The following is a 144,179-nucleotide window of genomic DNA, read 5'->3' as shown; positions in this document are numbered from 1 at the left end:
AAAATTTATAATATAACACTTAAAACAAGTGTTATATTAAAGTTAAAGGTTTACAAAGCAATAACAGGTGGAGATGGTTGTGTTGAGACAGAGTGCTGCTGTGTGGGGATCAAAGCTTGTGTTTAAAGGACACACACACACATACCACACACACACACACACACACACACACACACACACACACACACACACACACACACACACACACACACACACACACACATACAACCTGAAGTGCTTTATTCTTTGTTGGTGTCATTAGGTCCATTAATGAATAATGGATTGTGTGTGTGTGTGTGTGTGTGTGTGTGTGTGTGTGTGTGTGTGTGTGTGTGTGTGTGTGTGTGTTATGCAATCTTCTAGAAGCCTCAGAGATGGCGTCTGGCTGTGTGAGGTCTGAACATGGACTGATGACCCAGGAGAAGAAACACTGTAAGCACAGTAAGTCTCTTTCACATAAAGGTTTTCAATTCAAACACAGATATTACAAAACCTGCAAAATAGTCCAAAGTAATGAATAATCAAATAATGGAAATTCATGACAGTGTTTATTTTGCATTGTTGAGTTTATCTCACAGTAAACTATACCAAGGAGTTTATTCAATTCAATTCAGTTTATTTTATATAGCCCAACATCACAAATACAAGTTTGCCTCGGAGGGCTTTACAATCTGTACACATGACATCCCTATCCCGGGACCTCACATCGGATCAGGAAAAACTCCCCTAATAAAGATAGTAAAAACCCTTTCACAGGGAAAAAAGGGGAAGAAACCTTCAGGAGAGCAACAGAGGAGGATCCCTCTCCCCGGATGGACAGAAGCAATAGATGTCATGTGGCCAGAATGAATAACGTAACAGAGTTACAGCACATTCAATGAATGTGACAGAAATTATTCATATAATGAGTAGTATGCATGGTCCATGATCCAGATAGCCACGACCCATTAAGCAGAGGGAGGTAGAGAGGAGGGGCATCCCAGGGGCAGTGGGAGGAGAAAGCAGGGCCATAGCAGCTGGCAGGACCGGCTCCAGGCCAGTTGCATCAGCAGGGCCATGGTTGCATCAACAGGGCCAGGGGGAGGACCAGGGTCCTCCCCCTGGTTCCAGGCAGCCACGAATCCATGGAAAAAGAAAGTAGAGTTAGTAATATGCATTGAAGAGACAATCATTTATCCAGAAGGAGAGAAAAAAGAGGTGAAGAGGAGAGAAGGAGCGAAAGAGGAAGAGAAGGAAAGGAGGAGCTCAGTGTATCCTAAGATGTCCCCCAGCAGTCTAGGCCTATAGCAGCATATTTCGGGGCTGGACCAGGGCAAACCTGAGCCAGCCCTAACTATAAGCCTGAAACAGCCCTAACTATAAGCGCCATCAAAGAGGAAAGTCTTAAGTCTACTCTTAAATGAGGTGACCGTGCCTGCCCCCCGAACTGAAAGTGGAAGCTAATTCCACAGAAGAGGAGCCCGATAACTGAAAGCTCTAGCCCCCAACCTACTTTTTAACACTCTGGGAACCACAAGTAACCCTGCATTCAGTGAGCGTAATGCTCTCGTGGGGTAATATGGCACTATAAGGTCCTTAAGATATGATGGTGCATCACCAGTTAAGGCTTTGTAGGCAAGGAGAAGGATTTTAAATATGATTCTCGATCTTACAGGAAGCCAGTGGAGAGCAGCTAGTACAGGAGTAATGTGATCTCTCTTCCGCGTCCTCGTTAGTACACAAGCTGCAGCATTCTGGATTAGTTGGAGAGATCCAACTAATCCAGATATCCACTTTATCTCATAGTAAACTATACCAAGGAGTTTATCTCATAGTAAACTATACCAAGGAATTTATCTCATAGTAAACTATACCAAGGAGTTTATCTCATAGTAAACTATACCAAGGAGTACCATCATACAATATTTATCATTCGATAATTAAGATGTACTTGAAATGTGTTTTTTTTAAATTTGTTATTCATGTTTTTTCTTCTTCTATTGAATGTTATATTAGACACTGAACTAGTTCATCTTTATCTCAGTGATAGTGTCCAAATGAGCATAAAATATCACTGGTTTGTAAAAACTACACGGACAACAAAATAGATGTAAATGTTGATCAAAATATTATTCCCTTCTGCTCAAAGTAAAACAAGTAAACAACTCAAAAGTTGACCCTGCCAGGTCCGTTCTCCATCCATTGGATTTGGGAGTGACGCGGATATGAAAGCTAGTTTATCCGTCTTCATATTCCTACTTCAAAATTAATATTTGTGTTCACTATGACCCTTAAATGTTGTCTCTTGTGTTATCATATACTGAATGAATGTAAGCAAAACTACAGAGCAAAATCACTCTCTTTCTGATTGAATCAGTCTATGAACTGTCTGAAACAATGGATATCTGCGGCCCCAAATTTGCCGCGCGCTACGCACGCACACATGCCAATTCCCTGCTAAGCCGGGGGGCTTCAATGAAAGGGGGTTTCATTGAATCCTAGAAGCTCCCCTGTGTATAGTTGTCGATGGTTAGATCATACACCTTGTTCAAGAAGTGAAGGTAGTCATGGTGACGTCAGCGATTGGTTTGTGGACTGATGTTTAAAGCCTTGAGTTCGGTGTTTTGCCCGTTGCATCTTTATTTTCTGCAACCAGTGAAATGAAGTGACCATATTTGGACTGAGGAGTAATGATAGAGACGCTGTTTACGGCTCTGGTAGAGAACTGTCAATCACAGTAAGCCCGCCCTAAAGCGTCCCCTGCTTTATGGTCTGTTTGACTCTAAATGACCATAATCTACTAAATGAACATCATGCTGTATTGAAGAAGACTTGAAACTAGAGATTGAGACATAAACTCATGTTTACAATGTTTACTGAGGGAATAAATCAAGAGAGAAGTAGAGTCATTTATATATACTTCTATACAACCAGAGGAGCTGGTGGTCAGGAGAGAGAATGCAGCTTTAACACATGAAGCATAGACTTCTATACAACCAGAGGAGTCGCCCCCTGGTGGTCAGGAGAGAGAATGCAGCTTTAGTACATGAAGCATAGACTTCTATACAACCAGAGGAGTCGCCCCCTGGTGGTCAGGAGAGAGAATGCAGCTTCAACACATGAAGCATAGACTTCTATACAACCAGAGGAGTCGCCCCCCAATGTTTTAGACTTTGTGTTTTAGTTTCTTCTTTAAAAAAAGATTCTCCCTAAAGAGTTGGCTGTTCTCTTAGTTAGAGCTCTTTAAGCTTTTTCTTTCAGTCCATTCACTGACATGTTGAAACTCCCTGATGCTGTTATGGTTCTACCGAGGTAAACTGGTATATATTCAACCATGCAACTATTTGGACACAAATAACAGACTTGGTGTGCAAAGGCCTGACCTAAAAAGCACAAGAGCACATTTGTGTTTTAGATCAAGCATCAACTCTAAACAGACGTATGAATAAATGCTTCCAGATATTTGCATCATGTTCAACCACATGGAACAGGTGTGAATATTTAAGGTAGATTCTTTGTGCACATCTGTCTCTTCTATGGAGACGGGTATGGTGAAGTTGTTTGACAATATAACAATTTGTCTGTGTGACAGACGAGGAGGACCTGCTGAACAGGAAGTCAGAGATGAAGGATGATGAAGAGGACGAGGAGGCGCTCTGCACAGAGAATCAGAAGGCAGACCAGAAGAAGAAACCTCGGAGAAAAGACACACCCGTCCTCCTCTCTCCTCCACATATCCCAGGTCAGCACAGTATGAGTTCGACGTATACATTTAAGAATGCTATGCTTATTTTGTGATCATTCTATCATGAGTCTGTGTTTCCTTTTGAAGCTGTGAGTCTACAACATTACATATTGCCATATATATTCTTAACTTTTCTCTGCTTTCCAAACCCCATATCGATAGCCGAAGAGCAAAACCTCCTGTCTGAAAAAATTAATATGTGCAGATAGGAGGTTCGCCGTCACTTTTCCTGGATCATTTTGCGGATAGGAGGTTTTGCACTTTGTCATCACAAAGTTTAATCTGTAATTAGGTCTGGATTTCAAATAAGTACTTACTAAAGAAAATAGAGGGTTGTGGTTTTGAGTATTTTTTACCTTGGGTAAAGTAATAGGACAATCCATCAAAGGTCACAGTTGAGACAGGAAGTGACTCTGTAAACTGTAATGTTTCCAACAGACAGTTTGGGTTATCATTTTATCTTTCACCTTTGTTTTCTTCTTCAAATCAGTTAGCTAGTTCTTTGCCTGTCACTTCATCCGATCGCTATTCACTTTGTGGCCAGATCTAAGTCAGGATGTAGGAAATTGTAACCAAACCGCATACCCAGCATGAACTGCTTCCACCTGTGTTTCCTCTCTTTAGGAGTGAGACTGCTGAAAGCGGAGAAGCAGATGGTCCACTTAGAGAAGGAGGAGGACGATGTGAGGGATTAAAGCGTGTATTGAACTATTATTTTCACAATGAATGTTCACAGTCTCATTAAATGTTTTTTTGTCCAATCGTTTCATTTTCTTAAGTTCTCTGGACACATGCACATGGTAAAAGCATTATCTTTTCTAGTCTTACGAGCCTCTCAAAGTGCTCTACCTCACCAGGCAGCATTCATACCCATTCATCCTGATGAATGTACATTCATACGCATGTCACGAGGCCCCAGGGCAGGCGAGGGCAGGGCAGTGCAACGTGACGGAAAAAAAGGTATTCTTCCGAAAAATACATGCAACCTCAAAATCAAAATCCACCAAAAAATGTAAAGCGTCCCAAAGGAGGAAGTACTTCCTGAAACTCAACAGAATTCCATCTTCATTTACATTGCATGTCTGTTTCCCTGGTTACACGCTCTTCTTCGTCTTCACAGCTCTTTCCTGAACGGAGGAGAGGCGTCCGTTCCCGGTCTCAAATGAACAGTCATACCCACATTCATACGCACATTCATACGCACATTCATACCCACATTCATACCCACATTCATACTCACATTCATACGGACATTCATACGCACATTCATACCCACATTCATACCCACATTCATATGCACATTCATACTCACATTCATGTAGATGTATTATTGGTATCAGTACATGGTAATGTTGATGTATTATTGGTATCAGTACATGGAGCCGTGTGGATGTCAGCTCACTTCAGGGGCTCTGCAGTCGTCAGGAAGTCGTGCGCTCAATCACTCGATCAAACGGAATAAAAGGACTACAAACTCTATTTGATTAAACTGTGATACAGTCAATATTTATTCTTAAAGCAAGATAGGAAAATAACTACAGCTCCAATGCAACACTCAAAAACAGAAAATAAAAACTGAAATTTCAACTTCTCCCTTCCAGCACTCCAGATGCTCGCTAAAGTTCTATGATATCCTTATTGGGGAAGGTACATGGTGTTACAGATGTATACATGAAGAAGAGACCTCATGATAATATACACATTCATAGGAAGGACAGCAGCTTCCTAATCATCCTGGTTACATTACATGTAGCCAAGCATTGAATATATGGTAAGAGTATTTTCTCAAAAATATTTTAGTCTTTCACAAGGTGGATGACGGCCTCTATTAGACGGTTATACCTTAAACCTGAGCATCACCATACGTCATGAGAAGAAATAAAACACAGGGATAAAAGTTAGAACTTTAAGACATCGGAACACACCAGGGATGGGAAATTCATGTATGAAATATTATATATAGTATTTATGAAATTATAGAACAAGAATAAAGACAATTGTTGACATTGTATTGCTATTTTACCTGTTTATAACTATCAAACGCTTATGAAGAGGAGAACAAAAAGTAATGTGTTGGCTACATTAAGATCCATTAAATACACAACTAAGCAGACCTCAAGTCCTATCTGTATTTGTGGCTCACATGGTAGAGTGTTCATCCTGTAACCACAAGGTAGCAGGTTTGATACCCGCCATCCTCATGTGAGGTTTACATTTTAAACGCATATCTTTTGCTACGTTTACACTGAGCCTCCACACTACGGACTTTTAGCCACGTGACAGGATGTGATGCACATTTTAGTTAAAGAAATATTTAAACATTTATTTTTATTTTCAGCGACCCAATATCACCTCAAACGCCAAGATAAGAGAAGTTCCCTTTGAAAGATTTTTCCACTGGGCAAAAAAAAAAGAAAATAAAAACGTCTTTTTTTTTTTTTTTGTCAAAGCCTCAGGGAGCCGCAACAGAGGGGCTAAAGAGCCGCATGAGGCTCCGGAGCCGCAGGTTGCCGACCCCTGACTTAATTCAACTAACTCAATATTAATGTTATTACTTTATAAAAAAAACTGTAAATTACATGGTTTTGAGCTGCTATTGGTAAGAATACACGTTACAATAAGGCTATGAAAATATGTAACAAATGTAATTTAGTTTTTTTAAGATACCTTTAAATCTTACCTTAAGGATGCATGTTAAAGACCAGCAATTGATGAACTTCATACAAAAGCAATCAGCGCTTTTGATCTTGTTCAGTTCAGTTTTTCTTACTCAGAGAAAAGTCCAGTCTGTGTTGGCTTGAACAAGAGCATGACGTCTGGTTGAATGAGGTGGAGATGTGAAAGACAGCTGACAGGTATCAGAGAGAGGATCTGATCTGTTGAACTTCATCACTAGAATGTTTGTTTTCATGTGTATAGATCCAAAGAGAACCAACATCTCCTGAGCAGGCCTCCTCATGTGAGGAAAGTTCTTCTCTTTGACAGAAGAGTACAGATCCAGAAGTGATCCTGACTTAAAGTGCTCTGCATAGTGGATCAGACTGCAGGTCAGGATCAGTGGCGGCTTTGTGCGATTAATGTTCAATCTGGACTTGGAGACTGCAGCTGGGAGTGGACCGCCTGTGAGAGCTTTGGGCTCGCGGCAGCACCCGCTGCTCGTTGATGACAGAAACTGCATAAAAATACGCTTTCACGTCAGTCTGCAAGTCGTCAAGTTGGCAACAAGCCTGTCGGTGAGGCTGCGGAAGCGCACGCACGCACACACATACATAAGTCACCTTCTTCTTTAACTTCCTTTTACTCAAAAGTTGTACTTCTGATGAAAATGTATTTTCCAGTAATATTTTCCTCACCAATTGTCTATAATTTTAATCATTCAGAAAGACTCACCTTATTATTAAAGGACAATAACATGCAATTCAATACACATCAATATAATAAGCCATTAACGTTATTCACATTAATTATGTGTTTCAAATCTCATAGTCAATAAGAAAAAAATATAAAGATATTCATGATTAAAAATCTGTATCAAACAATGTCAGGCTAAAGCTAAAGTTAAAATAATAATATTTAAATGATTTAATTCAAAATAAAATGAACATTTTTGCTGTTCAGGTTAATAGAGCTGCAGATTTCAACTTTTACATTGGTGGTAATGGTGGAAACTAAATATGGTCGCACTAAAACATTCATCACAACACATGCTAATTATGTGTTCTACTTTTTAGGAAACATAAGAAAAAGAATTGTGAAATCTCTTTTCAGATTTTGCTTAAGGGTTGCCAAATGCTCTTTCCCAAATAGCAAACTGACTCCGTTCCGGATCCGTCCAGGAGGTATCATAGGCTCCGAAACGGATCCGCAAAACGGGTCCGGATCGGAGGCTAGATTCACAGCGGGACGGATCCGGAACGGATGCACGTCGAAGATCCGGACCAGATCAGGCACAGATCCGGAACGGCTACGGGTCAAAGATCCGGCACAGATCCGAAACATCTACGGGTCAAAGATCCTGCCCGTATCCGGAACGGCTCCGGGTCAAAGATTCAGACCAGATACGGCCCGTATCCGCTCATATTCAATTTGGACCCGTTCATAAAGCGGCTCATTTGGCCCGGATCCTCCATTACTCAAAATAACTACAGAAAAATCTCATAGCTAACCAACATATATTTAAAATGCATCAATGGAAAAAAGAAATGCAACCATAAATGATATTAAAAATAGTTTTTTATTAAAGGACAAACAACTATTTTTCGACGTGTACAGTTATCAACTAATAATGATTATGAGACAACTAGTTCTTGAACGGTTTCATGTTTTATGTACAGATATTACCCTTATAGAACAATGTGTACCTTTAATATAACCTAATGTAACTAACCTAATAGAACTTAATAGAACCCAGTGGACATGGTTACATGGTTAACAGCAATCGCTATTGGAGAACCAACAAGTCTCTGTGTAACTGGTTGAAGATTATTATTCCGTTCACAACAGTGAAAAGAAACAAGATTGGCGTCTGCAACTCGAAGAGCAGCAAGAATTAGCTGAAAATAATATGGGGTTTAGTTTAAACTTCACACGATTCATTTTCAGCCCAAAATGTGCATATTTTTCATTCTGAAAATATTCAACCTGACTGCACAGAACATTAGGTTTGTTCAGTGGGGGGGATATTTCCAGCACGCCGGAGTCTTTGACACCATCTGGCTGAAGGACTTTTTCCCCATTCACCCCTTTCCAATTGATGGTCTTCCCAACGTCATCGCTGAACATGCGGGCGAGGATGTTCCATGTCACCGTTTTGTATCATGTCCAATGGTTGCCAGAGAGAAAATCTTAAATTGATCAAAAAAGTACTATTAATATGATACTTTACAGAATGTTTTCGAAAACGAAAGTGTTAATGACATACAATAGTTCAAATAGATACATTTTAATCAGATTTGCTTGAGATGCTTAAAACAAAAAAACTCACCACACTCTTCTTTAGCTGAAAGTTGGACGGATCTTTGAAAAGGTCCACTTCCTCAACTGAGGTAAACGAACCGGGTCTCCAGTCACTTGGACTTCTTGGCCAGTTGAGTGTTGCTTACTCGCGAGATTGTCAACTTTGACCATCAATTGGTCAAGCTGCTGCTTCATGTCATGATAAGCTCATCATATGAACTTGAGCAGCTGTTAAAAAAACATTAGAATAAGGTTAAAAAATAATTTGGACAACCGATTTCCCTTAAAATATGGAAACATCAAGTTTTATACAATTCCAGTAATACAATCCTAATAATCATATTCGCTTGGATTCAATGTGGCAGTGTGTATTGTAATATACGTGGTATACAATTAACAATTGTTAACGTCTTAAAAAGTGAAATGATTAAATGTTCAATTTAAATCCCATAGCTGCGCGTCGTTTGACCTCTGGATCTCTGACCTCTGGATCTTCGCCATCCGAGTACCCATAGAAATGGCTATGAAGGGGGTTAGAAAAATACTCATTCGTCATACTAACACTAAATGACACATGTATTTTAAAATTTTTTATTAAAAAAAAAAAAAGGTAAAAAACTATTTAGTTCATTGAGCTATTGACAGATACAGTGTTCAAATATACTATTCTCAGAATATGTCTACTGCACTTCTTTGTACAAAAAAAAAACAAACAAAAAAAAACTACAGCAACCTGAAAAATATAAGCACCAACATTTTTAGTTCAACTAACAACTAACATTAAATCTAGGGCTGCAACTAACGATTATTTTCGATTAATCGGATAGAAAAATCAAAAAAGCATTAATTTCATTCACATTATCTGATCAATATCTGGGCCTCTTATGACCACGACATCACGGAGTTGGGCTTAGCCAACAACAGTAGATTTGATTCTACTTTGAGTAAAAAACAACAACAACCTGCAGCCAGATCCTCCGGTGTGCCGGTTTAACGTTAATGAGTGACAGCGTGAACTGAACCAGACCGGGGGGTTACGGCATGTTTCATCATGTTACGGTTGTTTACAAGCAAGACTGAACTGTAACGGAACGTTAATGACAATACACAACCCAAACACGTTAGCTAACGTGATAGCAAGCTGACTAGCTTCCATTAAAAACAAGTTTGAGGGAAATGAAGACGCTGTAGACATCTTAACGCTGGTTGGTCAAGACTCGACACAGTGTCCTGCTTCATCCTCCACAGCTGGTCAAAAAGCTTAGACACACCTTCATTGCTCCATGACATAAATTAAAGCTTGTGCAATGTGACGCTGAATCGTCATCACTGACGACCTGCCGATTGAAAGCAGCTGCATCAGACGCAGCTCATGTCATGGAGAGGCTGAGTGGGCTACGGATATTATGAACCCAGATCCAGGGTGTTTGACGTTTGTGGGACTTCCACAACAGAAATAGCACTAACCACACCCCCTCTCCGGCACGTCTACAATAACCACAAATAGTCCAGCATAATTCGACAGTAGCAACCAATATAATATCAAACACTTACCTAAAACGTTATAAAAACGTGTTGTGCAGCTGGCGTCAGATTAGAAAAGACAAGTGTGAAATGAGACGTGAACGTCAGTTGGAAGTAGGGCGTAGACATACTTAATGATCGGTTGTTTGAGTTGTTATCTATCCTTTCTCCTTTTATGAATATATATTTAAATAAAAAAGTTTGTTTGCTTATAAATTATATATATTTATTACACAGACTTGTGGAATATAAATATACCTGCAGCTATTCTGCTTGTACTTCAGTGAGAGGCGGCATCCGCCTGTTGTCCGCAGTTAATCCGCGGTCTGAAGGTGCGCGGTCTGAAGGTGCGCGATCCGGAGGCGGGGCGTATCCGGTGCACATGGCCAAACTGAGTCTGACAGCAGGGCGGATCTGACGACCTGAAGGCGGATCCGCCCCGGAGTCGACTGCTATCTGGGTTGTATTTGTCTCAGGTACCAAACTCGCGGCTCCCAGCCTGACTCGGCCTGAGATTCCTCTTCCTCAATGAGCACGTCAACGTACTCTTTAGTGGAGAGAGGATTTGTCTTCAGTGTTCTCTCTTCAAGACTGTGTAGACACCCAGCAGAGCTTCTGATCAGTTTCCACACCTCATCCGTCAAACGACAATATTCATCCCACAGTCGTCTAATCAATGCAGCAACAGATGTCTTATCGTCTGAGGGTATCAGGTACTTTTCTTTCAGTTCTTTCACTCTTCGTTTTTCTTCAACCTCCTCGTACTTGCACTTGTACTTAAGCGATCCAACACCAGGAATGGGTACTTTAAACAGGCTTTCTGACGATGACTTCAAACTCAAGTACTCATTTCTGTTGATCTCTGCTTCATGATTTTTAATCGTTTCAGATGTCTCATTAATCTCGTCAAGCGTAGCTAAGCGAACCTTAAGCTTCTTCTGCAAATTCAAATATGAATTCTCGAGCTGCTTTCTCTCTCTGAGGACCTCCTTGTTCATGTTCAAGCTTTTGGTTTCTATGACATTCAAAGCACCAAAGAACTTCTTCATGCCTTCTGTCCCCATGTTCCAACACATCTGATCAAAACCTCCATCTTCATCATCCTCACTCGTGTCTGCTGCAGGTGATTTGTTGTCTGCAAACAACGCTGAATTGTTGAATTTGTGAATCGGCAGCCCATTCTCTGTTTTGGGACACGCGACCTCTAGAACTGGTGGTTGCTGGCCGTCTGCGAATGTCACCAGAATTCTGAGGTTTTCTGCCACATCTTTGCCAAAGATTGAGAGCACAGAATCAAACACACATTTCTGTGATGGTGTGAGTTGTGCTAAAGCAGCTTGAGCTATGAAACACAAAGCGTCGATGTCACTGACACAATGCTCAGCAGAGAAGAGGTTACGTAGATGTTGAAGGATTTCCTCATCTCTTTCTATGTCTCCTGTTCCTTCAAAGCCGGGAGTGTCAACGATAGTCAGAGAGTGATCTATTTTAAATCCCTCCTGGTGGTTGATTTTGTACACAGTGACTTCAGAGTTCTGGCTGTGAGCTTGTGATCTAGTTTGATCCTCATCAACTAACTGGAATCTGAAAGGGTCCTTCCACTCCACACCAATAATGTAGTTGATCGTTCCATTGATCAGAGTAGACTTTCCTGATTCGGTCGCTCCAAAAATCACAATAGTACGGTTTCCCCTCGTGCTTTCTTCGCCAAAACGGAATCTTCTGCATCCATCGATATCCACATCTTCTTCCTGCAGACTCAGTTTGAATTGAGGCAGATTCATAATTCATCCTTTCACTCAGGATGTCTAGGCGCTGTTTACATTTAGTTGTGCAAACACGAACAGTGATGCTTTCTTTGCTTCTGCCGACTAAACCAAAATCACACCTGACCCTGACAACATATTCTGTCTCTGGGTGAAGTCCTGAAATGATCGCCTTCTCAGCCGTTGACATGGTTTGGTTCCATCGGAGATCTTCCTCTTTCCCCCTGTGGTCTGCTTTGGCGAACTCCACGATGTAGCTCATAATGTGGCTCAAAAGTATTCATCGACAGAAAAGCCGTCTTTATAAAAAGGTAGATGCTTGGACCTTTCTGTACCTCATTTGATCCCAAAGTCAAGAACTTAATGTTCTTGTTCTCCTTGTTGGCTTCTGCAAAAATCACTGAAGAGCTTTGCTTTCACCATGTTGGTGAGAGACTTCAACGTGTCTACTTCTCTCTCTTTACAGTCCATCCACTTGTTCAGGTTGTTGCTGTTGAAAGGAGAAGAATGTCTTTTCTTCAGGATGTCTGCGAGAACAGCCTCCTCTTCTCCTCCTTGGATTGATGGAAGCTTCTTTGCCAAAGTTTGTTGGAGTTCCAGTCTGAACTCAGAGCACATCTCTTTAAAAGTTTTAATCTTTTTGTGAATCTGCCGCGCAGTGGTCGTTCTCAATGCATCATTGCAGAACGTTTTTGATTTTTTCCCCCCTTCAAACCTGCTTCCGGTCTCTTCCTTTGCACCTGAGTCTCCGCACCACACACCCGGGTCGTGACAGGACAAACCGACCATGACTGACTCAGCAGAGGAGAGCCCCATGCATTTAGCTCTCTGGAAGCAAGGACAAACCAACAAACCACAAACAGTTGCTCTCTGGTTTGGAGGGCGGGCTCCAGGAACTTCACACTCGCCAAGGTTCGTTTCAAGACGACATGACAGGCCAGCTGCAGGCTCTAAGCCTCCAGATGCGGCAGGTGCTCTCCAGCCTCGGTGCTCAACCTCCAGTGGTACCAGGTCCCGCTGGCCCCGGGGCCCTCACCCAACTCGCACCCGGAGCCCAGAGTCCCACAAATTGAGAGGTACGACGGCGCCGCTGCAACGTGTCGCTCCTTTCTCTCACTATGCGCCCTCACCTTTGACCTCCAACCCTCGTCCTACCCCACTGAACGGTCCAGAGTGGCGTTCATCATTACCAACCTCACAGGGAGGGCCCGGGAGTGGGCCACAGCTGAGTGGGATCATCAGTTGGTTATTTGCCACTCTGTTTTGGACTTTTCTGGGGCCCAAAGAAGGGTGTTCGACCACCGGACCTCGGGCAGAGAGGCGGCCCGGGAACTTCTGACTCCGGCAGGGGAGCAGTCGGGTGGCTGATTATGCGATCCGCTTCTGCACCCTAGCAGTGGACAGTCAATGGAAGGACCCCTCTCTCTCAGACGCCTTTTTTGGGGGGGCTTTCTGAGGAGATTAAGGACCAGGTGGCACCTCTCGACCTACCCTCAGACCTCGAGGCTTTGGTTGCTTTGGCGACCAAGATTGATAACCGGCTGCACGAGAGAAGGAGGGAAAGACGCCAGGCCGAGGGGGGACCTCCCAGTTCCTGGAGGCAGTTTTCTCCACCACATCTGCCAGACCTACACCCGAGCTCGGGTTGGAACCGCCACGCCAGCTCCTCAGCACCCCATAGTGGAGGGGAGGAGCCCATGCAGTTGGGCCGCACTCACCTCTCTCCAGAGGAGTGCCAGCGCCGATTAGTGGAGGGGAGGTGCTTCTTCTGCTGGAGGTCGGGACACCTCCTGGCTAAGTGTCCAGCAAAAGCTCGCCAGTAGAAGGCGGGTTACTGGTGAGCCAAATCCCTTCCTCCCCACGTACCTCCAGACCCCTGACCCCTGCTCTCCTGTCGTCTCCTGCTGTTTCCCTGGAACTGGCGGTATTCATCGATTCCGGCGCAGACAAGAGTTTCATCGATCGGGGGCTGGCAGAACAACTCCAGCTACGGTTGGAACCCCTTGAGGCTCTCCTGCATGCCAACGCCTTGGACGGCAGTCTGCTTTGTCGTGTGACTCACCGTACTCCACCCCTAGGCCTCCTCATGTCAGGTAACCACTCTGAACAGCACATCTTTAATGTCATTGACTCGCCTATGTCACCCATCATTCTTGGTTACCCCTGGTTAGTGAAACATAACCCAAACATTGACTGGCTTACAGGGTCCATAGTGGGGTGGAGCACCCATTGTCACTCATCTTGTCTCCGATCTGCTTCTCCTAATACTTCTTCCAAGCCTTCGGGTCCCGTTACAGATGCGGCAGACGTCTCTGGGGTTCCCCCCATATACCAAGACCTCAGGGAGGTGTTTGACAAGACCCATGCCACCCACCTTCCCCCTCACCGTCCCAACGACTGCGCCATTGACCTTCTCGCAGGGGCCTTCCCCCCCAAGGGATGCCTCTACTCTCTGTCTGCTCCGGAGACGGAGGCGATGAGCCAGTACATCAAGAGCTCCATGGCTGCGGGTATCATTCGTCCATCCTCTTCCCCAGCAGGAGCTGGTTTCTTCTTTGTGAGCAAGAAAGACAAGTCACTACGCCCCTGCATTGACTACCGAGGCCTCAACGACATCACTGTCAAAAATAGGTACCCCTCATTTCCTCTGCTTTTGAACTGTTGCAAGGAGCTACCATCTTCACGAAGCTCGATTTAAGAAACGCCTATCACCTTGTCAGAATCAGGGAGGGGGATGAGTGGAAGACAGCGTTCAATACCCTTAAGTGGCCATTATGAGTACCTTGTCATGCCTTTTGGTCTCACTAACGCCCCAGCCGTGTTTCAGGCCCTGGTCAATGATGTCCTTAGGGACATGTTGAATGTGTTTGTGTACCTGGATGACATTTTGATTTTTTCCAAGGATGAGAAGGAACATGATCAGCATGTCCGGAGGGTTCTACAGCAGCTGCTAGAGAATAAGTTGTTTGTCAAGGCGGAGAAGTGCGAGTTCCACCAACGCTCCGTCCCCTTCCTAGGCTTCATTGTGGCACCAGGGAGTATCCAGATGGAGGGGGCCAAGGTTAGTGCAGTTTCTGACTGGCCGGTCCCATCCAACCGAAAGCAGCTACAGAGGTTTTTGGGATTTGCTAACTTCTACAGATACTTTATTAGGAGCTATAGTTCTGTGGCAGCCCCCCTCCGTGCTCTCACCTCTCCAGGCACCAGGTTCCTGTGGAACCCTCAAGCTGGAGAGGCGTTCCAAGCCCTCAAGAAGCGGTTCACCTCTGCCCCCATCCTCGCACTGCCTGACCCTGAACTCCAGTTCATCGTCGAGGTCGACGCCTCCGATGTGGGGTAGGAGGGGTCCTCTTGCAGCGCTCCTCCAAGGACAACAAGGTCTACCCATGTGCCTTCTTCTCAAGGAGGTTGTCCCCAGCAGAGAGGAACTACGATGTGGGCAACCGGGAGCTGTTGGCCCTCAAGCTGGCACTAGAGGAGTGGAGACACTGGTTGGAGGGGGCTGGACAACCGTTCCTAGCGTGGACCGACCACAAGAACCTGGAGTACATCAGGACGGCAAAGAGGCTGAACTCCTGACAGGCCAGGTAGGCATTGTTCTTTAACTGGTTTGACTTCACCTTGTCTGACTGTCCAGGCTCTAGGAACGTGAAACCGGATGCTCTCTCCCCCCAGTTCGAGCCCGAAGATGCCCCCAGGGACCCTACTTCCATCCTGCCTTCTTTCTGTGTGGTGGGTGTGGTGACCTGGGGCGTTGAGAGCGAGGTAAGACGAGCCGCTAACGGGGCACAGCCTCCTAACGGCTGCCCTCCGAACCGCCTCTTTGTCCCTGCAAACCTCCGCTCTAAGGTCCTGCAGTGGGGACATTCCTCCAGACTCAGCTGCCACCCTAGTGTGAGGCGGACGGTCAGCTTCCTCAGGCAATGGTTCTGGTGGCCATCACTGGTGGAGGATACCGGGGAGTTTGTGGCCGCCTGTCAGGTCTGAGCCCAGAATAAGACCTCGCGCCAGCGCCCATCGGGGCTCCTACACCTTCTTCCTGTGCCACGACGACCTTGGTCCCACGTATCTCTGGACTTCGTCACCGGCCTGCCCCCTTCCGAAGGTAACTGTCATTCTCACCATTGTTGACCGGTTCTCCAAGATGGCTCACTTTGTTCCCCTGCCCAAGCTCCCCTCTGCCAAACAAACAGCAGAGATCATGCTCTCCCAGGTTTTTCGCCTTCATGGTCTACCACAGGATGTAGTCTCCGACCGTGGGTCCCAGTTCTCGGCCGGGTTCTGGAGGGAGTTCTGACGCCAGATGGAGGCTACTGCCAGCCTCTCTTCTGGGTTCCATCCCCAGTCCAATGGTCAGACTGAGCGGTACAACCAGGAGATGGAGACAGGGCTCCGTTGTATGGCCTCTCAGAATCCCACCTCCTGGAGCTCCAGGTAAGGGAACATACCCAAAATTTGTGCTAATTGTCAGTCGGTTTGCATTGGGCCGTGTTCTAATTGTCAAAAATGTGACACGCTGTCTTCGATTTTTGACAATTGGGAAACTGTGACAAATGGAACAAATTAACATGGCGTCAATTCGGAACAAAACTGGCAGATGGACATACGAATGACAATTGGGGCGTGAAGGTGTGTTGAACTACGAAATCCTGCGGGGGGCGACAACTTACAAATAATTGATTCTGTGACGGATTGGAACGATACTGACAATGTGACTAAATTATTTTGTTTCATGCAAATGTGGGAGTGCATTGTGACGTTTAGGGCCATTTGTGGCAATTGGAACAAAGATTCCTCAAATCATCTGAAAGTCCTTGAAAGTCCTTGAATGACCTTGAAAAGCTTGAAAAGGTTGGAAATTTGCTATTATTCCAAACTAATATTTTAAATCAGCTACGGTGGACAACAGAGGACTCTCTTCAAGGATCTGTTGGTTTTAGCTAGCTAGCATGCTGATACCGGAAGTTAGCTTTCTTGAGGGTCTACAGACTTGTGCTTTCAGTATGTCATTTAGGGCATCCAGGACAATGGTTCCACCAAGTTTCAAGCACTTTGGAACTTTTTCTAAGGGAGCTTTTGACCTTTGAATGTGTGAATTTGGGCGTTTTTTGGGTTTTTAAACCACTTCTACGCAGCGATGCTAAGGGCTAGCGTGGTATAAATGACATGGTTGGGCCCCATTTGGGAGTGGCTACAACGTGAAAAAGAAAGCTAAGCTCTGACATGTTTAGAAAAAAATGACCTTCAAACTGAGCAATATCAACCCCACGACCTCATTGTAGGCCCCTTGCAGAGTGTCTGTGCAAAATCTGGAGTCTTTAGAACTAATCTGTGATGTATTATGACCATTCTTAAAATTGACTGCCGATGGGATCATTTCTGACGATTGAGCACATTTTGAGTAAGGAATCGAGAATCCTTGTAATTCAAAAATGACAATTCGACTACATTAACATGGGCAAAATAGTTAGTCTAATTGTCACATGCGCTAATGGTTTTAGCTAGCTAGCATGCTGCTACCGGAAGTTAGCTTTCTAGAGGGTCACAAAAATCACTTTTTTGCAAAAAAGTAGAGTACGGTGGACAACAGAGGACGCTCTACTAGGGCCAGTTGGTTTTAAGTAGCTAGCATGCTGCTACCGGAAGTTAGCTTTATAGAGCGTCTAGAGACTTGTGCTTTTAGAATCCTATTCAGGGCTTCCAGGACAATGGACCCATCCAGTTTCAAGCACTTTCAATCTTTCTCTGAGGAGATATGAACCTTTGAAGGAGTGAAATTGGTGTTTTTCGGGGTTCTTTAAGCCACTCCCACGCAGCGTTGCTAAGGGTTACGTAGCCAAATCCAGCATGGTTGGACTCCATTTGGGAGTGGCTACAACCTCAAAAAGAAAGCTAAGCTCTAGCACGTTCAGAACAAAAAAAGCCCCGATCGGCCCTGACTCTTCAGGTGGTCTCAGGTTCGCTAAGTCCTGGACCCTCTCCAAATCCTGGATTTTATGCTGCCAATTAAGACTTTTGCTTGTTTTTAAGGGGATTTCACCCCATGATCTCATTGTAGGCCCTCTCATGAGTGTCTGTGAGAAAAATGGGAGCTTAGATATTAATATTTATTGGATTATGGCCATTTTTGCACTTGTCAAAAAAGATCAAAGGGCAACGTCGTTAGGGTCGGGTTCGGGCCCTTAACTTGCAGCTTTTGGCCCCAGATTTGAGATTCTGTATGTTGAGAAGCCCCTCTTTGAATAGCAAAAGAATGCACATCTCTAAGTGGTTTTAAAGTAATTAATTTGAATTAAAAGACTTTTTCAAGATTTTGCCACTGACAATTGGCATAAATTTGGGAGTTTGGCACCCGGCCAATTCCTTCTTGTGAATGTTTTAGAGGAGATTTCACCTCATGGCCTCATTGTAGGCACTGTCCTGAGTGTCTGTGAGCAAAATGGGAGTTTAAATACTAATATTTAGGGAATTATTGCAATTTTTACATTAACAAAATGTAAGGGAATTGGGGTCAAATTTCACACTTTGGGCCTGTATTAGGGGGTCTTGCCTTGTAGCGTTTCGCCCCAAATTTCAGGGGATTTATGTTGAGAAGCCCCTCTTAATTTAGGAAAAGAATGCACATCTCTAAGTTCATGTAAAGTATTTTTTCTGAATTAAAAGACTGGTCAAGATTTCTCAACTGACAATTAGACTAAATTTGATTAAGGACTTCAAGTATCCTTATAATTCAAAAATGACAATTCGACGACATTAACATGGGAAAAATAGTTAGTCTAATTGTCACATGCTCTACTGGTTTTAGCTAGCTAGCATGCTGCTACCGGAAGTTAGCTTTCTAGAGGGTCTGCAGACTTGTGCTTTTAGTATGTCATTTAAGGCTTCCAGAGCAATGTTCCCACCAAGTTTCAAGCAGTTTGGACCTTTTTCTAAGGGAGTTTTTAACCTTTGAAAGTGTGAATTTGGGTGTTTTTTGGGTTTTTAAACCACTCCCACGCAGCGTGGCTAAGGGCTAGAGTGGTATAAAGTACATGGTTGGAACCCATTTGATAGTGGCCACACCTTCAAAAAGAAAGCTAAGCTCTGACATGCTTAGAAAAAAATGACCTTCAATCTGAACAATATAAACCCAATGACCTCATTGTAGGCACTGTCTTGAGTGTCTGTGAGAAAAATGGGAGTTTAAAAATTAATATTTAGGAAATTATTGCAATTTTTACACTTGTCAAAAAACAGAAGGAATTGGGGTCAAAGGTCACACGTTGTGACTGTTTTGGAGGCCTTGCAGCTTTTGGCCCCAAATTTGAGGGAATGTATGTTGAGAAGCCCCTCTTAATTTAGGAAAAGAATCCACATCTCTAAGTGGTTTTAAAGTAATTAATTTGAATTAAAAGACTGTTGAATTGTCTTTTTTACGAATTATGAAGATTACTGATTCCTTACAAAATGACAATTCGACAACATTAACATGGGCCGAATACTTAGTCTAATTGTCACTGACTGACAATTAGACTAACTATTTTGCCCATGTTAATGTAGTCGAATTGTCATTTTTTGATTTATAAGGATCACTGACTGTGACAATTAGACTAACTATTTTGCCCATGTTAATGTAGTCGAATTGTCATTTTTTTAATTATAAGGATCACTGACTGTGACAATTAGACTAACTATTGAGCCCATGTTAATGTAGTCGAATTGTCATTTTTTGAATTATAAGGATCATCGATTCCTTACAAAATGACATTTAGACAACATTAACATGGGCCGAATACTTAGTCTAATTGTCAATGGCCACTGACAATTAGACTAACTATTTTGCCCATGTTAATGTAGTCGAATTGTCATTTTTTGATTTATAAGGATCACTGACTGTGACAATTAGACTAACTATTTTGCCCATGTTAATGTAGTCGAATTGTCATTTTTTTAATTATAAGGATCACTGACTGTGACAATTAGACTAACTATTGAGCCCATGTTAATGTAGTCGAATTGTCATTTTTTGAATTATAAGGATCATCGATTCCTTACAAAATGACAATTCGACAACATTAACATGGGCCGAATACTTAGTCTAATTGTCAATGGCCACTGACAATTAGACTAACTATTTTGCCCATGTTAATGTAGTCGAATTGTCATTTTTTTGAATCATAAGGAGCATTGATTCCGTGAAAATTCGGCCACACGTGGCAAAGTCCAAGTGTATGTGTTTTAGATAGTTCCTGAGGTATTGGGTCCAAAATGGTCGCCATTTAACGCTGATTCGAGATATCTATGTCTCATTGTGTAACTTTTCCAGATGTCAACTACAGCTATCGGTCCCAGATTGGATGCTATCTATGTTGAGAAGTCCCTCTTAATCTAGGAAAAGAATCCACATCTCTAAGTGGTTTTAAAGTAATTAATTTGAATTAAAATACTGTTGAATTTTTTTTCACGAATTATAAAGGTTACTGATTTCTTACAAAATGACAATTCGACTACATTAACATGGGCCGAATACTTAGTCTAATTGTCACTGACTGACAATTAGACTAACTATTTTGCCCATGTTAATGTAGTCGAATTGTCATTTTTTGAATTATAAGGAGCATCGATTCCTTACAAAATGACATTTAGACTAAATTAATGTGGGCCGAATTTCATTCTAATTGTCTATTGCATTTTTTTTATCCATTTTTTTACAATTAAACGCTGGTCCGAGATATCTACGTCTCGACGCTGTACGAGGAACGGCGGAGGAGATGCGGCGCTTTAAAATGTTTGCGCGTGACCTGCCGGCCATTGCCATCGATTGTCACTTTTGTGCCCATTTGTCAGTCTCATTTGTCATTTTTGTTCCCATTTGTCACATGGCAATTGGGAACAAAACTGACAATTGAGGTCAGGCGACCCCGAATGACAGTTTTGTTCCCAATTGCCAAATCCCATTTGTCATTTTTGTTCCCATTTGTCACGTGGCAATTGGGAACAAAACTGACAATTAAGGGCAGGCTACCCCGAGTGTCATTAATGTTGCCAACTGTCATTGCCCGAGTGTCAGTTTTGTTCCCAATTGTCTTTTGGCCCTCGCCCCCTGGTGGCGGGGAGCGAGATTGCAATTTTCCGACCGCACTTTGAAAAATCGCCACGCGCTCTCCGCCGGTCCGATTTGCCCGGCGTTTGACCGTCCCGAAGTCGAAGGGTCGAACTGGCCCTCCGCGAAACCCGCTTATTTTTAAAGTGTTCCTACACGTCTGTTAGGAAGCGGGGGCCGCTTTTTCCAGTCGTGCGTAATGTTAATGTGTGCCAAGTGTCACGGAGGAGCCTAGGGGGGGGTAATCAACCCTGCGGCAGTCCGGTTAAAACTCCCCAGAGCCATGCGGGCCCACCCTACCTTACACGTCTCCAGGGTCAAGCCAGTAAGGACCAGCCCACTAGTTTTCCGCCTCCAAACGCCCTGCACCCCCCCGGATTGTGGACGGCGGCCCAGTCTTCACTGTGAAACGGCTATTGGCAGTCCGCCCCAGGGGTCGAGGTCACCAGTTCTTGGTCGACTGGGAGGGATATGGACCAGAGGAGAGGTCCTGGGTCCTGTCCAAGAACATTCTGGATAAAGGGGGGCGGGGGGGAGTACTGTAACACCCGGTTAATTGTGTGCGTGTCTGTGTGTCTCCTGATTGGGTCATTCCCTTCACCTGCCCTCAGCCACTCACATGGGTGTCCCCTGGTTATCATTCCCTTCACCTGTGTTTCCCCTCCCCTATATATACTCCCCCACCTTCTCTTGTCCCCTGTCGGTTTGTCTTTGTTCCCGTGTGTTCATGTGCTCCACGTCCTGTGCTACCTTTTCCTAGTTTTGTTTCGAGTTTTTTTGAAGTAACTTTAAAGTAAAGAACGTTTTGGATTTTCCCCCCCCTCAAACCTGCTTCTGGTCTCTTCCTTTGCACCTGAGTCTCCGCACCACACACCCGGGTCGTGACATCACCCTCAATCGCAAGGCAGGGAATCTTCTTGATCACCTTCAAGTTACCCTGAAGGTCTTGAGTTTCCGTTCCGGCCAACTCACGGTCAAAGATAAAGAAGGCTTGTGCCCCATAAAGAACAGCTGTGACTACATGTGTTGCTATTCCTTGATTAAAGACATACGGATACTTCACATTGCCTCTTCCAAGCTGATTCATGGACAGTTCCTGGACCTTTGTGGTAGCTTTGTAGCTTAGTGTTACTCTGGCCTGATTTCTGGAAGTCTTACTATCTCTCAGGTATTTGGCCGATCCTCCAACCTCTACCAGTCCACCAAAGAAACTGGCCTTTAGTGAGGCTTCAACATTTAGTGCTGAAGCTTTATCTGCAATAGATTCAGATGCGACCATCTCAAAACCATTATAGTTCTGTGGTCTTTCACCAATATCACTTTTCAGGTCCTCATGGTCCCACAAAGTCATTCCTGCAAAAGAAGAATCAAAAATGTAATTCAGCTTCCATAAGCAACCAGACAGGAGAAGGTGCTGTTACGTCCTACTAGACTGATTACAAGATGAAACATATCATTGAATATTACCTAAAATACAGAACGTTTGGTTGTAAAACATTAACTAGCTTTACATCTCGATTCTTACCAGGGATGAGGGAGTCTTTGCGGCAGTCATACAACATCCCGAGGCTGAAAGGTCGGCCGAGCGCTGCCACCACTATTGTCACTCTGGCTTCAGAGTCCATCGTTCAGTTTGAACTGGAAAAAACAGTTTGTCGTTTCATTTATATTAATATAAAGATTACCAATTTCAGAGCTGGGTGTAATGATCAAAAATCTTTTTTAAATCTTCGTGTTGTCTTGGGGTCAAAATGACCCGTGTACGAGTGTGTATGTATGTTGATGGGTCATTTTGACCCCAAGACAACACGAGGGTTAAGTATTTTTATTGCATGACTGGGCCTTGTGTGTGTGTGTGTGTGTGTGTGTGTGTGTGTGTGTGTGTGTGTATATAATGTATATAATATATATATATACGATAAAGTTATCCATAAAACAGCGCTCAGTGTGTTAGAGGTCCGCGTTACTGAAAGTTGGTAGTGTATTTTTTGTTGTTACCTAAGACCTAAAATACGGGTTTTAAGCCGCTACTTATTCTTTTTTTTTCTCAACTTTGGCCCGTGCGCTTAAATATCTGTGTGGCTGATTTGTGGATTTTTCCGAGTCTAAATTTAGCAGCAGTTGCAGAGACATACAGTACAAAATTCACGTGAAATATTCTCAAATCCCCTTCACGAGTGATCTCACTGTAAAAGAGGGCAGCAGCAGTAGCAAAACTCCCTGCTGTCCTCCCCACAGCGCAGCGCCTCTCACCCAGCCACCCTGTTTGGCTCTCCGCCGGCACCCACCGACAATGCCACCACGCTCACACGAGGAGGCGATGGAAAACATGTCTGACGGCATGTTAGACAAGACGGCAACCACTTTAGTCTTGACTCGCTCCTCACTCCAACCAATTCACCTCTTTCTCCTTTCAGAACACTGCTTCATAGAGAACTGTTTAAATATACAATAGCTTACATATCTCCCCTCCTCCTAAAAGAAACGTCCCCGTTTCTAAACACTCAAAATGCAACAACATTTTCCCCAAAACCTAGAAACAACACAATTAACGATAAGTGACAAAATCCCTTAAACATACCGGCGGGCTCACCACCCTCTCAGAACAAGTAACAGTCAGTTGTGGCTCACTGATGCCGGTAACTAACTCGATCCCTGTGTCGCCAGCGATCCATGGCTCCTCAACCCCACAGTCTCCCTCTGGTGCCCCCTTGTTCTGAAGCGAAGGAGTACAGTGCGGAGAAGCTGGGAGAAGACTTGAAGAACCCGCAGGCATCAGCACAGCAGGGGGGGGGCGGCACTTTTTCATGGCACGACCACTTAAAAAAAAAAAAAAAAAAAACATCTGGGCTGCGAAGCGGTTTTCCATTATCTATCATATCACTTTGCGGGGCATTGGCAAATTGGCGCCCCCTGCAGCTTGCTAAGGAGCCGTCTACAGATTATGTGTGAGGGGGGGAGGAGGCGCATTTTCGCGGACCGGCCTTCACGTTGTGGGCGATAAATATGACGTAATAAATGAGACGTAATAAATATGACGTAATACGACCGGCATGAAGACAATTATAAAGTGCATAAAGATACAACTCACCATGACGCTGCATTAGTGGAGCCCTGAGCTTGCTTCTCTGATACGAGCTGGTCCCGTCTCGGGGTAACGGAAGAAAAAGGCCGAGCCCCGACGTGTGTTTATGTCCAGTCTACTGACTCTACTCCGTAACTTAAACCTTTATGTGCACTCTAACTTAATTAAAACCCGCTTCACAAAGACAGGATGTTGAAATGGAGGCAGGGTTTCAGAGTTTTTTTGGCGATCTTAGGATACTCTGCCTTGATTTTAATCCAGAACACAGTTGAAACAGACTTTTAAGTTTCACTTTTGGGGTAACGTATCACGGAACCTCTTGACATGTGTTAAGAGGTTACGTTTGAGGCTACGCACAGACGGATGTATCTGGTCTTTTTTCAAAATAAAACATTTTTCCGCCTTTTAAAAAAATGCAGCTATAATAGCTGACCTGTTGTTGTCTGCATTGGAAATAGCAAGAGGCAAACCCTATGGCCCATGCTTCAAAGCAGCAAATACGGGACCTGGGACAAAATACGGTGAGCAAAACATACCAGTATGTCATAATTCTGAAAACATAACCTCAGACCCTGAAACTTATTTGCTTATGTCATTAAATTCAAAAATGATTGTTACGCCCCGTGGTGGCTCGGCGTGGGACGCAACATAAAAACAACAGATCCGGACAAGAGCGGGTACAGTCACACATTTATTTACAAAAAAACGCAACACAGGGAACAACAAGGACTGTCGGTGGCACCAAAGAAAAGAAATTAACAAAACCCAATCCCCCCCTGCCCCATTGACAGGTGCTTTGCGCCCAAAAAGTACAGCCTAGGGTATTAACAACAAGTAAATCTACGTGTGTGCAATATGTAAACCCCAGGGTATCTTACCTGTCCTCGTTGACCCTGTGCGCACAACAAAAGGAAGTAACAAAGACAAAACCAATGGGCTGCTAACAATAAATAGGTTAAACAAAGGTGGAGTAACTAAGGCCAAAACATAAACAAGGAACCAAACAAGCAAGCACTAGCAAAACGTCAGAGCTCAAACAGGGCTCTGCCACAGCTCAGCTCAACCACAGAGTGCCGATGTCCAGCATGCAGGGGGCAGAGAGAGACTTGACAAAACGGAGGACTATTAACAGGGGGACTGGTTGATTGGAGATCTGTAACAGGTAGGTTGATTGGATGACTGGAAACAGGTGTGTACATCTGTGAAGTATGAGAAAGACAACAGGAGGGGGAGGCAGCTTTAATTTTATATATTTTTTATTTTATATATATATATATATTTTATTATTGCTATTTTTTTTTTCCCAGTTAAACAAACTGAAGAATAAACTGTGAAGTGATATGTACTCATTTTAGAAAAAATATTTTATACAGTTCATGCATTATAATGCAATTCATTAAAAACCAAGAAAAATTTGGGGTTGTCCAATGTTCCTATATCATCAAAGGGGGTCTTGACAGAAAAAGTTTGGGAACCACTGCATTAGCTCAACAATTTGTCTAAGCTGTAACACAAGTTGCCACACTTCATTTTCAATTGGGCAATGAATCTTGTCTCCTATTAAGATTGGCAGTACTCTGAGTAGCGTCCAATTCTGGACAGCATGCCCGCTTAACTTTTCACTTTCTGGATTAACAACACATGGTTTGTTATTAGCATCATTGCCAAGATATCAAAAATGATTTATGCGCTCATTTAATTGCAGGTAAGTGAACTCCTTCTGTTTAATGAGATGGCTGATATACAATGCCAGGTCATGTGATACAATGCCTTCAAAAAGGTCATGGCCCAAGCAAGGCGGTAAACCAGGGTTACAAACATGAAAAAAAGTAAGTTCATTAAACTTGGAATCAGATTTAATACCAACAGATGATTCAAGATTGTTTGCAATTATTTGCTGGACATTATTTTTATAGGACTCAACTGTTCTTGGAGAGGACCTTTCCAGTGGTGTTGAAATAAATGTTGCACGATCTATCTCACAAAATCTGCAAAAGTGAGTACTCCTGTTGTTGTGTGATCCCAGATTATCTCCAGCAATAGCACACAGAGTGCCTTTCACCTGCCCATCAAGTGTGGCTATGCCATTATCCTCTAGATCTCTGAGATCTGTAACAAGTGTACTGAATACTTTTTCTTGGCCAAAGTACTTGTAATCCTGCTCCCGACATAATAGAGCTAGTTGCATTTGTTCAACACTCGACCTGTTATGAGGTGCTATATCTGCAAGACTAACGTACACTGCAAGAACTTTATGCTTCTTTTTGCCTGAGCCAAGTGGGTTGGCCACTTTTAATGCATCCTGATACAGGATCAAACCCAAGGCCTTATCATCTGATTGAAACAACGGATTACTTGCCCTATTACTACCGTCCCATACATCCTCCAAAATGTCTTTTCGTCTATCACAAAACCGCATCTGCTGTTTGTGTGAATTAACTTGCTGTCTGACTGAGTCACACTGAAGAAGTGACTGACACGTTTCTTTAACAGGTACATACTGAACAAAGCATTCCTTTCCAGATTCATTTTGCCCAATATACAAAGGCACTGGTTCAACATATCTGAACTCATTTTTAAAAAACGTTTTTCTTCTTTTATCCGTTTTCAGAGTACCAGTGTTGCAAGCCCGAAATAGATCATCGGATTTCAAGGCATCTAATACATTCTTAACATCACCATCAGGAATCTCTAAAGTTGCCAACTTTTCACTCAGTTTATTAAACAGATGAGACTGACTTATGTCATGCACTGCCTGGACATCTTCAATAATGCTCTGAATAACTGTAGATGGGAGCAACAATTTAGCTTGAAGTTTAAGGTAAAACAAAGCCAAGTTCTTTAGGAAAAGTGGCTCATCTGTGCTTTCTGGAAACACTTCTGCCTGGTCTCCCTCTATGTCATCATTTACATCGGAACCCCCCACCTCTGCTTGTTCATGAGAGCACTCTTCTTGTTCATGAGAGCACCCTGCTTGCTCAACAGTCTTCTCCCTATTATCTCTACCTGACCTTGTCGGGCTGAAAAGATCACCAATGGCACAACTTTTATGTGTTCTTGACAAGTGTGATGAAAACGTGGATATCACAGTAAAACTGTCGGTCAACACTTTGACATAATAAGGACATCTTATTAATACAATTCAGTAAATTATAATTAGGGCTGGGCATCGTTTGGGTTTTTCCCGATACCGGTGCTAAACCGATACTTTTAAAACGATAACGGTGCCTAGACGGTGCCTGAACCGATACTTTTTTATTGCCAAGGCAGATTTTTTTCTTCAAATTGAACAATATATTAACTATTTAAAGTATACTTTAAATATAAATAAATACAAAACACTTGACTTCAAACTACAGCTTCACACTTTAACTTCAAACTATTAACAATATATATATTTAAAAAAAGAACAGACACAAGCATCAGGTGGCTTGATTGGGACCGAGTGCAACAGCACTCCACTACTGTTGGATTCTACAAACTGCTGCTTTACTGGACTACACGTCATCATATCATCATAATATCAACTGGGAGAGCTTTGTTCCAACGGGCAAAGCTCGTGCATGTCTCCCCAGCGATCACTCTGTGAGGCGCGCACTGTGTCTGTGTGCGCTGCAGCTCAACCCCCTTGAGCCCATCTCTGTATGAGAGAGAGGGAGCAGGGAGTGTGCTCTGATCCGCGCTATTTGAATGAAGTATCAATACAAAAAATATGCAAAATCATATTGTTTTTAACATACGGGTACCGCACTACCTTTTTAGTATTGTGCAACATTACACTGTAGCGTAAAAGAAGTATTTAAATCGGCTCAGGCACAGAAAGAAATCTGCATTGCTTTTCGGACCGGTGGAACGACCGGTACCACCGGTCCGGTTGATCTGGGACCAGGTACTTTACTTGTAATTTCTCAGCCAAAGGTCTTCTCTCAAACGGGTGTTGGAGGAGAGATTATACAGAGTTAGCGTTTGGTTTTCTTTGAAGACCATTGGCTTCTGCTCGCTGCTGTCATGGTAGTATTATGGGTGGCGCGCGCCTCGTCTGCCGAGGAGACAGAGACACGTGAACACGCAGCCGTGGGCTTGATGAGAATAGCCCTCCTGGAAGTCTTTTTTAGGGTACTGATTGGATGAATTGTATGTCACTCATTTATTTCTTTAATCAGTGATTGGCTAAACTGCGTATTAGACCCGTCTTCCTTGGGCAGAATGGCTTGAGACCCACCGCGTGCATTAGAGACGTACTGGAGCAGAGAGGACCTGCATGAGCATCACAGAAGCTCGGAGCTGCTTGAGCAGAGCAGGAAAAGCAGATATTTGGCGCAGATATCCTATTTTAAAAATATTACTGGGTATATTCCATAGCTCAAAAACACAAATATAGACAATTTGTCTAATTTATTAATATTTTTATAATCTTCATAAATATTTTGTTTTCCTCTTTTTTTTGGGGTAGCTCAAGTTGGGTGGGGCCAAGCCCCGTTGCCCTCTATGGGCCGGCCGCCACTGGTCTCTGTCTCAGTGTCTCTGTCACAGTGTCTCCGTCTCAGTGTCTCTGCAGAACAGTGCGTTTGACAATGTCAAGGTGTGTCTTCAAACACAGTCCAGCAAGTGCTGCTGAACTAGAACATCAACAAACTGAACATGGACAAAAGAAGGAGTGGCTTGTCCCTCACAGGGACCCTTACTACTGAAAATGACAAAAGAAGGAGTGGCTTGTCCCTCACAGGGACCCTTACTACTGAACATGACAAAAGAAGGAGTGGCTTATCCCTCACAGGGACCCTTACTACTGAACATGACAAAAGAATAGGCTCGTTCGTTAGAGCTGCGCCTCGCCTGGAATCCAGATGAGAGCAGGCGGCCGCAGCAGGAGGCGTTCACAATAAACTGCAATCAAGTCGGACAGTTTTCAGCTGCCTTCAAAGTAAACACAGGAAGTCACAGAAAAAATGACTTCCTGTTTGTTCCGAAATTTTGTCTACTTGTAGTTTCCAGATCATGTTTGGATTCATTCATATGTTTGTAAATATATATTTATGTAGAAATGTATGTGTAGCTGCATCCTTTGTTCTTTTTATGTCTGCCTGTGAAATACATTGCTAGTAGTTTTGATGTGTGTTATATAAATACGATTTTGTATTATCAACCATATAAGATATGTTTTAATATTAAACATGAGACGAATAGTGAACAATCCAGCGTTAAGTATTACAACTACACATAAAATAAGGATTTTCTCCAACACGTGGTGTTTGCTGTCAGATCTAAAAGCCAATCAGCTCTCTGATGTGGAGACAGTCAGGCGTTTCCCATCATGCACTGGGCCACGCAGTCCGTGGAGAGCTACTGCGGCGGCTGGCTCTGAAATCGACGGCCGGCTTGATCTCGTGAGAGTATCGTTGATCATGTGTGCATGCCCAGCCCTAATATATATATATATACATACACACACACACACACACACACACACACACACACACACACACACACACACACACACACACACGCACACACACACACACACCTGTCTCTTGTGCACATCATATTATAGCTCACAATATGATACAATTATGTGAACAAGGAGGTTGTGAGGGAGGAGGAGACTTTATCATAGAAGTAGTACAACACAGGGGAGAACAAGATAATATCTGCTGGTGAGTCAGCTGTGAATGATGGAGGTTAGAGAGACGGAGTGAGAGAGCTGCTGTTGTGAGTGCTCCTGCAGGATGATGCTGTCATTGAGAGATGAAGAGCAGAGAGGAGGAGGAGGCCAGCATTTACCCTAACCACGAGTGCTGAAAGCTCCGCAGCACCTCCAGCCTCCAGCGGGACTACAAGCACTGCCAGGGTTACAGGCACTCAGAGGGAATAGCCACGGACGGACGGAGTGCACATCAGGAGCCACCATGACAGAACCAACGTCTAAAAAACTGGGATTTAAAAAGTGTCGGAGTGCCACTTTCAGCATTGATGGCTTTAGCTTCACCATCGGTAAGAGACTGTGTGTGTGTGTGTGTGTGTGTGTGTGTGTGTGTGTGTGTGTGTGTGTGTGTGTGTGTGTGTGTGTGTGAGAATCAGAAGTGCTTTGCTTGTTAATGTTGCTAAACAGTTGGAGTTCTTTACCTTATTATATATATATAGATTATTAGATTTGAATTGTAGCAGCTCACCCGGTACATTTTCCTCCATGTGTGTCCTTCGAGAGAAACAAATGAATAGAAAACAAAGTTTCTGTACTGACAGCTTTAAAGCAACAGTTAGTAACTCTTACAAAAACAAAATATTATTTTAGTAGTACAAGAGACAGGTCATCTATATAAAACCTCTTTTAGTGCTCCTAATGGCACCGCGCCCGAAGGAAAACTACCAATCAGAGCAGAGGAGTCTCCGGCCAGTGGGCGGTGCTTAGGCCTGGCTGGACTGTTTTCTACATGGCGGTGGGTCACACATTTTCTAATTTTACAGCTAATCAGTGAACTACAATATATGTCTGAAATAGGCAATACAGTATATTGATCAGCTGCCTTGTTTGATCAAAGCTTCACAAGCACTGATTGACGGCTGTGTTCGAAATGCCAGGCTCTGACTGGTTGCTTTCCTCTTGCAAATGCTATTAGGAGCGCTAAGAGGAGGCCGAGGTTCCGGATTATCTGTTTCTTGTACTACTGTCAGGATAGAGTGACAGATTGAGTTTTTATAAAAGTTGCCAACTGCAGCTGACACACAGTCACTATTATTTCTACTTCTCCAGGCTTTATTATTGAAATGTTTTTATTTATTAACCTTGTGTTTTTACTCTTTATGTTCAATATGCAAAGGTGCATGTGATGCATGACCTGTTTCAACATGCTCAAAGTCGCCCCGTGAATAAATGGTTTCTCAGTTTGTTGAATGGTTAATAAACACGAGTTCATTACCCATTCAACAAAATTGACTTTTTCACACCCATTTATACAGCAATCAGATTTATATGAAAAAGCAACCCGACATATGCAAAATACATTTTGAAGGTATCCTAGTTTGCATCAGAACCAGAGCTGCTTTTTTATTTGACTGTGACACACAAATATGAATACAGTGAAAACACAACACATATTATACAGAACATATTATTGTGACTCAGATACATTCTGCATTCACATCAGTAGAACAGAAGGCCATGCCATTTTGCAGTGGGTTTGTGTTTACTGACTGCGTCTCTATGGGAACCAGAAGAGATTGGGAAGTGACTGTGACATCATTCTGACTGGTGTGTTGTCAGTTGTTAGGGTGCGGAGCTCAGGGAGTCATTATCACTAATGAAGTGGCTGCACTTGATTTCCTCATTCTCTGCCTGATTCCAGCTGTACTCCCCTCCCCCATCACTTTCAAACACACACATAGTAATGTGTTGCTCGTTCAATGTGGGGGAAGGTCAGGTGTCCTCCCGGGTCAAACATTATTCTCAATTTTGTCCTGGTAAAGAACATAATTACTTTTTTTAAATTGTGTTTACTGATTAATCTTTCTCTGACGAAATAACCGGGTGAACCATACATTCTGGTTAAACTCTCAAAACAAATGTGTAAAAAAAAAAGTATGTTTTGCTTTGAAGAACTAGTTAAAAATTCAACTGATGAACAATTCAGGGCATAAATTCACAGAAGCTGAACCTATACGCCGAACCCTGAAGAATTGAGGTAATTCAAAAACAATTTGCTTCAAAAGGATCGCTGCAGGGAAGATCAGGCCTCACATTCATAAGTCTGCAGGACCACAAGACAGGCAGCAACAATTTGCAAGCTGCTTTTCTAAATTGTTAAGTAATGCAAATTTAAACAATCAATTTTGTATCTAGGATTTACATGCAGTTGATTTCCACTGAAAGATGACAACGATGATAATGAATGACAGCAATGACAACTCTAGTGGTCTGATGTCTGCTACATCGTTTACATTGATCATTTCATACCCTTCATTCCGCTCCACCACATATGGATACAGATGATCAAAGTTAATTTCCAAACAAAAATTAGTACCTCTTCCTTTACACAATTGGGAACCAGGTGTACAATCTCTTCAAAGAGCGCTCTCGTCTAACGTCACAGTGTCAAGCAAGTTCACAACTTCTTCGATATATCGGACCAAGCACACAGACAGAGGGAGCCACATGAATTGTGCTGCAAGTGTCGATATCGTATCCAAGTTCTCCAAAATTTCCAATGAACAGATCACTTTTTCCCAAAGATCTAACCATGCCTAGAAAGGCGTTTGGGACGTTCTTGTTTTTTGTCAGTGGATCATTAAATATTAAATTGATCATACTTTGAACTTAAAACACGAGCAGGCCTTTTCAGGTGACCTTGCTTACTTTCAAATTTCATAATCATAACTTCAAAAGCGGGCCAAACTTTATTATTCGCCAATAGTGAGTCATAATACTATGTTTCCAGATGAGTGGCCTGTCTGGATTAAGACTCTTGAACAAATTATGGTGATCTATAACGAACTGCTTTAAAAATACAGAAAGTCCATTCCCAACAGGGGTCAATACTATGCTACATTTTTTGGAACAATTTCCAATGTTAACAATAATAATAATAATACATTTTATTTGTATAGCAATAAGGTGCTTTATAAGGTACTCAAGGCACTTTGCATGGTAAAGACAAACAGTAGAAGCAACAACAAAACAAGAAAGATGATAATAGTGAGAAACTAAATAATAATAAGCAGATTTAAATAAGAAAAAAAAAGAAAGAAAGAAAGAAAGAAATGATCCTTTATTAATGCCCTTCGGGAAATTCTTCTCTGCATTTGACCCATCCTTGGTTAAGGAGCAGTGGGCTAAATGGGTCTGCCCATTAGTCTACACCAGGGGTGGCCAACCAGTCAGAGACTAAGAAACACATTTTTTACTGTGTTACCACAAAGAGTCACATCATACACATGGGCACACATGAACATCACCCCATCCCTTGACTGAAATTGAATTAATTGCACTCTGCCGCATTAAAAAAATCCTTTCAAAATAAAAGCACATGATTTCTTTCTATTTTTGCCCATGCAAAGGCCTGTGACAGACTGAAAACGGGTCCGCGATTTCATGGCTTTCAAGTCGTCGCGCCTTGAGTTTGACACAAGTGGTCTAAAGTATTTGCAAAATCAATCAAAAGATTTCTAAAAATAAATAAAACACAAACACAAACTTCGATATGAACGTAAGAGCCGCATGAAACCAGGCAAAGAGCCGCATGCGGCTCAGGAGCCGTGGGTTGGCCAGGCCTGGTCTACACCGTAGTGGAGACTATTCTTCCTGAGGTCCAGGCAAAAGCATTACAATACAAATCATAAAATGCAGTACAGCCTGATCAATGTTGGTGAACAAAAACACTTAGGAACAACATTTACATTCAAAGAAAAATAATAAAAATGCCAAATACCTAAAGTAACCTAATTTACACTAATTTTCTTTCTGATTATTGCTGCCTTAAGTTTCCTTTTAAAATCACATTTATTTCTTGTTAGAGTCAGATATGAGGGGAGCACTTTCCAGTATGCGATGGCTCTGTACATTACTGTTTTCTTAAGTGCATTTGTTTTGGGTAGAGGAAGAGTAAAGTGACCCCTTAGTGCTTGTCTGGTATTATAACCATGCCTCTAATTTGCATGTGATAGCTGTAAAGACAAACTGACGGGGTTCTGTGAGGAATACACATTATTTAAAAACAGAATAAGTCTGCATGCCAGTCTTTCATCCACCATCATCCATGACAGCCTAGCATGCATAGCATCCACACTACTCCTGACAGAGCAGGGAAGTGCTAGTCTTGTCGCTCTGTTACTGTCTGAACTAGAGATTGTATGACTAGTCTAATTGTTGTGTTAGTTAGCAGATGAGCACTCCTTCTAATGGCATGGATACCATTAATCATTCTTCCCACTGTATTATTAATCTGAGTGGACCATGACAGTGTTTCGTCAATAGTGACACCCAGCAGTTTGACTTCCTTAACCTGTTCCATAGTAGTACCCTCCAAAGAGAGGCTTAATTTCTGATCTGTCCTGAGAGCATATTTAGAACCTATTACCATGCATTTAGTTTTTAAGACATTCAACTTCAGCTTATTTTCCATGATCCATTCAGAAGCCAGCTTTAACTCTTGTTGAAGCACCTCATTAACATGTTCAATGCTGTCTGACGATACATACATAGTCGTGTCATCCACATAAATCCCCATTCCTGCATTTTTTTATACATATGGCATGTCATTTACAAAAATAGAATAGAGAAGGGGGCCAAGGTAGCTTCCCTGAGGAATTCCACACTGAAGCATCTCAATATTTGAAAGGGAGCCATTGAACATAATACATTGTTGCCTGTTCACTAAATAGCCCTTCAATAAATCAATAGCAGAATCTTTGAATCCATACTCCGATAGTTTCATGAGTAGTAGCTCATGATCTATGATGTCAAAGGCTGCACTGAAATCCAAGAGCATCATCCCAACAACTGACTTCATGTCAATCTGTTTGAACCGCTCGTCAATAAGACATGTCAGTGCAGTGCTTGTAGAGTAACCTGCTTTGTATGCATGCTGTAGATCTGAGTTAATGTTGTTTTCTGCAAAGTATTGTTGGATCTGCTTAAATATAATTCCCTCCAAAAGTTTACTCAACACAGGTAAAATGCTCATAGGCCTACTGTTTGGACCTGTAAATGCTCCCTACTGTTTTTAGACAGAGGAGTAACCTTTGCGATTTTCCACAAATCAGGATAAGCACATTCCTTAAAACATACATTGAAAATATGGCCTAAAGGATTAGCAATTGATTTAGCTGATAACTGAAGCAGTCTGCCATCAATATTATCAAACCCACAAGGTTTATCACACTTACTTGTGTGAAGTATCTTAACCATAGAATCAGCACTGATTGGCTTGAAATCAAACACACAATCCTTACCACACATAATATGATTTTTTATTATAGCTTTGGACAGCACACCACTCACAGGCAGCATTTGGTTTCTTAGTGTGATCAGTTTACTGAGGAAGTAATTATTAAAGTAGTTTGCTATATCAGATGGTTTAGTGATGAATTCTGCATTCAGTTCAATAAATGAAGGTGTTTTGGCTATTTTACTTCTACCCAAAGCATCATTAAGTACTCTCCAAAGTTATTTACTGTCTCCATGGCATTCCTCAAATTTATAATGATAGTAATATTTTTTCTTTTGTCTATTTAATTTAGTTATTATATTTCTTAGTGAGCTTGCCAATCTGCTACATTACCTGACATGATGGCAGATCTTTTCAGTTGGTCCCTTTCTCTCATTAAGTTTCTCAATTCCTCATCCAGCCAAGGTGCTTTAAGTGATCTAACAGTGATCTTTTTAATTGGAGCATGTTTATCACACATTATTTTATTATATTGCAGAAAATAAATTCATAAAATAATCCAGTGCATCATTTGCATGCATCTTCTCAAGCACAGTATCCCACTCAATATGTTCTACATCAGCAATAAAATAATTTTCTAAAAAGGTTTTATATGTTCTTTTATGAATTACTTTAGGACCTGCTTTACGAACCTTTGTTTTCACAGTTAAAGCGATACTATTGTGGTCACTGAAGCCCACAGATACCGACACAGCTTTAGAACATTTTCCAGAACAATTTGTAAAAAAGTGATCAATGCACGTTGACGTGACCATTCCGTCCCTATTGACATTCATTATTGTGGGTACACCTATGACTTGAGATAAGTTGCATAATGTGGCTGCATTGCTCAACTTCCTTTTCAATGTACAATTACTGGACAACCAGTCTATATTCATATCACCAAGAATGTAAATATCATTGGCATTATCAGTTGCATTCTCCAGCATCATGCATATTTGGTGATGGGGGAGAGAGTTCAAGAGGGAGGGGGCAGCAATGGAGAAGTCCATGTCCCGCCAGGTCCGATGCTTGAACAGAGTAGGGGGATAAGGAGGTTGGCGTCTGTAGGTCTGAGGTTGCGGGTGGGAGCATGTCGGTGCAGGAGGTCAGAGAAGTAGTGAGGTTGTGAAGGACTTTTTATGTGATGAGGATAATCTTTAACTGGATTATTTGCTGTATGGGGAGGCAGTGGAGGTTTTGAAGGACTGGGGTGATGTGATCTCTGGTGCAGGAGTGGGAGAGGAGACGGGCAGCTGAATTCTAGATGTATTGTAGTTTGTTGATGATTTTGTTAGCTGTGCCGTACAGGATGCTGTTGGAGTAGTCCAGTTGAGAGGTGATGAATGCAGGGATGAGTGTTTATGCGGCTGAAGAGGAGAGGGAGGGTCGTAGACGGGCGATGTTTTTAAGATAAAAGAAGGTGGTTTTTGTGACGTGCTTGATGTGGAGGTCAAAGGCGAGGGTTGGATCGAAAATGCCGCCAAGGTTAGAGATGTGTGTGGAAGCAGGAACAGCGGTGCCATGGATGCAGAGGGAGAAGTTGTGGTGCAATTTGTTTAGTGATTTGGGGCCGATGATGAGGATTTCCGATTTGTCACTGTTGAGTTTGACAAAGTTGGCTTGCATCCAGGTCTTTATATCTGTGTGGCAGTTCCTGATGGTGGAGTGGATGTGATGGATTTAGTGGAGATGTAGAGCTGTGTGTCGTTGGCGTAGCAGTGGAAATGGAGACCATGGTGGCGTATGATGTTGCCAAGGACGAGCAAGTAGTGAATGAAGAGGAGGGGGCCGAGCACTGAACCGTGAGGGACTGGGTCTGTCAGACTTGGACTTATTGATAATAATGTTGGCGGACGGAGAGGTATGACTTGAACCAGGAGAGGGCTGTGCCAGTAATGTGGAGGGAGGACTCAAGAGGGGAGAGGAGGATGGAGTGGTTGATGGTGTCAAAGGGTGCACTGAGGTCCAGTAGGATGAGGATGTTGAGGGAGTGGTAATCAGAGGAGAAGAGGTCATTGGTGACTTTGATTAGGGCGTTTTTTTTGTACTGTTATGCGATCTTAATCCGGATTGATATGGTTCATACAGTTGGTTGGAGTCCGGGTGGGTTTTGAGTTGGCTGGCAACGGTGCGTTCAAGTATTTTAGACAGAAAAGGGAGAACGGAGATGGGTCAGATTTTTTGTAGTCTTCATGCCAGATATGGATTTATTAACCCTTTAAGGTCCGCTCCGGCCTCGAAGCGGAATATGATGGGAATGGGAACATTTAACGTTAGCATTATTGTGAGCTGTCTGCAAAAGTAATAAGTAAAAAGTAAAAGTAATGCCATTACCTAAAATTAGCGTTTACGTTACCATCACTCATTCCGACTTTGACCGGTGACAGCATCCACCTAACTAACGTTAACGTTAACTTGGAGCATCAGATAACGTGCAGACCCATACAATTATATAATGTTTAGCTCAGTCCATATTCCACAGCCAACATAAACACACAACACATTTTTGGTCATTGCATTTTACTCTGATGACTTGCACTGAATGGAACCAGCAGGGTTGCATAGTCCGGACTGTAGCTGCTGGTAGCCAGCCTCAGGCAGACCAAATGGTAATCAGTCATGGTGGAACGGTGTTTGGACTTAATATTTTTCATGTGGGAAAAGGCTGACTCACATAAATAAACTCTGACAGACACGTGTCAAGCTGCACTGTCAAGCTGCACTGTCAAGTTGCGCACATGCCTTCCGTTGCATCTCCAGCTCTGACGCCAGGTTTTTGCATGTCCCTCAAACCATGGCGCTGCAGCTTTGAGGACAGATGTTGCATTTTATGTTTGAAAGCATTAACTGAGCTGATCATATCAATTATGGTTTTGTCTTTTCCTTGCAGCTCTAAATTAAGCTCATTCAACAGATCGGTTAAAAATGCCAAGTCTAGCAGCCACTGATCGTCATTTAGTTGGTTGTATTCTGCATGAGGAATTCATACATTGAGAAACTCCTTTATCTCCGGACAGAGCTCTATAAGCCGTCTCACATCAGTGTGTAGAACAGTCGTCTTTGAAGGCGATCTTCATTGCCACATCCATGATTCATTTAATGTTTAGCATTTTAGCGCATAATGCTTGTTGGTGTATTATGCAGTTAAGTGTATTAGTGGTGTATTATGCAATTAAGGAAATTGGGGAAAACATCATCCTCCCTTCACTTGGCAACAAATTCTCCATTGCGGGCGCAGTGTCCGTGGTGATCGACATTAATTTGCACACTGGGAGCTGGGTTTTGTTGATAAAGTTATTATTTTATTTAAATGGCATGCTGTCAGGAACAGGACCACGGTCAGCAGGACCCACAAGCAGACAACAAGGCGAGGTAGTTTGTGTCAACAGAACAAGATTTACTAGGCAACCACATACAGACATCAAAAGACAAACTTGCACAGGACAGGGCGTTGACACAGACTAAATACACAGGGGAATGAGACACAGGTGGAAACAATGAGGTTGGGGCTTGCAATCACACAGGAGGGCGGCACACGAGGGGGGAGGAATCTGAAACGAGAGACAAGGTCAGTGACAGACAACACAACAGACACAGACAGTGAACACAGAACTACCTAGAAAGTCTGGGTGAAACACATGCGATCTACCTGCACGACCTCTGCAATCGACGTATTGGCCACCCCTGATCTAAAGGAACGGATGTCCTTTGGCTGTTAATGGCATTTGGCAAACCAGCTCATAGGTACATTACCGCCACCTAATGGACTGGAGTGTGAAGTAGTAAAAAAGGATTACAGTTTATATTTGGATGATGACATTGCCATGTCAATAATTTAAAACGTTGTGTTGGTCACTCCTGAGAAATCTCTATATTATTTTAAAACAAACATTGGATAATTCAACATGTGAAATAGTACTAACACAAGAAGTGTGTTTGATGTGTTAACACACATTATGTTTGAGTGTTTACTGTTTGTGATTAAACCTCTGCACAGGTTGAAGTTGGGTAGAGGTATCGTGGAAATGAATATAGGGTCACTAAACTGAATGTACGAGTGAGAATAATAAAGGTGAAGGTTACCCCATGGCAACAGGTGCACCAAGATGAAAAAAATCACAGTCTGTAACTCTAGCACAGTCCTGAGAAGATGTCTGATCAGACAACATAAGTGGTGCTGAACCATGTTTTTTTGAGGCGTTTAAACATCTGGCTGTAAAATTAAAGAATTTTGAATTCTTCTCTTTTCAGTTGCCAATGAGGCGGGGGAGAATAACCGGCAACCACTGGCCCGCTTGGCACGTAAGTTTACCAAAGTTCAGCCTTTTTACTTGTGATCAGGCATGAATCTGTCCCTTGCAAAGCTGTGTAAAAGCGAGGGGCGGCACAGAGCCAGCCATCAGAAGAAAGACGCCACACTGCAGTCCAAACAGTCAAATAACTGTAGGCTACAAAAATAATGTTACCTATTTTATTATGACTACATTCTTGAAATAACACAACTTGCTTCTCACAATGTTACGAGATCGATCTCTGAATCTCAGATTTGTATTTTTGTTCCAACAGTGGCCTTAATCCTCCGTCGTAGTTGACAGATCTCATTCTCTGACTTGTGGCTGAATAAGAGCAGCTTTATTCTATTGAAGCGCTTCTTCTTCTCTCTGTCTTATGGCAAATTGTAAACACTGCTTTTGTGGTTGCTTGAATAGAAGCATTTATGTTGTATACACATGAAATTGCAAGCAACCTTTTTTTATGAAAATTCTTCAGGCTCACGGTCCCAGAATGCACTATGCACCGCCGTTACAGCTGGCGTTGGCATCACTCAAGACAAAGGAATTCTGATTGACCCGCGAAGCGCCGAAGAGATCCTGGCGGATGAGCTGCCGATCTCTGATGCCCCCGACGCCATAGAGAAGACTGCTATCAGGTCACACAGACACAGAAATAAAAAGTTATTCCATGTTGATATGTCCTTGGGCAAGACGATTAACCCTGATTTGCAGGCTGTTCTTGCAGTGTATGAATGGATATGAATAGTTAGTTAGACCTGATGGTCAGTTGACACCTTGCATGATAGCTCCTCCATCAGTGTTTGAATGGATGTGAATGGGTGAATGATGACAATTATTGTGGTCTTGAAAGCCTTGTTCTTAGTCTTTCACATCCAACCTTCCGACGAAGCTGTTTAAGGAAGTTTTACCTTTTAATTAGCGCCTCTCTACTAGATATTATCAATGGGTCTTTACTAACGGGGTCATGTACCACAGTTTTTTAAAGTAGCTGTCATTAAACCTCTTCTTAAGAAGCCCACTCTGGATCCAGAGGTGTTGGCCTCACTATAGACCTATCTCTAACCTTCCCTTCCTCTCTAAGATATTGGAGAAGGTAGTCGCAAATCAGTTGTGTGACTTTTTACATAACAATAGCTTATTTGAGAAGTTTCAGTCAGGATTTAGAAAGCATCATAGCACAGAGACACTAGTGACAATTACTAATGACCTTCTAGTTGCATCAGATAGGGGACTTGTCTCTGTACTTTTCTTGTTTGACCTTAATGCTGATAAAAGACTTGTCTCTGTACTGGTCTTGTTAGACCTTAGTGCTGATAAAGGACTTGTCTCTGTTCTGGTCTTGTTAGACCTTAGTGCAGCGTTCGACACCATTGACCATGACATCTTATTACAGAGACTAGACCAGTCGATTAGTATTAAAGGTACAGCACTAAGCTGGTTTAAGTCGTATTTAGCAGATCGATCTCAGTTTGTATTTGTAAATGATGAAGCCTCGATAACCACCGCCGTTCGTCATGGAGTTCCACAAGGTTCTGTGCTTGGACCAATTTTATTCACCTTATATATGCTTCCTTTAGGCAATATTATCAGAAAACACTCCATAAACTTTCACTGCTATACCGATGATACTCAACTATATCTGTCGATCAAGCCAGATGAAATCCACCAGGTCGCTAAACTTGCGTTTCTTAAAGCGTGTCTTAAAGACATCAAAACCTGGATGACCTGCAACTTCTTGCTGCTGAACTCGGACAAGACTGAAGTTATTTTACTCGGCCCAGAACAACTCAGAAATCAAGTATCTGATGGTTTCTCTGGATGGCATCACTCTGGCATCCACCACCACCGTAAGGAATCTCAGAGTTATTTTTGACCAGGACCTGTCCTTTGGCTCCCACGTGAAACAGATCTCAAGGACCGCCTTTTTTCACCACGGAACATCTCAAAAACCCGGCACACCCTGTCTCAAAGTGATGCAGAAACGTTGATCCATGCATTAGTTACTTCAAGACTGAATTACTGTAACTCCGTATTATCAGGCTGCTCAGGTAAATCCCTTGGATCTCTCCAGTTGATCCAGAATGCTGCAGCTCGTATACTAAAGAGGACGCGGAAGGGAGATCACATTACTCCTGTACTAGCTGTTCTCCACTGGCTTCCTGTAAGATCGAGAATCATATTCAAAATCCTTCTCCTTACCTACAAAGCCTTAACTGGTGATGCACCATCATATCTTAAGGAGCTTATAGTGCCATATTACCCCACTAGAGCATTGCGCTCACTGAATGCAGGGTTACTTGTGGTTCCCAGAGTCTTAAAAAGTAGGTTGGGGGCCAGAGCTTTCAGTTATCGGGCTCCTCTTCTGTGGAATCAGCTTCCACTTTCAGTCCGGGGAGGCAGACACATTCACCTCATTTAAGAGTAGACTTAAGACTTTCCTCTTTGATGGTGCTTATAGTTAGGGCTGTTTCAGGCTTATAGTTAGGGCTGGCTCAGGTTTGCCCTGGTCCAGCCCCTAGATATGCTGCTATACGCCTAGACTGCTGAGGGACATCTTAGGTTACACTGAGCTCCTCTTCTCTCGCACCTCTCTCCTCTTCTCCTCTTCTTTCTCTCCTTCTGGATAAATTCATGTCTCTTCAATGCATATTACTAACTCTACTTTCTTTACGGGAGCCTCTGTGCTTCCTCGCCTCAAGTTTCCATGGATCGTGGCTGTGCCTGGAACCGGTCCTGCCTGCTGCCATGGCCCTGCTGATGCCCCTCCTCTCTACCTCCTTCTGCTTCATGGACGTGGTTATCTGGATCATGCCTACTACTCATATGAATATTTTCTGTTAATTAATATTCATGTAATGTGTTGTAACTCTGTTACGTTTTTTCATTCTGGTCACATGACATCTATTGCTTCTGTCCATCCGGGGAGAGGGATCCTCCTCTGTTGCTCTCCTGAAGGTTTCTTCCCCTTTTTCCCTGTGAAAGGGTTTTTACTGTCTTCATTTGGGGAGTTTTTCCTGATCCGATGTGAGGTCCCGGGATAGGATGTTATGTGTACAGATTGTAAAGCCCTCCGAGGCAAACTTGTATTTGTGATGTTGGGCTATATAAAATAAACTGAATTGAAGACTAGGAAAGATCAATAAAGTACATACCATTTAACATTAACATGCCATATGAAGGGATGTTGTGATTAAGGGAAATGTGAAAGATGAGCTTTGCTTGGTGCTGTTGCTGAATAGATGGTGTTCTTCAGATATATAGATGATTACTTTATTAATCCTGCAAAGGGATTTTTTTTCCGCTACAGCCGCATTTATACACACAAGCAAAGCAATATTTAAAATAAATGAAGTGATGATGCTGATACTGGTGTGACGCTATATGTTGCAGGTTGCGCTGTCTTGTAAAGCAGCTGGAGAGGGGGGAGGCATCTGTGGTGGACCTGAAGAAAAACCTGGAGTACGCTGCCTCAGTCCTAGAATCACTATACATTGAAGAAACCAGGTAAGGAAATTTCAGCTCAGTTCTGCTTTCAAGAAGGGATTTCTAAAATGATGTTCTTGAATGCTGCTTAGGCCTGTCATGATTGTTTATTGCATACTTGTGAGCAGTGGTGGAAGAAGTATTCAGATTTGACCAAAGCCCGGAAGAATTATAAATACGTAAAGTATCCAAAGTGTTCTTTTCAGAACATTATACTATAATATTGATTATTAATGCTGATGAATAACCATGAGCTAATTTTCTTATTCCAATTTTATCTCATATCTCATGTAATCTTTTATAATCATAGGCCACTGTTCTGTGGAACATCTTTAAACTTTTAACTGTCAATTAAAGAACATATGAAGTCTTCTATTTGCAGCACAATAGTGCTCTACAGAAAAGCAAAGCATAGAAATACATAACGTCAATACAGATAAACATTTTAGAAAACAAAAGGGAAAAAGACCATGCCATGAATGCAATGAACACAACAAAACCAACACAAACAACAAAGAGAAAACAAACAAACAAATACATAAATGAAACAAAATGAGGGGAACAAAATAACTTCATAAAAGGACGACATCACGTAAAATAAATTCTATAAAAAATGGGTTTTAAGAAGTGATTAAAAATAAGTCACTAATTCTGCGAGCCTTATCTCCAGGGTAGGAAATGTACATATTTTTTAGGGGGCAAAAAGTGTTTACGTTTTTAAAATATTCATATCTTCGCAATAATACATCGCATAAATATGGTTTTACGTCTAGCAGAAAAAGGAGACTTCCTGCTTCTGCTGCATTCCTCCCGCGTCATCTTACGCGACTCACACAGCGAGATAGGGGCTTTGGCGTGTCATATGACGCGGTGCAAAAAAGTACTTGTCACACAAAATCCTTCACCGTGATTTGTTGAATCATGTGTCCGTCGACATTTTGTGAAATAACCAACCAATGAAGACTCAGGAAATATCAAAGGACTACACACCTGAGCATATAAACACGCTACAGTTTTCAGTCAGAGAGAAGCGAACTCATGCCGACGAAGCAGTTCAACACGAAGGAAGCAATTTTGGCGATTTTTGAGAGCAACGCGTCGTCATCAGAGCCAGAACGCTTCGATTCATGTGACGAAGAGGAATATGCCAACAAGTGAGATCCATTTGAAGATGGGTAAGTGTAGTTACTAAACTTTGTCACGTGTCTTTAAGACTGCATGGTGCAGACTAGTAATGTGTACACTGTGCACGAGAGCACGCGGCGCACACTGACTGCTCACGTTACGACCACAGTCATGATCTGAGTAATATTTGCAAATAGCATGTGGAGCACTCTGCTTAATCGTTACTTCATCTTTCTTTCAACTGCCTAGTATTCATACAGAGGAGTCACAGCCGTGCCCACCAGCCTGGCCAGCAAAGAGGCCGCGTGTTGCCCAATGACTACAAACACCACTGCCTGCAAAGAGGCTGCATGTTGCCCAACGACTACAAAAACCACCGCCTGCAAAGAGGCCGCATGTTGCCCAACGACTACAAACACCACCGCCAGCAAGGACGGCGCGTGCTACTAAAAAACGAGTTATCATCTGAGTAGTTAGGTTTTCACAAGCGATATGATTTCCAAAAATCAAGATTCCATTTTTCAGCTTTAGTGTCATACTGTAACGTTTTTCTCTTTACACTTTTGCCTTATGACAATGGTGCCTCATTATATAGAGAGCTGAGATTGTTCTCCAATTTATGATGTAAAACATGGGTATGTATCTTATATGCAAGTATAAGTACACCAAAAGGGTTGCGAATATTCACAACGCTTTTGGTGTGAACGCAGTTTAACACCGTCACTGCTGCGAAGTGTTATGCTAATTTTAAGTGCCTCATCACCCTAAACCATGGGTCAGCAACCTTTCGTATCCAAAGAGCCATTTTGACCTTTTTCCCCCCAAAAAACATGTCTGGAGCCGCAAAAAGTATTTGATATCACAGCTTCTGAAGTTTTATATATAGTCATATTATATATACAACAAACTATAGTTTGTTGTATTTATGAAATCATAGAACAAGAATAAATACTTTTTTTTACATTGTATTGCTATTTTACCTGTTTATAACTATCAAACAAAAAATAGTCATGCGTCGGCTACATTAAGGTTAATTAAAAACACAACTATACAGACTCTCAGTACTATCTATATTTGTGGCTCATGTGGTAGAGTGTTTGCCCTGTAACTGCAAGGTAGCAGGTTTGATACCTGTCCTCTTCAGTGAGTTTTACATTTTAAACGCATATATTTTGCTACGTTCATACTGAGCGTCCTCCTCACTAGAGCACCGCCAACGGAGGACGGATCCGTTTTTACGAGCGGACGCCTCACTGTCTCATGAGCTGACACAGAACCAGCAGCAGTAGTGGAGTTTGGAGACGTGATCCACTTCCTGAAAGTATATCTACTTTACTCGGTTTGCTGCAGCAGTTGAGGAATCGCTCTTCTGCACTCATCTGCGCGCGAGGGCGGGGCTCTGAATCACGAGTAGCAGCTGCAGGGGCGGAGGCTTGACAGCGACGTGACAGGATGTGACGCACATTTTAGTGAAAGAAATATTTAAGATAAGAGGAATTCCCTTTGAAAGTTTTTCCATTGGGCAATGGAAAAACTTTTTTTGTTGTTGTTGTTGTCAAAGCCTCAAGGAGCCGCAACAGACGGGCTAAAGAGCCGCGGGTTGCCGACCCATGCCCTGATCCAACAGAGGAATTAATAGATACTTATGAGGATATGTGTACTGTTTGCGCAATACATGTACTATACATGTGTATATTCATGTATGTGTAGATTACCATATAGCCAGGAGTTTGAATATGTGTATGGGTGGATCAGTATGTATGTATTATTCATAATCAGAAATTCAATCAATTGAAGCAGTGAAAATAAAGTGTGTGATTCTCTTTATTCTTATCATGAGTCCACCTTAATCATGTTCTATAATAATGATATGTATGGTGTACTAATAACACTGTCATAATTATGAGTGCTTTCAACACATCCATAAGTTTCTTAAGCGCTAAATAAACTTAAGAACAGCGCGGCATGCAGCGGCTTTCCTGATTTTCTCTGCATCGCCGACAATACAAACATGTACCACTCTGATAATCATTATTAATAATCAGTGTGCTAGAATCATTTTGTGTGATGTTAATACAAGTATTGTGAGGTCTGTGTGTGAAGGGAGCGCAGCTGTGGTTGTCAAGGCCAGAGGAAGAGATAGTGTAGACTCAGCCCTGACTGTGATCTAGGTTGATACATTCCAGTAGTCCACAGCACACCGTTTGCACTCTTCAACATTCACAAATGTCTTGATATTAAACGCGTAGATAAGAGAGACACAGAAAGCATTGTATGCAATGTGTCGGACATCATGAGGGTGGAGACCGCCTTCCCCTTATGATAGTTGGGACCAATAAGATTGTAAATAATAAATGAATGACGTCCAGACGTCTGAACAATGAGATAAAAAGGTGATGTCTTCTGCATAAAATTAGTGCTTTCCCCCAGCCTGAGGGCTGGTCGGATCACTCCTGCTATTGCAATCGCATCGCTTGTACTTGCTCGTGACTTGACAAATAAAACAAAGCAACAAGAGAAGGTTGCTGGCTGAATTTCTTCCTCCACCTGGGCCTTCGAATTGAATTGACGCTTACAACTCGCAAAAAAGCTCAAGGCTGTGATCCAGTCTGTGAGACACTCTGTGATCCAGTCTGTGAGACAGTCTATGCATACAGTATGTGATACGGCCAATGCTCGGCTCCGCCGTTTGGTGTTCAATGTACGGCTCAAGAAGGTCTCGTAAATAAATGATTCCTTGTCAGCAGAATCGATAGCGCTCGTAATGGAAGTCATCATGATGTGAGCTCGTACAGGAAGTCATCATGATGTGAGCTCATACAGGAAGTCATCATGATGTGAGCTCATACAGGAAGTCATCATGATGTGAACTCGTACAGGAAGTCATCATGATGTGAGCTCGTACAGGAAGTCATCATGATGATGTGAGCTCGTACAGGAAGTCATCATGATGTGAGCTCGTACAGGAAGTCATCATGATGTGAGCTCATACAGGAAGTCATCATGATGTGAGAATGGATCTTGGCGATCTGGACGAACTCTCTCCATATAAAACTAATATCGCTCCTTCATCAATGAGGAAGGGAGCTGCCTTTTTTGTCCGGTGGGAGTGGGACATTTTGTGTGAAACTAACCAATGAACATTCAGGAAATCACTAAGGGCCTACCCACCTACACTGCAAAAAGACACCGGTTTTCAGTTTCCATGTTTGACATAAGACCATTATTGTGAAAAAATAAAGATTATGATTACTAGTTTATTACAAAACCATCGCTGATCTGAAGACAGACAATATTCACACATTACACAAGACCACATTCACAGTCAGTATTTACATGCTGTTTTTATTCCCAAACTGTTGAAAATATGACCTGTTACAAACCATGTTCTACAAATGAACTAATAATTCTATCTACTTTGAATTGCTTTTTGTACTTATTGAATAGTGAGGAACTTTGCTGATGAAGTTGATTCATCTATCAACAGCTGTGGATAGAAAGTGTAATAAATATACGGTGCTAAGTAGTAAGTAAGATGATCCTTTGTTCATGACTTTTAGTTTTTTGTGAATGTGTCTTTCCCTGCAGGCGGCTGGTGGATCCAGAAGACGAGCTGGGTGACATCCGGTCAGACTCTGTGCCGTCAGAGGTTCGGGACTGGCTGGCTTCCACTTTTACTCGGCAGAGGGTTCTAATGTTGCGCCGTAATGAAGACAAACCACGCTTCCGCAGCATCGTCCATGCAGTGCAGGCTGGCATCTTTGTGGAGCGGTATGGCTAGTTTGGTGTAGTCATATGGGATTGTAGGCCCTTACTAATGATTTAGTCATGATCTTTTATACATGAATGTTTGAAGGTTTCCCATTTTCCTACTGTGTAATTACTCAATGATATCCGAAGAATTTAGGTTAGTAAAAAAGTGTTTTTTATAAATATATGTTAGGGTTCCATCCAGTCTTTTAGGATCAAATTCAGTTTGCCATCAATAGTGAAATGCAATCAAAACATATGTATTTAAGATGTTTTAGGATGTCCCCCGTCTGTGCAATTCATGCAGTTGTTAATGTTTTGTTATCAATAACTTTGGTAATATTAACACTGAAGACTCTGCTCTACAACTTCATAGAGAGCATGTGGGGGCGCAACACAGCCTCATGGCAGGTTGTGAAATAGTCATCTAGGGATTCCTGTAGGTCAGACATTTTTATTCCTGTCACTTAACAACACTTTGGGTCACCAGGTCTTGATGCGGTCTCATGCTTGAAAGTCCTGTATTTGTTTGACATGTCTATGTACACAAATCACATGATTTCAATTTTGCTGGGGTGAGACTGTGTTGAGGGACGGGACCGATATAGTCAACAGGCACATTTCCCTATCATCATGCTCGCATTGTTTTGAGGCGAAGGTTAGAAGTTGTAAAATATATACGCATAGCCAATCACAACTTCTTAAAACATTTTAATAGATTCCAAAATGTATATAATAAAATAGTACGCTGTAGTAAGCGCTTGATTTTTTTGCACAATGCAGTGCATATTATCGGTCTACGGCAAGCTGAGAGGGCCCAAATACTATGGGAAAGGGCAAAGCGAACCTGGAGCACTTCGCAGTGCAAACACTACTTCCTCCTGAAGAGATCTGAGTACGGTTCGCTTCTGAGCTCTTTTGGAGTGACTGATTGCTCTGACTTCATTTAAGCTAATTCAGGCTTCTACTGCCAATGCTATGAAGCATAGTAGTAAAGTTAGTAAAGCACTAACTCCAATGTAAACCCATCTGCGTCGTTATCCGCCGGTTTGAGCAACTGACGTAGTGGAAAGTGTGCGATAGGACTGTCAACTAATGTTCTGAATGCGATTATAAATTACATATGTATATATAAATTAAAAAAGACAGATGTTCAAATCGGAAAAAATGAAAATTGATATGCAGCAGTATCTCGCCTGTCTGATGCAAAATGTCATACAACGTCATTTCCATTGACTGAAAATGAAATGGAGCATTCGGTCAAACTGAAAGAGGAACAATTCAACAAGAACCAAAACGATGTCAGAGAACTCAGCTGCAGAGAGAGAGAGACACACACACACACACACACACACACACACACACACACACACACATACGTTACCTCATGTAAACACACTAGTAGTACTCGACATCCTCTGACGTTTCTACTTTACGGGTACCACACCTTTTACACCGTGTTGTTTACTTTGAGCCAGCTGCCTTCTAATTAAGGTTTTTGTCGTGAAGTGAGGAGGCTTCATTTACAGAACTTCTCACTGCAACTTTCAAAGCAAGAGACACAAATAATAAGGAAACAGAGCGTATGACAACAGTTCACAACGTCAAACACAAATATGAGAGATGAAATAGACATTCATGCAGAAATGATGGGCTTGGCTCACTGCCTACATTTGCTCCACAGAGAGAGAGAGAACAGTCATAGCGAGAGGCCTGTGAGTGATGTGTAGTATTTTTACTAGTTACTGCTAACTTTATATCCTGTTAATGTAGCAACTGGAAAGAGAAGATAAGGACTTAAACTTGCTTCATGGAACTTTTGGAGAATTTTGTCCCCAAAATATGTCCCAAGAATGTCCCAATTTAAAACCCCCTTTGCACTTTTAAGGGATAAGAAATATTTAGTTTGAAGAAAACCGATAAGAAAATGATGTAATTCTTCCATAGTGGTTAGTGTAGCATTCAGTGTGCGTGAGCTTGTTTTGACACTGTTGTGGAATGTGTCTGTGTGTGTAATCTCTGTGACAGGATGTACAGACGAAGCTCCAACATGGCCGGTCTAAGTTATCCCCAAGATGTCATCACTGTGCTCAAGGTATTAACGTGTGTTTGTGTATAGTGGAAAGCTCAGTGGCGGCTGGTGGTAGGGCCATCTAATCAATTTCAGCAAACATCCCCGTATGATTCAATGCAACAAAAGGTATCAAACACGTATTACTACTTTGCAGTTAAATATTTAACATTTATTCCAACACTTTGACATAAGTTTGGTTGGCCCCCAAGCTGAATCTATTTTAGGGCCCTGATTAGATAAATTGTATGTCAAACTGATATTTTTAATCAGTAATTGTTAAGCGGTGTGTGGTGTTGAGGACCCAAATGCACAGACGCAGCAGTTCAAGTTCCTAGGGCGGACTTTATTGCGACAAAAACAAAACACAACGAATAGACACAAACAAATACCACCGGTAATGTCCAGCGAACAAAAGGGGATCCACCTCCCCTGCTCCAGAGTCAGGAGGGCAACTCTACCGCTCTTGTGAACAATGTTCCTGAAGCACGCCGGCCGGATACCGCTCCAGAGTCGGGAGGGCAACTCAACCGCTCTTGTGAACAATGCTCTTGAAGCAGCAAACCAGACTGGAACTGGAACAACCCGACAAATGAGCCAGGTATGCAGTGGTCCCTAAATCACCTGCCGGTGATCAAGGCAATGCACAACAGCTGGGATGAATCCAACAGTACCCCCCCCCCCTTAACGGGAGCCTCTTGGCGAACCACCGGATCTACCAGGGTTCTGTTGATGGTAGTCTCTAATGAGCCCCGGATCAAGAATCCGAGAACGGGGCACCCAGCACCGTTCCTCTGGGCCATACCCCTCCCAGTCTACCAGGTACTGATATCCCCTACCCCGCCAGCGGACATCCAGGAGGCGATTGACCATGTAGACGGGGCCCCCCTCAATGAGACGGGGGGGTGGAGGGGGTACAGGCGGAGGATTTAAGGGACTGGAGACAACGGGTTTGAGGAGAGAGACATGAAATACTGGGTGAATTCTCATGGAACGAGGCAGCTGAAGTTTTACGGACACCGGGTTGACGATGGAGATGATGGGATAAAGACCGACATATCTGGGGGAGAGCTTCCTACACTCGGTGCGGAGGGGGATGTCCTTGGCCGAAAGCCACACCAATTGACCAACACGGTAGTCCGGGGCTGGAACACGCCGTCGATTCGCCGATCTCCTGTTCTGCTCTGCTGTGCGAAGTAGAGCGGACCGAGTCTCCCCTCACACGCGCCTACAACGACGGGCATTGCTTTGGACCGAAGGTACGGCAACCTCAACCTCCTGGCTGGGGAACAGGGGAGGCTGAAAACCCAAAGAGGCCTCAAATGGGGACAGCCCGGTGGCAGTAGATGTGTGGGAATTGTGGGCATACTTGACCCACGGGAGGTGACGGCTCCATGACGAGGGATTGGTGGCGGTCACACACCTGAGGATGGCCTCGAGCTCCTGGTTCATCCTCTCAGTCTGGCCATTAGTCTGTGGGTGGAATCCTGAGGAGAGGCTGGCCGTGGCGCCGAGGGTGTGACAGAAGGCCTTCCACAACTGGGACGAAAACTGAGGACCGCGGTCCGAAACTATGTCCGCCGGGATGCCATGAAGCCTCACCACATGTAGGACTAGCAGATCGGCGGTTTCGCGGGCCGATGGAAGCTTGGGCAGGGGAATTAAGTGAGCAGCCTTTGAAAACCGGTCCACAACCGTCAGAATGACGGTGTTGGTGTCAGATGGAGGGAAACCAGTAACGAAATCCACCCCGATATGGGACCACGGGCGTTGGGGCACAGGAAGTGGTCTGAGTAACCCCACGGAAGGTCGATGCGAAGCCTTGTTGCGGGCGCACGTAGTGCAGGCCAGCACATACGAACGCGTATCCTCCTCGAGAGACGGCCACCAAAAGATGCGGCGGAGCCAGTTTATGGTTCGGCGGATCCCCGGGTGGCCCGAGAGACGGGACTCGTGGGCCCACCGCAGGACTTGGGAATGGGCGGCCTCAGGAACAAACAGGCGGTTCGGGGGACCTCCTCCGGGGTCAGGCTGGGTGTGCTGGGCCTCACGTACCACCCTCTCAATCTCCCAGGTGACTGCACCCAGCACGCACGAGGCGGGCAGGATGGTGTCGAGAGTAGAACCTCCCTCCTCCGGAGCAAACTGACGGGAGAGTGCGTCCGGCTTGGTGTTCTTGTGCCCTGGCCGGAAGGTGATGGTGAAGTTGAAGCGTGTGAAGAACAAAGCCCAGCGGGCCTGGCGGGAATTGAGGCGTCTCGCCGAATGGATATATTCCAAATTGTGGTGGTCGGTCCATACAATGAAGGGAAGCACCGATCCCTCCAGCCAGTGCCTCCACTCCTCCAAGGCTAACTTGACCGCCAACAGTTCGCGGTTGCCAACGTCATAATTCCTCTCCGCCGTGGACAATCTGCGGGAGAAGAAGGCACAAGGATGGAGCTTGGAGTCGGAAGCGGACCGCTGGGAAAGTACCGCTCCGACTTCGGTGTCCGAGGCGTCCACCTCGACGACAAACTGGCGGGTCTCGTCTGGGTGGACCAGAATCGAGGCCGAGACGAACCGATCCTTGAGGGCACGAAAGGCCCCGTCGGCCTCTGGGGTCCATGAAAAACGGACCTTGGAAGAGGTGAGTCGTGTCAGTGGTTCTGCCGTTCGGCTGTAGTTCCGGATGAACCGACGATAGAAATTGGCGAACCCCAGAAACTGCTGAAGCTTCTTTCTTGAAGTGGGCACCGGCCACTCCGTTACTGCCTTAACCTTCTCGGGGTCCTTTCTCACCTGACCCTCCTCGATAAAGACCCCCAGGAACTGCACAGATGTAACGTGAAACTCACACTTCTCAGCCTTCACGAAGAGCTGATTCTCCAACAGCCGTTGCAAAACCAGGCGAACATGGTTGGTGTGCTCCTGGGGATTCGGGGAGAAGATGAGAATATCGTCAATATACACAAACACAAAGCGGTTCAAGAATTCGCGGAGGACATCGTTCACCTGGGCCTGAAAGACGGCAGGGGCATTAGTTAGTCCAAACGGCATCACCAAATATTCAAAGTGTCCCAGGGGTGTGTTAAAGGCCGTCTTCCATTCGTCCCCCTCGCGAATTCGGACCAGGTGGTAAGCGTTGCAGAGATCCAGCTTGGTGAACATCTTGGCTCCAGCTAGGGATTCGAAAACAGAGGACATCAACGGCAACGGATACTTATTCTTAATAGTGATTTGATTCAAACCTCTGTAGTCGATGCAGGGACAGAGGCTCTTGTCCTTCTTCGAGACGAAGAAGAAACCCGCTCCCACAGGTGATGAAGAGGGGCGTATGATTCCAGCGGCGACCGAGTCCGTGATGTACCTCTCCAAAGACTCACGTTCTGGCCGGGAGAGATTATATAACCGGCTCGAGGGAAGTGGAGCGCCCGGGAGCAGGTCAATGGCACAACCGTATGGACGATGAGGGGGAAGTGAAAGAGCCCGCTCCTTGCTGAACGCCTCTCCCAAATCCACATACTCCTGAGGCACTGCGACGAGGCCAGGACCGGTGTCAGGCCTGCTGGGAGGAATAACCTGACGGGGCAGCGCAGACCTGAGGCAGCGAGAATGACAGGCAGAACTCCAACCGGTGATCCTACCTCCAGCCCAATCAATCTGAGGATTATGACCCCTGGCGGAGACCGAGCAGGCGCTGTACAACGTCCCGGGTGTACACCGGGTGGTCGAATACGCTCTCGAAAGCCTCCTTGAAGCGCTTGTAGGAGACCCGAGCAGGGCGTCTGTGGAGCCATGCCTCAGCCCAGACCAGCGCCTTACCACGTAACAAACCCACCATATATGCCACCTTCGCATTGTCCGAGGCGTACGTGCGGGGCTGCTGGGTGAAAACAAACCGATACTGGAGCATGAACCCTCGGTACTCCCCAGACGCTCCACCATAAGGCACAGGAGAGGGAACAAAGGACTCACGGGTGCAGGCGGACTCCTCGTCCTCCGGGACCGGCCCTGCGGCGGCGGGGCGGCGCAACGAGAGGTTGTGCAACATGCCTCCGATCTCCTCCATCTGGGATCCGATGGTACGCTGGGAGTTCAGTAAGTCCTGCAACACCTGCTGGTGTTGGCCGAGGAGAGCGCCCTGCGAGGCAACCGCTCCCTGTAGCTGATCTGCAGAAAGCGATGCTGCTGCGGCGGCTGGGTCCGTCATCATTGGTCGGGTTGTTCTGATAAGCGGTGTGTGGTGTTGAGGACCCAAATGCACAGACGCAGCAGTTCAAGTTCCTAGGGCGGACTTTATTGCGACAAAAACAAAACACAACGAATAGACACAAACAAATACCACCGGTAATGTCCAGCGAACAAAAGGGGATCCACCTCCCCTGCTCCAGAGTCAGGAGGGCAACTCTACCACTCTTGTGAACAATGTTCCTGAAGCACGCCGGCCGGATACCGCTCCAGAGTCGGGAGGGCAACTCAACCGCTCTTGTGAACAATGCTCCTGAAGCACGCCGGACGGATACCGCTCCAGAGTCGGGAGGGCAACTCAACCGCTCCTGTAGTCAATGCTCTTGAAGCAGCAAACCAGACTGGAACTGGAACAACCCGACAAATGAGCCAGGTATGCAGTGGTCCCTAAATCACCTGCCGGTGATCAAGGCAATGCACAACAGCTGGGATGAAGGAGAGGGGCGTGGCAGTGGGCGGAAACCGGGGGTGGGGACTTACGAGCAGACAGGGAATCCAACAGTAATTTGCTGCATTTGCCCATGGATTTCTCACCTGCTCTGATTTTTTTGTCAAAATTCTCCAACCAATAGGATGCCAGTTGTAGTGTTGGCCAATGAAATGACCCCTGCCCCGTTGCAGATGTGCTTTCTCTAGGGCTTTTTGAATAAAAGGATAGGATATCAGCCACCATACTTTTTCTTTTACTATAATAACTACACCCTCGACTATTACTGGACCCAAATTTTTCATTTTGAATGAATATATATATCCCCAAAAGGGAAATTTCGTGTCGAGTGGCAGCCATTTACACAGAAAATACGCGGTACGCGAACAAGGATGCCGTTAATAAACCACAGCAACTCGCTTGTTGACTGCTGCATACAGAGCGAGACATTAGCTGTCTAATGCCAGCTGAAACTGAGGAGGTAACCACCCCTTAATAGATCCATGTTCTGCCAACATTAGCTTTCTTCCTACGCAATTTAATAGAAGCTGTCACCTGATTCATTCCACTATTGTGCCATTATATCTGTTGCATTTATAAAACCCTGAACATGTCTGTTGTCTTAAATATGTTGTATTCATGAAAGAGCAATACTGATGAATCCCACACACATCCATAGAGTTTTGCAGGTAACAATAATTTAAAAAATACCCACACTGCTTTAATGTTTCCAGTTCTACATTTGTATGAAAACATCTAGACTAAATTGTAACGTCTATTTTATACCCATGATAACTCAAAATAAAAAAGGAACCTTAGCAATTAACAGATGAGTGGGTATATAGACAGACATCTGCTAATGAAATGTGTTTCTATTTTTCCGTTCTAGCATGTGGACATGTGGTCCTTTGATGTGTTTGCACTGAACGATGCCAGTGGGGACCACGCTCTGAAATTTGTCTTCTATGAGCTATTCACCAGATATGACTTGATCAATCGTTTCAAGGTATGCCAACAAACTCCCATTGCTGATATGTGCCGTTTCTCAATTAGCGTTCTTCTCTGTACTTGTGGACTCGTGAAACGTCATCAGTCGCGGCCCAAGTTCTGTTCCAATTCAAAAGTCCGCTTCTCGCCAAGAACGGTGACAATGCCCGGATGATCCGCCCATTTTATCCAGGATGCATCAGAGCAGACTTGAGCGTACTTGAGAGAGCCAATATCCCAGAATGCATTTCGGACCAGCAAATGGGGAACAATGGTGGATGAGAAAACTCATAACTGAAAGTTGACATTCTCTGAATACTACCGTTGTTGAGTCACAAAATGTAATTTTAGGATGTTTTCAGGCGAGAAGTTAACTGTTTAAGCATCAAATCTGTGGTCGCTTTGTCAATAATCAGCCGACTTGAAAAGAAACGCCGACAGTCTGAGGTCCTACTTGCGAGACCGGTGAGCCCTGCAGCACCGGGCTGTCAGCGCTCTGCTGCCCGCCGAGAGCAGCCTGATCTCGGCTGGACTTTTAGAAATGATCCGCTGGCTCCGATGTCTCTGTATCGATTAAACATGAGTTATAATTCGGTTTCGCGGATTTAACAAGCAATCATTATTATTTATTCACAGTCACATTAAATCAGTTTGACGGAGGGAAAGGTTAAGATTTATAACTTAAGATTTTTATTTAACTGTTACTTTGAACCACAGCGGTGTCTTATTATTTTTGACCGAATTATTTGCAATTATATGTGTATCTATATAAATATATAACTGTATATATATGAAATACATATTTATAAACACACACACATATATATATATATATATATATATATATTAAACAGGTGTTCCTAATAATCCTTTAGGTGAGTGAATGTGAGTGTCAATTTCTCATTAATGCAATTATCTAATCAACCAATCACATGGCAGTTGAAAAAGCCATGTGAAAAACATCCAGTATGCGGCAATCCTGTGGGCCAAAATGCCTTGTTGATGCTAGAGGTTGGAGGAGAATGGGCCGACTGATTCAAGCTGAAGAAGAGCAACTTTGACTGAAATAACCACTTGTTACAACCGAGGTATGCAGCAAAGCATTTGTGAAGCCACAACACGCACAACCTTTAAGCGGGTGGGCTACAACAGCAGAAGACCCTACCGGGTACCACTCATCTCCACTACAAATAGGAAAAAGAGGCTACAATTTGCAAGAGCTCACCAAAATTGGACAGTTGAAGACTGGAAAAATGTTGCCTGGTCTGATGAGTCTCGATTTCTGTTGAGACATTCAGATGGTCAGAATTTGGCGTAAACAGAATGAGAACATGGATCCATCATGCCTTGTTACCACTGTGCAGGCTGGTGGTGTGGTGTAATGGTGTGGGGGATGTTTTCTTGGCACACTTTAGGCCCCTTAGTGCCAATTGGGCATCGTTTAAATGCCACGGCCTACCTGAGCATTGTTTCTGACCATGTCCATCCCTTTATGGCCACCATGTACCTATCCTCTGATGGCTACTTCCAGCAGGATAATGCACCATGTCACAAAGCTCCAATCACTACGTCAGTACTCGGGCCCTAATAATAATACTTAGCATTTCAATAGGTCCTCGATCTGACTACGTCAGTGCTCGGGCCCTAATAATAATACTTAGCATTTCAATAGGTCCTCGATCTGACTACGTCAGTGCTCGGGCCCTAATAAAATTTTCGCCGAGTCGGATGGGTGTGCCAATTTTGAAGAATGTAGGTTTATCCCAAGCACCTCTTTTCCCTGCGCATAGTTCGACAATAATAAACAAACATTCGAATAACAATAGGTCCTCGACTCTGACTACGTCAGTGCTCGGGCCCTAATAATAAAATAAAATCAAGTAATATATCCATCCATCCATCCATTATCAGCCGCTTATCCGGGGTCGGGTCGCGGTGGCAGCAGGTTCAGCAGGCCGACCCAGGCTTCCCTCTCACCTGCAACACTTTCCAGCTCATTCTGGGGGATCCCGAGGCGTTCCAAGGCCAGCCGGGAGACATAATCCCTCCAGCGTGTCCTCGGTCTTGCCCGGGGTCTCCTACCAGTTGGGCGTGCCTGGAAAACCTCTAATGGGAGGCGTCCAGGAGGCATCCTGACTAGATGCCCGAACCACCTCAGCTGACTCCTTTCGACACGAAGGAGCAGCGACTCGACTCCAAGCTCCCCCCTGATGTCCGAGCTCCTTACCCTATCTCTAAGGGTGAGCCCGGCCACCCTGCGGAGGAAGCTCATTTCGGCCGCTTGTATCCAAGATCTCGTTCTTTCGGTCACGACCCAGAGTTCGTGACCATAGGTGAGGGTTGGAACATAGACCGACCAGTAAATGGAGAGCTTCGCCTTCCGGCTCAGCTCCCTCTTCACCAGGACGGACCGGTACAGCGCCTGTTTTACAGCTGCAGCCGCACCGATCCGTCTGTCGATCTCCCGCTCCACCTTACCCTCACTCGTGAACAAGACCCCAAGATACTTGAACTCCTTCGCTTGGGGTAGGCAGTTTGTCCCCACCTGGAGGGAGCAATCCACCGGTTTCCGGCAGAGCACCATAGCCTCAGATTTGGAGGCGCTAACTCTCATCCCTGCCGCTTCACACTCGGCTGCAAAACGCCCCAGTGAATGCTGGAGGTCACAGTCCGAGGAGGCAAACAGGACCACATCATCCGCGAACAGCAGAGAGGCGATCCCGAGACTCCCGAACCGGATCCTCTCCGCCCCCTGGCTGCGCCTAGATATCCTGTCCATGAAGGTCACGAACAGGACCGGTGATAAAGGGCAGCCCTGGCAGAGGCCAATACCCACCGGGAACGTGTCTGACTTACTACCGAGGATACGGACACAGCTCCTACTGCAGGCGTACAGAGACCGGATAGCCCGAGCCAACGGGTCCGGCACCCCATACTCCCGCAGCACCCCCCACAAAAACCCCCGAGGGACCCGGTCGAAAGCCTTCTCCAAGTCCACAAAGCACATGTAGACTGGTTGGGCAAACTCCCAGGACCCCTCCAGTAGTCTTGCAAGGGTAAAGAGCTGGTCCACTGTTCCACGACCGGGACGGAATCCGCACTGCTCGTCTTGAATCCGAGGTTCGACAAGCGGTCGGAGCCTCCTTTCCAGCACCCTGGCATAAGCTTTTCCCGGGAGGCTGAGCAGTGTGATGCCACGATAGTTTGAGCACACTCTCCGGTCCCCCTTCTTGAAGATGGGAACCACCACCCCGGTCTGCCAGTCCATGGGCACTGTTCCCGACCCCCACGCGACACTGAAAAGGCGTGTCAACCAAGACAGCCCAACAATGTCCAGCGCTTTTTTGATCCAACTCACCACCAGGTGGTGATCAGTTGACAGCTCTGCTCCTCTCTTCACCCGAGTGTCCAAGACATACGGCCGCAGATCAGATACGACTACAAAGTCGATCATTGATCTCCGGCCTAAGGTGTTCTGGTACCAGGTACACTTATGAGCCACCTTATGCTCGAACATGGTGTTCGTTATGGACAAACTGTGGCTAGCACAGAAGTCCAACAACAAAACACCATTCGGGTTCAGATCGGGCAAGCCGTTCCTCCCAATCACGCCCCGCCAGGTTTCTCTGTCATTTCCCACATGAGCGTTGAAGTCTCCCAGGAGAACTATGGAGTCGGCAGGCGGCGCCCTTTCCAGGACCCCTCCCACCGACTCCAAGAAGGCCGGATACTCTGAACTGCTGTTCGGTGCATAAGCACAAACAACAGTCAGAGCTTTACTCCCTGCAACCCGTAGGCGCAGGGAGGCGACCCTCTCGTTCTCCGGGGAAAACTCCAACATAGCGGCGCTCAGCCGGGGGCTCGTGAGTATCCCCACTCCCGCCCGGCGCCTCTCACCCTGGGCAACTCCAGAAAAGGACAAAGTCCAACCCTTCTCCAGGAGCTTGGTTCCAGAGCCCATGCTTTGCGTGGAGGTGAGCCCAACTAAATCTAGCTGGTACCGCTCCACCTCCTGCACCAGCTACGGCTCTTTCCCCGCTAGCGAGGTGACGTTCCACGTCCCTAGAGCTAGACTATGCTGCCGGCGATCGGCTCGCCCAGGTCTCCTGTCTGGCCCGCCGCCCGGTCTGCATAGCACCCGACCCCGATAATTCTCCCCGCGGGTGGTGGGTCCATGGGGTGACTGCTGCTCCATGTTGTTTCTTCGGGCTGAGCCCGACCGGGGCCCATGGGCGAAAGCCCGGCCACCAGACGCTCGCCGACGAGCTTCCCTCCTGGGTCTGGCTCCGGGAGGGTGCCCCGGTTTCCCTTGTCCGGGCGAGGTTACTTCAGACCGTGGGCTGCTATTCATCAGGGTTTTTTGAACCGCTCTTAGTCTGGGCTCTCCCCCGAGACCTGTTTGCCTTGGGAGACCCTACCAGGGGCTGACGCCCCGGACAACATAGCTCCCAGGATCACTGAGCCACTCAAACTCCTCCACCACGTTAAGGTGGCGATTCATTGGAGGAGTCAAGTAATATAAATAAATATAAATAAGCAGTAAAACAGTAGAATATTAATATACAGACTGAATAGAAAAGTATATATATATATAAAAAGTACTTAAACGTAAACGTATTGCACGTAATATTGCACCAGGTGAATGCTAAAGTGACCAAGTTCAGATCAAGTGTTCGATTGTCAAAGTGGTTTACTGGGAGCTCACACCGGGGATGAATCAGCCGGTGACTGAAGGAGCTGTGCAGCGCTGCCAGAGTGTCCTGCATGGGGTGGGAGGCGTGGCTCATCATGGACGAGAGCTTCGTCATCATCCTCCTGTCCCCCACCACCTCCACGGTATCCAGAGGACGTCCCAGCACGCTGCTGGCCTTCTTTACCAGCTTGTTCAGTCTCCTCCTGTCAGCTGCAGTGATGCTGCTGCTCCAGAAGACCACTCCATAAAAGATGGCTGATGCCACCACCGAGTCAAAGAAGGTCTTCAGGAGTGCTCCCTGCACCCCAAAAGACCTCAGTCTCCTCAGCAGAAAGAGTCTGCTCTGACCCTTTTTATAAAGTGCATAAGCGTGGTCAGACCAGTCCAGTTTGTTGTTCAAGTGAACACCCAGGTAGTATTTGCCGATCTCAATGTCCAGTCCCTGGATGCTCACCGGTACCGGAGGAGGGCGTTTACCCCGGCGGAAGTCCACCACCAGCTCCTTGGTCTTACTGTTTATCTGGAGGCGCTTTCGCTGGCACCATCCTAAAAAGTCCTGGTTCAGTCTCTGTATTCCCTGTCGTCATTGGCGGAAATGAGGCCGACGATTGCAGAGTCGTCAGAGAACTTTTGCAGGTGGCAGTTTGCAGAGTTGTGGTTGAAGTCCGATGTGTCTATGGAGAAGAGGAATGGAGCCAGAACGGTTTCTTGTGGGGCTCCCGTGCTGCAGGACACCCGATCTGACTCACACTCCCGTATCCGCACATACTGTGGACGGTTGGTGAGGTAGTCCAGGATCCATGCAGTCAGGTGGTGGTCCACCCTGGGGCAGTAGTCCACAGGGAGTGCAGATGATGGGGGTTGCAGCAGAGAGGACTGGGTGGGGGGAGGGGTGGATGGCTGGTCAAATCTATTAAAAAATAAATTTAAGTCATTCACCCACTTTTGGTCCCCCTCAGGCTGTTGGTTGGGCCCCTTGAACCCAGAAATGGCCTTGAGGCCCTTCCAGACCCCAACGATGTTCTTCTGCTGCAGCTGGTCCTCCATCTTCATCCTGTAGATCTCTTTCCCCTCCCTGATCTTCATCCTCAGCTCCCTCTGCACAGTCCTCAGCTCCTCTTTGTTGCCAGATCTAAAAGCCCTCTTTTTCTCCTTGAGGACGGTCTTTATCTCTGGGGAAATCCAGGGTTTGCCGTTTGAGAAGCACCGCACAGTCCTGGTGGGTAGAGTGTTCTCCACACAGAAGTTGATTAAAGTCCCCAGAGAGAAGGAGGAGAGCATTGGGGTGTTGTGTCAGCAGCCTGCTTGTCGCCGAGTGGATGACGTCACAGGCTGCTTCAGCGTCAGCAGAGGGGGGGGATATACGCAGCCACCATGATAACGTGCGAGAATTCCCTTGGTGGATAGTGTGGCCTCATGCTAACAGCTAACAGCTCAATGTCCTTAGTGCAGGTCTGCTCCTTAATAGTGATGTGCCCAGAGTTACACCATCTATCGTTCACAAACACTGCCAGTCCTCCTCCCTTCCTCTTACCGCTCTCCGTTGTCCTGTCCGCCCGTATGATGTGGAACCCGTCCAGCGCAGCGTGCGTGTCCGGAGTTAGCTCAGTTAGCCAAGTCTCTGTGAACACCATGAGGCTATACTCCCGGTATTCCCTCTCATGGCGAGTCAACGCCGTGAGCTCGTCCATCTTGTTAGGGAGAGACCTCACGTTTCCCATGATGATGGAGGGTAGGACGGGTTTGGAGCGTCTTTTCCTGGCGCGACGTTCCGCCCCCGCACGGCTTCCCCGTTTCTTCCTCCTCAGCTCGCAGGGAACATCGGGTCTCTCCTCGGGTAGTAGCACCGCTGTGTCCCAGAATGCTAACAGCTGGTCCCTTGTGTAAACAACTGGACCATGGCTGCGTGCTGGGTCCCCAGACACGGAGGTGAAAATTGAAATTAACAACAGGTAGACCACGACAAGCTCGACGTGTCTAGCTGCCATACTGCACCGTTAAAAACTGTAACTAGTCGCAGGAGGAAAAAAGTGACAAGAAGTAACAAGAAATAACATAATATAAGAAAAACTAAGTTGTGAGCAGGAGCTACTGTAAAAGGCAGCCACTCGTGCGGCGCCGGAAGTAGTAAACACAATATATATATATATATATATATATATATATATATATATATATATATATATATATATATATATATATATATATATACAATGATATGTGTGTGTCTGTGAAACCATTGCAAAAAGAAACATATTTTGTTTGACAGTACAAAAGGGCAACCATGGCCCTGCTGATGCAACTGGCCTGGAGCCGGTCCTGCCAGCTGCCATGGCCCTGCTTTCTCCTCCCACTGCCCCTGGGATGCCCCTCCTCTCTACCTCCTTCTGCTTAATGGATCGTGGCTATCTGGATCATGGACCATGCATACTACTCATTATATGAATAATTTCTGTCACATTCATTGAATGTGCTATAATTTCGTTACGTTATTCATTCTGGCCACATGGCATGTATTGCTTCTGTCCATCCGGGGAGAGGGATCCTCCTCTGTTGCTCTCCCTCAGGTTTCTTCCCCTTTTTTCCCTGTGAAAGGGTTTTTACTATCTTTATTGGGGGAGTTTTTCCAGAACCGATGTGAGTTCCCGGGATAGGGATTTAATGTGTACAGATTGTAAAGCCCTCCGAAGCAAACTTGTATTTGTGATGTTGGGCTATATAAAATAAACTGAATTGAATTGAAATACTTTACAGTGAAGAATCAGAGTGAACTCATGAGCAACAACAGCTGAGGTGGTGACGTCATGAAGTCAGCTGCTGTTCCAATTGCAGAAAGATCGTCCTGCGTCCTCCCGTCCTTGAGAGTCTGGACTCCCAAGTCCAAACTCCAAAAGTTCACAAGTCCGTACTTGTGTACTTGGTTATTGAGAAACGGCCTCAGTGTTTCTTGGCATCTGACACCAACGCTCTTTTAGCGTGTGTATGCAACGCACCGCCAGCGGAATCACAGGCAGAGCCACAGACATAGTATCAAGTGTGAGACAGTCCACACAGGACGGGAGGTCTTACACACAGCCCTTTCGTCCAGGAGATCACTGTTTGTGTCCAGTGTGAAGCTAAAAGTAATTGTTGATATATTTTTTTTCTGTGAAGACAGGAGTTTATTTGGAAAAGACACTATGTATGTAATGAGCATGTATTGACATGCCTTCAGTGACGCCAACACTGAGCGTCATATTCTGAAGCTTAGTGCCACGGAGCAGCTTTGTTATTGGGCCCATTGGGCTGAGAATGTGTTTGTGTGATCATATGTTTATTATTTTGTTTCTAGACATTTGCTAATACCTGGTTCAAATGTGTCATTGGGGAAACTGGATGGAAATTATCACATTGATAAATATAAAAAGCACGATACAAGTACAGTCCATTTACTATTTATCTATTGCGCTCTTTCCAAAACAGATTTGATATAAAATTACAGTAGCAGCCTGTGATTTGTTTTTATTCTTTATATTGAAATCAGACGGTGGGCATTATATTATGTGAATGAGGTAGTTTTAATTGCTGAAGAGCAACAAATATCTGCAGATTATGCTGAACATTGTTGCGGACTGGTGCTGGATATGGAGGCCAGTGGTAAAACAGGACTAAACACCAATAGTACATTTTAGATCAAAATCATCAGAGAGAAGTTCAGTTGTTTTTAACTTTGGTTCAACAGTGCTGTCATACTCTGACCAGTATATACAGTACAAAATTACATTATTCATTGCTGTCTCTTGGCTAAGGGTTTGAAATGGGAGCTGTCGCCGGCGACAGGAAGTAACAGGCACACAGGAAGGAAAACTAAAGCTACTGTAACACCTCGAATATGTACGCCATTGACGTAACAGATGTCCACAAGGGGCCTTTGGAATGGCATAAAATCTATTTCTAGTTATGGGACCAGTAATCCCAGTTTGCCTAGTGCTGGGATCAATGCAAATGAAGCAAACCAGTTTTTTGCAAGGTTTGATGAAGTGGATTTCTCTGCATCTCTTGCACTGAGTAGTCCTGAGGACTGTAGCCCAGACATTCTAATAAATGTTGAGGAGGTTCGACAGCAGTTAAAACACCTCAAGGTGAACAAGGCAGCCCTGATGGTATCCATCCACACCCTGAAGGTCTGTGCTGACCAGCTATGCTCAGTCCTTCATTATATCTTTTCCTTGTCTCTGTCTTCCTCTAAAATTTCAGTAATGTGGAAATCATCTTGTTTAGTTCCTATCCCAAAGGCCAACAGTGTGAGGAGTCATAGTCTCACTAACCTGAGACCTATAGCCCTGACGTCGCACATAATGAAATGTTTTGAAAGGGTCCTGGGTCACCTGACGAGACAGGTCTCAGTCTTCCAGGATCCCTTGCAGTTTGCATACAGGAAGGGTGTAGGGGAGACGATGCACTACTTTTTATGCTCCACAGTATTTATAGTCATCTGGAAACCACTGCCAGTTCTGTTAGGATCATGTTTTTTGACTTTTCTAGTGCTTTTAATACAATTCAACCACACCTTTTAGCTAAAAAACGTATGACTTTTAAACTACACAATACAACTATTGCATGGGTTTTGGATTACCTTTTATCTCGACCACAGTTTGTCAGGCTTGATAAAAAACGTTTTTTTCCACTATTTTAACTAAAACTGGAGCACCACAAGGAACAGTTTTATCCTCCTTTATATTCTCACTTTACACAGCTGACTATAGGCAGAGATACGTGTCCTGTAACATTCAAAAATTTTTAGATGACACTGCTCTGGTTGGTCTACTTACTTACTTAAGCACTGACCTGGCCTATAAACTGGAGGTTGAATCTTTTGTCAGCTGGTGTGATGACAATTTCTTAAAACTAAATATTGGAAAGACCAAAGAGCTGGTCATTGATTTCAGAAGGAAGAAGTAGGAGGTATCCCCAGTGATAATTGCAGGTCAGCAGATAGAAATTTTCCAGTCATATAAATATCTTGGGGTCCATCTGGACAGTAAATTGAACTGGAAAAAGAACACTGATGCTGTATTTAAAAAGGCTCAGTGAAGACTTTTCTTCTTGAGGAAGCGTAGGTCCTTCGACATAAGCAGAAAGCTTCTTCATGTGTTTTATCAGGGGATCTGAGCTAGTGTCTTCTTCTATGCTGTGCTCTGCTGGGGGGGCGGCATCACTGCGGACGATAGAAACAGGATCAATAAGATGATCAGAAAGGCTGGCTCGGTGATTGGCTTTCCCCCAGACTCACTAGAGGTCACTATAGAAAAAAGAACAAAGGCCAAGTTAAAAACAATTGTTTCTTTTGAAGGCCGTCCACTACACTGTGTTTTTAAAGGACTCAGAAGTACATTTAGTGAGACTCAGGATGCCACAGTGTTCTATGAACCACTCAGAAGGTCGTTTATACCAGCAGCAGTTCGATTTTTTAATGAACACCTTTAGTTGTGGTTTTTAGATTTTTAGATTTCAATGATGTCGGTCATGTGTCTTGTATCGCATGGCTTGTGTCTTGTTTCATTTGGCATTTGTTTTGGTGTTTGTTCTTTGTAATTTGTCACTTGTCTGTGAACATTGTCTGTTGTTGTTTGTATGAGTCTGACTTTTTGGTGAAACAAGAGTTTCCCCACTGGGGATTAATAAAGTTTTTAAAATAAAAAATAAAAAATTCTGAACGTTAAGAAGCGTAGCTTTCCAATATCATGCAGTACTGGTAAACAATAATGGTAAAAAAACGGTGGCGAGCTTATCTGTGGGGGAGGGGTGGAAGAGAGCAGAGAGCAGGTGAGAGACTTTGACTGGCTTTCACTGCCTTTCACTGGCCTTTTGAGGTGTGTTTACTTTGGAAATAATATGTTGGGGTTGTAAATAATAGTATTAGTATAGTTTCTGAGAGTTCTGCCACTTGCTGGCCCACGTAAACCCCCCACTAAAGGCCAATTTCCTGTCCCCACAAACACAAAGAAGGACACTGGGAAATGGACAGACAGAATGCCATTCTGGGAGGAAACAGTGTACTAGCTGCATGTAAAAGCCTGCCTGGGTGTGTGAGTAGTGCAATAATGGGTTCTGTCTTCAGCTGGACAGGAACTGCTTCAGGGAGATAAATGTAGCCCCCTCTCTAATTGCTGTTCTAAGGAGAGGTCTCATACCATACCCCTGTTGCATGGGAGGTGCATTGAAGAGGGTCTACTCAAAATATCGTTAGTGTGAGCTCAAGCTCCCATGCATTTATTCAGATATACCTGTAGCCCTGGTTAAACCCTGTATTTCCTGCAGTAAATATAGCATTAGGTTAACATATGAATGTCATACACACACATTGAATACAACACCGTCGACATTTAATCTCACACCAAACAACAATCCACAGAGGGTAACAAGAACACCAAGAATATTTAATAGTCCGTGCTATGGTACCATATGTTGGCGCATTTGTTGGAGCTCATGTCGATCCTCCACAGGAGTGGTCAGTACTCACGGTTCCAGAGTGAGCGATAGATACCGTCCCAGAAACCCTTGTGTTCAACCGGAGACGTGATGATAGCAGGAGACTCCGTCCTGCCTACCGGTCCCTCTGCGGCAGTGCCGTGCTCAACACGCCGATCCGCTTCCAACACGACTCTCTGTCCTCGTCGTAGCTGCTACACGTCCTCGCTGTCTTGTATGCAAATGCATGTTCTGAAACAATTGACGCTACGCATTACTCATTTTTCTTCTGCATGCATACCTGCGTTCCAGTTATGTTCACTTCTGGTTATATGCAATGCTAAATAGGTGGAGTACTCTTTTAATTCATTCAGAAGAAAATCTGTTGTTGTATTGCACCTTTTATGAGCTCGGAAAATCAAGTTTGCGATTGAATACATAGTTTTGGTCTACAAAATTGGGAATAACCTGGTCCTTCAAAGGGATGTGACCATGGTTAACTCACATTAATACTGCAGTATTTGTCAGTGTACCTCATATTTGTGTTTCTTCTATTGAAGGTCCCTATTTCTGCCCTCATATCATTTGTGGATTCGTTGGAGGTGGGCTACAGTAAACACAAGAATCCTTATCACAACCTGATGCATGCTGCTGATGTCACACAGACCATCCATTACCTGCTCCTCAAGACTGGCATGGTGGTAAGTCTTGGGTTGGCTTAATGCAAAATGCAGATTGTGTCAGTGAATCTTACAAGTCACTCAGCACATAGATCTTTTCATAACTCTAAACCCAATCAGGGCAGTAAATGATAATTGATTGATGATGTCATCAGAGTTGTCTCAGCTTGGACTACACATTATTGAAAGGCTGCATGACAAACTGGAGGTTTAAGTGACTATGGTTTGTTGTGACTTTTATTGGGGGCAATGTGTGTTACAGCAATGATAGAAGAACAGAAAAATAACTGTTCAGCGAAGCAGTACAAAACAAAGACAAAATCATAAAAACGTAAAACTTAAACGAGTAACCACGGCCAATATATTAATATGTTTTTATCAACCTTATAGAAATGTAATGTATTGAATTTAGTTTTTGTTAACCAGCCGTTGGTAAAGAGATTGTTGAAACTCTTTTTCCAATTTCAGAATATCTGCTTCTGGCTCATTTATCTCTGCCATATATTTATTTTGAAAAACCCTTTGTATAAGATATTCAGAATCAGAATCAGAAACTGTTTATTTGCCAGGAATGTTTACACAAACGAGGAATTTTTCTAGGCGAAAGGTGCATACATTACATATGAGATGTTAGACGAGACAAACAACAATCAACAATCAACGACAACAACAGTGCAATGATATTAAATTAAGTATAAGATAAAGTGCTCAGACAAACAGATAACGTTAATGTAAGTGTATGTTAAAGTGACATGTGTGTTTAAGTTAAAGTGTGTGTTAAGTGGCATGAGTGTTTAATATGAAGTATGCAGGGGAGTGACCGGTAAGAAGAAAGAAAAGAAGAGGAAAGAAAAGAAAGAAAAAAGTCAGAAAAATAGTTCGAAAAATAGTTCTGGGGGTGAAAAAATAGTCAGAAAAGTAGTCAGAAAAATAGTCCTGAGGGTGACAGAATCAGTCAGTGCGGGACCCGGGCTCTGTTGATGAGCCTGACTGCCGACGGGAAAAAACTGTTGGTGTGGCGTGAGGTTTTGGTCCTGATGGAGCTCAACCTCCTGCCAGAGGGAAGGGACTCAAACAGGTTGTGACCAGGGTGAGAGGGGTCAGCTATGATCTTTCTAGCTCGCTTCAGAGTCCTGGAAGCGAACAAGTCCTAGAGGGACGGCAAATTGCAGCCAATCACCCTCTCAGCAGAGCGGATGATGCGCTGCAGCCTGGCCTTGTCCTTGACAGTGGCTGCAGCATGCCAGTTGGAGATGGAGGAGCAGAGGATGGACTCAACGATGGCAGCGTAGAATTGCACCAAAATTTTCTTTGGCAGGTTGAATTTCTTCAGCTGCCTCAGGAAGAACATTCTCTGCTGGGCCTTCTTTTTGATGGCACGTGTAGCTGGGAGAGTTTGTCCTGCAGCAGGGACGGGATGATGGTGTTGAAGGCAGAGCTGAAGTCCACAAACAGGATCCTGACGTAGGTTCCTGGGGAGTCCAGATGCTGGAGCATGTAGTGGAGGGCCATGTTTACAGCATCGTCTACAGACCAGTTGGCCCTGTAGGCGAACTGCAGAGGGTCCAGGAGTGGGTCAGTCAGGTTTTTGAGGTGGGACAGGACCAGGCGCTCAAAAGACTTCATGACCACAGAGGTCAGGGCGACGGGCCTGTACTCATTGAGTCCTGTGATCCTGGGTTTCTTGGGGATGATGGTGGAGGTCTTGAAGCAGTCTGGTACGTGGCATGTCTCCAGGGAGGTGTTGAAGATCTCAGTGAACACCGGAGACAGCCGATCAGCACAGTTCTTCAGGGTGGAGGGGGAGACAGAGTCCGCTGATGGTCTGTGGCTGGCTGATGGGCCTGTGTCAGGACTGCTCCATTGTCTATCAAAGCGACAGTAGAACTCGTTCAACTCGTCTGCCAGGCGGAGGTCGTTCATGGCGTGGGTTTTTTTTGGCTTGTAGTTGGTGATCTGTCTGAGCCCTCTCGAGACAGAAGCAGAGTCACTTGCTGATAGCTGTTTTTGCAGTTTCTCAGAGTGCAGTCGTTTCGCATCTCTCACCACCTTGTTAAACCTGTATTTTGACTCTGTGTACAAGTCTTGTCCTCTTAGATCAAATGAAACTATTAGGGGACGAGGGGCAGTTTGTCTCACAAAACTATTTTATTTGGTCCCCAATAAACTGGCAAAGGTCTGGTCTATGAAGAGGAGTAGGGTTCAGATGCCATCTAAATGTTATCTTTGTCTTTTTCTCACGAGCCTCACATTCCTGTCTGTTGTCTGTGTGTCTTTCTGTCTGTCTGTCTCCCACTCAGCACTGGCTAACTGAGTTGGAGATCTTTGCCATCATTTTTGCAGCTGCCATCCATGACTATGAACATACAGGGACTACCAATAACTTCCATATTCAGACCAGGTAATTCCCTCCCAGCTTTTTAATCAGTGCAGTGTCTGAGGACAGTTTAATATACGCTTCCATGATTAAAATATGACGGGACACGAAAAGGGTAAATAATAAAAAGCTGCTTATTATTCTATTAATTGTTTTCATTTTAAAATAGTTTGTATTGCCTCATACATTATGATAGTTATTATTATTATTATTATTATAATGATGATGATGATTATTATTTCCATTTGAATCCAAAACCTTTTTGAAGTATCCGTGTGGGATTTGCAGGTCAGACACAGCCATGTTGTACAATGACCGAGCTGTTCTGGAGAACTACCACGTCAGTGCTGCGTATCGCCTTCTCCAGCACGACGATGACATGAACATCCTCTCTAATCTCTCGAAAGAAGACTGGAGGTAAGCAGAGATAGTCAAGGTTTACATGGCAGTCTTTTCACAGCTATTGACATTCAATAATATGTGATTTAGAAATAATAATTCCTGCTCTTTAATTAGCATGGCAACACTATACAATACAACCTGCAATGCACAGTGTCATTATGCTGTAGGACTCTGTACATATCGCATACCTAGTGCTTCCTCCTGGTACTTCAATGGAGCTGCTGCTGAAGAAACCCAGACTATGGGAAACAAGGAGTAACAAATGGGAATTTTAGAGAAAAGGAAAAATACATTTTAGTAAATATTTTGCAAATACTGGTTACCTTGGGGATAAACCAGAGTTGAATGGTTTTGAAAGAGGGTTGCAGATTAATCTTGCACTGAATTGCTGCCAGCAACAGAGAAGGGTTTTTAGATGTGACCTCAACAAGATGAATGTATCTCAGACGGTCTTCCTGATTTAACATTCTCCAAGATTCATATTTATTATCAACACTGAAGGGAACATGAATATTTGTGACAATACATCCAATAGTTTTTGATATAGATGTATGTTTTACTATAATGTACTCTTTCAGAGAACTACGAGCACTGGTGGTGGAGATGGTGTTGGCCACAGACATGTCCTGCCACTTCCAGCAGATCAAAGGAATGAAAAGCCTCCTGCAGCAACCTGAGGCGTGAGTAGTGGATTCCACTTCTGAGTCACTTTCACTTTTGTTGCCATTCACTCAAGTCATAATGCTGACACTATCAAATCATGACGCAAAGTTAAGGAGTAGAGTCAGTAGACTGGACAATAAGGTTTAAGTTAAGGAGTAAAGTCAGTAGACTGGACAATAAGGTTTGAATTAAGGAGTAGAGTCAGTAGACTGGATAAGAAGGTTTAAGTTAAGGAGTAGAGTCAGTAGACTGGACAATAAGGTTTAAGTTAAGGAGTAGAGTCAGTAGACTGGACTAAAGGTTTAGTTAGGAGTAGAGTCAGTAGACTGGACAATAAGGTTTAAGTTAAGGAGTAAAGTCAGTAGACTGGACAATAGGGTTTAAGTTAAGGAGTAGAGTCAGTAGACTGGACAATAAGGTTGAAGTTAAGGAGTAGAGTCAGTAGACTGGACGATAAGATTTAAGTTAAGGAGTAGAGTCAGTAGACTGGACTAAAGGTTTAAGTAAAGGAGTAGAGTCAGTAGACTGGACTAAAGGTTTCGTTAGGAGTAGAGTCAGTAGACTGGACAATAAGGTTTAAGTTAAGGAGTAGAGTGAGTAGACTGGACTAAAGGTTTAGTTAGGAGTAGAGTCAGTAGACTGGACAATAAGTTTTAAGGTAAGGAATAAAGTCAGTAGACTGGACAATAAGGTTTAAGTAAAGGAGTAGAGTCAGTAGACTGGACTAAAGGTTTAGTTAGGAGTAGAGTCAGTAGACTGGACAATAAGGTTTAAGTTAAGGAGTAAAGTCAGTAGACTGGACAATAAGGTTTAAGTTAAGGAGTTGAGTTAGTAGACTAGACAATAAGGTTTAAGTTAAGGAGTAGAGTCAGTAGACTAGACAATAAGGTTTACGTTAAGGAGTAGAGTCAGTAGACTGGACTAAAGGTTCAGTTAGGAGTAGAGTCAGTAGACTGGACAATAAGGTTTAAGTTAATTGAGTAAAGTCAGTAGACTGGACAATAGGGTTTAAGTTAAGGAGTAGAGTCAGAAGACTGGACAATAAGGTTTAAGTTAAGGAGTAGAGTCAGTAGACTGGACAATAAGGTTGAAGTTAAGGAGTAGAGTCAGTAGACTGGACGATAAGGTTTACGTTAAGGAGTAGAGTTAGTAGACTGGACAATAAGGTTTAAGTTAAGGAGTAGAGTCAGTAGACTGGACTAAAGGTTTAAGTTAAGGAGTCGAGTCAGTAGACTGCACAATAAGTTTTAAGGTAAGGAGTAAAGTCAGTAGACTGGACAATAAGGTTTACGTTAAGGAGTAGAGTCAGTAGACTGGACTAAAGGTTTAAGTAAAGGAGTAGAGTCAGCAGACAGGCCTAAAGGTTTAGTTAGGAGTAGAGTCAGTAGACTGGACAATAAGGTTTAAGTTAAGGAGTAGAGTCAGTAGACTGGACAATACGGTTTAGTTAGGAGTAGAGTCAGTAGACTGGACAATAAGGTTTAGTTATGAGTAGAGTCAGTAGACTGGACTAAAGGTTTAAGTTAAGGAGTAGAGTCAGTAGACTGGACAATAAGGTTTAGTTAGGAGTAGAGTCAGTAGACTGGACAATAAGTTTTAAGGTAAGGAGTAAAGTCAGTAGACTGAACAATAAGGTTTGAATTAAGGAGTAGAGTTAGTAGACTGGACAATAAGGTTTAAGTTAAGGAGTAGAGTCAGTAGACTGGACTAAAGGTTTAGTTAGGAGTAGAGTCAGTAGACTGGACAATAAGGTTTAAGTAAAGGAGTAGAGTCAGTAGACTGGACTAAAGGTTTAGTTAGGAGTAGAGTCAGTAGACTGGACTAAAGGTTAAAGTTAAGGAGTAGAGTCAGTAGACTGGACTAAAAGTTTAAGTTAAGGAGTAGAGTCAGTAGACTGGACAATAAGGTTTAAGTTAAGGAGTAGAGTCAGTAGACTGGACATAACGGTTTAGTTAGGAGTAGAGTCAGTAGACTGGACTAAAGATTTAAGTTAAGGAGTAGAGTCAGCAGACAGGCCTAAAGGTTTAGTTTGGAGTTAAGTCAGTAGACTGGACAATAAGGTTTAAGTTAAGGAGTAGAGTCAGTTGACTGGACAATAAGGTTTAAGTTAAGGAGTAGAGTCAGTTGACTGGACTAAAGGTTTAAGTTAAGGAGTAGAGTCAGTAGACTGGACTAAAGGTTTAGTTATGAGTAGAGTCAGTAGACTGGACATAACGGTTTAGTTAGGAGTAGAGTCAGTAGACTGGACAATAAGGTTTCAGTTAAGGAGTATAGTCAGTCGACTGAACAATAAGGTTAAAGCTAAGGAGTAGAGTCGGTAGACTGGACAATAAGGATTACGTTAAGGAGTAGAGTCAGTAGACTGGACAATAAGGTCTACGTTAAGGAGTAGAGTCAGTAGACTGGACAATAATGTTTAGTTAGGAAAAGAGTCAGTAGACTGTACATAACGGTTTAGTTAGGAGTAGAGTCAGTAGACTGGACTAAAGGTTTAAGTTAAGGAGTAGAGTCAGTAGTCTGGACAATAAGGTTTAAGTTAAGGAGTAGAGTCAGTCGACTGGACAATAAGGTTTAGTTAGGAGTAGAGTCAGTAGACTGGACAATAAGGTTTAAGTTAAGGAGTAGAGTCAGTAGAATGGACAATAAGGTTTAAGTTAAGGAGTAGAGTTAGTAGACTGAACAGTAAGGTTTAGTTTGGAGTAGAGTCAGTAGACTGAACTAAAGCTTTAAGTTAAGGAGTAGAGTCAGTAGACTGGACTAATGGTTTAGTTCGGAGTAGAGTCAGTAGACTGGACAATAAGGTTTAAGTTAAGGAGTAGAGTCAGTAGACTGGACTAAAGGTTTAAGTTAAGGAGTAGAGTCAGTAGACTGGACTAAAGGTTGAAGTTAAGGAGTAGAGTCAGTCGACTGGACATAACGAACACACGTCGGGTGTCGTTGTCTCCCGTCTCCCCGAGGTCGGACCCGATCCGTGAAATTATTGTCTTCACGTAACCGGTCCGTGGTCATAAAAGTTTGTGAAGCTGGCCTAGAGGATGTAGAGGCTAATGCATAGTATTGTGTTTCGCAAAACCTGCTTGGTGGAGTCTGTGTTCCTCCACAGTCCCGGATGTGTTTTTTTCTTCTTCAGATAGATTTGATTTTGTAGCCAGTAATGAAGGTTTCATGGGAAATGTATCAGAGTAAAAGTATCAGTTTTCTTTGTAAAATGTAGTGAAGTAAAAGTAAAAGTCAACAGAAATATAAATAGTAGAGTACAGATATCCCAAAAAACTACTTAAGTACAGTAACAAAGTATTTCTACTCCGTTACTGTACACCATTGGTTTCAGGTCCCGTTACTAACGTGAATATGCTAATGCAAAGTTCAGTAAATACACTTACCCATCTTCCAATGGATCCCTTTGCTTGGCGTTGTCCTGTTCATCTCAGGAGTCGTATCCTTCAGGCTGTGAAGCTGCATCGTCCTCTCAAAAAATAGCTTCTCAGGCTAAACTCCGAGGTGCTCTCTCTTCTCTCTGACTCAGTGAAGCTTTTTGCACACATCATAGCGTTTTTGCACGCCCATGTTTAGATGCTCATATCTCGCTGTGTGAGTCTCGGACGATCTCGCGGACAGAAGCAGTGGAAGCAGAAGTTCTACTGAATCTTGGAGACGTTGAACCATATTTCTGTGCAGAATTATCATGAAGAAATGTTTACGTTTTCAAAATGTAAACATTGTATACCACTGAACCGAGGTCGCAGATTCCCAAGGGTTAACAACAACCCACATACCAATAAGGCACCTTTTTGGAAATATTATGACCTCACAAATCACAATAAAACAAAGCATTGGCATGTTAGGAAGGAGTTTCAGTCCAAAAACTGAAACTTTACTTATTTTATGGAAAAACATTGTCGATTTAGCCATGCTGTTTACTGAAATGTTCAGGAGCTTCCGCACTTGCTGTATGATGCGGTTTTAGAAATGTGGGCGGATTAGAAGGCTTCATGACTCAGAAATGTGCTCCGGAAAGAGAAAAAAAGAGAAAAAAGCTCTGGCCCTTTTGTGACTTTACAGGTACTAATAGGGGGTTTATCAGGATTCTTTTTTATAAGGACTCCCACAAGCCCGTACGGTTACGGGGATGTGTCTCTTAGTGAAATCCAACGTTGTTAAGGAATACTTATTAATGGTTTAGTGGAACCTTTTGGTCGCTGCTGCAAGTGTCCGGAGTTTCCATAAGTACTTAAACTTAACGGTTACTTAGATTTTTTTTTAACCACCAGTCCTCTTCTCACAAGGGTTATGGCATTTAGAAATGCAAATAAAGTTAAACAACCATGTGGTTGCGGAGATAATAAAGGAAACGTTTAAAAAAGGTTATTTTTTTTGCGAATAGGCTTGTTGGGGGCTGGGTTTCCAAAAGGTTAAGTATCAAGCACAACCTTTAATTATGAAAGAGTTCAATATTACTCTGTTGTATTTTCTGTAACTAAGCCAAAGTAAAGTTTACATTTGTACTACCATGTTATTGGCAACAAACACTCGTTTTCAGGCGTGTTAGTATGGACATAAATCATCTTTAAATCTATAAATCTTTTTTTGACTGTGGATGTAGCCTTAGTCTCATGGCCTTTATAAGCAACTTATAAATAAATGGTTACAACAACAAAAACTGTGAGAATCATACAAGGATGTGATCACGCTACATAGTGTACATGAGCTACTCGAGTACTTCTCTTGAACCGTTGCACAGCAGCACGTCGTGTCATTGACAGCAGCACTGTGGACTGTACTTGCAGGATTGACAAACCAAAGGCCCTTTCCCTGCTGCTGCACACTGCTGACATCAGCCACCCTGCCAAACACTGGGACCTCCACCATCGCTGGACTACATCCCTTCTGGAGGAATTCTTCAGACAGGTAGCAACCCAAAAACGTGTCACCTACTTCCTGCTTTTGTGAAAATTTTGTTTTCATGATGAATACAGCAGAGGTAAAATAAGCATTTATACCACAACCAGATTAGTGATCTTGGTGTTAATTTAAAAGGTTATGACTTTATGTATTGTTTATTCATTATGATAATGCAGCAAAGCGCTGTACTCTTTTTTATCGAGGACTCGTCCTCCAGTTGCATGCAGGCAGTGCTCCTTCCTTTGTTTTGGGGGAGTGTCTTTGGAGGGAGGCGTGGATCAACCACACATGTTCAGAATGCGACAAGGCATATTGAAGCAACACAGAAAACCAAAGGTCAAATAGATACATGTACATCTAGTCCGGTACACTGCTCAAGCAGCCATACATGTCCAGACAAGATTCCCTCAGTGTGACCAATTAGCTCATTTACAAAACGATGCTGAAAATAATGTCTAGTCAGATTAATTATGGTAATAAGCGGGAGAAGTTTTTTAAACATGTACTACTGCACTGGTCCGAGTTAATATAATAATAATAATTAAAGCTGCGAGCAGCTGTGACTGGGCCCTCGTTTCAAGCACGTCGGGGACGCCGGCGGGTCGCCGACTCTTCCGGCCTCGAACATCCGCCTGGCAGGGGAACGTTCTCGGACGGACGAGCTGGCGACCCTTCACCGTTTTTCACCGAGGGCCACAAACAGAAAAATATATGAAAGTCTGGGCTACTCAGGTGAGGTATATGGCCAAATGAATCAAATGAGGTCAATTATGTATGTATGTATGTATGTATGTATGTGTCTGTATATATATGTATATATAAATATATATATATATATATATATATATATATATATATATATATATATATATATATATATATATATACATATATATATACATATACATATATACATATATATCAGGGGTGTCAAAGCGTTTTTCACCGAGGGCCAAAAATATATGAAAGTCTGGGCTACTCAGGTGAGGTATATGGCCAAATGAATCAAATGAGGTCAATTGTGTATGTATGTATGTGTATGTGTGTGTGTGTATATATATATATATATATATATATATATATATATATATATATATATATATATATATATATATATATATATATATATATATATATAAATCACATCAGAGGAAATTTGGCCTTTTCCAAGTTCCAGTAGATGTCGGTAGGGAGAGAAACTGAAGCTGGTTCTTCAGAGATTCATCACTACATCTCCATCAGTTCTAGTTCAGACTCTCTTCACTTCTTCTGCATCATCAAGAAGGGAGTCGAGAACAGCTTGAATTCGTTCTCAATGGCAGAAAGATCTGGGAAGCGCAGACTGAGTTCTGTCATTTGATGTGATGACAGACACATATTTCCTCTTTTTCGCAGAAAGGTTGACCTCTGGAAAATGGAATATATGTATATATATTTTGTACATGTAAATATATATATAAAAGATAAAAATATGTATTAAAAGTGATCAAAAGCTTGAGGTTTCATGGAACGGCGTGGAAGTGGTGTGACGACTATTGCATGTGGTTCGTGATCATGCAGCAAGCTGTTGTAACTCCACTGTACTTTGTCCAAACTGTTCCAAAGTTAACATGCTTTATGAGAGGCATGGCTGGAAGACTTCTGCATGCCAATATGAACTCATAGTCAGAGCGCCACCGACTGGGAAACTATGGCAATTTGAACTGGAAATGAAGGACGAAAATGAAATTGGCCGACTTCTGGTACGGTTTAGAGCATGGTCCCAAGAGAGTTATTTTTAAGTGTATATGTGGTACATACGCCTATCAAATATTGTATATCTATGTTGAACGTACTGCAAGGGCTGCTTTGTTGAATGTAGTTGAATTTACCCCTAAGAAGTTAATGGGTCCTTTTCTTTTGAACACAATGAGATACATACAAGCTTTTGATATATTTTTATGAAATTGAACCTTTAATTATCCACAGAGAATTTTGTAAAAATCGAAGCCAGCGTTTAGGAAGATTTGAGGAAAAAATAGTTTTCATCAAAATTCAAAATGGTGGAAATTCTAAGTACGCGGACTTTAGTGCGCCCATGTACTTTTTTGTAGAGCAGACACAACCGGACATGTGTGCCAAATTTCAGGTCAATTGGTGATAAGGGGCAAATACTGTGGGCTTTCACTCACAGGTTTCAACTCACAGGTTGTCAAAAAAAACACGTTTTTTTAGGGGGCGCTATCTGACTTCCTGTACGGTTTAGAGCATGGTCCCAAGAGAGTTATTTCTAAGTTTACATGTGTTACATATTCCTAGCAAGTTTCATACATGTAGGTCAACCGTAGCGCTGGGGCTGATTAATTGAATATTTGTAGGGGGCGCTATCGAGCCGAAGTTCCAGTTTTGAGTCATTCAAGTCATATCAGGCAACTACATCTTTGCCTTTAAATGTGTGTGCCAAGTTTAGTTACGTTTCGAGCATGCTTAGTCCCTCAAAAGTACCTTCGTTGTTGACTGCGAAGTATGGGGCGCCACGGCAACAGCGTTACACAAAAAATCAAAAGCTTTAGGCGCTGACATCATGAAAGTCTTATGTTTGTCTAGAAGTAATTGGAAGTTGATCTGATTGACCGACTAAGAGAAGCAAGCCAAAGTATAGAACTATTTACTTCATGTTGCCATTAGGTGGCGCTATGACTCAAATTAAAAATTAGACTGCACATGTCTTCAGGCCTGGAGGCTGATCAAACATGTGAAACCTGAAAAGGATCTTATCATGTGGAGTCGAGTTACATCGGTTTATTCGGTCATGGCGAAGGATCGAACTTCTGCGATGGACCGACGCTACGCCGTTCAACGGATCCTTACAATCTTCAAGGTGATGCATTATCAATGTCTTAAGTCTGTTCCGACGCATTTTGAGAGGGATCTGAATAATCTGTGAGGAGCACGGTGTACAAGTAGAAAACATGTAACTTCCTGTTGCCTCTAGGTGGCGCTATGACTAGGATGAAAATTGATCATATGGATGTCTTCAGGGTCAGGAGGTCATGGCATATGAGAAATATGGAGTAGATTCCATCATGTACGGCCGAGTTAAAGCAACTTCCATTTTCATGGAAAATGGTGTCTCTTTGCCGCTGCTCTGCGCTCACATAGTTCGATATTTTGAAAATCCTGAAATAACTTTTCCCTGCAAAGGTCTCAACATCATATTGCCCGAATATGAAATCAATTGTGTGTAATCTCTAGGAGGAGTTCGTCAGAATACAACGCCTGAAAACAAGGAAAATGCCAAAATTGAGCGGTTCACTGCAGCGCCCTCTAGTGTTTGAATATTATGAAACAATTTGGGTACGTTAAGGGACACGATGTTGACATATGCTACAAAGTTTGTGAAGATAGGCCAAGTAATTAGGAAGTTATGTGTATTGACATATTGAGCCACGCCCCTAAGAGGTTAATTGGTTAATAACTTCTGAACGCAATGAGGTATCAACACGGTTGACAATACCGTTTGATTACATTGAGCCAATGATGATTCACAGAAAATTTCGTAAGAAACGGACCCAGCGTTTAGGAGGAATGGGCAAAAATGTGTTTTTTACAAAATTCAAAATGGCGGAAAATCTAATTAGGCGCATTTTAATTTCACGGATCAGTTTTTTGTAGAGCAGTCCCACCCGGACATGTGTGTAAAATTTCAAGTCAATCGGTCAAAGTTCGCAAAAACGGTGGGCTTTCACAACTAAAGGGGGCGCTATAGAGACATTTTCTCAGACTTTTGGTCGACACCCAAATTATATTAAAATTTTCGCCGAGTCTGATGGGTGTGCACATTTTGAAGAATGTAGGTTTATCCCAAGCACCTCTTTTCCCTGCAAATAGGTCGGGAATAAGAATAATAATAATAATACTTCGCATTTCAATAGGTCCTCGATCTGACTACGTCAGTACTCGGGCCCTAATAATAATAATAATACTTCGCATTTCAATAGGTCCTCGATCTGACTACGTCAGTACTCGGGCCCTAATAATAATAATAATAATAATAATAATAATAATAATAATAACAATAATAATAATAATAATAATAATAATAATAATAGTAATAATAATGTTATTTCTAAAGCACATTTTACAGACAAAAGAGGTCACAAAGTGCTATACAGTTAATAAAACACAGTAAAAAACACAATAAAACAAATTGTGAAAATAAATAAATGAAAACAGATAAAAAGCTGGTCAAATCAGGTATTTAAACAAAACGCCAGCATAAACAGGTAAGTCTTGAGTTGTTTTTTAAAAGACATCACAGAATCAGCAAACCGTATTGGTGCAGGCAGAGCGTTCCAGAGCCTAGAGCTCCTTCCTCAAAGGCGAGTGTGAGGGACGGACAGGAGGTTCAGATGGTTGGACCTGAGGCTGGACCTGAGGTTGGACCTGAGGCTGGACCTGAGGTTGGACCAGAGACTGGACCTGAGGCTGGACCTGAGGCTGGACCTGAGGTTGGACCAGAGGTTGGACCTAAGGCTGTACCTGAGAATAGACCTGAGGTTGGACCTGAGAATAGACCTGAGGCTGGACCTGAGAATAGACCTGAGGCTGGACTTGAGGCTGGACCAGAGGTTGGACCAGAGGTTGGACCAGAGGTTAGACCAGAGGCTGGACCTGAGGTTGGACCTGAGGCTCCACCTGAGGTTGGACCAGGGGTTAGACCTGAGGTTAGACCAGAGGCTGGACCTGAGGTTGGACCTGAGGCTGCACCTGAGGTTGGACCAGGGGTTAGACCAGAGGCTGGACCTGAGGTTGGACCAGAGAATAGACCTGAGGCTGGACCAGAGGTTGGACCTGAGGTTGGACCTGAGGTTGCGGGCTGTTTGATGAGGGTGAAGTAGTTCAGCCACATATGAAGGAGTCTGACCGTGTAGTGCTCTGTATATGAGGGTGAGGATTTTAAAATGGATCTTCTGCTCTACGGGGAGCCAGTGAAGAGACCTGAGGATGGTGGTGATGTGAGACCGTCTATAAGAGACCTGAGGATGGGGTGATATGAGACGTCTATAAGAGACCTGAGGATGGGGTGATGTGAGACCATAAGAGACCTGAGGATAGGGTGATGTGAGACCATCTATAAGAGACCTGAGGATGGGGGTGATTTGAGACCGTCTATAAGAGACCTGAGGATGGGGTGGTGTGAGACCGTCTATAAGAGACCTGAGGTTGGGGTGATGTGAGACGTCCATACGAGACCTGAGGATGGGGTGATGTGAGACGTCTATCAGACCTGAGGATGGGGTGATGTGAGACGTCTATAAGAGACCTGAGGATGGGGTGATGTGAGACCGTCTATAAGACCTGAGGATGGGGTGGTGTGAGACCGTCTATAAGAGACCTGAGGATGGGGTGATGTGAGACGTTCATAAGAGACCTGAGGATGGGGTGATGTGAGACCGTCTACTTTTCCTCGTCAGTAATCTGGCAGCAGCATTTTGAATTATCTGCAACCGGTTTATAGCAGATTTACTGAGTGAGGAGAAAAGTGCGTTGCTGTAATCAATATGTGAAGATATGAAAGTGTGTATGATCATCTCTAATTCAGCCATAGATAAAACAGATCTCAGTGGAATGTTTCGTAGATGAAGAAACAGGAACTGGACAGCTGCTTCACATGGGGGTCAAACGACAAGGGTTTATCAAATATTACCCTGAGATTACACAGCTTTAGGTGGACAGCAGAGGAGAGTGGACCAAAGCACTGCGTGATCATAGGACAGCATCATCAGCGGCAACAACTAGAACCTCCGTCTTAGTATAATTTAGTTGTAAGCAGTTTACTCGCCACAACCTTCTCTAGGATTTTCAACAAAAAAGGCAGTTTTGAAATAGGCCTGCAGTTCCAGGTCAAAGCAGGATCTAACTTTAAAAAAAACTAACTTATTAGTTTTTGTATTATTAACGGCTGGATAGTTGCATGTTTAAAATAGGAAGGGACACTTCCTGTAGACAGAGAGGAATTACAAATCAGTGTTATGGCAGGACCAATAATTGGCAGGATTTTCTAAAATAGAGAAAATGGTATAATATCCAGAGAGCAAGACGATGGTTTTGATTTATTAATAGATATGTGCGATGCACTTCCAGCCCAGTGGCTTTCCATAGCTCTGTCCTGCGACACTTCTGTCTTAAGGGGTCGACAGCGTCTGTCATCAATGGATAAGTGTTGTTTGCAGTTCTAGTCTTTTCTTAAAAGGTGCCACTTTGTCCAGCAATGTGGTGCAGCGTTCATTAAAAGACTGCATTCAAATTCCTCCATCCATCCATTATCAGCCGCTTATCCGGGGTCGGGTCGCGGTGGCAGCAGGTTCAGCAGGCCGACCCAGGCTTCCCTCTCACCCGCAACACTTTCCAGCTCATTCTGGGATCCCGAGGCGTTCCAAGGCCAGCCGGGAGATATAATCCCTCCAGCGTGTCCTGGGTCTTCCCCGGGGTCTCCTACCAGTTGGACGTGCCTGGAAAACCTCTAATGGGAGGCGTCCAGGAGGCATCCTGACTAGATGCTGAACCACCTCAGCTGACTCCTTTTGACACGAAGGAGCAGCGGCTCGACTCCAAGCTCCCTCCTGATGTCCGAGCTCCTTACCCTATCTCTAAGGCTGAGCCCGGCCACCCTATGGAGGAAGCTCATTTCGGCGCTTGTATCCGAGACCTCGTTCTTTCGGTCACGACCCGTTTCCAGGTCTCTCCATTCCTGTAAATTAAAACGTGTTTATTTAAGAAGAAGAAATGTTTTTTGTTACTACTTCTTTCTTTTTTTGGCGAAGAGATGTAAATGATTTAATTTATGAATAAAAGTATTTACCCGCATTAAAATTCAACATCATTAAAATGTGTGTTAAAGTCGTAGATAAAGTGCTTTACACAGTAATCAGCTGTACTCTGAGTAATAATGTGGGAGTGGAATTGTTGGATTCCCTGTCTGCTCGTAAGTCTCCACCCCCGGTTTCCGCCCACTGCCACGCCCCTCTCCTTCATCCCAGCTGTTGTGCATTGCCTTGATCACCGGCAGGTGATTTAGGGACCACTGCGTACCTGGCTCATTTGTCGGGTTGTTCTAGTTCCAGTCTGGTTTGCTTCTTCAGGTGAGAGTGGATCACAAGAGCGGTTGAGTTGCCCTCCCGACTCTGGAGCGGAATCAGTCTGGTGTGCTTCAAGAGCATTGACTACAAGAGCGGTTGAGTTGACCTCCCGACTCTGGAGCGGTATCCGTCCGGCGTGCTTCAAGAGCAGCCTTCACAAGAGCGGTTGAGTTGCCCTCCCGACTCTGGAGCAGGGGAGGTGGATCTCCTGTGTTCGCTGGACATTACCGTTGGTATTAGTTTGTCTATTCGTTGTGTTTTGTTTTGTCGCAATAAAGTCCGCCCTTGGAACTTGAACTGCTGCGTCTGTGCATTTGGGTCCTCAACACCACACCCCCTCGAACAGGAATGTTCGTTTAGGACACAGTCAGCCTTTACAGAGAGATCAAAGAAAATACATTTGTGATCACTGATCAGTAGGTCCTCACAACGGATATGATCAATGTCTAGACCCAGAGAGAACACAAGGTCCAGGGTGTGACCACCTGAGTGGAGCCAGAAACATGCTGTGTGACATTAAAAGATCCAGTAATGTTCAGGAACTCAGTGGCTACACAGTTTGTGGCGTCATTAAAATCACCAACCAGTACTACTTTATCTAACTTGATGATAACGGTCAGGAAGTCTGTGAACTCTGATAGAAACTGACCTGCTGGACCAGGAGGTCGATAAATTAAAACACAATAAAACGGCTTTAGCCGACCGACTTTAGTCAGCTGGAGCTCAAAAGTAGTAAAAAGCTCTGTGTTCCCCGTTTAGCAGGAAAACAGATTCTTCCAGACCACGGCGAGGCCTCCACTGCAGCCTGTCAAGGGCGGGGTCCCAATAAAAGAACAGTTATCAGTGCAAGTTAATTTAGATGATGCATTCCATTTCCCGTTGCCAGGTTTCAGTCAGAAATAGGAAATCCAAAATGAGATTTGTGAACAAGTCATTTAAAAAGTGAGCCTTGTTGGCTACAGAGGTGCATTAATCAGACACATCATAATATGTTGTCATCAGCACAGGAAGCTTCAGGGCTACGTGTGATTGGACAAAACACTCGAGCAACACGGTGAACCCGACCAAGAGGAGCTGGAGCCGGGGATTCTGACCGGAATGTTCAAAAGAGGCTAATGTGGAGATGAGGGAGAGTAGTCGGAGACCCACCAGACCACCAGGGAGCGCTAGTGTTGATTGTACTGGGGGGAGGAGAGAGCTTGTGTTGGCAGGCTACCAGGTGAGGAACTGCAGGGTGGGGTAGTCAAAGTGAACTGTGCATAACAGTCTCACATTATCACTTATACTGTTTCTGCAATATTAAGCATTTCATTAAGATTATTTAAGATGTAGCTTCTTATGGAACATGTAGTTTTGTTTACATTTCTTTGGATCGTTTGACTCCGCCCATGAGCCACAGCCCAAATTGCACAATGACAGGCTTCTTACTTTGAAGACGTTGTCTGATCATGTCTTCTGTCAACATCAACATTACATATACAACTGACATAAATGATATAAGATTGATGAAAGAAAGGAAAGGGAAAGTAAACAAATATGATTAAATGATGTGTAAGTGAACCTGCCCAAGTGACCTTGTGCTGACAGTAACTTGCAATGCTGCCTTTGTTTTCAGGGTGATAAAGAAGCAGAGCTGGGTCTACCTTTCTCCCCTCTCTGTGACCGCAAATCCACCATGGTGGCACAGTCTCAGATTGGTAAGTCTACACATAACACCAACACTCTATTCGAGTCATTGTGTGTGCTGTTTATCTAGTAAATTAACGAACAGTTCTGTCCACCAGAATATCTTCTCTGTTATTGAAACCGTACTGTCTGTCTTGAGATTTGATCTGGTATTTTGTTCCATTTTGTTGATTGGGGCCCATGACCATAACAATCATGCAACCTAAACCTGGGATATATTCATTGTGTGCTTTGATGAAGTTGTAATGTTTACACGGTGGACAAACAAACTGGTGAAACTATAATTAGACTGTCACCTGAGGTAAGGAAGAGTCAATTCAGGGATTGGACTTGTCCTTTTGCCTGATTGCTGAGGGGAGGAAGGAAAAGGCAGGTTTTGGACAGACAAGCACCTGAGTGAAAGACGAGCCTTCAATCTGAGCTACCTGTAGTGATCCCAGTGGGGGACAACCACCTCTTCCTGAACGTCGCCAAGACCAAGGAGCTCGTTGTGGATTACAGGAGAGACTACTGGGGAACTACAGACTACTGGTGCAAAGCCTCCTGACATGTTGCTTTGTTACCTGGTATGGCAGCTGCACCAACATGGACCTCCAGTGATGAATGCGACTGCAGGAGCTGTATATCCAGCGCTGCCTCCAGAAGTCCCTGAGGGTCATGTAGGACCCAACAAACCGACACAATAGCCTTTTCTCCTTGCTACCCTCAGGTAGGAGGTAAAGGACCCCCAAAACATGCACCAGCAGACTGAGGAATCACTTCTCCCAGGCCAGAAGACCATCCTCTCGCTATTCCTCCTGCTCCATCTTTCAGAAAATCTGTGTTACCAACGAGTGAGTCAGATTTGATGCTGGATTTGAAGTCATATGGGGTTCACTGTGACATAGTAATAATAATACATGTTATTTTTCTAGCACTTTTATAGGCACTTTACATGTTAAGACAAGCAATTGAAGCAACAACAATATAAACAAGAGAGATTACATAATCTAGCATCACAGGTTAAAAGCAGATTTAAAATAAGTGAGTTTTCAGTGCTGTTTTGAAGTTTTGATTCTTTGCTGTATGGGGAGCCAGTGAAGGTTTTGAAGGACTGGAGAGCAGACGGGTAGGAACTCTAGATGTATTGTAGTTTGTTGATGATTGTGTTAGCTGTGCCGTACAGGATGCTGCTGCAGTAGTCCAGTCGAGAGGTGATGAAGGCGTGGATGAGTGTTTATGCGGCTGAAGAGGAGAGGGAGGGGCGTAGACGGGCGATGTTTTTAAGATGAAAGAAGGAGAGGTATGACTTGAACCAGGAGAGAGCTGTGCCAGTAATGTAGAGGGAGGACTCGATACCAGGGAGGAGGATGGAGTGGTTGATGGTGTCAAAGGCTGCACTGTGAGGTCCAGTAGGATGAGGATGTTGAGCGAGTGGTCATCAGAGGACAGTAGGTTTCAGAGCCATAGCTTCAATGTTACCCGGGGGTCTGAAAAGTTGCTAACTTTAGTGAGAATATAATTTGCATAGAATAGAGGTCTGCAAGTCAAGCGGGACCCAAAACTGTCACGGTGTTGGGTTGTTTCCTGTCTTATTTTTTAGTGCGTGTCTCTTGTGTACTCCTATGGGTACATCCCAAGTCTCTAAATTGCATCCCATGTTTCCCTCACTTGCGTCCTTTCCTTGCGTCTTAGTCCCTCCCACCAGGGATGCGTGGAGAGACGCAAGGTAACCAAGCAGGGAGAGAGAGGACACAAGGAAATATGTTTTAAGAGACATGAGACGTCCTTTCCTCTGAAGCGTCACCTGAAGCGTCACCTGAAGCGTCACCTGAAGCGTCACGTGAAGCGTCACGTGAAGCGACGTTTATGATGACTGCGGCCGACTGACATCTGATCACATCTGATCAGCTGTGATCAGCTGATCCGATGTGAGCATTAGTCAGTCGCTTTAACAGCTGGAGAGACTTATGACGGAGTTTGTGTCCTTAAACATCATCACTGTGACGGAGTTGTTTTCTGGTCTGGACAGTTTTTAGCGAACGTTCCAATAAAAATGCACTTAAAATATTGATAATAAATGATCTTATACTGTTTTCAGTTGATGGTGTTAAACTACTACTCATATTAATAAAGACATGAGTGTCAGAGTGGAGAAGTTTTCTCTGTCGTCTGTTACCCATTAAACAAACTGCATTGAGTATTATTTTTATACTGTGATGTGTCCTGTTTATACGCGCAGGATGAATTTCTACCGGTGGTCTTATTTAGTAATTATTTACATCAGTTTTTCTTTTTTATTCAGATTCAGATTCAACTTTATTGTCATTGCACATAGTACAAGTACTGTCACAACGAAATGGAGTTTGCATCTGTCCAGAGTGCAAAAGAGAAGCAGTTAAGGTGCAGTGTAATGTGGTGGATAACATAATGAAGACAGTATAAATATGTGTGTGTATATATATATATATATATATATATATATATATATATATATATATATATATATATATATATATATACACACATATATACACAGACACAAATATATACATACACACACACACGTGTGGGAGAGGGGTTGGTAGTGGTGATGGGATGGGGCTGTCACCGTGATGCAGAGTTAAGGGTGTTGACAGCTGAGTGGAAGAAACTGGTCTTCTTGGTGTTGAGGGTCAGGTTGTTGTTGGCGCACCACGCCGTCAGGTGCCGGACCTCCTCCCTGTAGGCCGACTCATTGTTGTTGTTGATGAGGCCCACCACCGTTGTGTTGTCTGCAAACTTGATGATGGTATTGGAACCATGTACAGGCGTGCAGTCATAGGTGAACAGGGAGTAGAGGAGAGGATTGTGACATTATTATAAAATAACGCAGAATATGATTATGGTTTCTCTTCAACACTGGAATAATTTTTTTAGGCTCAATGTTTCAGGTTAAACTTAAATTAAATAACTCATCAAACCGACAGTCAGGAGGATCCGCCTCACGTGATGAATGAAAGATACATGCTGTAGAAAGTGTTTTAACCAGATAGTGAATAATAAAACAGATATAATATATAACTTGAGTTTAATCTGTGGTCGTCTCTGGAATGAAACTCCAGAGATCAGTTTGCTCTGCTGCAGCGTCCAATCACATAACAGATGAACAGTGAGGGGGCGTGTCCAGCGTTAAAACACTTCCTGGAAGCTTGCTCTCGGGGCTCCTCGATCATGGCTCCTCCTCCTCAGAGCAGAACAAGAGCTTTGGGACGGTCGTCAAGATGGCGACGCAGAACCACTTCTGGTTCAATCGAGGAGCGAAGAGCGAGGAAACAACAATTTAGAGACTTGAGATGTTACCTGTGTCCCTGCACTTCCTACCCTTGTCAATATCTGCCTTGTCCCTGATTGTTTGTTCCCTTCACCTGAGCTTGTTCCAGACTCCTCTCTCCTCGTGTGCCTTTCCCCTGTGTGATTGTGAAGCCCGGCCCTCATTGTTTCCACCTATGCCTCGTTGTCTGTCGTTATCTGTGTATTTAATCTGTGTCTTCCCCTGTGTATTTAGTCTGTGTCTTCCCCTGTGTATTTAGTCTTTGTCTTCTCCTGTGTATTTAGTCTGTGTCTTCCTCTGTGTATTTAGTCTGTGTTGTCACCTCGCCTGTTGCAGGATTGTTTTCCTCTGGTCCGTGTCGTACCCCTGCATGTTTCACCACCATCTGTACGTTTTTCTAGTGTTGTTCTTTTTTAGTTGTCTTTAGAAATGAAAGAACGTTTTGGATGTTGTCTCAACTGGACTCCTGTCGTCTCCTCCTGCACTCCGGTTGTTTGCTCTTCACACCCGGACGTGACAAAAACAAGTCGATTGGGTTAGGGCTAGGGCTAATTTTCTTTTTTGATAATCTGGGTTTAGGGAGGACTCATTGCACTTCTTTCCTTTCATTGTGCCCATATTTGCCTCTGTACTGCACTGTATGAAACATTGTTACATGCATATATTACACATATGAACTTGAACCATCTGACCCTAACTGAGGTGGGTTTGCCCTCATCTGAAATTCCTAACGAAGCATTAAGTTATCTACAGAATTGTTGCTATTAATAAGAACAACTAGAAGGTAAAGTGAATTTTAATTGGGCTTGTCTACCGTTTCCTGCAGGATTCATTGACTTCATCGTGGAGCCAACATTTACAGTGTTGACAGAAATGATCAAGAAGATTGTGGCACCGCTTGTTGAGGAGGCTTCACGCTGTGGATTGGAAGGCTTCAGACGCTCTAGGTGACAAAAGACCCTCATCTTCTGCATGACATTCCTGACACTTACGTTGTTGAATAATACTGACATTATCCTGTATTGTAGAAAATATCTCCTGACACATGATAATCGTACATGTTTCTATGAAGCATGAGCAATGTATTAAGGTCACGCTGAGGTCAATCTAGTCAAGATAAAATATATATATATATATATATATATCTATATATAGATATATATATATATATATATATATATATATATATATATATATAGATATATATATAGATAAAAAAAATCCTTTATTAGTTCCGCAGTGGAGACATTTACAGGATTACACCAGCAAAGGGGTAAAGTGCACACAAGAGACAGTACAAAAACAAGTAATATGAATAATTAACAGTAAAACAGTAAACAATCTACAATAACTGAATATTGTTCTATATACAGGTATACAATATATAACTATTTTCCACAGTGTCTTGTACTGGAAATAATATTCTAAGTCTCGGGGGGAGAGCCTAAACGTTACAATCAATATCCAGAACAAACAGAATTTCTCTGGACAAGACAAAATGCCTCTGTCAATTTATTAAATGCTTGCAAGCAGTGAGAAAACCTCAACAGCCACGAATCACCAATGCATGTCAGGGTCCTCTGCAACAATCCTCCATTTGACAATCAGTTATATACTTTTCAAATGACCATCCTCTTAAGACCCATTCCATCTCTCATTGGTTCCCACTATGCCACATGTGATATACATTCAACTGTGTGTTCCACGTCACAATATACATTGAAGATCTTCCACGTGTCTTGTATTTTGACCTCATCCATATTATAGTTTCAACCAATACACTGTCTCCACATAAATCAGATCTTGCTTAGAAAGATGACGGTGTCCTTTCTTCAGCACATCCGTTAATCGATTCTGAGTGATATGTACCTTTGACCCTGGTAGTCAGCATCTTAGAGTTCCTATCAGCTGGTATGAAGTTGAGTACCATCAACTCCTATTGTATCAGTTTCTCCACGTCTTACTTGCAGTTACTCATTGTCTGAACATACACATTATTAAACTCATGTTCAATCAAGGAATGTATATCAAAATACAGCATATACATATTTTCCCATTACATTCCACTCTTTTGATTATACAGTAATCATTATCATTGCAAAAATATGTATTACAGTAGCATTATTTCTACTCATACCATTCAGGAGCATCGTCAGTGTCTGTGTCAAAGTCAACGTCATGTTCGTCGTATTGGTGTACAGGATACAAATCCTCTTTCCGTCTGGTCATGGTAGTCAATGGTTGATACAGAACCATCTGTTTAGTCATCATGTTAGCTACCATCCTCCTAAGCATGGGAATCACGCAAGTCATGAAAATGAATAAAACCACTAACACAAGACAGATTGTGATAACAGTGCTTCGCCAAGTGAGCCATAGGCCGGTGAGAACATCAGGTGGAGGTATCTCATCTTTTGCCATTGCTTCCTGTAGGTTAGTCATGTTCAATATTGCCTGATGAATAACGCCACCATCTATGTCATTCTCTGGAATAAACGTACAACAGTGTTCACCCACGATAGCACACACACACCCACTTGGGCTGCTGTGAGTTGGTCCAACACCATTCTGTTCTGCATAATCATTAGTCGCATAGAGGTCAATTCTTCGCGGATTCCTTTCACTGCAGCTATAGTCATATTTACAAAGCTTTTGAAACGGTAGTCAAGTGTTTCAATACGCAAAATATTTTTCGCCACTCCTACCCAGGGGAACAGAGCCCACATTACCTTCTTACTTGTCCCTGCATGTTTAAACTCACGTGGGACGTTTGTACCAAAAACTGAATCGTGGGGTTTAAAATCTGTATAACGATATTTGTCTGCCTCACGTTTCATACGTGTGGGTGTGTCCTTCGTTGTGGTGGAGATGATAAATGTGTGATCTGTGATACGAACAGGTGCACATACTCCATCCCAATCCGGTGGGAGAGTTACATACGCTGAATGGTCACACAACCACCATCCCTCTGTAACAGGATATGTTCCATTCTTTCCAGGGACCGCGGTTCGGTATGCTGCAATACAGTCGACACCAATAGGGCAATCGAATGGGTTGGTGGCCCCGTACTTGAACGCAAAACAGGACCAAACATTAGTTTTCCAGTAATCGGGAACTGAAGTAACCTCATGTTCTGCTAATTTTTGACAATGTGTCACGTTATGTCCTATTATGTCCACACATGAGGGACGATAAGCAGGGTGTACGGTTATATTACAATCAGGGTCGCTGGTTATTTCACCCGTCACAATGATGTGTTCGCAGTTATCAAGCCTCAGACGTCCTACTGGAACGGTACCATTCCTGGCATAACATGTTTTAAACCGTGTTTTTGGATCTATGGACACCTGGGTCGCAAAAGATGAGGTTGATGAGCTATTGCCACTGAACCGTTTAACCATGTGTCGGTCGTCACATTCGGGTCCCTTAAGGAGATCCCAAAATGAGAGCCCATTGTGGAATCCTTTAATAGCCAACCCAGAGAAACATCCTTCAGATGGGCCCATTTCAACAGCTGAAATGAGAGGCTGACGAGAATTAGATGGTATCAGAGAACATACATAACAATTTGTAACATTAGCTTCTTTTGCCATGAACTCTGCGTATCGCCACCACATGTTCATAGAGTAAGGATTTTTTGTTGTCATGCCTCTGTCAAGCCAACTATCTTCCAAACTAACACCTGCCAGTCTCTTGTGCCGTTTTAGTACCGTTTCGTTGGTAGTCATGCTGTCGTTGTGTGTCATTGAGTTGATTTGGTCTGTGTCAGTTGGGTTGTTCCGTCTGTTTCTTATGTCCTGAAAGTGTAGCCATGCCCATGGAAAAACAACAAGAATAGAGATTATTAACAATAAAAACATAGTTCCTCGTGTTCCACACACTCTATGAAGTGGACTCCACGGTCGTTGTTGCACCATGTTTGTGTGCGTGTTTTTCATCCAGTCCGTTTGCATGAAGTTCACCCAAGCAACTGATCTTCTGCAAAAGATTTTGCTTGTGTCAGCACCTGCTAGGTTTCCACACAAAAAACAAACAAAAACAAAAAAAAAAAGTCACTGTCCACTATTCTTCTGCTCAAGCTTGTAATCCGTATGTGATCTTTATCCGTATGCGGCGTCCGGTGAATCGCTTCCTCGTTGGTAGTTGTCGTCGTTGTCGTCACGTCGGCTCCACTGTTCAGCTCTACATCGGATGGGGTCGGAACCTTCTTGCAGTGCGATGCATGTATCCAGGTGGCTCTCTCAGCAACTTTGAGTGCGGTGTGCGTGATGAGTAGGATCTGGAATGGCCCTTGCCACCGTTTAGCCTTCCAGTTTTTCCTCCTGAAATCCTTCACGACCACGTAGTCACCAGGCTGCAGTTTGTGCAGGGGGCCAGTGGCTTCCTTTGGGAGGGCTGCGGACACCTGCTTTCTTATGTCCGACAATGCAGAAGAAAGTTGTACACAGTACGTTAACATTTCATTCTCGCAAAAGGCGGTGGATGGGAGAGGAGCCCTTGGTGCGTTCACCCCCACATGTGGTGCTGTTGCATACAAAATTTCAAAAGGACTTGAATTGCTGCGTGTTCTTTTTCTCATTCTCATGTACATCAGCACAATTGGCAGGGCTTTGGTCCATGCGAGGCCCGTATCAGCACAACATTTTGCTAATTTAGTTTTGAGTGTTCCATTTTCTCGTTCAACAGCGCCTCCACTGGCTGGATGATAGGCACAGTGTGTTTTTAAGTCGATCCCAATGTATGCACTTAACTCTGTGATGGCCTGATTTACAAAATGTGATCCATTATCACTTGAGATTTTTGTCGGAATGCCCCATCGTGGAATAATTTCTGAAATCAAAGCCTTTGCTACTGTAGCAGCTGTCTGCATACTGGAGGGAAAAACTTCAACCCATTTAGACCACATGTCCACCATTACAAGACAATGTTTTTTACCTTCTGATGGGGATAATTCAATAAAATCAAGCATTACATGTTCGAAAGGACGTGATGGTGGTGGGTGTGCAGCTTGTCTGGTTACAGCCACTGGTCTGCCTATGTTGTATGTTGCACAGGTTACGCAAGCTTGACAAAATCTTTGTGCGTATGTCGAAAATCCTTTTGTGAACCATGTTTCATTAATTATATCCAACATCCCACCTTTTGACAAATGATCTAAACCATGTGTCAATTTTGCATAATGAGGAAAGAAATGTTTGGGTAGACATGGATTACCATTTGGACTTTCCCATATGTCACCAGAGAACGTGCATCCTGAAGAGGACCACAATCGCCTCTCCTCTGTCCACTGAAGAATGCATTAGAGAGGTCAACCACGGAGAACCATTTTGCTTCAGGCGGTACCTGAGCTAAAATGGTATACGGATTTGGCACATTAGGTGCTCTGGCGTGGACTGCAGCATTTACAGCCTTGAGATCCTGTACAAAACGCCATTTAGTTGGTTTACCATGATCTCTGATCTTTTTAACCGGGAATATGGGTGTCCTAACTGGTGAATCAGGACATGGAATGATGACTCCTGCTTTAAGCAGAGAATCAAACACTGGAGCAATACCGTCGATGGCCTCTTGGCTCAAAGGATATTGATGTTTGTGAGGTCGGAAATCAGACCGTCCGGTGATGATCACAGGTTGGCAGTTTTTAATGAGTCCCACATCATACTTGTGCACTGCCCAGAGTGTCGAAGGAACAGCACTAAGGGCAGGGGAGATTGCGGAGACATCAGTTGCAAAAGAGACTGTATGTGTCATAACAAATGTGGACTGTAACTCGGAATCATCAAACACATGAACAGATCTGAGAGTGGCCATTCTATTTTTGAACATTTGTCTATAAAATCCTGTGGACGCATTGCGAGTGACGGAGAGGTCAGGAGTAGCCTGCCAGTCGGTCAATGATTCACAGGTCTTGACAAAAGGGCCTAGGTCTCTCCACTGATCCTCAGAAGATTTGGTCAGTGAAATGTGTGGGTGTGAATCTGGCACCGTGAACATTTGCTGTTGAGATGGTGATAAAACAACAGAGTGCAGATTTAAATGTGGACCAATATAAAACATGTGTGGTCACATCGTCATTTATCTCGCTTTCTGTACAGAAGCGACTTTGATAATCTTCATCACAGCCGTGAGAGACATGCGCAGTGCAGTGCAGTGCAGTTTTTCAGGATTCATCCTAATAGCCTCAGAATGCACTCTGTTATCGGTTGTACTCGGTTGTGGGACTGATCAAGATTTAGCCACCATTGGTAAACGTATCGTGGTTCGGAGATAGGATGAGCAAATTGGGTCATCTGTGTCAACACTCTTTTCCTAACTATGTTCAAACCTGTGTGTGTGGAAATCAAACTGATTCTAAAAGAACACATCAAGTCCCTTCCCATAAGATTTATGGGACAGAAAGAAGAGAGCAAAAATGAATGTTTGATTCTAATGTCAGGGTCAGTGTCAGTTGGGTCAGTGTGAACACTCGTCATTGGTACAGTGAATTTTTCTGTAACCGTTACCCCTGAAGCCCCCTGAGAGTAAACATATCGGCCACTCATTTTTTGATTTGGAAAATATTTCTCCTGTATTACAGAATGAGAAGCCCCGCTATCGACCAAAAATGAGAGTTTCTGTCCTTTTACAACCACATCAGTTAAGGGCATTTCTTTAAATGGTTCTTTCGGAAATTCAGCATAAGTGTGTGTCCTAGAAGCTATTTCTTTACTTCTCTGCTGCTCTAGATGTTTTACAATATTAAGTAAAGCAGTTTGTTGTTCAGGTGTGTGTGTGAGCGTGCGAAAAAGCCGTTCTTCATTGCGAGCATGTATGTGGGACAGTGTGTTTGTTCTACTTCCCTTATCTTGCAGGTTCACCGGGGTGGAAGCCGTCTCCTGTCCACATGCACCGTCCTCCTCCCCCCCATCGCGTCAATCTGAAGCAAACTGGTTCTTGGCCATTCTATCGTTGCCCTTGTGGTCATGTGTCCATTGTCCTTTTTGCTCAGATCCGTTTGGGCAGTCCCTGGCCCAATGACCCACCTCTCCACATTTAAAACATTCATCATAACTGATTTGCCGTTTTGCACAGTATTTATATTGCACAGGTTGGAGGGATTTTTATGGCCTACCTGGAGCTCAGCTGGTTGTGCAGCCTGACGGCAGCAGCAAGGAAGGACTTGCGGGTCCTTTCCTTCAGACACCGGGGATGAATCAGCCGGTGGCTGAAGGAGAGTATCCTGCATTGGGTGGGAGGTGTTGTTCATCAGGGGTGATAGCTTAGCATCATCCTCTGGTCCCCCACCACCTCCACCAGGTGATAGCTTAGCATCATCCTCCTGTCTCCCACCACCTCCACCAGGTGATAGCTTAGCATCATCCTCCTGTCTCCCACCACCTCCACCAGGTGATAGCTTAGCATCATCCTCCTGTCTCCCACCACCTCCACCAGGTGATAGCTTAGCATCATCCTCCTGTCTCCCACCACCTCCACCAGGTGATAGCTTAGCATCATCCTCCTGTCTCCCACCACCTCCACCAGGTGATAGCTTAGCATCATCCTTCTGTCCCCCACCACCTCCACCAGGTGATAGCTTAGCATCATCCTCCACTGCATCCAGTGGAAAACCCCCAGCACACTGCTGGCCTTCTTGACAAGTTTATTTAGTCTCTTCCTGTCAGCTGTCGTGATGCTGCTGCCCCAGCAGACCACTCCATAAAATATGGCTGATGCCACCACAGAGTCGAAGGTCTTCAATTCAGTTCATTTTATATAGCCCAAAATCACAAATACAAGTTTGCCTCGGAGGGCTTTACAATCTGTAACATAACATCCTGTCATGGGACCTCACATCGGATCAGGAAAAACTCCCCAAATAAATATAGTAAAAACCCTTTCAGGGAAAACAGGAAGAACCTTCAGGAGAGCAACAGAGGAGGATCCCGCTCCCCGGATGGACAGTAGCAATAGATGTCATGTGACCAGAATGAATAACGTAACAGAGTTACAGCTCATTACATGAATATTACAGAAATGATTCATATAATGAGTTGTAGGCATGGTCCACAATCTAGATAACCACGATCCATGAAGCAAAAGGAGGGAGAGAGGAGGGGCATCAGCAGGGCCATGGCAGGAGGTAGGAGGTAGGAGACAGGAGGCACTATAAACCTGAAACAGTCCTAACTATAAGCTATCAAAGAGGAAAGTCTTAAGTCTAGTCTTAAATGTGATGACTGTCTGCCCCCCAGACTGAAAGTGGAAGCTGGTTCCACAGAAGGCAAGGCAAGTTTATTTGTATAGCACATTTCAACAACAAGGCGATTCAAAGTGCTTCACGTAAAACCATTAAGAGCATCAAAACATAATGCAGATTTTAAAATGGTAAAGAAAACATTAAAACAGTCAAAAAGCAAAATAAAAAATAAAAGTTGCAGTGCAGTTTAAGAAATAAAATGCAGCAGTGAGATGCAGTAATTTAATCTGGTTCAATTAAAGGCAGCAGCAAACAGAAAAGTCTTCAATGTGGACTTAAATGTGCCACGCTGGTCAGAATAGAGAAAAGAGAGTGTCGGAAAGCTGAACGCAGGTGGCGAAAAACTAATCTCCAGGTTCACTGTGGTATCTATAAAGAGAGACTTCACAATTATAATTTGGAACTTAGAAATGCAAGACAGGCCTTCTTCTCTGACATCATAACCAAAAACAAAAACAATACACGCGCCTTATTTGCTAGCGTCGACAGCCTAACAAACCCTCCGGTGTCGGTAACGGCTACGTTCCAATCCACCTGGGCATGCAATCAATCTGCCTCCTATTTTGCTGATAAAATTCAGAGAATTAGACAAGCAGTTGGTGGCTCCACACCAACCACAGGATATATGTTGTCCCCATCTTTCCATTCAAATAGCATGACACAATTTCACTCAATTAACCAAAGAAGCCTAGAAGACATTATACAACATCTGAAAACATCCTCCTGCTGCTTGGATATTCTACCAACACACTTTTCAAAAATATTTCACACTGCATGACTGCTGATCTTTTACAAATTTTAAACACATCCCTTCTCTCAGGTGTCTTCCCACAATCCCTAAAAACTGCAGTTATTAAACCACTTCTAAGGGAGGCTAGTTTAGACCCCGAAATATTGAAAAACTATAGACCAATATCAAACCTCCTAATCACGTGTATTGTTTTTTTTTTTGGTGTCATAGAAGAAGGCCTGTCTTGCATTTCTAAGTTCCAAATTATAATTGTGAAGTCTCTCTTTATAGATACCACAGTGAACCTGGAGATTAGTTTTTCGCCACGTGCGATCAGCGTTCCGACACTCTTTTCTCTATTCTGACCAGTGTGGCATTTCTCCAAGGGGATCTTTTCTTACCCGAGACAACCTTCATCTTAGTGGGTGCAATGGCATCAACAACATTTTTAACTTTAGAATTGAAGCCATCCACAAGCTCATTGACTGACATGCAAGAGAGGGCTGGTGTGGAGCAGAACTTCTGAATAAATAGTTCACTGGTGTTTTCAGTGATGTAACGCTTTGTTACAACCTCGGTTTTTGGACATTTGTGTGCCGGGAGATTGCACTCTCAAAGAAAACACAGGAATGATCAGAGAGTGCAACATCAGTCACAGCAACCTTGGAAATGTCCAGACCTTTGGTGATGATTAGGTCTAGAGTGTGCCCCTTGTTGTGGGTGGCACCTGTTACATGCTGAGTCAGATCATAGTTATCAAGGACACCACATAGCTCTATAGAACCTCTTTCCTGGGGATTATCAACATGGATATTAAAATCACCAACAAGGACAACACAATCAAAATCAATACAGATTATAGACAGCAGTTCAGTAAACTCATCAAATAAGGTTGCACAGTATTTAGGTGGTCTGTAAATGTTGAGGAATAAAACTTGAGTGGAATTGAGAGCCACATATTCAAAGGAAGTAAAATGACCAAAATACATCTGCTTGCATTGAAGAGACTCATTATATAAAATAGCAACTCCACCTCCTTTATTATGCACTCTTGTTTCACTCATGAAACTGAAGTTGGGAGGTGTTGCTTCAATAAGAACAGCTGCACTGTTATCTTGGTCTAACCAAGTTTCGGTTAAAATCCAAAAATCAAGTTTGTGCCTAATAATGAAATCATTGATTAAAAATGTTTTTCCTAACAGAGACCTGCCATTTAATAAAGCTAAGTTTAATGTGTTTAAAACTATATTTGCCCTATTTCTTTGGACAGGCTGACGAGGAATGAATGTTAAATTGGATAAATTTGCAGATTTACTAATGTTTCTTCGCAGCCTCACCTTTCCTTTTCGATAAGTCAGGACAGGAATCAAGAAGGCTAATTTCATACAGGGCCCCGACTGTTCCTGGAGATAATCAGTGGTGTCATTAACCTTGTAGTCCGGACCCAAAAGATATTAATCAATGTCATCAATCAGGTAGTGGAGATAGAGGATGGTTGTGGAGATGTTGTGGAGGCGGGGGAGGGGCACGGCGCTTTAACTTCGGTGTTTGCGTCAGAAGAGGATCTTGATAACTGAAGGCTCTGCTCCCATCCTACTTTTTACCTGAATCCAAATTGTATTTAACCCCAACAAACTTGTCATTCTTTTATATTGAATAAATTGTTGAATTTTTCTAAGTTCAAGAGCAAAACTAGATTTTTCAGGTTAAAATCTTTTTTCAAATGAACAAAACATTTGCCATGGATTTGGCTCCATACTTAAGTCACTGTTGTGTGATGCATGGCTGTGTTGGGTTATGTTTGGCTGATGCTTTGTTGGAGAAGACATTGAAGGATATGTTGTGAATCTGCAGGTTGTCTTCTTTATAGAAAACTGTTCTGTTTGTCTCTTGCATGAAGCTGACAACAACACCAGCCTCAAAGCTGCCTAGTGTTCAGACTTTTTGCGAGATATTAATATTGATATTTGGCCATTCATAACTTTGGTGTTTAAATTGTGTTTGGAGCATGTACAAACGGCGTACATATTCTTGTAGCCCAGGCTCCGCTGTTTCATTTAGGGTGCAACATCATGATATTGCTATAGTCCATTGTTTCACACAAGCCTATGTTAAGCTCTCTCACCTCAACAAGTTATTACTTTATGAAATATGAGTCCAACAAGAGACACTACCGTTATAACTCCACCATGACTGAATGGATGTGTGTACATGTTCTTGTGTGCACATGCAGTGTCAACAGTATCATTGGCAGTGATGGAAAGCTGTCCAGTGTGAAGAGTACCGCTTCAGAGGGCAGCTGCTGTCTGACCATGGTGGACTTCAAAAGCTTCAAGGTCACATGGAACAAGGAGATTTATCACAACAGGGAGACATGGAAGGCCCAGGCAGCCAAAGGTAGCTACAGTCACCACTCAGTGTGTTTTACATGGCTCGTTCCAATCTGGGACCCTATTTTCAATGCTGCTCTGAGAACCAGCTGCAAGCGGCTAGATCTGAGAAGACATGCTGTGCCCTGCAGATATATGTATGTTCATGGACTCATAGCCTTCTGTCCATAGTAGCTCACCACAGTGTCACAAGAACACACTATTCATAGTGTGTTAATAACATGGACAAGTACAGGTCCAGTCTGTTAGTTTATCCAATAATGAGTTTTACTAAGACAAGCGCTGGGAGAGAGAGCATGAACGAGTTGTAAAACACTCGAAGAGCTGAAGTAATTTTCCTTTCTCCATGCATGCCAAGGTTATTACATTCACTCCTGTGTGTGTGTGTGTGTGTGTGTGTGTGTGTGTGTGTGTGTGTGTGTGTGTGTGTGTGTGTGTGTGTGTGTGTGTGTGTGTGTGTGTGTGTGTGTGTGTGTGTGTTTTCTGGTAGACCAAAAGGTGAAGGAGGCAGAGGAGGGTGGCCAGCAAGAGAAGGACACAGAAGAAGAGAAGCAGTCGAGGAGACCCAGTTCAGGACAGAAGAAGACAGATGTTGAGAACCGGATGCAGCAGGAGCTGCAAACGTCCAAAAAAGAGGAAGGAGACAATAATCCAGGTGGAGCTGCAGGATCAGGCCAGAAGAAGCCCGAGGAGAAGCGGCAGCGTCAGAACGGTAAGCATCCGGCAATCAACAGGGCAGAGTGGGGGTGTTTGCTCCAACAGGTCTGGCTGTAGGGTTGGTGGAGGTTTCAAAGACCAGGATCAGGATCAGGATGTTTATTGTCATTGTAAAAAGATACAACGAAATGAAGTTCAGCAGCAACTGAACAACATTTAGACTGAGCCCACTGAAGTGCACCACAGGAAGTCTTTTCAAACTCCTTCCACTTCTGCAGGAAGGACAGTAGAATCATCGGACACTTACAACAATAACAACCACCGTATGTGCAATATTACTTTTCTATTTCATGTGCAATTTATTTTCATTCTTTTCATTATCACAAAAATATTATAGTCTTTTAGGCACTGATGTCAGTATTATTACTTTTACAATCAATAATTGTTGTTCTATTATTTGTATATGTTTATATTCTTATACTATTGTTTTTTAAATCTAATGCAGTAATCTTTAATCAAACTCTGGCAAAGTCATTTCTTTTGGGATTACTAAAGTGCTTTCTTATTGTATCTTGTGTTGAACACACTACTGTAATGTCTCTGCAGGCCTTCAGCCCGACTGCCCTCTGATCCATTACTGCAAGAGACCCAGCTACTCTGCCGGCTCCTACCGGATGGCCAGGTCAAAGGTCACTGAGATGCGGCCCATTGATGCCAGGGGGAAAGCTCGGAGACTGCAGCACATCTCCCTGCGGCGCCGAAAGTGACCTCACCGTATAAAGTCATCATGAGCTACTACCACATAATAATTAGTCTTTGTTGGTATTTGACTATAGCAGCCTGTATTCTAACTGCTGCTTGGTTTTAATGCTGTATGCTAACTGTTGTTAGCTCCTCCCTGTTCTGGTCATGTGTCTCCCCTTTTAAATTTCTTAAATTCTTAAATTTAAATTTGAACTTTGAATTGTATATTGGGTTTAATTATTGAAATGTCCAATGATGAAATCTTTAGAATTATATTGTATTTAGCTATAGGCCTTCCCTTTGCTTCCACTGCTTTTCCTTTTTTGTATCATTCTCATTGTGTATCTTTACCTATTTGTTATATTTAGAGCTGCCAATCTCAAGGCACTGCTGAACTGTCCCGACCAATATGTTTGCCAATCTCAAACAATCTTGTCAATAAAAGTCATCACATTGTTCCCAGTAAGACCAATGCAGCCTTGGCAGGTTTGTGTGCTTTTGTCTAAATGGTGATGAATACCTGTGTTTTGAAGCAGCTAGTATTATAGTTTACACATTGCAAATACGGAAGAATTCAAAAGGTCTTTGCTGGATATAAAACCTATATTGCTCAACTGGTATATTTCCATTTCAGTTGGTAATGTGTAGGTTAAATATGTATTGAGTCCTCCTTACTCTTCCCCTTTCTCAGTAGTGGATCGGGAGTTGAGTTACTATGGTATCAACCAGGGATTCTTAACCATGGGGCCGCCTAGAGGGCTGCCAAAAACGTTCAGTTTTTCACCTGTGGGCCGCGGGGACTGCATAGGCTATGGTTTGAAGACACCAGAGATAGTACTGTTATCCACTAGATGCTCAGTTACAATACAGCTTCCCACCACTCGGTGGCGGTAATGCGTCAGTCAGTTGTTTAACAGACAGACGGTTCAAACTAAGTGATTACCTACAAGTTATTAAACATTTATTTTCACAACATCTCTTATGAATATCTATCCCTTCTGACATTTCATGTATTCATTTTAGTCTCAGTTATTTGTGCATAAAGATCAGTATATATATTAAAAAACTGAACTCTGAGGAAACTAATCCTGAATCTTGAGGAAACTAACCCTGAACCTTGAGGAAACTAACCCTGAACTCTGAGGAAACTAACCCTGAACTCTGAGGAAACTAACCCTGAACCTGGAGGAAACTAACCCTGAACCTGGAGGAAACTAACCCTGAACTCTGAATTGACTAATGTTGGCTGTAAACAGCTATGAGGTCACCTAGGTCCTGACCTCACAAACTAGTCAGCGCACTAACAAGTCCCTTTGCATCTGAATGATGTGATACTGACAGCTATCTGTGAAGACAGAAGAAAATGATTAACTCTCAGTTGTGTCATTCTTTCATTATATTTGATGTTGGATTTCAACAACCAATGAAGATCAGTTCATCATCGTCACTATCCGTAACAGACAGGCCGGCCCTCTCCTCTGAGCTATGGTTCAACCAATTCAAAACCAATCCCCCCCTAGGGGGGCAGACTGAGCGATTGTTATATATGTTGCGCACTTGGGCATAGGAGATCCAGGCGTGCATGTTTTTTTAAGAATTGCTTTTACTCAACAGCACTCAAAGTACACAAACACACTGAAAGTACAGAATCACACTGATCAGCTCCACACTACATACTACAGGCTATTCTAGTCTCTACTGAATAACGCGAGCGTAGCTTTTTCCCTCGCTTTTTCCCTCGCTTTTTCCCAAAGGACCCCTGAGCTGACCCAAGTGCCTGCCTGAACTTAAATCCTTGTAACCAACATTAACCTTTCAAATCATTCAAACCTCCCTTGCAGATAAACAAAAGATGCCAGGCGAACAAACAAAACAATTAACAATCAATAAAAATAACAAACAAATGAGAATATGGGGGGTTCATGTCTAGTTCTTATTATAGGTGCAATATCAATGTGGGCCCCACATATAAAACTGTAAATCATAGCTTGTTTTATGAATAAAAACCCCAAACTGCTGTATTTGGATGTATTGAACACCATAAGTATATATGGCTTGCTACATGAGAAAATTAAAATGTCACAGATGTGCGCAAATGTGACCAAATGCAAATTCTGAAGTCCTCGCCTGAATGTTCTCTGTTCTTAACTCTCTCTAACTTTTTTCTGCTTCACTTTATCAAAGTTAAACTTTGCAGAGAGAATGTTCACAAATTGTGTTATGATTTGGGTTAGAGAATGTTCACATATTGTGTTATGATTTGGGTTACAAAATGTTCACATATTGAGCTATGATTTGGGTTAGAGAATGTTCACATATTGAGCTATGATTTGGGTTAGAGAATGTTCACATATTGTGTTATGATTTGGGTTAGAGAATGTTCACATATTGAGCTATGATTTGGGTTAGAGTTGGACCTTACAGCTGCATCATTTCAAAGAAAGATTTTTTTCAATTCAATTCAGTTTATTTTGTATAGCCCAACATCACAAATACAAGTTTGCCTCGGAGGGCTTTACAATCTGTACACATGACATCCCTGTCCCGGGACCTCACATCGGATCAGGAAAAACTCCCCCAAAAAGATAGTAAAAACCCTTTCACAGGGAAAAAAAGGGGAAGAAACCTGAGGGAGAGCAACAGAGGAGGATCCCTCTCCCCGGATGGACAGAAGCAATAGATGTCATGTGGCCAGAATGAATAACGTAACGGAGTTACAGCACATTCAATGAATGTGACAGAAATGATTCATATAATGAGTAGTATGCATGGTCCATGATCCAGATAGCCACGACCCATTAAGCAGAAGGAGGTAGAGAGGAGGGGCATCCCAGGGGCAGTGGGAGGAGAAAGCAGGGCCATGACAGCTGGCAGGACGGCTCCAGGCCAGTTGCATCAGCAGGGTTCCAGGCAGCCACGAATCCATGGAAAAAGAAAGTAGAGTTAGTAATATGCATTGAAGAGACAATCATTTATCCAGAAGGAGAGAAAGAAGAGGTGAAGAGGAGGAGCGAAAAGAGGAAGAGAAGGAAAGGAGGAGCTCAGTGTATCCTAAAATGTCCCCCAGCAGTCTAGGCCTATAGCAGCATATCTAGGGGCTGGACCAGGGCAAACCTGAGCCAGCCCTAACTATAAGCCTGAAACAGCCCTAACTATAAGCGCCATCAAAGAGGAAAGTCTTAAGTCTACTCTTAAATGAGGTGACCGTGCCTGCCCCCCGAACTGAAAGTGGAAGCTGATTCCACAGAAGAGGAGCCCGATAACTGAAAGCTCTAGCCCCCAACCTACTTTTTAACACTCTGGGAACCACAAGTAACCCTGCATTCAGTGAGCGTAATGCTCTCGTGGGGTAATATGGCACTATAAGGTCCTTAAGATATGATGGTGCATCACCAATTAAGGCTTTGTAGGTAAGGAGAAGGATTTTAAATATGATTCTCGATCTTACAGGAAGCCAGTGGAGAGCAGCTAGTACAGGAGTAATGTGATCTCTCTTCCGCGTCCTCGTTAGTACACAAGCTGCAGCATTCTGGATCAGTTGGAGAGATCCAAGGGATTTACCAGGGCAGCCTGATAAAACGAAGTTACAGTAATCCAGTCTTGAGGTAACAAATGCGTGGATCAATGTTTCTGCATTGCGTTGAGACAGGATGTGCTGGATCTTTGAGATGTTCCGTAGGTGAAAAAGGCGGTGAAAAGAATCATCCTGAAAGTTATTGTTTTATAGGCGGACCTGAAACCTTTTAATTTTTTTCTGTGTCATCTTCATTTACTCTTAACCAGTAACATATAGACTGATATTTACACATCTGAACAAAATCTCACATGTGTACCTTTTATTATAATACCCAAATCATTCAAATAGTAATAATAATGGTTGCTTGGTTAGTTGGGGTATTCAATTTTTCCGAGCAGAGGCCTAAATATAGGATGGTTTGATTGTTTATCATAAAGTGGATGTAGCCACTATATCAGAGGTGTGTGGTTAACATTAATTAACAATAAGGCACACCTAAGCAGATTTTTTTTTAATAGGTTGATTTATTATGACTTTATTCTCATTAAATGTATACGATATTCTCAAATATTACAACTTTAATATTATTGACTTTATTTTTGTCTAGAGAACACGTGGGAAATTAGAAACTGAACATGAGCCGAACATGAGTTTCAAGCTAAAACATAGAAAGAAGAGAGCAGCAGTAAAAGGTAATTTAAAAGTAATTGCTGTATTTTTTATTTGAAAAGGTGCATTTATAAAAATTAAAGACAAAAGAGGAAGGAAAAGTGAATCATTCGTGTACTCTTCCTACCAAACATAACATTAAATGAGAAAAGCCCCACCTGTGTATGAATGTGCGTATGAATATGCGTATGAATGTGGGTATGAATGTTGGTATGAATGTTGGTATGTGTGAGGGTTGTCGTGTCTTGGGGTTTGGTCTCGTAACTTCCTGTTTTATTTTGAAGCCTAACTCTCCTCTCGTTTCAGATCACTTGCCCTTCCTCATGTGTCACCGTCTGATTGTTGCCACCTGTTCCCTATTACCTTCATGTGCTTATAGTCTGCTTCTCCCCTTTGTCTTGTGCCAAAGTGTTTCGTCCTTGTCCGTGCACCTAAGCCCGTAGCCACAGTTCTAGTTGAACTTTCCAAAAGTTTTTTGTTTCCTCCTTTGAGAGTGATTTTGCGTTTGTTAAAGTTTTCTAGTCTAGCTTTGATTTGGGTTTCTGTAGTTTGTTTTCTTCCCTCCTTCAGGAGCGTTTTATGTTTTAGGTTTTACTTGTTTCTAGTGATTTTGTGTCCCTCCCGTTATTGGAGTATTTTCTTATTAGGAAGGTTATCGTCCACGAGCAATTTATGCCAGGACTTAGTAAGAATTGTTTCATAGCCCAATGGTTTTTTCACTCTTCAAAGAGGATCAGAAAACAATAAAGTGCGCCTGTACATATATCCTCTGCATCTGGGTCCTCATTTTAGTCCAGGCCTGACAGTATGAATGTGAGTATGAGTGTGGGTATGAATGTCCGGATTTTAGATTCATCTTTATTGTCATTGCACATGTTCAAGTACAGAGCAATGAAATGCAGTTTAGCATCCAACCAGAAGTGCAATAGTAGTAAGTACCAATATACAGATAATAAGTAAGTATTTTATAGATAATAAGTTAAAGCTCCAAGTGGAACTGTAGTATATAAATACGGAATATACAGATTGATTGATTGAGGTAGTATGAACAGGTTGATTGTGCATTAAATGTAGGTAGACTATGAACAGGAACTATAAACATAATTTACAAAAGCAAATGGGCGTATGATAAGTTAGGTAATACAGATTGAGTGAACATTAAATAGTGCATAATAATAAACTGTAGCTGCCTAACATTACTAGACTGTTCAGACAATGTTCACATAGTTTTTAGTGCAAACAGATTCTGCAAAAGGTCGTACCAAGGTCGTAGGACCAGTAGTGCTGGTGTATAGGAGATGAGGAGTTGAGGGGTTTGTGGGTGGTGACGGTCGGGGAGTGTGTGTGTGTGTGGTGGTGGGGGGGGGGGGGGGGGGGGGTGTTGTCAGCATGGAGTTCAATAAGGACACAGCTCTGGGGAAGAAACTGTTCCTCAGTCTGCTGGTCCTTGTCCGGAAGCGTCTGCCTGAGGGCAGGAGGGCGAACAGTCTGTATGCAGGATGGGAGGCGTCCTGGACAATGCTGCGAGCTCGATGCAGACAGCAATTTCTCTGGATTTCCTCAATGGCTGGTATGAGTGTGGGTATGAATGTGCATATGAAAATATTAATTGTCTGCTTTTTTACTGACTAGATAAGGTTTCATGCTATGGTTCCATTGTGTTTTCCAGTCCATAAGTCCCATTTATAGTCATCTACCGGCATCTATTTACAAAGAAATGTTCAGGCGGAAATGCAAACCTTATACTTTAGTGTATTCAAACTTGTATAACTGGGTGTCAGCAGCACTTAAAGGGATTCTGACTATTTAGGGGAAAAACGCTTCAGATTGTTAGCTTTCAAAAGAGACCATGTATTTACTCCAAATAGTTAAAGTACAGCTTGCAATTTACTTTGGGTATACCTGGATAGGCGTTTTTCGTCAAATTTTACAGGAACGCGAAGCAGACCTGAACAGGGAAGATGTTCATTTTTATTTTTCATGATATCATTTAAATATTATTATTTTAGCTTTAGCCTGACATTGTTTGATACAGGTTTTTAATGATGAATATATTGCTATTTTCTTGTTAGGGCCCGAGCACTGACGTAGTCAGAGTCGAGGACCCATTGTTGTTCGAATGTTTATTTATTATTCTTCACCAATGCACAGGGAAAAGAGATGTTTGGGATGAACCTAAATTCTTCAGAATTTGCACACCCATCCGACTCGGCGAACATTTTAATATAATTTGGGTGTCGACCAAAAGTCTGAGAAAATGTCTCTATAGCGCCCCCTTCACGCTTTTTGCCAACTATGGTCGATTGACTTGAAATTTTACACACATGTCTGGGTGGGACTGCTCTACAAAAAACTCATCCGTGAAATTAAAATGCGCCTAATTAGATTTTCCGCCATTTTGAATTTTGTAAAAAAAAAAAAAAAAATTGCCCATTCCTCCTAAACGCTAGGTCCATTTCTTACGAAATTGTCTGTGGATCATCATTGGCTCAATGTGATCAAAGGATATCTCCCACTTTGTTGATATCTCATTGCGTTCAGAAGTTATTAACCAATTAACCTCTTAGGGGCGTGGCTCAATATGTCAATACACATAACTTCCAAATTACTTGGCCTATCTTCACAAACTTTGTAGCATATGTCAACATCGTGTACCCAAATTGTTTCATAATATTCAAACACTAGAGGGCGCTGCAGTGAGCAGCTCAATTTTGGCATTTTCCTTGTTGTCAGGCGTTGTATTCTGACGAACTCCTAGAGATTAAACACGATTGATTTCACATTCGGGCAATATGATGTTGAGACCTTTGCAGGGAAAAGTTATCAAAGGATTTAAAAAAGAGACACCATTTTCCATGAAAATTGAAGTTATTTTAACTCGGCCGTACATGATGGAATCTACTCCATATTTCTCATGTCATGACCTCCTGACCCTGAAGACTCTCAGTCTCAGTTGCTCTCCCTCAGGTTTCTTCCCTTTGTTCACTGTGAAAGGGTTTTTACTATCTTTATTCAGGGGAGTTTTTCCTGATGTGATGAGGTCCCTGGACAGGGATGTTATGTGTACAGATTGTAAAGCCCTTCGAGGCAAATTTGTGATGTTGGGCTATATTAAATGAACTGACTTTAATTTAATTGTATGATCAAGAACCATATGAAACAGTCACCACACCACTTCCACGGCGTTCCATGAAACATCAAGCTTTTCATCACTTTTGATACGTATCTGTATATACATTTAAATACATATTGTGGGGGGAAAAGTTATCAAAGGATTTTCAAAATATCGAACTATGTGAGCGCAGAGCAGCGGCAAAGAGACACCATTTTCCATGAAAATGGAAGTTGCTTTAGCTCGGCCGTACATTGTGGCCGTTTCTCAATACCCAAGTACGGACTTGTGAACTTTTGGAGTCTGGACTTAGAGTCTGGACTTGGGAGTCCAGACTCTCAAAGACAGGAGAATGCAGGACGGTCTTTCTGCAATTGGAACAGCAGCTAACTTGATGACGTCACCACCTCAGCTGTTGTTGTTTTTTATTATTGTATGTATATATATGTACATATATTGTGTGTATATATATTACTGTGTTTATAAATATATATCATATATATACACACAGATACATATCTCATTGTATATATAATGTGTTTATAAATATGTATTTTATATAGATACACATATAAATGTAGATATAATATGTTTATAAATGTGTTTTATATATACTTATATATTTATATAGATACACATATAATTGTATATATTATGTTTATAAATGTGTATTATATATATATATATATATATAATTGCAAACAATTTGGTCAAAAGTAATAAGACACCGCAGTAGTTCAAAGTAAAAGTTAAATTAAAATCTTAAGTTATAAACCTTAACCTTTCCCTCAGTCAAACTGATTTAATGTGACTGTGAATAAATAATAATGATTGCTTGTTAAATCCTCGAAACACAATTAACAGATTAAACTCATGTTTAATCGATACGGAGACATGGGAGCCAGCGGATCATTTCAAAAAGTCCAGCAGGACCTCAACTCGTCGCCGTATCTTTTTAAGTCGGCCGATTCTTGAGAAACCGACCACAGACTTGATGCTTAAACAAATAACTTCTCGCCTGAAAACATCCTAAAATTAAATGTTGTGACTCAACAATGGTAGTATTCAGAGAATGTCAACTTTCAGTAATGAGTTTTCTCATCTGCCATTGTTTGCTGGTCCGAAATGCATTCTCGGATATTAGCTCTCTCAAGTACGCTCAAGTCTGCTCTGATGCATCCCCAGTAAAATGGGCGGATCAAGTCACATCCGGGCATTTTCACCGTTCTGGGCGAGAAGCGGACTTATGAATTGGAACAGTACTTGGGCCGCGACTGATGACGTTTCACGAGTCCACGAGAACACAAGTACAGAGAAGAACGCTTATTGAGAAACGGCCAATGTAACCTGCTCCATGTTTCTCATATGCCATGACCTCCTGACCCTGAAGACATCCATATGATAATTTTTCATCATAGTCATAGCACCACCTAAAGGCAACAGGAAGTTACATGTTTTCTACTTGTACACCATGCTCGTCACAGATTATTCAGATCCCTCTCAAAATGCGTCGGAAGAGACTTAAGACATTGGTAATGCATCACCTGGAAGATTATAAGGATCCGTTCAACGGCATCGCGTGGGAGCATTGCGGAAGTTCGATCCTTCGCCATGACCAAATAAACCAATGTAACTCGACTCCACATGAAAAGATCCTTTCCAGGTTTCACATGTTTGATCAGCCTCCAGGCCTGAAGACATGTGCAGTCTAATTTTTAATTAGAATCATAGTGCCACCTAATGGCAACAGGAAGTAAATGTTTCTATACTTTCGCTTGCTTCTCTTAGTAGGCCAGTCAGATCGACATCAAATTACTTCTATACAAACAAAAGATTTTCATGACGCAAGCGGCCAAAGATTTTGATGTTTCGTGAAACGCTGTTGCCGTGGCGCCCCATCCTTCGCGGTCAACAAAAAATGTAACTAAACTTGGCACACACAATTAAAGACAAAGATGTAGTTACCTGATGTGATTTGAATGACTCAAAATGTCACTTTGGCTCGATAGCGCCCCCTACAAATATTCAATTAAGCAGCCCCAGCGCTACGGTTGACCTACATGTATGAAACTTGCTAGGAATATGTAACACATGTTAACTTTAAAATAACTCTTGGGACCATGCTCTAAACCGTACAGAAAGTCAGATAGCGCCCCCTGTTTTTTTTTTTACAACCTGTGAGTTGTGAAAGCCCACAGTTTTTGCCTCCTTTCACCAATTGACCTGAAATTTGGCACACATGTCTGGTTGTGTCTGCTCTATCTACAAAAAAGTACGTGGTCGTATTAAACTCCGCCGACTTAGAATTTCAACTTTTTTTAATTTTGTGAAAAACAATTTTATTCCCAAATCTTCCTAAACGCTGGGTTCAATTTGTACAAAATTCTCTGTGGATCATTAATGGTTCAATTGCATGAAAATATATCAAAAGCTTGTTTGTATCTCATTGTGTTCAGAAGAAAAGGACCAATGGACTTCTCAGGAGAAAATTCAACTAAATTCAACGAAGCAGCCCTCGCAGTACGTTCAACATAGACATAAAACATTTGATGGGCGTATATACCACATATCAACTTACAAATTAGTCTCTTGGGACCATGCTCTAAAACGTACCAGAAGTCGGCAAATTTCATTTTCTTCGTTCATTTCTAGTTTCAATTGCCATAGTTTACCAGTAGGTGGCGCTTTGACTATGAGTTAATATTGACATGCAGAAGTCTTCAAGCCATTACTCTCATAAAGCATGTTAACTTTGGAACAGTTGTGAGAAAGTATAGTTGAGTTACAACAGCTTGCTGTATGATATATGATATATGATATATGATATGATATATATATGATATATGATGATATATATATATATATATATATATATATATATATATATATATATATATATATATATATGCATACTTTACCTCATTTGATTCATTTGGCCATATACCTCACCTGAGTAGCCCAGACTTTCATATATTTTTCTGTTTGTGGCCCTCGGTGAAAAAAGCTTTGACACCCCTGATATATATTTATATATAATATATATGTGTGTGTGTGTGTGTGTGTATATATATATATATATATATATATATATATATATATATATATATATATATATATATATATATTGTTGAGTGTCCGAGGAAGAATATGAAAGTAAAAAGGTCTAACTATTATAACCGCATAATCATTTTCTTTTTTTCTATATAACCATTTGAATATATATACACTGTTTGGTTTTTATTTTCATTATAGTTTGTGATTAGACCACATAAAATTCATAGGACGCTATAAGTTGCTATGTTATATACTCTTTTTGAATGAGATGTGTTAAATGTTCTCTCCTTTGTTAAAAAGCATGCATTGGCAGTATTACCAAATAAGGTAGTGAAACCTCCTCTGTCCAACTCTGGTGACAGGATGATTTATGTATTCTGGTGTATAAAAGAGGGGGTAGGAATGCATGTTTTTTGGGGGGTGCCTGACAATTCTGTGCAGGAGTAGAGAAGAGAGAAGAGGTGTTTATTCACCAGCTCTAAACTTAACCCTTCCTCTTAGTTACTTAATATGAATCTTTACTAGAAAAGGAGAAAAATCAGATTGGACCTGTCCCAGCCCTTAGGGGTTGGGACAGGTCCAGCTTTAGAGTCTGGAAGAAACTTCTGCTATCAGGGGGGGGGATGCCTGGCATTACTGAGCAGGAGTGAGACGAGAGAAGAGGTGTTTATCCACCAGCTCTAAAAACTTACCCCTTTCTCTTAGATACTTGTGATTTTTAAACTGTTTGATTGAATTAAATTTTTTGTAACTAAAAGTAAACTTTGAATAAAAACTCAGCCTTACCATTCGTGAGGGGCTGAAACAAAACCAAAGGTTCTGGTTCTTTAAAACAATTTAAACCCTCTTTCCCTGTCCATCACTGTGAGATACAGAAGTGACGACTGAATCTACCAAAGAGACTTAAGGTAAGTATCTTTGGGTGAAGACTTTTGCAGTATTCAATGCTTGGCTACATGTATTGTAACCAGGATGATTAGGAAGCTGCTGTCCTTCCTATGAATGTATGTATTGTATGTATGTATGTATTATCATGATGTCTCTTCTTCATGTATACATCTGTAACACCATGTACCTTCCCCAATATGGATATCATAGAACTTTAGTGAGCATCCGGAGTGCTGGAAGGGAGAAGTTGAAATTTAAGTTTTTATTTTCTGTTTTTTGAGTGTTGCATTTGGAGCTGTAGTTATTTTCCTATCTTGCTTTAAGAATAAATATTGACTGTATTGCAGTTTAATCAAATAGAGTTTGTGACAGTGATTGAGCGCACGACTTCCTGACGACTGCAGAGCCCCTGAAGTGAGCTGACATCCACACGGCTACATGTACTGATACCAATAATACATTACCATGTACTGATACCAATAATACATCAACACTACCATGCACTGATACCAATAATACATATATGTATGTATATGGTTTATATTTTAATGGGATCCTATGGAGAAAGTCTTCGAATCCTCTGAAACTTCCATCCATCCATCCATTATCAGCCGCTTATCCGGGGTCGGGTCGCGGTGGCAGCAGGTTCAGCAGGCCGACCCAGGCTTCCCTCTCACCCGCAACACTTTCCAACTCATTCTGGGGGATCCCGAAGCGTTCCAAGGCCAGCCGGGAGATATAATCCCTCCAGCGTGTCCTCGGTCTTCCCCGGGGTCTCCTACCAGTTGGACGTGCCTGGAAAACCTCTAATGGGAGGCGTCCAGGAGGCATCCTGACTAGATGCCCGAACCACCTCAGCTGACTCCTTTCGACACGAAGGAGCAGCGACTCGACTCCAAGCTCCCTCCTGATGTCCGAGCTCCTTACCCTATCTCTAAGGGTGAGCCCGGCCACCCTGCGGAGGAAGCTCATTTCGGCCGCTTGTATTCGAGATCTCGTTCTTTCGGTCACGACCCAGAGTTCGTGACCATAGGTGAGGGTTGGAACATAGACCGACCAGTAAATGGAGAGCTTCGCCTTCCGGCTCAGCTCCCTCTTCACCAGGACGGACCGGTACAGCGCCTGTTTTATTGCTGCAGCCGCACCGATCCGTCTGTCGATCTCCCGCTCCACCTTACCCTCACTCGTGAACAAGACCCCGAGATACTTGAACTCCTTCGCTTGGGGTAGGCAGTTTGTTCCCACCTGGAGGGAGCAATCCACCGGTTTCCGGCAGAGCACCATGGCCTCAGATTTGGAGGCGCTCACTCTCATCCCTGCCGCTTCACACTCGGCTGCAAAACGCCCCAGTGAATGCTGGAGGTCACAATCCGAGGAGGCAAACAGGACCACATCATCCGCGAACAGCAGAGAGGCGATCCCGAGACTCCCGAACCGGATCCTCTCCGCCCCCTGGCTGCGCCTAGATATCCTGTCCATGAAGGTCACGAACAGGACCGGTGATAAAGGGCAGCCCTGGCGGAGGCCAACACCCACCGGGAACGTGTCTGACTTACTACCGAGGATACGAACACAGCTCCTACTGCAGGCGTACAAAGACCGGATAGCCCGTGTCCTCTGAAAACTTCAACTTTAAAAGCTTAAAGGTTCTGCATACTTTCAGCTACATACACCATTTAAACTTTTAAATGTTGACAAAACCTTCAACCATTAACATGTGGATTCACCTTTTTAAACTTTTTTTAGCAGGGCTCTGACCCTAAAGGTCACAGTATGTTTAAGTTGGGAGATGCTTCAGGCCCTTCTTTCCTGATGAGGGCTTACACAACAACAAGATCATACATGGTTTGAGTTTGTGGTGTTCAAAATCTTCAGAGGGCAATAAGGACGTCGTGGATAGGTAGTTATAATAAAACAGATTTATTTAAGTAAAGAATAAGTTGTGATACAAAGTATGATCTAAGCTGACGTCTTTTCAGTTTCAGTGGTCCACAGACTGCAAGCAGTTAGCTGTCTGGACATTCATAATAAAGCTCTGAACTCAGCTTGACGGCAGTTCAAATACTGTTACAAAAAATGGAGGGACTTCACCCGTTTGGTCAAGAATACAAGTAATACATTGGTGCATATTTTGCATGGGCGGAGCCGTCTTCTGGTTGGTTTCTAGCAGGTGTGGATGCGTAAACTAACACCACCAAGAGCCAGACGAGACCATGACAAGACCTAAACTAACACCACCAAGAGCCAGACGAGACTATGACAAGATCTAAACTAACACCACCAAGAGCAAGACGAGACCATGACAAGGACTAAACTAACACCACCAAGAACCAGACGAGACCATGACAAGGCCTAAACTAACACCACCAAGAGCCAGACAAGACCATGACAAGGCCTAAACTAACACCACCAAGAACCAGACGAGACCATGACAAGACCTAAACTAACACCACCAAGAACCAGACGAGACCATGACAAGACCTAAACTAACACCACCAAGAACCAGACGAGACCAGGACAAGGCCTAAACTAACACCACCAAGAGCCAGACAAGACCATGACAAGACCTAAACTAACACCACCAAGAACCAGACGAGACCATGACAAGGCCTAAACTGACACCACCAAGAGATAGACAAGACCATGACAAGACCTAAACTAACACCACCACGAGCCAGACGAGACCATGACAAGGACTAAACTAACACCACCAAGAACCAGACGAGACCATGATAAAACCTAAACTAACACCACCAAGAACCAGATAAGACCATGACAAGGCCTAAACTGACACCACCAAGAGTTAGACGAGACCATGACAAGACCTAGACTAACACCACCAAGAACCAGACGAGACCATGATAAGGCCTAAACTAACACCACCAAGAGCCAGACGAGACCATGACAAGACCTAAACTAACACCACCAAGAACCAGACGAGACCATGATAAAACCTAAACTAACACCACCAAGAACCAGACGAGACCATGACAAGACCTAAACTATCACCACCAAGAGCCAGACGAGACCATGACAAGACCTAAACTAACACCACCAAGAACCAGACGAGACCATGACAAGACCTAAACTAACACCACCAGACAAAAAACATCCCAAATAAAACACACGTGGCTCAGAAATATTTCAGACAAAAAAATATCCCAAAATAAAACATTGCCGGGGCTTAGAAATATTTCAGACAAAAAATATCCAAAATAAAACACAGTGCCAGGGCTCAGAAATATTTCGGACAAAAAATATAAGAAAATCAATCAGTCCAAAAGATCCGAAAATAAAACGGTGCCGGGGCTTAGAAATATTTCAGACAAAAAATATCTGAATTAAAACATTCCAAAATATCCGAAAATAAAACAGTGCCGGGGCTTAGAAATATTTCAGCCAAAAATCTACAAAAATCAACAAAATATTTCAGACAAAAATATATCTGAAATCAATCAGTCCAAATTATCCAAAAATAAAACAGTGCCGGGGCTTAGAAATATTTCAGAGAAAAAAATATACGAAAATCAATCATTCCAAAATATCCGAAAATCATGTTTTACTGCTTTAAGTTGCATTTCAAACTTTTATGCTCCGAAAAGACGTTTCAGCCTCAACAGAGTCCAAAAGTGCATTTTGTTGTCGAACACTTAGATTCTATGATTTCCTGCATTTAATGCATCATAGAATACCAGAAATTCAAGTTGTACTATAGTGTAAGAGTACCTGATTCTCTTCATGTTTTACTGCTTTAAGTTGCATTTCCAACTTTTATGCTCCGAAAAGACGTTTCAGCCTCAACAGAGTCCAAAAGTGCATTTTGTTGTCGAACACTTAGATTCTATGATTTCCTGCATTTAATGCATCATAGACTAACAGACATTCAAGTTGTACTATAGTGTTAGAGTATCTAAAGCTCTCATCACGTTCTACTGCTTTAAGTTGCATTTCCAACTTTTATGCTCCGAAAAGACGTTTCAGCCTCAATAGAGTCCGAAAGTGCATTTTGTTGTCGAACACTTAGATTCTATGATTTCCAGCATTTAATGCATCATAGAATACCAGAAATTCAAGTTGTACTATAGTGTAAGAGTACCTGATTCTCTTCATGTTTTACTGCTTTAAGTTGCATTTCCAACTTTTATGCTCCGAAAAGACGTTTCAGCCTCAACAGAGTCCAAAAGTGCATTTTGTTGTCGAACACTTAGATTCTATGATTTCCTGCATTTAATGCATCATAGAATACCAGAAATTCAAGTTGTACTATAGTGTAAGAGTACCTGATTCTCTTCATGTTTTACTGCTTTAAGTTGCATTTCCAAATTTTATGCTCCGAAAAGACGTTTCAGCCTCAACAGAGTCCAAAAGTGCATTTTGTTGTCGAACACTTAGATTCTATGATTTCCTGCATTTAATGCATCATAGACTAACAGACATTCAAGTTGTACTATAGTGTTAGAATATCTAAAGCTCTCATCACGTTTTACTGCTTTAAGTTGCATTTCCAACTTTTATGCTCCGAAAAGACGTTTCAGCCTCAACAGAGTCCAAAAGTGCATTTTGTTGTCGAACACTTAGATGCTATGATTTCCTGCATTTAATAAATCATAGACTAACAGACATTCAAGTTGTACTATAGTAGAAGAGTACGTGATGCTCTCATCACGTTTTACTGCTTTAAGTTGCATTTCCAACTTTTATGCTCCGAAAAGACGTTTCACCTCAACAGAGTCGAAAAGTGCATTTTGTTGTCGAACACTTAGATTCTATGATTTCCTGCATTTAATGCATCATAGAATACCAGAAATTCAAGTTGTACTATAGTGTAAGAGTACCAGATGCTCTCATCACGTTTTACTGCTTTAAGTTGCATTTCCAACTTTTATGCTCCGAAAAGACGTTTCAGCCTCAACAGAGTCCAAAAGTGCATTTTGTTGTCGAACACTTAGATTCTATGATTTCCAGCATTTAATGCATCATAGAATAGCAGAAATTCAAGTTGTACTATAGTGTAAGAGTACCTGATGCTCTCATCACGTTTTACTGCTTTAAGTTGCATTTCCAACTTTTATGCTCCGAAAAGACGTTTCAGCCTCAACAGAGTCCAAAAGTGCATTTTGTTGTCGAACACTTAGATTCTATGATTTCCTGCATTTAATGCATCATAGACTAACAGACATTCAAGTTGTACTATAGTAGAAGAGTATGTGATGCTCTCATCACGTTTTACTGCTTTAAGTTGCATTTCCAACTTTTATGCTCCGAAAAGACGTTTCAGCCTCAACAGAGTCCAAAAGTGCATTTTGTTGTCGAACACTTAGATTCTATGATTTCCAGCATTTAATGCATCATAGAATAGCAGAAATTCAAGTTGTTTCATAGTGTAAGAGTACCTAATGCTCTCATCACGTTTTACTGCTTTAAGTTGCATTTCCAACTTTTATGCTCCGAAAAGACGTTTCAGCCTCAACAGAGTCCAAAAGTGCATTTTGTTGTCGAACACTTAGATTCTATGATTTCCTGCATTTAATGAATCATAGACTAACAGACATTCAAGTTGTACTATAGTGTTAGAGTATCTAAAGCTCTCATCACGTTTTACTGCTTTAAGTTGCATTTCCAACTTTTATGCTCCGAAAAGACGTTTCAGCCTCAACAGAGTCCAAAAGTGCATTTTGTTGTCGAACACTTAGATTCTATGATTTCCTGCATTTAATGAATCATAGACTAACAGACATTCAAGTTGTACTATAGTGTTAGAGTATCTAAAGCTCTCATCACGTTTTACTGCTTTAAGTTGCATTTCCAACTTTTATGCTCCGAAAAGACGTTTCAGCCTCAACAGAGTCCAAAAGTGCATTTTGTTGTCGAACACTTAGATGCTATGATTTCCTGCATTTAATAAATCATAGACTAACAGACATTCAAGTTGTACTATAGTAGAAGAGTACGTGATGCTCTCATCACGTTTTACTGCTTTAAGTTGCATTTCCAACTTTTATGCTCCGAAAAGACGTTTCACCTCAACAGAGTCCAAAAGTGCATTTTGTTGTCGAACACTTAGATTCTATGATTTCCAGCATTTAATGCATCATAGAATAGCAGAAATTCAAGTTGTACTATAGTGTAAGAGTACCTGATGCTCTCATCACGTTTTACTGCTTTAAGTTGCATTTCCAACTTTTATGCTCCGAAAAGACGTTTCAGCCTCAACAGAGTCCAAAAGTGCATTTTGTTGTCGAACACTTAGATTCTATGATTTCCTGCATTTAATGCATCATAGAATAGCAGAAATTCAAGTTGTTTCATAGTGTAAGAGTACCTGATTCTCTTCATGTTTTACTGCTTTAAGTTGCATTTCCAACTTTTATGCTCCGAAAAGACGTTTCAGGCTCAACAGAGTCCAAAAGTGCATTTTGTTGTCGAAGACTTAGATTCTATGATTTCCAGCATTTAATGCATCATCGACAAACAGACATTCAAGTTGTAATATAGTAGAAGAGTACGTGATGCTCTCATCACGTTTTACTGCTTTAAGTTGCATTTCCAACTTTTATGCTCCGAAAAGACGTTTCAGCCTCAACAGAGTCCAAAAGTGCATTTTGTTGTCGAACACTTAGATTCTATGATTTCCAGCATTTAATGCATCATCGACAAACAGACATTCAAGTTGTAATATAGTAGAAGAGTACGTGATGCTCTCTTCACGTTTTACTGCTTTAAGTTGCATTTCCAACTTTTATGCTCCGAAAAGACGTTTCAGCCTCAACAGAGTCCAAAAGTGCATTTTGTTGTCGAACACTTAGATTCTATGATTTCCAGCATTTAATGCATCATCGACAAACAGACATTCAAGTTGTAATATAGTAGAAGAGTACGTGATGCTCTCATCACGTTTTACTGCTTTAAGTTGCATTTCCAACTTTCATGCTTCGAAAAGATGTTTCAGCCTCAACGGAGTCCAAAAGTGCATTTTGTTGTCGAACACTTAGATTCTATGATTTCCTGCGTTTAATGCATCATAGAATACGAGAAATTCAAGTTGTACTATGGTGTAAGAGTACCTGATTCTCTTCATGTTTTACTGTTTTAAGTTGCATTTCCAACTTTTATGCTCCGAAAAGACGTTTCAGCCTCAACAGAGTCCAAAAGTGCATTTTGTTGTCGAACACTTAGATTCTATGATTTCCTGCATTTAATGCATCATAGAATAGCAGAAATTCAAGTTGTTTCATAGTGTAAGAGTACCTGATTCTCTTCATGTTTTACTGCTTTAAGTTGCATTTCCAACTTTTATGCTCCGAAAAGACGTTTCAGGCTCAACAGAGTCCAAAAGTGCATTTTGTTGTCGAAGACTTAGATTCTATGATTTCCTGCATTTAATGCATCATAGACTAACAAACATTCAAGTTGTACTATAGTAGAAGAGTACGTGATGCTCTCTTCACGTTTTACTGCTTTAAGTTGCATTTCCAACTTTTATGCTCCGAAAAGACGTTTCAGCCTCAACAGAGTCCAAAAGTGCATTTTGTTGTCGAACACTTAGATTCTATGATTTCCAGCATTTAATGCATCATCGACAAACAGACATTCAAGTTGTACTATAGTAGAAGAGTACGTGATGCTCTCATCACGTTTTACTGCTTTAAGTTGCATTTCCAACTTTCATGCTTCGAAAAGATGTTTCAGCCTCAACGGAGTCCAAAAGTGCATTTTGTTGTCGAACACTTAGATTCTATGATTTCCTGCGTTTAATGCATCATAGAATACCAGAAATTCAAGTTGTACTATGGTGTAAGAGTACCTGATTCTCTTCATGTTTTACTGTTTTAAGTTGCATTTCCAACTTTTATGCTCCGAAAAGACGTTTCAGCCTCAACAGAGTCCGAAAGTGCATTTTGTTGTCGAACACTTAGATTCTATGATTTCCTGCATTTAATGCATCATAGAATAGCAGAAATTCAAGTTGTTTTATAGTGTAAGAGTACCTGATTCTCTTCATGTTCTACTGCTTTAAGTTGCATTTCCAACTTTTATGCTCCGAAAAGACGTTTCAGCCTCAACAGAGTCCAAAAGTGCATTTTGTTGTCGAACACTTAGATTCTATGATTTCCAGCATTTAAAGCATCATAGACTAACAGACATTCAAGTTGTACTATAGTGTTAGAGTATCTAAAGCTCTCATCACGTTTTACTGCTTTAAGTTGCATTTCCAACTTTTATGCTCCGAAAAGACGTTTCAGCCTCAATAGAGTCCAAAAGTGCATTTTGTTGTCGAACACTTAGATTCTATGATTTCCAGCATTTAATGCATCATCGACTAACAGACATTCAAGTTGTACTATAGTAGAAGAGTACGTGATGCTCTCATCACGTTTTACTGCTTTAAGTTGCATTTCCAACTTTTATGCTCCGAAAAGACGTTTCAGCCTCAACAGAGTCCAAAAGTGCATTTTGTTGTCGAACACTTAGATTCTATGCTTTCCTGCATTTAATGCATCATAGAATACCAGAAATTCAAGTTGTACTATGGTGTAAGAGTACCTGATTCTCTTCATGTTTTACTGCTTTAAGTTGCATTTCCAACTTTTATGCTCCGAAAAGACGTTTCAGCCTCAACAGAGTCCAAAAGTGCATTTTGTTGTCGAACACTTAGATTCTATGCTTTCCTGCATTTAATGCATCATAGAATTCCAGACAATCAAGTTGTACTATAGTGTAAGAGTACCTGATTCTCTTCATGTTTTACTGCTTTAAGTTGCATTTCGAACTTTTATGCTCCGAAAAGACATTTCAGCCTCAACAGAGTCCAAAAGTGCATTTTGTTGTCGAACACTTAGATTCTATGATTTCCAGTATTTAAAGCATCATAGAATTCCAGACATTCAAGTTGTACTATAGTGTAAGAGTACCTTATGCTCTCATCACGTTTTACTGCTTTAAGTTGCATTTCCAACTTTTATGCTCCGAAAAGACGTTTCAGCCTCAACAGAGTCCAAAAGTGCATTTTGTTGTCGAACACTTAGATTCTATGATTTCCAGCATTTAATGCATCATAGAATAGCAGAAATTCAAGTTGTACTATAGTGTAAGAGTACCTGATGCTCTCATCACGTTTTACTGCTTTAAGTTGCATTTCCAACTTTTATGCTCCGAAAAGACGTTTCAGCCTCAACAGAGTCCAAAAGTGCATTTTGTTGTCGAACACTTAGATTCTATGATTTCCTGCATTTAATGCATCATAGAATAGCAGAAATTCAAGTTGTTTCATAGTGTAAGAGTACCTGATTCTCTTCATGTTTTACTGCTTTAAGTTGCATTTCCAACTTTTATGCTCCGAAAAGACGTTTCAGGCTCAACAGAGTCCAAAAGTGCATTTTGTTGTCGAAGACTTAGATTCTATGATTTCCTGCATTTAATGCATCATAGACTAACAAACATTCAAGTTGTACTATAGTAGAAGAGTACGTGATGCTCTCTTCACGTTTTACTGCTTTAAGTTGCATTTCCAACTTTTATGCTCCGAAAAGACGTTTCAGCCTCAACAGAGTCCAAAAGTGCATTTTGTTGTCGAACACTTAGATTCTATGATTTCCTGCATTTAATGCATCATAGAATAGCAGAAATTCAAGTTGTTTCATCGTGTAAGAGTACCTGATTCTCTTCATGTTTTACTGCTTTAAGTTGCATTTCCAACTTTTATGCTCCGAAAAGACGTTTCAGGCTCAACAGAGTCCAAAAGTGCATTTTGTTGTCGAAGACTTAGATTCTATGATTTCCTGCATTTAATGCATCATAGACTAACAAACATTCAAGTTGTACTATAGTAGAAGAGTACGTGATGCTCTCTTCACGTTTTACTGCTTTAAGTTGCATTTCCAACTTTTATGCTCCGAAAAGACGTTTCAGCCTCAACAGAGTCCAAAAGTGCATTTTGTTGTCGAACACTTAGATTCTATGATTTCCAGCATTTAATGCATCATCGACAAACAGACATTCAAGTTGTAATATAGTAGAAGAGTACGTGATGCTCTCATCACGTTTTACTGCTTTAAGTTGCATTTCCAACTTTCATGCTTCGAAAAGATGTTTCAGCCTCAACGGAGTCCAAAAGTGCATTTTGTTGTCGAACACTTAGATTCTATGATTTCCTGCGTTTAATGCATCATAGAATACGAGAAATTCAAGTTGTACTATGGTGTAAGAGTACCTGATTCTCTTCATGTTTTACTGTTTTAAGTTGCATTTCCAACTTTTATGCTCCGAAAAGACGTTTCAGCCTCAACAGAGTCCAAAAGTGCATTTTGTTGTCGAACACTTAGATTCTATGATTTCCTGCATTTAATGCATCATAGAATAGCAGAAATTCAAGTTGTTTCATAGTGTAAGAGTACCTGATTCTCTTCATGTTTTACTGCTTTAAGTTGCATTTCCAACTTTTATGCTCCGAAAAGACGTTTCAGGCTCAACAGAGTCCAAAAGTGCATTTTGTTGTCGAAGACTTAGATTCTATGATTTCCTGCATTTAATGCATCATAGACTAACAAACATTCAAGTTGTACTATAGTAGAAGAGTACGTGATGCTCTCTTCACGTTTTACTGCTTTAAGTTGCATTTCCAACTTTTATGCTCCGAAAAGACGTTTCAGCCTCAACAGAGTCCAAAAGTGCATTTTGTTGTCGAACACTTAGATTCTATGATTTCCAGCATTTAATGCATCATCGACAAACAGACATTCAAGTTGTACTATAGTAGAAGAGTACGTGATGCTCTCATCACGTTTTACTGCTTTAAGTTGCATTTCCAACTTTCATGCTTCGAAAAGATGTTTCAGCCTCAACGGAGTCCAAAAGTGCATTTTGTTGTCGAACACTTAGATTCTATGATTTCCTGCGTTTAATGCATCATAGAATACCAGAAATTCAAGTTGTACTATGGTGTAAGAGTACCTGATTCTCTTCATGTTTTACTGTTTTAAGTTGCATTTCCAACTTTTATGCTCCGAAAAGACGTTTCAGCCTCAACAGAGTCCGAAAGTGCATTTTGTTGTCGAACACTTAGATTCTATGATTTCCTGCATTTAATGCATCATAGAATAGCAGAAATTCAAGTTGTTTTATAGTGTAAGAGTACCTGATTCTCTTCATGTTCTACTGCTTTAAGTTGCATTTCCAACTTTTATGCTCCGAAAAGACGTTTCAGCCTCAACAGAGTCCAAAAGTGCATTTTGTTGTCGAACACTTAGATTCTATGATTTCCAGCATTTAAAGCATCATAGACTAACAGACATTCAAGTTGTACTATAGTGTTAGAGTATCTAAAGCTCTCATCACGTTTTACTGCTTTAAGTTGCATTTCCAACTTTTATGCTCCGAAAAGACGTTTCAGCCTCAATAGAGTCCAAAAGTGCATTTTGTTGTCGAACACTTAGATTCTATGATTTCCAGCATTTAATGCATCATCGACTAACAGACATTCAAGTTGTACTATAGTAGAAGAGTACGTGATGCTCTCATCACGTTTTACTGCTTTAAGTTGCATTTCCAACTTTTATGCTCCGAAAAGACGTTTCAGCCTCAACAGAGTCCAAAAGTGCATTTTGTTGTCGAACACTTAGATTCTATGCTTTCCTGCATTTAATGCATCATAGAATACCAGAAATTCAAGTTGTACTATGGTGTAAGAGTACCTGATTCTCTTCATGTTTTACTGCTTTAAGTTGCATTTCCAACTTTTATGCTCCGAAAAGACGTTTCAGCCTCAACAGAGTCCAAAAGTGCATTTTGTTGTCGAACACTTAGATTCTATGCTTTCCTGCATTTAATGCATCATAGAATTCCAGACAATCAAGTTGTACTATAGTGTAAGAGTACCTGATTCTCTTCATGTTTTACTGCTTTAAGTTGCATTTCGAACTTTTATGCTCCGAAAAGACGTTTCAGCCTCAACAGAGTCCAAAAGTGCATTTTGTTGTCGAACACTTAGATTCTATGATTTCCAGTATTTAAAGCATCATAGAATTCCAGACATTCAAGTTGTACTATAGTGTAAGAGTACCTTATGCTCTCATCACGTTTTACTGCTTTAAGTTGCATTTCCAACTTTTATGCTCCGAAAAGACGTTTCAGCCTCAACAGAGTCCAAAAGTGCATTTTGTTGTCGAACACTTAGATTCTATGATTTCCAGCATTTAATGCATCATAGAATAGCAGAAATTCAAGTTGTACTATAGTGTAAGAGTACCTGATGCTCTCATCACGTTTTACTGCTTTAAGTTGCATTTCCAACTTTTATGCTCCGAAAAGACGTTTCAGCCTCAACAGAGTCCAAAAGTGCATTTTGTTGTCGAACACTTAGATTCTATGATTTCCTGCATTTAATGCATCATAGAATAGCAGAAATTCAAGTTGTTTCATAGTGTAAGAGTACCTGATTCTCTTCATGTTTTACTGCTTTAAGTTGCATTTCCAACTTTTATGCTCCGAAAAGACGTTTCAGGCTCAACAGAGTCCAAAAGTGCATTTTGTTGTCGAAGACTTAGATTCTATGATTTCCTGCATTTAATGCATCATAGACTAACAAACATTCAAGTTGTACTATAGTAGAAGAGTACGTGATGCTCTCTTCACGTTTTACTGCTTTAAGTTGCATTTCCAACTTTTATGCTCCGAAAAGACGTTTCAGCCTCAACAGAGTCCAAAAGTGCATTTTGTTGTCGAACACTTAGATTCTATGATTTCCTGCATTTAATGCATCATAGAATAGCAGAAATTCAAGTTGTTTCATCGTGTAAGAGTACCTGATTCTCTTCATGTTTTACTGCTTTAAGTTGCATTTCCAACTTTTATGCTCCGAAAAGACGTTTCAGGCTCAACAGAGTCCAAAAGTGCATTTTGTTGTCGAAGACTTAGATTCTATGATTTCCTGCATTTAATGCATCATAGACTAACAAACATTCAAGTTGTACTATAGTAGAAGAGTACGTGATGCTCTCTTCACGTTTTACTGCTTTAAGTTGCATTTCCAACTTTTATGCTCCGAAAAGACGTTTCAGCCTCAACAGAGTCCAAAAGTGCATTTTGTTGTCGAACACTTAGATTCTATGATTTCCTGCATTTAATGCATCATAGAATACCAGACATTCAAGTTGTACTATAGTGTTAGAGTATCTAAAGCTCTCATCACGTTTTACTGCTTTAAGTTGCATTTACAACTTTTATGCTCCGAAAAGACCTTTCAGCCTCAACAGAGTCCAAAAGTGCATTTTGTTGTCGAACACTTAGATTCTATGATTTCCAGCATTTAAAGCATCATAGAATTCCAGACATTCAAGTTGTACTATAGTGTAAGAGTACCTGATTCTCTTCATGTTTTACTGCTTTAAGTTGCATTTCCAACTTTTATGCTCCGAAAAGACGTTTCAGACTCAACAGAGTCCAAAAGTGCATTTTGTTGTCGAACACTTAGATTCTATGCTTTCCTGCATTTAATGCATCATAGAATACCAGACAATCAAGTTGTACTATAGTGTAAGAGTACCTGATTCTCTTCATGTTTTACTGCTTTAAGTTGCATTTCCAACTTTTATGCTCCGAAAAGACGTTTCAGCCTCAACAGAGTCCAAAAGTGCATTTTGTTGTCGAACACTTAGATTCTATGATTTCCAGCATTTAAAGCATCATAGAATTCCAGACATTCAAGTTGTACTATAGTGTAAGAGTACCTGATTCTCTTCATGTTTTACTGCTTTAAGTTGCATTTCCAACTTTTATGCTCCGCAAAGACGTTTCAGCCTCAACAGAGTCCAAAAGTGCATTTTGTTGTCGAACACTTAGATTCTATGATTTCCAGCATTTAAAGCATCATAGAATTCCAGACATTCAAGTTGTACTATAGTGTAAGAGTACCTGATTCTCTTCATGTTTTACTGCTTTAAGTTGCATTTCCAACTTTTATGCTCCGAAAAGACGTTTCAGCCTCAACAGAGTCCAAAAGTGCATTTTGTTGTCGAACACTTAGATTCTATGATTTCCTGCATTTAATGCATCGTAGAATACCAGAAATTCAAGTTGTACTATGGTGTAAGAGTACCTGATTCTCTTCATGTTTTACTGCTTTAAGTTGCATTTCAAACTTTTATGCTCCGAAAAGACGTTTCAGCCTCAACAGAGTCCAAAAGTGCATTTTGTTGTCGAACACTTAGATGCTATGATTTCCTGCATTTAATAAATCATAGACTAACAGACATTCAAGTTGTACTATAGTAGAAGAGTACGTGATGCTCTCATCACGTTTTACTGCTTTAAGTTGCATTTCCAACTTTTATGCTCCGAAAAGACGTTTCACCTCAACAGAGTCCAAAAGTGCATTTTGTTGTCGAACACTTAGATTCTATGATTTCCTGCATTTAATGCATCATAGAATACCAGAAATTCAAGTTGTACTATAGTGTAAGAGTACCAGATGCTCTCATCACGTTTTACTGCTTTAAGTTGCATTTCCAACTTTTATGCTCCGAAAAGACGTTTCAGGCTCAACAGAGTCCAAAAGTGCATTTTGTTGTCGAAGACTTAGATTCTATGATTTCCTACATGTAATGCATCATAGAATACCAGACATTCAAGTTGTACTATAGTGTAAGAGTACCTGATGCTCTCATCACGTTTTAGACCTTTAAGTTGCATTTCTAACTTTTTATGCTCCGAAAAGACTTTTCAGACTTAACAGAGTCCAAAAGTGCATTTTGTTGTCAAACACTTAGATTCTTTGATTTTCTGCATGTAATGCATCATAGAATACCAGATATTCAAGTTGTACTATAGTGTAAGAGTACCTGATGCTCTCATCACGTTTTAGTGCTTTAAGTTGCATTTCTAACTTTTTATGCTCCGAAAAGACTTTTCAGCCTTAACAGAGTCCAAAAGTGCATTTTGTTGTCAAACACTTAGATTCTTTGATTTTCTGCATGTAATGCATCATAAAATACCAGATATTCAAGTTGTACTATAGTGTAAGAGTACCTGATGCTCTCATCACGTTTTACTGCTTTAAGTTGCATTTCCAACTTTTATGCTCCGAAAAGACGTTTCAGCCTCAACAGAGTCCAAAAGTGCATTTTGTTGTCGAACACTTAGATTCTATGATTTCCAGCATTTAAAGCATCATAGAATTCCAGACATTCAAGTTGTACTATAGTGTAAGAGTACCTGATTCTCTTCATGTTTTACTGCTTTAAGTTGCATTTCCAACTTTTATGCTCCGAAAAGACGTTTCAGCCTCAACAGAGTCCAAAAGTGCATTTTGTTGTCGAACACTTAGATTCTATGATTTCCTGCATTTAATGCATCATAGAATACCAGAAATTCAAGTTGTACTATGGTGTAAGAGTACCTGATTCTCTTCATGTTTTACTGCTTTAAGTTGCATTTCAAACTTTTATGCTCCGAAAAGACGTTTCAGCCTCAACAGAGTCCAAAAGTGCATTTTGTTGTCGAACACTTAGATGCTATGATTTCCTGCATTTAATAAATCATAGACTAACAGACATTCAAGTTGTACTATAGTAGAAGAGTACGTGATGCTCTCATCACGTTTTACTGCTTTAAGTTGCATTTCCAACTTTTATGCTCCGAAAAGACGTTTCACCTCAACAGAGTCCAAAAGTGCATTTTGTTGTCGAACACTTAGATTCTATGATTTCCTGCATTTAATGCATCATAGAATACCAGAAATTCAAGTTGTACTATAGTGTAAGAGTACCAGATGCTCTCATCACGTTTTACTGCTTTAAGTTGCATTTCCAACTTTTATGCTCCGAAAAGACGTTTCAGGCTCAACAGAGTCCAAAAGTGCATTTTGTTGTCGAAGACTTAGATTCTATGATTTCCTGCATTTAATGCATCATAGACTAACAAACATTCAAGTTGTACTATAGTAGAAGAGTACGTGATGCTCTCATCACGTTTTACTGCTTTAAGTTGCATTTCCAACTTTTATGCTCCGAAAAGACGTTTCAGCCTCAACAGAGTCCAAAAGTGCATTTTGTTGTCGAACACTTAGATTCTATGATTTCCAGCATTTAAAGCATCATAGAATTCCAGACATTCAAGTTGTACTATAGTGTAAGAGTACCTGATTCTCTTCATGTTTTACTGCTTTAAGTTGCATTTCCAACTTTTATGCTCCGAAAAGACGTTTCAGCCTCAACAGAGTCCAAAAGTGCATTTTGTTGTCGAACACTTAGATTCTATGATTTCCTGCATTTAATGCATCGTAGAATACCAGAAATTCAAGTTGTACTATGGTGTAAGAGTACCTGATTCTCTTCATGTTTTACTGCTTTAAGTTGCATTTCAAACTTTTATGCTCCGAAAAGACGTTTCAGCCTCAACAGAGTCCAAAAGTGCATTTTGTTGTCGAACACTTAGATGCTATGATTTCCTGCATTTAATAAATCATAGACTAACAGACATTCAAGTTGTACTATAGTAGAAGAGTACGTGATGCTCTCATCACGTTTTACTGCTTTAAGTTGCATTTCCAACTTTTATGCTCCGAAAAGACGTTTCACCTCAACAGAGTCCAAAAGTGCATTTTGTTGTCGAACACTTAGATTCTATGATTTCCTGCATTTAATGCATCATAGAATACCAGAAATTCAAGTTGTACTATAGTGTAAGAGTACCAGATGCTCTCATCACGTTTTACTGCTTTAAGTTGCATTTCCAACTTTTATGCTCCGAAAAGACGTTTCAGCCTCAACAGAGTCCAAAAGTGCATTTTGTTGTCGAAGACTTAGATTCTATGATTTCCTACATGTAATGCATCATAGAATACCAGACATTCAAGTTGTACTATAGTGTAAGAGTACCTGATGCTCTCATCACGTTTTAGACCTTTAAGTTGCATTTCTAACTTTTTATGCTCCGAAAAGACTTTTCAGACTTAACAGAGTCCAAAAGTGCATTTTGTTGTCAAACACTTAGATTCTTTGATTTTCTGCATGTAATGCATCATAGAATACCAGATATTCAAGTTGTACTATAGTGTAAGAGTACCTGATGCTCTCATCACGTTTTAGTGCTTTAAGTTGCATTTCTAACTTTTTATGCTCCGAAAAGACTTTTCAGCCTTAACAGAGTCCAAAAGTGCATTTTGTTGTCAAACACTTAGATTCTTTGATTTTCTGCATGTAATGCATCATAAAATACCAGATATTCAAGTTGTACTATAGTGTAAGAGTACCTGATGCTCTCATCACGTTTTACTGCTTTAAGTTGCATTTCCAACTTTTATGCTCCGAAAAGACGTTTCAGGCTCAACAGAGTCCAAAAGTGCATTTTGTTGTCGAACACTTAGATGCTATGATTTCCTGCATTTAATAAATCATAGACTAACAGACATTCAAGTTGTACTATAGTAGAAGAGTACGTGATGCTCTCATCACGTTTTACTGCTTTAAGTTGCATTTCCAACTTTTATGCTCCGAAAAGACGTTTCACCTCAACAGAGTCCAAAAGTGCATTTTGTTGTCGAACACTTAGATTCTATGATTTCCTGCATTTAATGCATCATAGAATACCAGAAATTCAAGTTGTACTATAGTGTAAGAGTACCAGATGCTCTCATCACGTTTTACTGCTTTAAGTTGCATTTCCAACTTTTATGCTCCGAAAAGACGTTTCAGGCTCAACAGAGTCCAAAAGTGCATTTTGTTGTCGAAGACTTAGATTCTATGATTTCCTGCATTTAATGCATCATAGACTAACAAACATTCAAGTTGTACTATAGTAGAAGAGTACGTGATGCTCTCATCACGTTTTACTGCTTTAAGTTGCATTTCCAACTTTTATGCTCCGAAAAGACGTTTCAGCCTCAACAGAGTCCAAAAGTGCATTTTGTTGTCGAACACTTAGATTCTATGATTTCCAGCATTTAATGCATCATAGAATAGCAGAAATTCAAGTTGTATTATAGTGTAAGAGTACCTGATGCTCTCATCACGTTTTACTGCTTTAAGTTGCATTTCCAACTTTTATGCTCCGAAAAGACGTTTCAGCCTCAACAGAGTCCAAAAGTGCATTTTGTTGTCGAACACTTAGATTCTATGATTTCCTGCATTTAATAAATCATAGACTAACAGACATTCAAGTTGTACTATAGTAGAAGAGTACGTGATGCTCTCATCACGTTTTACTGCTTTAAGTTGCATTTCCAACTTTTATGCTCCGAAAAGACGTTTCACCTCAACAGAGTCCAAAAGTGCATTTCGTTGTCGAACACTTAGATTCTATGATTTCCTGCATTTAATGCATCATAGAATACCAGACATTCAAGTTGTACTATGGTGTAAGAGTACCTGATTCTCTTCATGTTTTACTGCTTTAAGTTCCATTTCCAACTTTTATGCTCCGAAAAGACCTTTCAGCCTCAACAGAGTCCAAAAGTGCATTTTGTTGTCGAACACTTAGATTCTATGATTTCCAGCATTTAAAGCATCATAGAATTCCAGACATTCAAGTTGTACTATAGTGTAAGAGTACCTGATTCTCTTCATGTTTTACTGCTTTAAGTTGCATTTCCAACTTTTATGCTCCGAAAAGACGTTTCAGCCTCAACAGAGTCCAAAAGTGCATTTTGTTGTCGAACACTTAGATTCTATGATTTCCTGCATTTAATGCATCATAGAATACCAGAAATTCAAGTTGTACTATAGTGTAAGAGTACCAGATGCTCTCATCACGTTTTACTGCTTTAAGTTGCATTTCCAACTTTTATGCTCCGAAAAGACGTTTCAGCCTCAACAGAGTCCAAAAGTGCATTTTGTTGTCGAACACTTAGATTCTATGATTTCCTGCATTTAATAAATCATAGACTAACAGACATTCAAGTTGTACTATAGTAGAAGAGTACGTGATGCTCTCATCACGTTTTACTGCTTTAAGTTGCATTTCCAACTTTTATGCTCCGAAAAGACGTTTCACCTCAACAGAGTCCAAAAGTGCATTTTGTTGTCGGACACTTAGATTCTATGATTTCCTGCATTTAATGCATCATAGACTAACAGACATTCAAGTTGTACTATAGTGTAAGAGTACCAGATGCTCTCATCACGTTTTACTGCTTTAAGTTGCATTTCCAACTTTTATGCTCCGAAAAGACGTTTCAGGCTCAACAGAGTCCAAAAGTGCATTTTGTTGTCGAAGACTTAGATTCTATGATTTCCTGCATTTAATGCATCATAGACTAACAGACATTCAAGTTGTACTATAGTGTAAGAGTACCTGATTCTCTTCATGTTTTACTGCTTTAAGTTGCATTTCCAACTTTTATGCTCCGAAAAGACGTTTCAGCCTCAACAGAGTCCAAAAGTGCATTTTGTTGTCGAACACTTAGATGCTATGATTTCCTGCATTTAATAAATCATAGACTAACAGACATTCAAGTTGTACTATAGTAGAAGAGTACGTGATGCTCTCATCACGTTTTACTGCTTTAAGTTGCATTTCCAACTTTTATGCTCCGAAAAGACGTTTCACCTCAACAGAGTCCAAAAGTGCATTTTGTTGTCGAACACTTAGATTCTATGATTTCCGGCATTTAATGCATCATAGACTAACAGATATTCAAGTTGTATTATAGTAGAAGAGTACGTGATGCTCTCATCACGTTTTAGTGCTTTAAGTTGCATTTCTAACTTTTTATGCTCCGAAAAGACTTTTCAGCCTCAACAGAGTCCAAAAGTGCATTTTGTTGTCAAACACTTAGATTCTTTGATTTTCTGCATGTAATTTATCATAGAATACCAGACATTCAAGTTGTATTATAGTGTAAGAGTACCTGATGCTCTCATCACGTTTTAGACCTTTAAGTTGCATTTCTAACTTTTTATGCTCCGAAAAGACTTTTCAGACTTAACAGAGTCCAAAAGTGCATTTTGTTGTCAAACACTTAGATTCTTTGATTTTCTGCATGTAATGCATCATAGAATACCAGACATTCAAGTTGTACTATAGTGTAAGAGTACCTGATGCTCTCATCACGTTTTAGTGCTTTAAGTTGCATTTCTAACGTTTTATGCTCCGAAAAGACTTTTCAGCCTCAACAGAGTCCAAAAGTGCATTTTGTTGTCAAACACTTAGATTCTTTGATTTTCTGCATGTAATTTATCATAGAATACCAGACATTCAAGTTGTACTATAGTGTAAGAGTACCTGATGCTCTCATCACGTTTTAGTGCTTTAAGTTGCATTTCTAACTTTTTATGCTCCGAAAAGACTTTTCAGCCTTAACAGAGTCCAAAAGTGCATTTTGTTGTCAAACACTTAGATTCTATTATTTCCTACATGTAATGCATCATAGAATACCAGACATTCAAGTTTCATTGTAATATAAGAGTATCTGATGCTCTCATTACGTTTTACTGCTTTAAAGTGCATTTCTAACTTTTTATGCCCCGAAAAGACTTTTCAGACTTAACAGAGTCCAAAAGTGCATTTTGTTGTCAAACACTTAGATTCTATGATTTCCTACATGTAATGCATCATAGAATACCAGACATTCAAGTTGTACTATAGTGTAAGAGTACCTGATGCTCTCATCACGTTTTAGACCTTTAAGTTGCATTTCTAACTTTTTATGCCCCGAAAAGACTTTTCAGACTTAACAGAGTCCAAAAGTTCATTTTGTTGTCAAACACTTAGATTCTTTAATTTTCTGCATGTAATGCATCATAGAATACCAGATATTCAAGTTGTACTATAGTGTAAGAGTACCTGATGCTCTCATCACGTTTTAGACCTTTAAGTTGCATTTCTAACTTTTTATGCTCCGAAAAGACGTTTCAGCCTCAACAGAGTCCAAAAGTGCATTTTGTTGTCAAACACTTAGATTATATGATTTCCTGCATTTAATGCATCATAGAATACCAGACATTCAAGTTGTACTATAGTGTAAGAGTACCTGATGCTCTCATCACGTTTTAGTGCTTTAAGTTGCATTTCTAACTTTTTATGCTCCGAAAAGACTTTTCAGCCTTAACAGAGTCCAAAAGTGCATTTTGTTGTCAAACACTTAGATTCTATTATTTCCTACATGTAATGCATCATAGAATACCAGACATTCAAGTTTCATTGTAATATAAGAGTATCTGATGCTCTCATTACGTTTTACTGCTTTAAAGTGCATTTCTAACTTTTTATGCCCCGAAAAGACTTTTCAGACTTAACAGAGTCCAAAAGTGCATTTTGTTGTCAAACACTTAGATTCTATGATTTCCTACATGTAATGCATCATAGAATACCAGACATTCAAGTTGTACTATAGTGTAAGAGTACCTGATGCTCTCATCACGTTTTAGACCTTTAAGTTGCATTTCTAACTTTTTATGCTCCGAAAAGACTTTTCAGACTTAACAGAGTCCAAAAGTGCATTTTGTTGTCAAACACTTAGATTCTTTGATTTTCTGCATGTAATGCATCATAGAATACCAGATATTCAAGTTGTACTATAGTGTAAGAGTACCTGATGCTCTCATCACGTTTTAGTGCTTTAAGTTGCATTTCTAACTTTTTATGCTCCGAAAAGACTTTTCAGCCTTAACAGAGTCCAAAAGTGCATTTTGTTGTCAAACACTTAGATTCTTTGATTTTCTGCATGTAATGCATCATAAAATACCAGATATTCAAGTTGTACTATAGTGTAAGAGTACCTGATGCTCTCATCACGTTTTAGACCTTTAAGTTGCATTTCTAACTTTTTATGCTCCGAAAAGACTTTTCAGACTTAACAGAGTCCAAAAGTGCATTTTGTTGTCAAACACTTAGATTCTATTATTTCCTACATGTAATGCATCATAGAATACCAGACATTCAAGTTTCATTGTAATATAAGAGTATCTGATGCTCTCATTACGTTTTACTGCTTTAAAGTGCATTTCTAACTTTTTATGCCCCGAAAAGACTTTTCAGACTTAACAGAGTCCAAAAGTGCTTTTTGTTGTCAAACACTTAGATTCTTTGATTTTCTGCATGTAATGCATCATAGAATACCAGACATTCAAGTTGTACTTTAGTGTAAGAGTACCTGATGCTCTCATCACGTTTTAGACCTTTAAGTTGCATTTCTAACTTTTTATGCTCCGAAAAGACTTTTCAGACTTAACAGAGTCCAAAAGTGCATTTTGTTGTCAAACACTTAGATTCTATGATTTCCTACATGTAATGCATCATAGAATACCAGACATTCAAGTTGTACTATAGTGTAAGAGTACCTGATGCTCTCATCACGTTTTAGACCTTTAAGTTGCATTTCTAACTTTTTATGCTCCGAAAAGACTTTTCAGACTTAACAGAGTCCAAAAGTGCATTTTGTTGTCAAACACTTAGATTCTATTATTTCCTACATGTAATGCATCATAGAATACCAGACATTCAAGTTTCATTGTAATATAAGAGTATCTGATGCTCTCATTACGTTTTACTGCTTTAAAGTGCATTTCTAACTTTTTATGCCCCGAAAAGACTTTTCAGACTTAACAGAGTCCAAAAGTGCATTTTGTTGTCAAACACTTAGATTCTATGATTTCCTACATGTAATGCATCATAGAATACCAGACATTCAAGTTGTACTATAGTGTAAGAGTACCTGATGCTCTCATCACGTTTTAGACCTTTAAGTTGCATTTCTAACTTTTTATGCTCCGAAAAGACTTTTCAGACTTAACAGAGTCCAAAAGTGCATTTTGTTGTCAAACACTTAGATTCTTTGATTTTCTGCATGTAATGCATCATAGAATACCAGATATTCAAGTTGTACTATAGTGTAAGAGTACCTGATGCTCTCATCACGTTTTAGACCTTTAAGTTGCATTTCTAACTTTTTATGCTCCGAAAAGACTTTTCAGACTTAACAGAGTCCAAAAGTGCATTTTGTTGTCAAACACTTAGATTCTTTGATTTTCTGCTTGTAATGCATCATAGAATACCAGACATTCAAGTTGTACTATAGTGTAAGAGTACCTGATGCTCTCATCACGTTTTAGTGCTTTAAGTTGCATTTCTAACTTTTTATGCTCCGAAAAGACTTTTCAGCCTTAACAGAGTCCAAAAGTGCATTTTGTTGTCAAACACTTAGATTCTTTGATTTTCTGCATGTAATGCATCATAAAATACCAGATATTCAAGTTGTACTATAGTGTAAGAGTACCTGATGCTCTCATCACGTTTTAGACCTTTAAGTTGCATTTCTAACTTTTTATGCTCCGAAAAGACTTTTCAGACTTAACAGAGTCCAAAAGTGCATTTTGTTGTCAAACACTTAGATTCTATTATTTCCTACATGTAATGCATCATAGAATACCAGACATTCAAGTTTCATTGTAATATAAGAGTATCTGATGCTCTCATTACGTTTTACTGCTTTAAAGTGCATTTCTAACTTTTTATGCCCCGAAAAGACTTTTCAGACTTAACAGAGTCCAAAAGTGCTTTTTGTTGTCAAACACTTAGATTCTTTGATTTTCTGCATGTAATGCATCATAGAATACCAGACATTCAAGTTGTACTTTAGTGTAAGAGTACCTGATGCTCTCATCACGTTTTAGACCTTTAAGTTGCATTTCTAACTTTTTATGCCCCGAAAAGACTTTTCAGACTTAACAGAGTCCAAAAGTGCATTTTGTTGTCAAACACTTAGATTCTATGATTTCCTACATGTAATGCATCATAGAATACCAGACATTCAAGTTGTACTATAGTGTAAGAGTACCTGATGCTCTCATCACGTTTTAGACCTTTAAGTTGCATTTCTAACTTTTTATGCTCCGAAAAGACTTTTCAGACTTAACAGAGTCCAAAAGTGCATTTTGTTGTCAAACACTTAGATTCTATTATTTCCTACATGTAATGCATCATAGAATACCAGACATTCAAGTTTCATTGTAATATAAGAGTATCTGATGCTCTCATTACGTTTTACTGCTTTAAAGTGCATTTCTATTTTTATGCTCCGAAAAGACTTTTCAGACTTAACAGAGTCCAAAAGTGCATTTTGTTGTCAAACACTTAGATTCTATGATTTCCTACATGTAATGCATCATAAAATACCAGACATTCAAGTTGTACTATAGTGTAAGAGTACCTGATGCTCTCATCACGTTTTAGTGCTTTAAGTTGCATTTCTAACTTTTTATGCTCCGAAAAGACTTTTCAGACTTAACAGAGTCCAAAAGTGCATTTTGTTGTCAAACACTTAGATTCTTTGATTTTCTGCATGTAATGCATCATAGAATACCAGACATTCAAGTTGTACTATAGTGTAAGAGTACCTGATACTCTCATCACGTTTTAGACCTTTAAGTTGCATTTCTAACTTTTTATGCTCCGAAAAGACTTTTCAGACTTAACAGAGTCCAAAAGTGCATTTTGTTGTCAAACACTTAGATTCTATGATTTCCTACATGTAATGCATCATAGAATACCAGACATTCAAGTTTCATTGTAATATAAGAGTACCTGATGCTCTCATTACGTTTTACTGCTTTAAAGTGCATTTCTAACTTTTTATGCCCCGAAAAGACTTTTCAGACTTAACAGAGTCCAAAAGTGCATTTTGTTGTCAAACACTTAGATTCTTTGATTTTCTGCATGTAATGCATCATAGAATACCAGACATTCAAGTTGTACTATAGTGTAAGAGTACCTGATGCTCCCATTACGTTTTAGTTCTTTAAGTTGCATTTCTAACTTTTTATGCTCCGAAAAGACTTTTCAGACTTAACAGAGTCCAAAAGTGCATTTTGTTGTCAAACACTTAGATTCTTTGATTTTCTGCATGTAATGCATCATAGAATACCAGACATTCAAGTTGTACTATAGTGTAAGAGTACCTGATGCTCTCATCACGTTTTAGACCTTTAAGTTGCATTAGTTGCATTTCTAACTTTTTATGCTCCGAAAAGACTTTTCAGACTTAACAGAGTCCAAAAGTGCATTTTGTTGTCAAACACTTAGATTCTTTGATTTTCTGCATGTAATGCATCATAGAATACCAGACATTCAAGTTGTACTATAGTGTAAGAGTACCTGATGCTCTCATCACGTTTTAGTGCTTTAAGTTGCATTTCTAATTTTTTATGCTCCGAAAAGACTTTTCAGCCTGAACAGAGTCCAAAAGTGCATTTTGTTGTCAAACACTTAGATTATATGATTTCCTGCATTTAATGCATCATACAATACCAGACATTCAAGTTTCATGGTAATATAAGAGTACCTGGTGCTCTCATTACGTTTTACTGCTTTAAAGTGCATTTCCAACTTTTATGCTCCGAAAAGACGTATCAGCCTCAACAGAGTCCAAAAGTGCATTTTGTTGTCAAACACTTAGATTATGTGATTTTCTGCATGTAATGCATCATAGAATACCAGATTTTCAAGTTGTAGTATAGTGTACGAGTACCTGATGCTCTCATCACGTTTTAGACCTTTAAGTTGCATTTCTAACTTTTTATGCTCCGAAAAGACTTTTCAGACTTAACAGAGTCCAAAAGTGCATTTTGTTGTCAAACACTTAGATTATGTGATTTTCTGCATGTAATGCATCATAGAATACCAGACATTCAAGTTGTACTATAGTGTAAGAGTACCTGATGCTCTCATCACGTTTTAGTGCTTTAAGTTGCATTTCTAACTTTTTATGCTCCGAAAAGACTTTTCAGACTTAACAGAGTCCAAAAGTGCATTTTGTTGTCAAACACTTAGATTCTATGATTTCCTACATGTAATGCATCATAAAATACCAGACATTCAAGTTGTACTATAGTGTAAGAGTACCTGATGCTCTCATCACGTTTTAGTGCTTTAAGTTGCATTTCTAACTTTTTATGCTCCGAAAAGACTTTTCAGACTTAACAGAGTCCAAAAGTGCATTTTGTTGTCAAACACTTAGATTCTTTGATTTTCTGCATGTAATGCATCATAGAATACCAGACATTCAAGTTGTACTATAGTGTAAGAGTACCTGATGCTCTCATCACGTTTTAGACCTTTAAGTTGCATTTCTAACTTTTTATGCTCCGAAAAGACTTTTCAGACTTAACAGAGTCCAAAAGTGCATTTTGTTGTCAAACACTTAGATTCTTTGATTTTCTGCATGTAATGCATCATAGAATACCAGACATTCAAGTTTCATTGTAATATAAGAGTATCTGATGCTCTCATTACGTTTTACTGCTTTAAAGTGCATTTCTAACTTTTTATGCCCCGAAAACACTTTTCAGACTTAACAGAGTCCAAAAGTGCATTTTGTTGTCAAACACTTAGATTCTATGATTTCCTACATGTAATGCATCATAGAATACCAGACATTCAAGTTGTACTATAGTGTAAGAGTACCTGATGCTCTCATCACGTTTTAGACCTTTAAGTTGCATTTCTAACTTTTTATGCTCCGAAAAGACTTTTCAGACTTAACAGAGTCCAAAAGTGCATTTTGTTGTCAAACACTTAGATTATGTGATTTTCTGCATGTAATGCATCATAGAATACCAGACATTCAAGTTTCATTGTATATAAGAGTACCTGATGCTCTCATTACGTTTTACTGCTTTAAAGTGCATTTCTAACTTTTTATGCTCCGAAAAGACTTTCAGACTTAACAGAGTCCAAAAGTGCATTTTGTTGTCAAACACTTAGATTCTTTGATTTTCTGCATGTAATGCATCATAGAATACCAGACATTCAAGTTGTACTATAGTGTAAGAGTACCTGATGCTCCCATTACGTTTTAGTTCTTTAAGTTGCATTTCTAACTTTTTATGCTCCGAAAAGACTTTTCAGACTTAACAGAGTCCAAAAGTGCATTTGTTGTCAAACACTTAGATTCTTTGATTTTCTGCATGTAATGCATCATAGAATACCAGACATTCAAGTTGTACTATAGTGTAAGAGTACCTGATGCTCTCATCACGTTTTAGACCTTTAAGTTGCATTTCTAACTTTTTATGCTCCGAAAAGACTTTTCAGCCTGAACGGAGTCCAAAAGTGCATTTTGTTGTCAAACACTTAGATTATATGATTTCCTGCATTTAATGCATCATACAATACCAGACATTCAAGTTTCATGGTAATATAAGAGTACCTGGTGCTCTCATTACGTTTTACTGCTTTAAAGTGCATTTCCAACTTTTATGCTCCGAAAAGACGTATCAGCCTCAACAGAGTCCAAAAGTGCATTTTGTTGTCAAACACTTAGATTATGTGATTTTCTGCATGTAATGCATCATAGAATACCAGATATTCAAGTTGTAGTATAGTGTACGAGTACCTGATGCTCTCATCACGTTTTAGACCTTTAAGTTGCATTTCTAACTTTTATGCTCCGAAAAGACTTTTCAGACTTAACAGAGTCCAAAAGTGCATTTTGTTGTCAAACACTTAGATTCTGTGATTTTCTGCATGTAATGCATCATAGAATACCAGACATTCAAGTTGTACTATAGTGTAAGAGTACCTGATGCTCTCATCACGTTTTAGTGCTTTAAGTTGCATTTCTAACTTTTTATGCTCCGAAAAGACTTTTCAGCCTCAACAGAGTCCAAAAGTGCATTTTGTTGTCAAACACTTAGATTCTTTGATTTTCTGCATGTAATTTATCATAGAATACCAGACATTCAAGTTGTATTATAGTGTAAGAGTACCTGATGCTCTCATCACGTTTTAGACCTTTAAGTTGCATTTCTAACTTTTTATGCTCCGAAAAGACTTTTCAGACTTAACAGAGTCCAAAAGTGCATTTTGTTGTCAAACACTTAGATTCTTTGATTTTCTGCATGTAATGCATCATAGAATACCAGACATTCAAGTTGTACTATAGTGTAAGAGTACCTGATGCTCTCATCACGTTTTAGTGCTTTAAGTTGCATTTCTAACTTTTTATGCTCCGAAAGACTTTTCAGCCTCAACAGAGTCCAAAAGTGCATTTTGTTGTCAAACACTTAGATTCTTTGATTTTCTGCATGTAATTTATCATAGAATACCAGACATTCAAGTTGTATTATAGTGTAAGAGTACCTGATGCTCTCATCACGTTTTAGACCTTTAAGTTGCATTTCTAACTTTTTATGCTCCGAAAAGACTTTTCAGACTTAACAGAGTCCAAAAGTGCATTTTGTTGTCAAACACTTAGATTCTATGATTTCCTACATGTAATGCATCATAGAATACCAGACATTCAAGTTGTACTATAGTGTAAGAGTACCTGATGCTCTCATCACGTTTTAGACCTTTAAGTTGCATTTCTAACTTTTTATGCTCCGAAAAGACTTTTCAGACTAAACAGAGTCCAAAAGTGCATTTTGTTGTCAAACACTTAGATTCTTTGATTTTCTGCATGTAATGCATCATAGAATACCAGACATTCAAGTTGTACTATAGTGTAAGAGTACCTGATGCTCTCATCACGTTTTAGACCTTTAAGTTGCATTTCTAACTTTTTATGCTCCGAAAAGACTTTTCAGACTTAACAGAGTCCAAAAGTGCATTTTGTTGTCAAACACTTAGATTCTATGATTTCCTACATGTAATGCATCATAGAATACCAGACATTCAAGTTGTACTATAGTGTAAGAGTACCTGATGCTCTCATCACGTTTTAGTGCTTTAAGTTGCATTTCTAACTTTTTATGCTCCGAAAAGACTTTTCAGCCTCAACAGAGTCCAAAAGTGCATTTTGTTGTCAAACACTTAGATTCTATGATTTCCTTCATGCATGTAATGCATCATAGAATACCAGACATTCAAGTTGTACTATAGTGTAAGAGTACCTGATGCTCTCATCACGTTTTAGACCTTTAAGTTGCATTTCTAACTTTTTATGCTCCGAAAAGACTTTTCAGACTTAACAGAGTCCAAAAGTGCATTTTGTTGTCAAACACTTAGATTCTTTGATTTTCTGCATGTAATGCATCATAGAATACCAGATATTCAAGTTGTACTATAGTGTAAGAGTACCTGATGCTCTCATCACGTTTTAGACCTTTAAGTTGCATTTCTAACTTTTTATGCTCCGAAAAGACTTTTCAGACTTAACAGAGTCCAAAAGTGCATTTTGTTGTCAAACACTTAGATTCTATTATTTCCTACATGTAATGCATCATAGAATACCAGACATTCAAGTTTCATTGTAATATAAGAGTATCTGATGCTCTCATTACGTTTTACTGCTTTAAAGTGCATTTCTAACTTTTTATGCCCCGAAAAGACTTTTCAGACTTAACAGAGTCCAAAAGTGCTTTTTGTTGTCAAACACTTAGATTCTTTGATTTTCTGCATGTAATGCATCATAGAATACCAGACATTCAAGTTGTACTATAGTGTAAGAGTACCTGATGCGCTCATCACGTTTTAGTGCTTTAAGTTGCATTTCTAACTTTTTATGCTCCGAAAAGACTTTTCAGCCTTAACAGAGTCCAAAAGTGCATTTTGTTGTCAAACACTTAGATTCTATTATTTCCTACATGTAATGCATCATAGAATACCAGACATTCAAGTTTCATTGTAATATATCTGATGCTCTCATTACGTTTTACTGCTTTAAAGTGCATTTCTAACTTTTTATGCCCCGAAAAGACTTTTCAGACTTAACAGAGTCCAAAAGTGCTTTTTGTTGTCAAACACTTAGATTCTTTGATTTTCTGCATGTAATGCATCATAGAATACCAGACATTCAAGTTGTACTATAGTGTAAGAGTACCTGATGCTCTCATCACGTTTTAGTGCTTTAAGTTGCATTTCTAATTTTTTATGCTCCGAAAAGACTTTTCAGCCTGAACAGAGTCCAAAAGTGCATTTTGTTGTCAAACACTTAGATTCTATTATTTCCTACATGTAATGCATCATAGAATACCAGACATTCAAGTTTCATTGTAATATAAGAGTATCTGATGCTCTCATTACGTTTTACTGCTTTAAAGTGCATTTCTAACTTTTTATGCCCCGAAAAGACTTTTCAGACTTAACAGAGTCCAAAAGTGCATTTTGTTGTCAAACACTTAGATTATATGATTTCCTGCATTTAATGCATCATACAATACCAGACATTCAAGTTTCATGGTAATATAAGAGTACCTGGTGCTCTCATTACGTTTTACTGCTTTAAAGTGCATTTCCAACTTTTATGCTCCGAAAAGACGTATCAGCCTCAACAGAGTCCAAAAGTGCATTTTGTTGTCAAGCACTTAGATTATGTGATTTTCTGCATGTAATGCATCATAGAATACCAGATATTCAAGTTGTAGTATAGTGTACGAGTACCTGATGCTCTCATCACGTTTTAGACCTTTAAGTTGCATTTCTAACTTTTTATGCTCCGAAAAGACTTTTCAGACTTAACAGAGTCCAAAAGTGCATTTTGTTGTCAAACACTTAGATTCTTTGATTTTCTGCATGTAATGCATCATAGAATACCAGACATTCAAGTTGTACTATAGTGTAAGAGTACCTGATGCTCTCATCACGTTTTAGTGCTTTAAGTTGCATTTCTAACTTTTTATGCTCCGAAAAGACTTTTCAGCCATAACAGAGTCCAAAAGTGCATTTTGTTGTCAAACACTTAGATTCTTTGATTTTCTGCATGTAATGCATCATAAAATACCAGATATTCAAGTTGTACTATAGTGTAAGAGTACCTGATGCTCTCATCACGTTTTAGACCTTTAAGTTGCATTTCTAACTTTTTATGCTCCGAAAAGACTTTTCAGACTTAACAGAGTCCAAAAGTGCATTTTGTTGTCAAACACTTAGATTCTATTATTTCCTACATGTAATGCATCATAGAATACCAGACATTCAAGTTTCATTGTAATATAAGAGTATCTGATGCTCTCATCACGTTTTACTGCTTTAAAGTGCATTTCTAACTTTTTATGCCCCGAAAAGACTTTTCAGACTTAACAGAGTCCAAAAGTGCTTTTTGTTGTCAAACACTTAGATTCTTTGATTTTCTGCATGTAATGCATCATAGAATACCAGACATTCAAGTTGTACTTTAGTGTAAGAGTACCTGATGCTCTCATCACGTTTTAGACCTTCAAGTTGCATTTCTAACTTTTTATGCTCCGAAAAGACTTTTCAGACTTAACAGAGTCCAAAAGTGCATTTTGTTGTCAAACACTTAGATTCTATGATTTCCTACATGTAATGCATCATAGAATACCAGACATTCAAGTTGTACTATAGTGTAAGAGTACCTGATGCTCTCATCACGTTTTAGACCTTTAAGTTGCATTTCTAACTTTTTATGCTCCGAAAAGACTTTTCAGACTTAACAGAGTCCAAAAGTGCATTTTGTTGTCAAACACTTAGATTCTATGATTTCCTACATGTAATGCATCATAGAATACCAGACATTCAAGTTTCATTGTAATATAAGAGTACCTGATGCTCTCATTACGTTTTACTGCTTTAAAGTGCATTTCTAACTTTTTATGCCCCGAAAAGACTTTTCAGACTTAACAGAGTCCAAAAGTGCATTTTGTTGTCAAACACTTAGATTCTTTGATTTTCTGCATGTAATGCATCATAGAATACCAGACATTCAAGTTGTACTATAGTGTAAGAGTACCTGATGCTCTCATCACGTTTTAGTGCTTTAAGTTGCATTTCTAACTTTTTATGCTCCGAAAAGACTTTTCAGCCTCAACAGAGTCCAAAAGTGCATTTTGTTGTCAAACACTTAGATTCTTTGATTTTCTGCATGTAATTTATCATAGAATACCAGACATTCAAGTTGTATTATAGTGTAAGAGTACCTGATGCTCTCATCACGTTTTAGACCTTTAAGTTGCATTTCTAACTTTTTTATGCTCCGAAAAAGACTTTCAGACTTAACAGAGTCCAAAAGTGCATTTTGTTGTCAAACACTTAGATTCTTTGATTTTCTGCATGTAATGCATCATAGAATACCAGACATTCAAGTTGTACTATAGTGTAAGAGTACCTGATGCTCTCATTACGTTTTAGACCTTTAAGTTGCATTTCTAACTTTTTATGCTCCGAAAAGACTTTTCAGCCTTAACAGAGTCCAAAAGTGCATTTTGTTGTCAAACACTTAGATTATGTGATTTTCTGCATGTAATGCATCATAGAATACCAGATATTCAAGTTGTAGTATAGTGTACGAGTACCTGATGCTCTCATCACGTTTTAGACCTTTAAGTTGCATTTCTAACTTTTTATGCTCCGAAAAGACTTTTCAGACTTAACAGAGTCCAAAAGTGCATTTTGTTGTCAAACACTTAGATTATGTGATTTTCTGCATGTAATGCATCATAGAATACCAGACATTCAAGTTGTACTATAGTGCAAGAGTACCTGATGCTCTCATCACGTTTTAGTGCTTTAAGTTGCATTTCTAACTTTTTATGCTCCGAAAAGACTTTTCAGCCTCAACAGAGTCCAAAAGTGCATTTTGTTGTCAAACACTTAGATTCTTT

At 41.5% G+C, this 144,179-nt stretch overlaps 2 protein-coding genes across 2 annotated transcripts; one reads left to right on the top strand and one right to left on the bottom strand.

The window, feature by feature from the left end:
- Positions 1-21,465: 21,465 nt before the first annotated feature.
- LOC306750972 (stonustoxin subunit beta-like) lies at positions 21,466-22,677 on the bottom strand (the record flags this gene model as incomplete). Its single annotated transcript, XM_079234468.1, has 3 exons — positions 21,466-21,512; positions 21,881-22,405; positions 22,578-22,677. The coding sequence occupies 3 exons, from the start codon at positions 22,675-22,677 to the stop codon at positions 21,466-21,468; spliced, it is 672 nt and encodes a 223-aa protein (XP_079090594.1).
- Positions 22,678-30,043: 7,366 nt separating this feature from the next.
- Positions 30,044-100,473, top strand: pde1ca (phosphodiesterase 1C, calmodulin-dependent a; the record flags this gene model as incomplete). Its single annotated transcript, XM_079234467.1, has 17 exons — positions 30,044-30,128; positions 39,311-39,361; positions 39,830-39,989; positions 42,745-42,858; positions 47,551-47,733; positions 49,741-49,807; positions 55,330-55,446; positions 67,131-67,271; positions 69,551-69,651; positions 69,916-70,044; positions 70,608-70,709; positions 75,480-75,600; positions 84,331-84,412; positions 88,520-88,640; positions 98,893-99,056; positions 99,540-99,761; positions 100,313-100,473. 17 exons carry the CDS (start codon positions 30,044-30,046, stop codon positions 100,471-100,473), a joined length of 2,121 nt encoding a protein of 706 aa, XP_079090593.1.
- Between the last annotated feature and the right edge of the window lie 43,706 nt (positions 100,474-144,179).

This window comes from Taurulus bubalis, assembly GCF_910589615.1.
Source record: "Taurulus bubalis genome assembly, chromosome: 18".
In the NCBI taxonomy this organism is placed as follows: Eukaryota; Metazoa; Chordata; class Actinopteri; order Perciformes; family Cottidae; genus Taurulus; species Taurulus bubalis.
Note: the sequence above shows the minus strand (reverse complement) of the source record. Positions and strands in the feature narration are given on the sequence as shown.